The 144,179-nt window shown below is 33.0% G+C and overlaps 6 protein-coding genes across 8 annotated transcripts in view; 4 read left to right on the top strand and 2 right to left on the bottom strand.

The window, feature by feature from the left end:
• The first annotated feature begins 36,358 nt into the window (after window positions 1-36,358).
• Window positions 36,359-59,011, top strand: LOC115890899 (myrosinase 1-like). Its single transcript, XM_030911252.1, has 12 exons — window positions 36,359-36,441; window positions 36,494-36,624; window positions 43,256-43,349; window positions 43,573-43,663; window positions 48,155-48,318; window positions 50,611-50,783; window positions 52,992-53,086; window positions 53,265-53,434; window positions 53,489-53,635; window positions 57,139-57,226; window positions 57,505-57,608; window positions 58,806-59,011. Exons 1-12 carry the CDS (start codon window positions 36,383-36,385, stop codon window positions 58,939-58,941), a joined length of 1,452 nt encoding a protein of 483 aa, XP_030767112.1. The 5' UTR covers window positions 36,359-36,382; the 3' UTR covers window positions 58,942-59,011.
• Window positions 59,012-69,321: 10,310 nt separating this feature from the next.
• Window positions 69,322-90,482, top strand: LOC115890905 (myrosinase 1-like). Of its 3 annotated transcripts, XM_030911259.1 has the most exons (12): window positions 69,322-69,417; window positions 69,471-69,601; window positions 77,113-77,206; window positions 77,268-77,358; window positions 77,756-77,919; window positions 79,627-79,799; window positions 84,019-84,113; window positions 84,341-84,510; window positions 84,566-84,712; window positions 88,824-88,911; window positions 89,142-89,245; window positions 90,282-90,482. In XM_030911259.1, the coding sequence occupies exons 1-12, from the start codon at window positions 69,371-69,373 to the stop codon at window positions 90,415-90,417; spliced, it is 1,440 nt and encodes a 479-aa protein (XP_030767119.1). In that variant the 5' UTR covers window positions 69,322-69,370; the 3' UTR covers window positions 90,418-90,482. The 3 variants fall into 3 exon arrangements, with proteins under 3 accessions (XP_030767119.1, XP_030767121.1, XP_030767120.1); XM_030911261.1 differs by lacking the exon at window positions 89,142-89,245 and having other exon boundaries at window positions 90,282-90,397; XM_030911260.1 differs by lacking the exons at window positions 88,824-88,911; window positions 89,142-89,245 and having other exon boundaries at window positions 90,282-90,473.
• Window positions 90,483-99,333: 8,851 nt separating this feature from the next.
• LOC115890897 lies at window positions 99,334-103,362 on the bottom strand. Its single transcript, XM_030911248.1, has 2 exons — window positions 102,884-103,362; window positions 99,334-100,284 (listed from the first exon to the last, which is right to left on the bottom strand). Exons 1-2 carry the CDS (start codon window positions 103,290-103,292, stop codon window positions 99,506-99,508), a joined length of 1,188 nt encoding a protein of 395 aa, XP_030767108.1. The 5' UTR covers window positions 103,293-103,362; the 3' UTR covers window positions 99,334-99,505.
• A 6,525-nt stretch (window positions 103,363-109,887) lies between these two features.
• On the bottom strand, window positions 109,888-111,488 carry LOC115890942 (52 kDa repressor of the inhibitor of the protein kinase-like). The gene is made up of 5 exons (XM_030911306.1): window positions 111,147-111,488; window positions 110,873-110,941; window positions 110,181-110,237; window positions 110,042-110,119; window positions 109,888-109,982 (listed from the first exon to the last, which is right to left on the bottom strand). The coding sequence occupies exons 1-5, from the start codon at window positions 111,454-111,456 to the stop codon at window positions 109,888-109,890; spliced, it is 609 nt and encodes a 202-aa protein (XP_030767166.1). The 5' UTR covers window positions 111,457-111,488.
• A 7,144-nt stretch (window positions 111,489-118,632) lies between these two features.
• On the top strand, window positions 118,633-137,201 carry LOC115890909. The gene is made up of 4 exons (XM_030911272.1): window positions 118,633-118,676; window positions 124,817-125,260; window positions 130,692-131,376; window positions 136,677-137,201. The coding sequence occupies exons 2-4, from the start codon at window positions 124,843-124,845 to the stop codon at window positions 136,966-136,968; spliced, it is 1,395 nt and encodes a 464-aa protein (XP_030767132.1). The 5' UTR covers window positions 118,633-118,676; window positions 124,817-124,842; the 3' UTR covers window positions 136,969-137,201.
• A 6,796-nt stretch (window positions 137,202-143,997) lies between these two features.
• Window positions 143,998-144,179, top strand: part of LOC115890940 — a 15,206-nt gene continuing 15,024 nt past the window's right edge. The window contains exon 1 of the mRNA XM_030911304.1: window positions 143,998-144,018. The gene's annotated coding sequence lies outside the window, so the exon portion shown is untranslated. The remainder of the gene's footprint in view (window positions 144,019-144,179) is intronic.

Raw genomic sequence — 144,179 nt, 5'->3', positions numbered from 1 at the left:
TGACAGGGCGTTGACCTTCCGTCGACTACCCTAGGCGATGCGTATTTTGTTTTTTCTTTCTTTCTGAGCTAAGGCTCAGAAGGTTTTTAGTTGTATTTTTTTTATGTAGAGTCATTTTGGGGTATCGTTATAGATATGCTCTATTTATCGTATTTTTTTTATGTAGAGTCATTTTGGGGTATCGTTATAGATATGCTCTATTTATCCCATTTTAGTTGATGTACACTACAGTGCATCCCCTCATGCTGACAGATGTAGTGTATTATTTTTCCATATTCATTTCATTTTTATCTTTCTTTGCAGTTCTGTCTCTTGGTGATTATCTCTGGTTTTTGTTGTTGTTGGTTCCAGTCACTGCGTTGGAGAGAAGGGTTGAGCTAATGCAAATTTTGTTGAGGTGTTTAGGCTCGGTTAGCCTTCTTCAGCCTCTGTTGCTCTAGTCTGTAATTCCTTGTCTGACGTTGTTAGTATGATACATTCCGTTTGAGAGAAGGTTTGAGCTGGAACAGTATATTTGTCTGGTTGTCTTGGTCTTGTAGTACCGACCGTCGTCAACCTTTAACTGCTCTGGTTCCATATAATTCCTTGTCTGGCGTTGTTAGTATTGTTCATTCCGTCCGAGAGAAGGTTTGTACTTGCACAGTAAATTTGTTTGGTTGTTTTGGTTTTAGGTTACCGGCCGTTATATACCTCTATCTGCTCTAGTATTGTAGTGTTCCTTCTCTGGCGTAGTTGATCTGACATGAACTAGAATGTTGGTTTCAGAAACTATCACCAAGGTTATAAACCGAGACGTATCGATACCATGAATGGATCGACGTTCTCTTTAATTATTGTTCAGTCGCGTTGTTTTAGAACATAGCGTATTTTGGAGTCTACACTTGTCTAGCCTGAGTTATCGATAATTTACACCTATATCGTTATAAAACACCTAACTATAACAGTATTTATTAATCTTGCTTACCATACTAGCAGATGTACATCCGTATTTTTTATTTTTTTTTTATTTTAGCGAACAGTGGCTCGAGTATCTCTGTACTTTACGGCGTATCCAGTGACCACTGACTTTAGTAATTTTAAACCTTTCGTTTTTTTTATCTCCGGCGTCATATATATTCCTTACCGGTACTTATCGTTTTTTTGGTTTGCCGTTTCCTTTTTGAGAACCTGATCAATTTTCAAATGGGTTTCGTCTATTCTGAAATTTACGATGTAGGTTTCTTTTGATTTTTTTTATCTCCAGATTTGTGAAAAAGAAAGTGTACCTTACAGGTCCATTTCTTTTCTTTTCGGAGGAGGGCAGTGTAACGTTTTTAGTTCGTTACATGTCTTTTTTATATATAATATATGATGTCTGGCCTATCATCACCGGATTCCCTCTCGTTCAGGCCGGATAGATTATTTGACGCGTAATTTTTACGTTCCCTGGTCGCCAACCCTGTGATCGTTCGACACAACCCTGTTACTATTCTGTGAAGGCGCGCGCTGTCAACATCGCTTCTGTCAACTCTCCGTGCTTAACCTCACTTTGTTTTGACGCTCTGTTTTATCCCAGCTTTTAGAAATGGTGATTATTTAAATCTTGCTGTGTTATCTGAATCAGCTGCTATTTCAAAGCAACAGGTAAAGATGAGATCTTATCCTTTTAGATTCGATATTATTATTGAATATTTTTAGGGTAGAGTTACGGATGTCCCAACTTGTATTTGTATTTGGCTGGCACGTTGGTGTCCCTTTGCTTTTGTCCTCCAGAATGTCATTTGGAAGAAAGGACAGATTGTTTATTATTTATTGAGCCCTCGGAAGTATTTCGAGGTAGGTTCATTTTGTTTATTAGACAGTGTTTGATTTTAAACAAGAGTTCGTGTTCTTAGGGTCTTACGGACGGACATTGTCTTACGGACAAGTGTCCAAGGTATGGACTATTTTTCAAGGTCCTAGTAGTGTTCTCCTGTGCCACTATCTGATGGACGGATGTCCCATGGACAAGTGTCCCCAGTAGGATTGATTTGTCTTACACATAGAGTGCCCCAGCGTGGATGTGGCTTGAGCCCCGTGCTGCTTCACCCCCATTTCTAAGCCTGGATCGCCGACAGACAGTACAGAGATGCTAGACCTCCTCGCGCTGCTACTGTTTGAAGCAGGGTTACATAAAAGAACAGCTAAGTGTATATTTAAGTTCTAGTTTTGCATTTAACATCTAAAATGTTTTCAGTCTTAAACAGTAACGTACATTTTAAACAATAGCGTACAGACTATATTTAGTGGTTAGATTATTAAGGATATTTATGTCGATGCAGTAGTAAAAGTGTGATTTAGATTTTAGATTTCATAATATCACGCATTGTAATAGTATTACTTTCTATAGACATTATTATTACGCTATACTAACAGATGAATAACGAGATAGATTCTAGAATCTACAGGTTGCAACACATCTGATTTAACACCGTATAAATTTAACAATTTAAATAAAGTAATGCTACTTTTCCTATATTTTCTATAACGTTACACGCATTGTATTTTCTTTATAGTCTTTTCATAGAACGTATTTAATATTATTTACATATATAGTTTTACTCAACAAGTAACCACTATAATAATTATATTAATTGTACAATGCTATTTACCATCAGAATTCATCACGAATAAATATAGTCATTAGTTTTAAGTATTATACAACTGTGTTTTCTTTCTCTGTACATGCCTGGCGCCCAATATCTATATATCTTTTGTTTATTATTATTGATTAATTTTCTCTCTAGTGAAATACCTTATCCACGACTGCTCTCCGATGAAAAGCTGCCGATCGCAGTGGTAGTTGTTTAAAAAACGCTACAGAGTTGTATTCAAAAGATTGTACAAAGAAATAAAGTACATAAAAGGGAAATTAAAACAACTTTCGTTGCACGTCATCAATGACACCATGCGTCGTCTTATGGAGTTTGCTGGTGGTCGTATTATGATGTGCAACCAAAGTTATTTTAGGCTGTATTCCGTTGCAAAACCAGGCGAACCAAACCGGTAAACTACGGTAAAGATGGGTAAAGAGCGGTTCCTGAAAAACATCTTTGGAACAGTTTATTAATATACTGGTAACCGTCAAATGTTGACGTTTTCTAAATTTCAATACCTTTATTATAAAATTTATCTTTTATGCATTTTTAATGTACCTATTCTCTGCTTTTACGTTTGCTTCTTCTTTTCAATGGAGTTTAAGGTAATTGTTGCATATACGGATTTCGGCTATTTTTCGACTATTTAAGAAAATTTTTATATACTCACATTCTATTATCTTTATAGATTGCAAATATGCTGGGGGAGAAGAGAAATTAAGTATTTTTTCAACCAAACAAACTTACGGGACCGGGGAGCGAATAGGGGTGCTGGGCGAGGGAAAAACAATATTCTGATTAAAGATACTCATAACACAACCATTTTACAATCCTTTAGTTAAGCTTTTAATGTAAAATTTCTTCAAAAAAACTATGTAAAACTGTTTTATTCAGATATCATTGGCAGGTTACATTAAAGGATATGCTGACAGTAGTGAAGGTTGAAATTTGACAAACATTGTGAATTGATGCATAGTTGCCAAATCAGCTAGTAAATTGTCCAGAATTTGATGCATCCTTTTTTTCAAAGGGAAAAATGACTGAGGGAAAAATGAAATGAGGTTTTAAAATGTTTTTATTTATTTTTTAAATCGCCACCAGCGGTATAGAGAATTGCTTATATATAGCGGTATAGAGAATAGCTCTAGCAATGAAAACACACTGAGTGGTTTGGTTGGTTTGGTTTTGGTTGGTTTGTTTTGGGTGGTTTTGGTTGGTTGCGTTTAGATTTGGTTTAGATTTGGTTGATCTTGTTTGATTTGATTCTTTGTTTTTTTTCGTATGTTAGAAAAATGTTTCTCTTATTTTACCAAAATTGCATTTTTCCTCAACTCAAGCTCTTTATGTTTGTTTTAACAGCATTAGAATTGACACTTCATTTTATAGAAAATTTCTTAATTTTGAGGGCCATAAAGGGAAACGGATCCCAAATAGCACTAAAAATATAATAAACTATTTTTTAATCTTGTGAAAAAGAAAAAACACAAAACAAAACACAAGAGTGAAATGTTATTTTGGTTTTGTTTTTTATATTTTGTTAGTTTAAGGTTTTATTTTTATATATTTCATCAAAATAAAATATATTATTTTCATTGTTCAATGTTTGTTTTATTTAAATTAAATTTGCTTTATCTGGGTTAGTTTGATTTTTGCTACAGATATAAAAATTTTAAAGAAAATTCAGTGGGACTGGCAACATTGCTTTCCCTTCTGTCGGTGTCATGTCAAATCAAGTGTTAAAATTCTCATAACGTCAAATATGTGTCAAATATTAAATTAAAATCAAAGGACTTGACTGAATTAATATTTCAAAAAATGACAATAATTACTATACAGGGTGTCCTAGAAATATGTGTAAATATTTTAAGGGGTGGTAGATCTGGTCAAAAGAAACATTTTTTCTCTTTACCGTTTTTCAAATAAGTCCAAAATAACCGAGTTATATTACTTTGAAAATTTCCAAAAAAAATAATTTTTTGCTAAAATTTTGAGAACCACTTGATCTTTTCTGGATTTTCTTTCATGTAAATTTAAGCTACTACCTATGTTGCCATATTATCAAGAAATTATGTTTTTTAACTTAAAATTAAAAATATTTCAAAAACATTTTTTTAACTAGCGGTTCGTAACGAAAATTTGACTCGAAATACCAAGTGTGTGATATAAAATTATTCGTAGAAAAATGCTTTTTCCTAATATGCTAATGAGCCACCGTCGTTCCATTTGAAAAAATTGAGATATGATTAAAAATACGATTTTAGCATTTTGTAACTGGTCAGGACAAGACACTAAAAAGATTAGACGATCAAATCTATTTTTCCAACGCTCCTTGATTAAGAATTAGTGTTTTTAACATAGCCATGACACTCTAAATTGAATATTAAAATATGAATTTTTATTAAACGAAAATGTCAAAAGTTGATGATATGTCTAGTATTCTATTCGGAGTGTCATTTTCTATCAAATAAAGTAAAAAAATACCGAGGGTGCCATTTAAAAATCAAAAGTTGTAGTCATTTCCGGTGAAACAAGAAGTGGCCAAAAACAATTAAATACTGTCAATCAATCCTAATTTATGTCATATACTAACATACCAAATTTCGTTTTTTTATCTGAAAAAATAAGAAAGTTATAGGGGTGAGCCACTTTTGAGACGCACCCGGTATAGGAAAAACATACATAGAGTTGTACAATTGTTTTAATTGCTGCTCACAGCTATATTTTTACATTACAGCTGGCGCCGCGCCGTTCAGACTACTTATTAAAAGTGGACGAATTTTTAAAAACTCTATATGCCGAAGAGGAATCGAGCAAAATATATAAAATAATAAGTATGCTATATTTTTGGAAAGGATTCTTTTCAATGAATTAATAATAATAATAATAATATACAGGGTGTCCCATATTAAAAAATCAAATTTTCTGTTGATAACTCTTAAATTATTAATTTAAAAAAAAATACTTAAACCATTAAATTCTACGTAAAAATTAAAAAGGTGCTTTGGAAATGTTTTCACAAAAATACAAAATTTTTCATACCAAATAAGTTATAACGATTATTTGTTAAAAATGCACCATTTACACAACACACAACACCCCGTAACTCCGGAACAATAACAGATATCGATGTGAGATTTTCACCATCATATTTTTGATAAAAATTGACCTACAGACACCGATATTAGTTTTCGTCTATGTCCTATAGAAAAGGGTGTTTCCCTTTAAAAACGTACATTTTGACTCACCCAGTACAAATATATTTTTGAACTACCCTGTATATGAATAAAAATATATTTCTATTCTAATATTACATTTTTTTGGTTAATGTAAGAATTTCATGTGCATAAACTGATATGGACGTGTTTCGTAATAATTATACACCAATTTATTTTCTCTATTCAACAATATACTAAAACTGTCAGGAGTGTCAGGACTATTAAGTTCATAGACAACGAGTGGCGGTTCGTGACCCTTGTGACTGGGTAGGCGACAAAATTTTAGTTGGGTCTATTTGCCCCCCCCCCTTCTAATTTACATAATACCCTAACCCAGTTTGTAAATATATGTTATCTCTGGGTTAAAAACATAGCTCAGGAATATTTAGGACAAAACTAAAGCAAAATTTACAGCATTCAACGTAATGACATAATTACTCTGAAGTCACTATGGAGTACATCATAGAATTTTATTTTTATTTATTTACGCAAACTTAAAAATTGACAGGGCCTATTTTTCATCTGATCGGGCCCTAAGGCCCAAGCAAAAATTCGGACCCTCTTTTCCAATAAAATTCAAAAATTCAAGAAATTATGATTATTTTACAACCTTTAAAGGCATTAACGGGCCCCCCAGACCACCGGGCCCAAGGCCCGGGCCTTATGGGTCTTATGGTAATATAGGCCCTGAAAATTGGTAGTATTGAGAGAAAGAATAATTATGTTTTATATATTAAATTGATGAGTCGGTCTCTTAATAAAGAAAAGTTATTTATTATTATATCAGTAAAATCATCAGATTGTTGAAGAGCTGTGAAAAGATCTTTTTAGATTGAAAGTAAGGCAAGTGACGATAAACGTTTATTTTTCATGGAATCTCTACTATAAGTTTTAATGCATTTCAAACATGAAAAATGTCTTTCAACCCAAGTACTTGTAAATGGTGTAGTAACAAACAAATCAAACAATTTGAAAGCCCCTGGAAATATATTTCCAGGATTATTCTCCTTAAATTATTTTATAATTGTTATCGACGCCTATGATCCTTATGATAGGCAGTCATTTTCACGCCGTGCCTGCACCCCGTGTCCGCTGATGTTGGCGAGTAGCGGAGTAGTAGGCTTTGGAAACAGTTGAATGTCAGAGTTTGTTGATTTCGGCCGAGAGAAGACATTGTTTGTCAAGCTAGTTAGAATTATATTTTAAATATCAATTTCTGTTAAATATATTAATCTCCCGATTACATCAGAAGTGGCGATGAGTTTAATCCAGCGTTCTTAGGCTGTAACGGCGTATTTCTGACTTACAAACGACATAAAATAAATATTCTCGGAAATAACATATTGTTTCGGTAAAAACATGTTTAAATAGTTTTTAACAAAAATGTCTAATAGTTTATATACAACTAGAAAATCCGATTATCTTAATCTTATATAAAATGCATACACTTTTCATATTATGCGTAAACAAAAATAAGCGGTACTATATTATTTTAATTTAAAATACATAAACTAAGCTACCTAGGTATGTACTTAAATCTTTATGCGACGTTAATATATGAGTTTTACAACCCCGAATAAAGTAATCATTTAGGGATACCCCTTTATTTAAAAAAATGAAAATTTTCAATATAAACTAGCCATATCTCACTACCTGAATACTGTTTGACATCCACGTGGAATGGGACAAGTAGAGAGGCATAATCTCTAGTATGTATAACAAGTTGCCTTACGATATCTAGGTTGAAAACGTTTCAAACATTCAGTTTGGATTGTGTGGAATCTAAGCACTAGGAGCAAAATGAGCGTATCTGGACAAGTTGCGTTTATCCCTCCGGGCGTAAATGATAAAGTCGGCGTTAGCGAGTTTCGGCGTAAATTAGTAGCGAATTATGCGAAATATCAAGCGGAATAAAAGTAAAATTGGTTGCGTAGTGAACTATATTCAGCGTTAGATCTACTAAGGATCTGCTAAGGATCACTTCGACACAGCTAATAGGATCCAATCAATCTCCAAGGTAGACAGGTTCATTTGAATTTCTAAGCAGCTGAGGATTGGTTGATATGAAGTTAGAAACATCCTAGAATGGCATGCAAGGTTACAGCACAAGTACTGTGGAATAGCTAGGTTTGGCAAGCTATGGATTTGGTTATGGTAGATTCAAACGTGTATTAGGATTGGAAAAAGGAGTAGGGTTAGTTCTACCCGGTACTCTCTTTTTCAAGGTATACGTTAGTATGATAGCTGGAAAAGGCGTGTGGTGGTTGCTAAGGTATGAGTTTACCACCTGGGCGCTTTGTGAGTAGGGCGGACAAGACTTGCGAATAGGGTTATAGTCCCGGTATTCGGTCTGGTTAGTTCGACCCGGATCGCTCTCTTTTCCAGTGGCTGGAATAGGCGTGGGCCCATAGTTATATTTAGATTTTAGAATTTAGATTTAAGATTTTAGAGTTGAAATTTAACTTTATTTTGTTGCACGCAAGCTGCAGATTGCGTGTAACGCCAATATATAATAAGTAATTCGTATATTTTACCTTTTGAAATTTTCTTTAGTCCCTGAAAAATCTATTTGTCCATCATGAGTTTTTGCGTATTGTTTCTGAGTCAGTTACGATATTTTATTTTTATTTATTTAAGTAGCAAATAAGACGTAGCTCTAGTATGAGCAGTAAACAATCTAACATATATTTTTTATTTCAGCATTTAAAAATGTCCTTTAAACGATTCTGATAATGTTTCTCCTTTTAGTGTGTTGAGATAATGGTAACAATTAGCTGATAAGGTTTTGTCAATTGGTTTTGTATCAATTGTCTAGTATCAGCAGCCAAACAATCTAACATATATTTTATTTCAGCTTTTAAAAATGTCCTTTAAACGATTCTGATTATGTTTCTCCTTTTAGTGTGTTGTAATAATGGTAACAATTAGCTGATAAGGTTTTGTCAATTGGTTTTGTATCAATTGTCTAGTATCAGCAGCAAACAATCTAACATAATATATTTTTATTTCTGCATTTAAAAATGTCCTTTAAACGATTCTGATTATTTTTGTCCTTTTAGTGTGATGTAACAATGGTAGCAATTAGCTGATAAAGATATGGCTCAGCAGCAAAAAAAAACTAATAAATATTTTTATTTCAGCATTTAAAAATGCCATTTAAAAGGTTCTGATTATTTATGTCCTTTTAGTGTGATTCAGAGGTGTGAGGACACTCAAAAGTCAGGAATGGCCGAATGTTATCGACGCCTATGATCCTTATGATAGGCAGTCATTTTCACGCCGTGCCTGCACCCCGTGTCCGCTGATGTTGGCGAGTAGCGGAGTAGTAGGCTTTGGAAACAGTTGAATGTCAGAGTTTGTTGATTTCGGCCGAGAGAAGACATTGTTTGTCAAGCTAGTAGAATTATATTTTAAATATCAATTTCTGTTAAATATATTAATCTCCCGATTACATAATCGAAATTATCATATCTATTATTAATACCTGAAATTTATTCATTAATTTCCGTTGGTCAATAACATTTTTTGTTTGTTAAATCACTATTAAATGCGTTGGAAATGTATCAATATAACAAGTTTGTTAAATCAGATGTTAAATGCGTTGGAATTTTGTATAGGATTCTTTCAATTTCGGATCCGCAACAGATAAATAAAAATAATTGAGTCATACGAGTACCTATCTGCAAACCTTATTTCTAAATGTATAACAATGTTATCTAATATTTCATAACTGAAAGCGGAACTGAAGAATCTGGAAGACTCCATCCGTAACTTGGAATGGGTGTCCTCCAACGGTCTAAGACACTCGAAAAAGTTCCTTAGAACTTATGACCGTGAAAAATCAAAGGTTTTCCTTGATTTAAGTAAAAACAATCTTCGGATTGTCACGGGGTTTCTAACAGGACACTGTCTCCTCAACGAACACCTCAGTAGGCTGAAACTGAGAAACAACGGCGAATGCAGATTTTGTGGGGAAAATGGGAAAACACCAGAACACCTTATCACTGAGTGCACCGAGACGACGACCATTCGTGCCATGAACCTTGGCACGTCTGATGTCGAGGATGGAGAGCTGGCCTCTGTGGAGCCGTCTCAGATACTGGCTTTTCTCAAAGCCCTGAGACTGTATGATGAGTTATAACTCGTTATAACTCAAGAAAGGGGAACACACAATAGATCTGTAAGGTCGCGGTGATTAACTCCCCTTCTAAACATTCTACATTCTACATTCTACAATATTTCATAAAATAAAATTCGCAAAGATATTTGACTTAGCCGCTTTTTCTGTAATATCTGTTGTATCGTCTTCTTGCACCGAATAAAATAAGGCGCTTTTTTATTTCGGATTCTTTTATTTCTGTGGCATGTTCTGAAATACAACCGGTTATATAATTTTGAATAATCTCGGACAAGCCCGAAAAATGTTTACAATTTGCTCTAAACATTTTTTGAATTTTCATATAAAAGTATTAAATGCTACAGGATGCTACGTATAATGAATCATATGAAATATCTCCTTAACGAAATGTGATATATCTCCTTATGAAATATCGGGAATATCCCCTTAACTTCGAAGCCTACTGAGCCTAGACGACTTCATGCGAAGGCGACCGGAGATTTCGCCTAAGCCCCGCCTTAATACGATACAACTCCGACATACGTCGCGTCGCTACCGCACAATGAGTTAGACAGAGACAGAAGACTGCCGTACGTCGTGCATCGACTCTGATAGTAGGCGATGCAGAAATCGCCGAACAAAGGACTTGTGTCTAGCCCTAGCAGGCAACTATTAAGCCCGACCAATCACGTTAGAGTTTTTGACAAACACAAATGAATTAACACCCTCAAAATAACCACGCTAACCAACCTGATTGGTCAAGCTTAATAGTTGACTGCTAGGGCTAGACACAAGTCCTTTGTTCGGCGATTTCTGAACAAAGGCACTCCAACGATCAAACTTATTTTGTTTTCTAACGCAGCGGCACAGTCAGCGTAGGTACGCCCAGCGATAGTGAATATTTTAATATACAAGACCACAAATATTAAAATAATATTGATTATTAAAACAGACTTATCCGTGTATTAACAGTATTTTTATGTATTGGCAACATTAATAGTACATAATGTAATGTAATATACCGCTTAAATTCTGCCTAAATTTTAGCTCTCCGCCACTGTACACAACCAAGTAACAAAAACGAAATAAACTTAGGCAAAAAGGAGGGAACATTTCTATGAAACTAATTTAAATATTCACCCCCAGGTAAGTTAATAATCCGGTGTTCCAATAGTTTACTTATGGCACAAACTAAACTTCCCCTAGTAAAGTTATTGCTGGTTAACACTAGGTTTAATTTTAAATTTTATTAGTCATTTATTGACGGAATTACTGGCGACAAATTTTTGCCAACCAACAAGACGTGCCGGAGAGTTTAGGTAAAACCTAACTATAAAATACTGGGTGGTCCGAACTGTATTCCGGTAACTTCGGCAGCATATTGTGCAGATAAAGATAAGTAAAAAAAGTTCGTATAAATGTATGTGAACTGCTTAGTTTTCGAGATACGGTGTGTAGACGTTTCATTTTTATTTCGATTTTTTCTAAATAATTTCTGAAGTAACGTCAATATTTGGATGAAAATTTGTGTCCGGGAGTTTTTTCACATGAGAAATTTGATTTTGATGTCAATATGACTGCTATTTGCAGGGGGCGCTACCTACATGTGTCTTAACTGTTTTGAAGAGTAATAACTTTTCGTCCGTACCTGTATAAAACTACCAAGTAAAAAATATACATTTCCGTGATTTTTTACGTAAAAAATATATCTTGGTAAAAATCGCTACGAGCAACCGTTCTCAAGATATTTAGAATGGAAAGAGTCAGTACATGTCATTATTGTAAAAAAATAAACGTGTTGGGTAGATTGAAATCATGGTTGACTGAAATGATGAATTTGGAAATTTTTAATTTTTTTAAATTATTCTTAAATTATTTTTCTTCGAAAAAAATATGATAAAACAGTTTCTGTTAATCTTTTGACACAAAATAATTTCAAATTTATGATTTCAGTCTATAATAACTATATAGTCAACATGTTTAATTTATGTATGTCAATGATTACAGATTACAAACCTTTTTTACGTATAAAACGTCGTAAATGTATTTTTGTTACTCAGTAGTTTTATACAGGTACGGACGAAAAGTTATTACTCTTCAAACCAGTTAAAAAATAAGTAGGTGGCGCCCTCTACAAGTAGGAGTCATATTGACATCAAAACCAAATTTCTCATGGCAAAAACTCACAGACACCAATTTTCAACCAAATATTGACGTTACTACAGAAATTATTTTGAAAAATCGTAATAAAAATGAAATTTCTACATCCTTAGGACATACATTTATACGAACTTTTTTAATTATTTCTGTCTTCTTTATTTGAAGAAACCACCAATGTGAGGCCTAAACTTGAATCCGTTGTTATCCACGGTGATGGATGTTCCTATGCAGACCTTTTATAAACAGTGAAATCGGAAATAAATCCAAAAGAACTAGGCGTAGATATCAAGAACATAAGAAAAACAAAAAAAGGTGACATTTTACTTACAATACAAAACGGTCGCGACAGGGTTGAGACTTTAAAAAGAGAAATCAGCGAAAACTACCACAAATAAAAACGGTAATTATCCAAAATAGGCGCACCCTACATATTAAAGGAATGGATGAAATCACCACGCCCGAATAAATAAAAGCAGCTGTCATGAAATTAATACCTGACTCGCTCGGGGGCTTCGAAATTAAATCTATGAGACCTGCGTTTGGAGGCAAACAAAATGCTACGATTATAATGGAAGAAAATCATGCCAGAATTCTAATACAATTAGGCAAAGTCAACGTCGGTTGGTCTACTTGTAAGATTGTGGAAAGGAAAAGCGAGAGCAAGTGCCATAAATGTTGGGAATTGGGCCATACCAAAGTACATTGTTCCGGGCCGGATAGAGAGAACCTGTGTATGAAGTGTGGAAAAGGTGGACATAAAGCAATTGAGTGCAAAAATAAACCATTCTGCCTTAATTGTAACGAAGAAGGACACCAAACCGGCAGCACCAAATGCGGGAAAGCTGAAAAGACGCCAGAGGTAATACAAAACCATGATCCGGGCCCTTCAAATCAATTTGAATAGAAGTCGACCAGCACATGACTTGGCTCTTGCCACAGCAAGAGAAATGAACATCAGCGTCCTACTCGTTAGCGAACCTAATTTAAATGCCATCAAACAACGTAAATATTGGATTTTTGATAATAAGTTAGACACAGCAATAAAAGTACTCGATAAAAAGGTAACAATAAAAAAGACAGGGCAAGGCAACGGATTCTCATACATTGTTACCAACATGATGGTAGTAATTAGCTGTTATCTGACGGGAAACACAAGTATAGCTAACCTAGAGCAATCGCTATTTGAAATCGAGAATGTCTTTCGGGCAAGCACCCAGCCTGTATAATTGGAGGTGACTTCAATGCAAAGTTGCCCCAGCGGGGTATGTCCTTTACAGACAAGAGAGGTCATGTATAAGTGAATGGATAGCAGCTAACGGCCTGATTATCGCAAACAAAGGCGAAAATCCTACTTTTCAGCGGCAGTCATATCACTCAATCTTGGATCTGACAATTTCTACAGAAAACGTCAATATTAAAAACTGGGAAGTCAGTGAAAGGGAACTCTCAGCGATCATAACTACGTATTGTTTGAAATTGAGAGCACTCAAACCATAAAAAATCGTAATGACATTTATAAAAAATGGCAGCATAGGAAAATAGACCAGAATAAATTACAAGAAGCCATGAATGATATAAATCTGAGTGCCAATGCCACCACGTTAAAAGGTTTCTCTTTTAACTTAAATAAAATTTGTGACAAATCGATGCCAAAGAAAAAACCCTGTAAGAGAGGTCCTCCTGCTTACTGGTTGAGCGAAGAAATCGCCAATCTCCGCACTACCTGTATTAAGAGAAGACGCGCTTATACTAGGCAGTGCTCTGCCGATCTGATTATACGTAATAGGCTGTGGGAGGAATATCTGGAAACTAAGAAGATACTCAGAGACTCCATAAAAGAGGCGAAAAGACAGAAGTGGAAAGCATAATGTGACACAATAAACTGTGATATTTTTGGAAACGGGTACAAAATTGCTATGAAGTGCATAAATGGGTTTCCTTCTAAATCAAAGCTGAGCGTTGAAGCAATGGCAGAGGAAGCTAAAGAACTATTCCCTGTTCATCCAAACGTGATATTTAACTGTAATATTAGAGATAGTTTTGTAGATTTTAGTGTAAATGAATTGAAACAAGCCTGTGATACTCGTAAATTAAAAAAACGGAAAAGCCCCTGGACCTGGAAACGTGCCAGTCGAAATACTTAAGCAATTAATAGACAAAAAACCAGAGTATATTTTGAAGGTTTATAATCGCCTAGCAAGAGACTTGCTCTTTCCTCCCGAGTGGAAGAAAGCCGCACTGGTACTGATTCCTAAAAACTCTAACTCAGAAGATGGATCAGCGGCATACCAACCGATATGTCTTTTAGATATAGAAGGAAAACTATATGAACACCTTATCCTTATTAGACTAAATGAAGAACTCGATCGAATAGGAACTCTTTCAGCGCGCCAATATGGTTTTCGAAAAGGTAGACAAACAAAACATGCGATCGAACATGTACTTCTTATTGCCAGACAAGCAGCAGATTATGCACCAAATAATAGAAAATTATGCGCAGTAATTACTCTAGATGTGCAAAATGCGTTCAACAGTGCTTCGTGGCAGATCATTCTGGACGAAATGCAAAAATGGGGTATAAGTTCGTCTCTGACTAACATGGTGGCATCTTATCTCTCTGAAAGGACAATTTTAATTGAAGACGATACTGCTAAAAGGCAGATTAACGTAACCAGTGGAGTGCCACAGGGGTCAGTACTTGGCCCAACACTATGGAATATCCAGTACAACGACCTACTGGAAACGGCAATGCCCGAAGGAGTTTCCAGCTGAAGTAATGCGCAAGCGGTTTCCAGCTGGATAGAGCGATGGAATGCGAGGAGGGTTTTTTTAGTCGGTAAGAATCCGACACTACCCAACGGTGTCTTATGCAAGATTTTTCCCCTCCTCCTCAAAAAAAAAATATTTCTATCTGCAGAATATGCTGCCGAAGTTTCCGGAATACAGTTCGGACCACCCTGTATATCTATAATCACAGTTTGTTGAAGTAGGGTTGTCAGACATCCGGAAAAATCACAGATTTAGATTAGTTATCCCGGATACCGGAAATCGTCAATCACATTGTAAATTCAAATGTTATAAAGTTTACAAAGTAAAAAAAAATACCTAGTGGTAAAAAATTTGGCAACCCTACAGTTAATAAATCTTGCTTACCTTTTCAGAGCAAAAGCGGTTTGTCATCAGTATCGTTACCATTGTTTCTCTTACATTTTATGTATTCATCATGTAACTGCACTATATAACGGTTTAACTTTCTGATTTACGGTACTAGCCACAAAATCCATTTTTAATCACTTAATATAATATATAATCACGCAATATCAGTTTATTCTGATGAAGTCTGTACAGAAACGGTACAGAAGAACAGAAGCACTAAACAAACCACTCTGTGAAAATTTTATAGAACTGACTGGTTAGAAGCACAGCATGCAACTGAGTAGAAAAATGTAAAGGTAATTTATTTTATTGGTAGGATTTTAGGTGCCAGGGTGTCATTGGAAGTTTTCTTTCAGGTAGGTATGCACTAATGCAGTAAAATTTAGAAATGGCATTTATCTTGAGACATTTTGTTCAGGACTAATCGTTTTTCAATGGGAGTTATTTTTTGTATCATTTAACTAAATAAAAAATTATCATTTTTATCGATTTAATAATTAAATAATTATCTTAAGTTTAAATTGTGGTAAACTTGAATTATTATGGGTCTGTTTTGTTTAACAAGCTAACAAATATTATCAAAAACTCAACTATCAAAATATAATGGTAGCAAATTTTTAAAATCATGCATAGGTATAATGTTCTATATTAATTGGACATACTGAATGTAAACTAGGTATAGTTGCTGGAATCCAGCCCCGGATCTAAGGGGGGGGGCAAACTGGGGCATCTGCCTCGGGCGTCAATGTCAGGGGGCGCCAAAATCATAATATAATATGGTTGAAAATCAAAAAAAAAGCTCCACAAAGCGTCTAGTATGCACCTTACGTTCTTCTATCAAGTATTCATTTTATTTTAAAACGCCCATTTAGTTTTTGAACACATTCTAAAGTTTCATTCAGAACCTCGCAATTAGTGGAGTAAATTAGCGGTTTCAATAATTAAGCTTCATTCAGAACCTGGCAATTAGTGGAATAAATTACTGGTTTCAATTAGCGTAGAAGTTTGTTCCTCTAATTTGAATGTAAGCATTCAGAGCGTCAAAATTAGTGGTAGGAATTTTCAATTAGTGGAAAAAGTTAACAAACTTTCAACTTTTCCGTTAATTATACTTCAAAATTTGCGAGGAATATCATTTTGGCCTTTGATTATCATCTGCCAAGAGAAAAATGCGATTAGAAATCAAAAGTTTATTGTTTTATAAGCTAAATATTAGGCTTTCTCTATGGATACAACTGATTACTGCAAGCTGTTGCTAGGATATTCTGTTAATTTTAATTGTGTTTTTTAGACATTGTGAATGATCGTAAACTAAAATGTATAAAGTGTAATTGAAACTACTAATTTAATCCACTAATTGCGAGGTTCTGAATGAAGCTTTACACTTTTTAATTTTTAGTTTACGATCATTCACAATGTTTAACAATTAAAATTAATAGAATATCCTAGCAACAGCTTGCGGTAGTCAGTTGTATCCGAGGTTGTATCCATAAAGAAAGCCAAATATTTAGCTTATAAAACAATAAACTTTTGATTTCTAACCACGATTTCTCTTGACGGATGCTAATCAATGGCCAAAATGACATTTCCCGCAAAATTTGAAGTATAATTAGTGGAAAAGTCAAAAGTTTGTTTACTTTTTCTACTAATTATTGAAAATGACTACCACTAATTTAGACGTTCTGAATGCTTACATTGAAATTAAAGGAACAAACTTCTACGTTAATTGAAATCACTAATTTATTCCACTAATTCGGAGGTTCTGAATGAAGCTTAAGGGTTCATTCTGTCCCGTTTACGAAAAATGCCTACCTATATCTAGATATTTGTAAGTTTTTTAAATTAATTTATTGCAAACGCTGGAGAGAGGGGGCGCTACTATCAATTTTTTGCCCTGGTTCAAAAAAATTGTAGATCCGGGGCTGCAGTGCAATCGATAATATATTTTTGTTTTTTCATATCACACAACATTTTCATAATAACAAAAAACCGTCAATACCGCTACTCATATTATGGGCACCTATATGTATACTTAAATCTCATAATGATGTTTAAAAATACATAGGTATACATACAATGAGTAGTGGTTGTGACGGGTTTTTACTAGGTATGATGAAAAGAAGCTGCAAACTAAGTTATCGTGGAACTATATTTTAATTTATTTTTACCTACAGTAACTATTACTTATTTTTTGTACGGCAAATTTAAATTTATGGACCGTCCATAAATTTACACCGTAAGTTCGAATATTGGTTAAGCCTAGAAATACCCAGGTAATAGCCCGAAATATGCAAAAGAGGGAGTGAGTTAAGGTTAGATTAGAATTAGGTTTTAGTTGGTTTTGCATTAATAAAAATATAGGCCTAATCTAAACTTAACCGAAAGTGCCTAAAGTGACCTTTTTTACATATTTCGGGCTCCTACGTGGATAACCCTACGTTTAACCAATATTCGGGCTTTTACGGTAACATAATACTCATTCTGATTGGTTTAATCTGGCTCCATAATGAAACTGTGGGTTCGAGGTGCTATTGCAAATTAATGCCATTAATTCTATGTATATACATACCTCACATTTCTATAGTGTCGTGACCGTGATCGTGACCATTCATAAATCCGTACACGTTCATCTCCATCATTAATATTTTTCTTACTAAATTCTTCACTTTTATAAAAAGCCATTACGATAAAAATCAAATATCAAAATTATTTAACGTTACTAACTTGTTCACTATACGTATCTGGAATATATTTGCGAATGACAATTAGGGATACGTTAGACTGCCGGAGTGTTGACGTCAAGAATGTCAAATTGCTTTCCAAACAAGGTTTAGTTCTTTTATATTTCTATCGAGCTCTTCCAAATGACGTCACAAATTAATATAAATGTAAAAAAACAGGTGATTGCCGACCACCACCGACTTTTGTGTCTGGTATTTTCAATACGCCTATGAAGTTTGCGCATGTTGCAAAATCTGTGAATTTTTTGATATTATAGCGTATTTTGAAATGAACTATACACAATTCCTAACAGATTATTTGCCAATTTTGTTAGGAGATCATGAAGAAATTGCATTTGTGGCCATTTCATCAGCATGATGGTTCAGTTGATGCAGTTGTGGGGCTTATTTTACTATACATCTGTGGCGCTTCTTGGATACCACTTACTTTAGTAGATAGAGACGCTGGAGCGGCATATTTCCATGGCCCGCTAGGTTACCCCATACAATAATATGCCTGGGTTTTTATTTATGGGGTCAAATCAAGAACGAACATGGATACATAACAATTAAATGGCACTAAAATGAAACTAAAATATACGTTTTGATATTTTGACTAATAACTAATTTACCTCTTTTTGAGAGAGAAGATAGAAAGTTGCGGTTTGTGCCGATATTTTGAAAATTTTGTGCTCTATTGAATTGTGCAAAAAGAAACATAATCTGCTATTTAAATGTTTTATGCAAAAGCGCAATATCTGTAATGTCAAACACACTATAAAAAAGGAAATGTAAAACTACAATTAGAATTTTGTGTAAAATCACATACCTATTATTTATTACTATTACACATTATTATGCAATTTTGATAAATTATTTGTAATATTTCATGAATTTTTGTAATTATATTACATTATATATGTGTAAAAATTCATATCTTTGTGTAAAATTACAAATATAATAATTGTATGCAATAACAATAATTGTGTAATTTTAATAATTTATTGGTTATATTCTATAAATTCTAGTAATTTCACATAATAAATTGAGATGTTCTTACTTTTTTATTGAAAAAATAAATATTTATGTAATATTCCATGAAAAATCAATTTATTGTTACATTAGTCAGTTTTCCATGTATTTACATGCATTTTTTACAGTACCTCTAGCTACCAGGAAATAATGTTTGGAAACAATATTTATACTGAAAATTATTAAGAAGGAAAAGCTCTTTTAAACGAGCCCTAGTTTCTTTAAATCGTTTAATCCAAACCAGAGTTATCCTTATTTTAGTAAAAGAAAGTTTAACCTTCCCCCACCACTTTACTTTATGAGATAGAACAAAATACGCTATATCAAAAAAATTACCAATTTCCCATTGATAATAATAGCAATATTTAAAATACCTCTTCACCTGCATAATTTTGAGAAAAATCCTCTTTTCTGATTGGCCAGCACAGATGCTCCCCCTAGCGGACATTTTTCGAACTTGAAAATAATTTACAGCGATTTCTCTTGGCCGATTTACTTATTACAATTTTTTTTCCAAAGTTATACGATAACTAGTTTCGGAGATATAGCGGGCGTCCATTCTTAGTTGGCCACCCTGTACAGTAGTGTGCGATTTGTATTTATCGAGATAATTTTTTGTTTTACCTTATTTTGTCAAGGAGAAAGGAAGGAGAGAAAATAAATAACGCAACTAAATATTATAAAAATTATAAGAAGAAGACCAATTTATAAAAAACTAGCATGTACCCGCGACTTCGTTCGCGTCGAATTAATCATTTGTAATGGTGATATGATAAAGCAAAGCAAGAATTTCCATTAACATACAAACTGGAGCAGAATCGTGGTTAATCAATTGCCCAACTTTTTGGAACACCCTGTATGATTTTTTAAAAAAATTCAAAATATGTAAAAAACAAAATAAATAAATAAATTATACGTGTCCAAGCATTTTCCCGAAAGACTAACCGTTTTTTAAATAACAAATATTGTAATATTTGAGGGGCGTTTTCACCCTCTTGGAATTTGAGATTCGAGAAACCCTTCCTTATCGAACCTCTACACTCCACAGTCAATCCGTTTGCCAAAATCAGCATTAAACGTCAAGCAGCTTAAGCAGAATCGTGATTACTCAATGGTCATATTTTATGAAACACCCTGTATAAATGTTTAAAAAATCTTAAAATATGTAAAACAACAAAATAAAATATACGTGTTTAAGAATTTTTCCGAAAAACTCACCGGATTTTAAATAAAAAATATTCTAATATTTGAGGGGTGGTTTCACCCCCTTAGAATTCGAGTTTCAAAAATACCTTCTTATCGAACCTCTACACCCTAAAGTCAATCCGTTTTCCAAAAATTAGCTTTTTACGTCAAGCGCTTTAAGTGTGTTAAGCACTTAAATCGTCATTAATCAATGACCAGATTTTTCAAAACACTGTATACATTTTTAAAAGTCTTAAAATATGTAAAAACAAAATGAAATATACGTATTCAAGCGTTTTTCGGAAACTGGATCGTTTTTAAATAAAAAATATGGTAATACTTGAGAGGTGGTTTCACCCTCTTGGAACTGGGATTTCGAAAAATCCCTTCTTATCGAACCACTACACCCTAGAATCAACCTGTATGCCAAAATTGAGGTTCTTACGTTGAGTGGTTTGAGCAGGATCGTGATTAATCAGTTATATGTAAGAATTTTATATATTAGTATAGATTATTTGAGGGGCGTTTTCACCCTCTTGGAATTTAAGATTCGAGAAACCCCTTCTTATCGAATCTCTACACCACACAGTCAATCCGTTTGCCAAAAATCAGCTTTAAACGTCAAGCAGTTTAAGCAGAATGTGATTACTCAATGGCCATATTTTATGAAACACCCTGTATAAATTTTTAAAAAATCTTAAAACATGTAAAACAACAAAATAAAATATACGCGTTTAAGAGTTTTTCCGAAAAACTCACCGGTTTTTAAATAAAAAATATTCTAATATTTAAGGGGTTGTTTCACCCCCTTAGAATTCGAGTTTCGAAAAATCTCTTCTTATCGAACCTCTACACCCTAAAGTCAATCCGTTTTCCAAAAATTAGCTTTTTATGTCAAGCGCTTTAAGCAGGATCGTGATTAATCAATGATCAGATTTTTCGAAACACCCTGTATACATTTTTAAAAAATCTTAAAATATGTAAAAAAAGAAAATAAAATATACGTGTTTAAGCGTTTTTTTCGGAAACGTAACCGTTTTTTAAATAAAAAATATTGTAATATTCCACCCCTCTTTTTACCCCCTTAGGGGATGAATTTTAAAAAAGCCTTTCTTATCTCACGTAAACATCATAAAAGGAACCCCTGTGCAAAATTTCAGCTTTCTAGGGTCAAGGGTTTGGTCTGGGCGTTGATGAGTCAGTGATCAGTCAGGACTTAGAGATTTATATATATATATATAGATAGATTATTTGAGGGGCGTTTTCACCCTCTTGGAATTTGAGATTCGAGAAACCCCTCCTTATCGAACCTCTACACCCCACAGTCAATCCGTTTGCCAAAAATCAGCTTTAAACGTTAAGCAGTTTAAGCAGAATGTGATTACTCAATGGCCATATTTTATGAAACACCCTGTAAAAATTTTTAAAAAATCTTAAAACATGTAAAACAACAAAATAAAATATACGCGTTTAAGAGTTTTTCCGAAAAACTAACCGGTTTTTAAATAAAAAATATTCTAATATTTAAGGGGTTGTTTCACCCCCTTAGAATTCGAGTTTCGAAAAATCTCTTCTTATCGAACCTCTACACCCTAAAGTCAATCCGTTTTCCAAAAATTAGCTTTTTATGTCTAGCGCTTTAAGCAGGATCGTGATTAATCAATGATCAGATTTTTCGAAACACCCTGTATACATTTTTAAAAAATCTTAAAATATGTAAAAAAAGAAAATAAAATATACGTGTTTAAGCGTTTTTTCGGAAACTTAACCGTTTTTTAAATAAAAAATATTGTAATATTCCACCCCTCTTTTTACCCCCTTAGGGGATGAATTTTAAAAAAGCCTTTCTTATCTCAAGTAAACATCATAAAAGGAACCCCTGTGCAAAATTTCAGCTTTCTAGGGTCAAGGGTTTGGTCTGGGCGTTGATGAGTCAGTGATCAGTCAGGACTTAGAGATTTATATATATATAGATAGATTATTTGAGGGGCGTTTTCACCCTCTTGGAATTTGAGATTCGAGAAACCCCTCCTTATCGAACCTCTACACCCCACAGTCAATCTGTTTGCCAAAAATCAGCTTTAAACGTTAAGCAGTTTAAGCAGAATCGTGATTACTCAATGGCCATATTTTATGAAACACCCTGTATAAATTTTTAAAAAATCTTAAAATATGTAAAACAACAAAATAAAATATAGGTGTTTAAGAGTTTTTCCGAAAAACTCACCGTTTTTAAATAAAAATATTCTAATATTTGAGGGTGGTTTCACACCCTTAGAATTCGAGTTTCGGAAAATCCCTTCTTATCGAACCTCTACACCCTAAAGTCAATCCGTTTTCAAGAATCATCTTTTTACGTCAAGCATTTTAAGCAGGATCGTGATTAATCAATGACCATATTTTTCGAAACACCCTGTATATATTTTTAAAAATCTTAAAATATGTAAAAAAGAAAATAAAATATACGTGTTTAAGCGCTTTTTCGGAAACTTGACCGTTTTTTAAATAAAAAATATTGTAATATTCCACCCCCCTTTTTACCCCCTTAGGGGATGAATTTAAAAAAATCCTTTCTTATCTTACGTAAACATCATAAAAGGAACCCCTGTGCAAAATTTCAGCTTTCTAGGGTCAAGGGTTTGGTCTGGGCGTTGATGAGTCAGTGATCAGTCAGGACTTAGAGATTTATATATATATATAGATAGATTATTTGAGGGGCGTTTTCACCCTCTTGGAATTTGAGATTCGAGAAACCCCTCCTTATCGAACCTCTACACCCCACAGTCAATCCGTTTGCCAAAAATCAGCTTTAAACGTTAAGCAGTTTAAGCAGAATGTGATTACTCAATGGCCATATTTTATGAAACACCCTGTATAAATTTTTAAAAAATCTTAAAACATGTAAAACAACAAAATAAAATATACGCGTTTAAGAGTTTTTCCGAAAAACTCACCGGTTTTTAAATAAAAAATATTCTAATATTTAAGGGGTTGTTTCACCCCCTTAGAATTCGAGTTTCGAAAATCTCTTCTTATCGAACCTCTACACCCTAAAGTCAATCCGTTTTCCAAAAATTAGCTTTTTATGTCAAGCGCTTTAAGCAGGATCGTGATTAATCAATGATCAGATTTTTCGAAACACCCTGTATACATTTTTAAAAAATCTTAAAATATGTAAAAAAGAAAATAAAATATACGTGTTTAAGCGTTTTTTTCGGAAACGTAACCGTTTTTTAATAAAAATATTGTAATATTCCACCCCTCTTTTTACCCCTTAGGGGATGAATTTTAAAAAAGCCTTTCTTATCTCACGTAAACATCATAAAAGGAACCCCTGTGCAAAATTTCAGCTTTCTAGGGTCAAGGGTTTGGTCTGGGCGTTGATGAGTCAGTGATCAGTCAGGACTTAGAGATTTATATATATATATAGATAGATTATTTGAGGGGCGTTTTCACCCTCTTGGAATTTGAGATTCGAGAAACCTCTCCTTATCGAACCTCTACACCCCACAGTCAATCCGTTTGCCAAAAATCAGCTTTAAACGTTAAGCAGTTTAAGCAGAATGTGATTACTCAATGGCCATATTTTATGAAACACCCTGTATAAATTTTTAAAAAATCTTAAAACATGTAAAACAACAAAATAAAATATACGCGTTTAAGAGTTTTTCCGAAAAACTCACCGGTTTTAAATAAAAATATTCTAATATTTAAGGGGTTGTTTCACCCCTTAGAATTCGAGTTTCGAAAAATCTCTTCTTATCGAACCTCTACACCCTAAAGTCAATCCGTTTTCCAAAAATTAGCTTTTTATGTCAAGCGCTTTAAGCAGGATCGTCATTAATCAATGATCAGATTTTTCGAAACACCCTGTATACATTTTTAAAAAATCTTAAAATATGTAAAAAAAGAAAATAAAATATACGTGTTTAAGCGTTTTATTCGGAAACTTAACCGTTTTTTAAATAAAAAATATTGTAATATTCCACCCCTCTTTTTACCCCCTTAGGGGATGAATTTTAAAAAAGCCTTTCTTATCTCACGTAAACATCATAAAAGGAACCCCTGTGCAAAATTTCAGCTTTCTAGGGTCAAGGGTTTGGTCTGGGCGTTGATGAGTCAGTGATCAGTCAGGACTTAGAGATTTATATATATATAGATAGATTATTTGAGGGGCGTTTTCACCCTCTTGGAATTTGAGATTCGAGAAACCCCTCCTTATCGAACCTCTACACCCCACAGTCAATCCGTTTGCCAAAAATCAGCTTTAAACGTTAAGCAGTTTAAGCAGAATCGTGATTACTCAATGGCCATATTTTATGAAACACCCTGTATAAATTTTTAAAAAATCTTAAAATATGTAAAACAACAAAATAAAATATACGTGCTTAAGAGTTTTTCCGAAAAACTCACCGGTTTTTAAATAAAAAATATTCTTATATTTGAGGGGTGGTTTCACACCCTTAGAATTCGAGTTTCGGAAAATCCCTTCTTATCGAACCTCTACACCCTAAAGTCAATCCGTTTTCCAAGAATCATCTTTTTACGTCAAGCATTTTAAGCAGGATCGTGATTAATCAATGACCATATTTTTCGAAACACCCTGTATATATTTTTAAAAAATCTTAAAATATGTAAAAAAAGAAAATAAAATATACGTGTTTAAGCGCTTTTTCGGAAACTTGACCGTTTTTTAAATAAAAAATATTGTAATATTCCACCCCTCTTTTTACCCCCTTAGGGGATGAATTTTAAAAAAGCCTTTCTTATCTCAAGTAAACATCATAAAAGGAACCCCTGTGCAAAATTTCAGCTTTCTAGGGTCAAGGGTTTGGTCTGGGCGTTGATGAGTCAGTGATCAGTCAGGACTTAGAGATTTATATATATATATAGATAGATTATTTGAGGGGCGTTTTCACCCTCTTGGAATTTGAGATTCGAGAAACCCCTCCTTATCGAACCTCTACACCCCACAGTCAATCTGTTTGCCAAAAATCAGCTTTAAACGTTAAGCAGTTTAAGCAGAATCGTGATTACTCAATGGCCATATTTTATGAAACACCCTGTATAAATTTTTAAAAAATCTTAAAATATGTAAAACAACAAAATAAAATATACGTGTTTAAGAGTTTTTCCGAAAAACTCACCGGTTTTTAAATAAAAAATATTCTAATATTTGAGGGGTGGTTTCACACCCTTAGAATTCGAGTTTCGGAAAATCCCTTCTTATCGAACCTCTACACCCTAAAGTCAATCCGTTTTCCAAGAATCATCTTTTTACGTCAAGCATTTTAAGCAGGATCGTGATTAATCAATGACCATATTTTCGAAACACCCTGTATATATTTTAAAAATCTTAAAATATGTAAAAAAGAAAATAAAATATACGTGTTTAAGCGCTTTTCGGAAACTTGACCGTTTTTAAATAAAAATATTGTAATATTCCACCCCTTTTTACCCCCTTAGGGGATGAATTTAAAAAAATCCTTTCTTATCTTACGTAAACATCATAAAAGGAACCCCTGTGCAAAATTTCAGCTTTCTAGGGTCAAGGGTTTGGTCTGGGCGTTGATGAGTCAGTATCAGTCAGGACAGTCAGATTTATATATATATAGATATAGATAGATTATTTGAGGGGCGTTTTCACCCTCTTGGAATTTGAGATTCGAGAAACCCCTCCTTATCGAACCTCTACACCCCACAGTCAATCCGTTTGCCAAAAATCAGCTTTAAACGTTAAGCAGTTTAAGCAGAATGTGATTACTCAATGGCCATATTTTATGAAACACCCTGTATAAATTTTTAAAAATCTTAAAACATGTAAAACAACAAAATAAAATATATTTAAGAGTTTTTCCGAAAAACTCACCGGTTTTTAAATAAAAAATATTCTAATATTTAAGGGGTTGTTTCACCCCCTTAGAATTCGAGTTTCGAAAAATCTCTTCTTATCGAACCTCTACACCCTAAAGTCAATCCGTTTTCCAAAAATTAGCTTTTTATGTCAAGCGCTTTAAGCAGGATCGTGATTAATCAATGATCAGATTTTTCGAAACACCCTGTATACATTTTTAAAAATCTTAAAATATGTAAAAAAGAAAATAAAATATACGTGTTTAAGCGTTTTTTCGGAAACTTAACCGTTTTTTAAATAAAAAATATTGTAATATTCCACCCCTCTTTTTACCCCCTTAGGGGATGAATTTTAAAAAAGCCTTTCTTATCTCACGTAAACATCATAAAAGGAACCCCTGTGCAAAATTTCAGCTTTCTAGGGTCAAGGGTTTGGTCTGGGCGTTGATGAGTCAGTGATCAGTCAGGACTTAGAGATTTATATATATATATATATAGATAGATTATTTGAGGGGCGTTTTCACCCTCTTGGAATTTGAGATTCGAGAAACCCCTCCTTATCGAACCTCTACACCCCACAGTCAATCCGTTTGCCAAAAATCAGCTTTAAACGTTAAGCAGTTTAAGCAGAATCGTGATTACTCAATGGCCATATTTTATGAAACACCCTGTATAAATTTTAAAAAATCTTAAAATATGTAAAACAACAAAATAAAATATACGTGTTTAAGAGTTTTTTCCGAAAAACTCACCGGTTTTTAAATAAAAAATATTCTAATATTTGAGGGGTGGTTTCACACCCTTAGAATTCGAGTTTCGGAAAATCCCTTCTTATCGAACCTCTACACCCTAAAGTCAATCCGTTTTCCAAGAATCATCTTTTTACGTCAAGCATTTTAAGCAGGATCGTGATTAATCAATGACCATATTTTTCGAAACACCCTGTATATATTTTTAAAAAATCTTAAAATATGTAAAAAAAGAAAATAAAATATACGTGTTTAAGCGCTTTTTCGGAAACTTGACCGTTTTTTAAATAAAAAATATTGTAATATTCCACCCCCCTTTTTACCCCCTTAGGGGATGAATTTAAAAAAATCCTTTCTTATCTTACGTAAATATCATAAAAGGAACCCCTGTGCAAAATTTCAGCTTTCTAGGGTCAAGGGTTTGGTCTGGGCGTTGATGAGTCAGTATCAGTCAGGACAGTCAGATTTATATATATAGAAGAAGTCTTCGATACTATATGCCCAGGGACAGTGTTAAATGTCTTCAAGCTGTTGCAGTTCAAGAAGGACTTACTCGGTAACTGCCACGAAAATTTGCATTTTACAAATATCCAGAGTTGTATAATTTAGATTTTAACGCCATATTACTTATCAAAGAAATTTATGAGATTTTTATGTACGATAATACAATATTTATCTTTTAGAATTATGCAAAAATAAAAGACATTGAAAATAATATTTGTTTATCCTCTCATTATATTTTCAATTAATGTATTCTCTTTTCTTATCTCGGTTATAGTTTTTTGTTCCGTGTCCAAGTTTTGCTTGAAATTTTTATTATTACGGAAGACGCTTCCTCAAAAATATTTGTCATTATTGTCACCAAATTAAACAGTGCAACAATGCCTTGTTTTATGCCGAGGAATACAAAAATGAAATAAAATACCGGATGTTCCATAAGAAAAAAACATAACTTTTGTATAGATCTTACTTCTGACACACCCGGTACATTTCAAAATAATTTTAAATTATACACATTGCCTCTCTACATATACCCATAAAAATTATTTCTACACTTTTCCTTTTTCGTATAAACAGCCGAGGCGAATGAGATGCGCCACCCTGTATTTAGTCATTTTCAAAAACTATAAATATTGTTAATGAATAAAGTAATCGAAAGTGTTAAATTTTGTATTTTTTTTTATTTTTTAGGACCAGATTTGGTATCATTAGAGTAGATTTTGACAGCCCGAATAGAACAAGAATTTGGAAGGAATCAGCAAGGTAGTATCAAAATCTTATTGCAACTAGAGTATTGGATAATTCTTGTTTTTATTGCTATAAAATTATTATTATTCGTATTTTTATTGCTATTAAATATTTACAGCTTTTTTTTTAAAAATAAAAACAGTTGTGTAAAAAAATAAAAAAGTTATGGTCCGGCGTGAGATTTGAACCACGGACCTCTCATTCACGAAGTTTTCAAGTTTCAGGTTTCAAAGCATTTATTGAGAATGTCTTCTTAAATACAATAAAAAGGTGCTATATACAATATATACAATAAATAAAATAACATGATAAGATGGTATGTTGTTCTTCTGACGAAGCACTCAACCACCTAAGCGAACCCTGTGAACAGGGGGGCCGATGTTTGCCCTATGTAGCTCTTTTATTGACCGGGCGAGGACTGCATGTTCCGCTTTTGCTCATACATGCATTGGGAGTATAGAGGCAATGCCGACGTGCTTTACTTTATTGAATATGGTTGGTTACTTAATCAGATCCGTAGAATCGGGGGAAAAACTCTTAAAAAACCTTCGTAATATCTAGTAAATTTTCGGTAATTTTACTGTTTGTTTGTATGTTTAGTTGTGATGTAGCCGTGTACATATTTCATGTACACGGTTGAGAGTAGTCTGAATCTTAGGAGTGATTGATGTTACGTTTTGTGTGTCTTTGTCGTCAGCGTCTATAATTATTTAATTTATGCTTTGATTTTGAACATTACTCATTATATATAGGTAGCCGTGAGTATATCGGCAAATGTTTCATATTTATCACATTGTGCTGCCTTTGTTGTGTTATATTTGATGTTAGAGGCGAATTATAAATTTGCGTCTTGTAAAATTTTTGTCCGATTGTGTCGATAAATTCGTTTATTGTCTCTAATCCGGTATTTTCGTGTAAACGTGCTATACGAGTATATCTGTCATATCCGGTGATTTTCCTTAGTGTCTTATTTTGTAACCGTTGTAGTCGCAGTCTTTGTTTATTTGAGATTTTAATCCATACTGGGCATGCGTATGTTAGAGTAGGCCTGAGTATAGTTTTATAAAGCAATTATTTTATTATCTACCGTCATATGCGATCTAGGTGACAGTAAAAAATACAATTTCTGTAATGCTGCGTAAGTCGGTTGTATCCTATAGGTCGTATTTGATACAAATGACAGCCGCTTGTCAATTTTAATACCAAGATACTTGACACAGGATTTTGGCTGAATAGCTGTACCATCAATTGTTAATGGTTCATGGCAAGTTATGTTACTAATTTTCTGTGTAAGAAGTAATTGTTCCGTTTTTGTGGAATTTATCTTTATTTTCCATTTTTCGAAATAAGGCAGTAGTCTCAATAGGTGATACTTCAGTTGTTTATTGGCAATATTCACGTAGTAAGAGGAAGCATATAAAACAGTGTCATTCCCGCGTATTGTCCAAAGTTTGTATTTGGATAACGAGGAATGTCAGCGGTATATAAAGAATATAGTAGTGGTGGTATAAGTTTTTGAGAAGACAGAAAATTGGCCACCCTCACTCGGAAGTAACGACCTTGGAGATAGGATTTAATTAGATTTACAATATGTAGGGGATAATTATGTATAAAGAGGAGCTTGTAAAGAAGACCTTCATGCCAGACAGCATCGAAGGCCTTCTCCACATCCAGAAATAAGGCTAAAGTAGACTGCTGTCGCTGAAATCCTGTCTGTGCATCGTGTATCATTCTTGCAGCAAGAGTGGTGTTGTGTCCGCGTCTGAAACCGAATTGTTCACTAGTTAGTTCGTGTAATATAAGTCTTTCAGTTACTTTTGCCATCGTATTCAATAATGCTATAGGCCTGTACCTTCCTGGTTTCGTTGCATCTTTTCCTACTTTATATATTGGTATTACTATTGCTTCTTTCCAGGCAATTGGAAAGTATTGGATTCGGACAATAGTATTAATCAAATACAGCAACTGCACTTGTGCTTTTCTCGGCAATTTTTTAAGAAGTAGGTAGATAATACCATCTGGACCAGGCGCTTTATTGTTTGAAAAGCTCCTGATAGCAATTTGTAAGTTTTTATGTGATATAAATGTGTCGCGTTTTGCTTGTTCATCCATTTCCGATCTAGGTAGATGAGTAATGCATTCATCAATACCTCGCTGTTCGTTAGTTGTACTTGGTCGTGGAGTGTGAACTGTTGCAAACTGCTTAGCGAACATCTCGGATTTCTGTTTGTCGTCAAAAGCTTCTATGTTATTGTCTTCCAATGTCGGAATAGTGCGAAATGTTTTAGTCAGTATTTTTGTCATTTTCCATAGAGAGTTGTCTCTTATATTTAGGCCTTGTAATTTAGTTTGCCAGATATTATTTTTGTGTTGGGCTATTTTTAGAGTAATCTGTCCGGATAATAGATTGAATTGCTCTCTATCTTGTGATGGCCTCAGTCACGAAGCCACAGCTACTCTTGCAAGATTAGCTATAGCCAGGCGTTACTTTCTGCTGCAAGCATAATTACCAGGTACATTCCGTAAGTGTATATGGCACTGTCTTATACGGAGTTTAATAGGTTTAAAATTCAAATCTGACCAATGGGATTGTGCTAGGTGCCGTATACATGTACGGAATGTATAAATGCATACGGCACCCATGTTTCGCTTTCATATAACATACGGTGCATTGTACGTGTTCCAATTGATGCCAGTGACCTGACCTGAGATGTTTCCAGGTTCCTTTAAACCTGCTCTTCAGCATGAACCATATATTGGCGATGCAAATATTGTACTCTGTGCTGTGCATGTTTGCAGGCGATTTACATACATACATACTGCCATTACTCGCTGACGAGTATTTGACACGCATCAGAAGATGATCACGCAAGGCGTTTTCTTTCATGACCCTTTCTGTGACTGAAAAGCCCAATACGTGATGTTATTTGTCTACCGCACTCCGGACATTCAAAAATCTCATTGCTTTGTTGCCTCTTAACTTTTGGGTTCTCGCTGTTAACTGAGTTTAAAATTCTTCTCCATTGAGTTCTATTGTGAGCTGCTACTTCCCACTCATTCTGCACATTAATCCCCTTCAAGTTTTCGTGGAAAATGTCCTTGTACCTTTTGAGTTGTCCACCTGGCCTCCTCTTACCGTCTACAAGCTCACCGTAAAACAGCGATTTTCTTGCGTTCTGCATACGTGACCAGCCCATCTTAATCGGGATTTTGTAACCATGACTTCAATACTCTCGCAGTTAGCTTTTTCAAGAACCGATACGTTTGAAACGTGATGGAACCATTTGATTCTTAAGAGTTGTCTAAGGTGTCTCTGTTGCAACTTGTTTAATGCGTTCATGTGTCGGCGGTACGGCACCCAGGTTTCGCTCCCATATAACATGGTGGGGATTATTATTGCTCGGTACACTGCAAGTTTCGTTTTTGTGCTCAGGTCATGGTTGTAAAAAACCCTGTCTTTTAATTTCCAGAATGCTCTTAAAGCGCTGCTAATCCTGTGCTGAATTTCAGAGTCGATATTGGCCTTTTCCGAAATCAAACTGCCGAGATAATTGAATTCCGCTACATATTCCAGTAGCTCTTCTCCGATTTTTATAGCATTGTTGTGATCTTCCGGGGGAGTGCACATGATTTTAGTTTTGTCGATGTTTAGCTTAAGGCCCAAAGCTTCGTATGCCCAGGTATATGTGTTCAACATTTCTTGTAATTGCTGTACAGTTTTTGCAACTAGAGCGCAATCGTCAGCGTATTGAAGTTCTGTGATGAATTTTGTACGTGTTTTTGCCCTGAGTCTTTTTATGTTGAACAGACCGCCATCATATCTGTATCTAATGCCCAATCCTCTCTCCTGCAGTTTGCTGTCCACTATAATGGAGAGCGCTGCCATGAATATGTTGAATAGGAGGCGCTAAGACACATCCCTGCCTAACTCCTGTATTTGTCAGGAAGGGATCGCTTAATGATCCATGATGTGACACTCTTGACTGGTTGTTGTTATGGAGGCTTTTACACACTGTAATAAATTTGTTGGGTACTCCGAACTTTTTCATAATTGCCCAAAGTGCATCTCTGTTCACAGAGTCGAAGGCTTTTGTTAGGTCGATGAAGGCAACATAAAGTTTAGACTGCTGTTCTTTTACTTTTTCCTGTAGTTGGCGGATGGAAAATATGGAATCGACGGTGCCGCGGTTAGTGCGAAAACCCCTTTGCGATTATGGAAGGATTTTTTCTATTGTGGGTGCAGGCGGTTTGACATAATTTTTGCAAGAATTTTTCCGCCGATAGCCAAGAGTGAAATTCCCCGGTAGTTTCCGCAGTCTGATGCACTTCCTTTGTTCTTAAATATATTCACTATATTTGCGTTGCAAAAGTCCTGAGGTACCTCTCCGCTTTCCCATATGACATCGAAGAGAGCCTTAAGATGGCCAATAAGTTCTTTACTTGCACACTTATAGATTTCCGCCGGAATCGCGTCACAGCCAGCTGATTTGTTGTTTTTAAGCTGTTTTATGGAGGCCTTTATTTCCTGTTCTGTTATTGGGATATCTAATACATCGAGGCTGTTATACTGAGGTATTGTGTTTAGCGCTTCCATATTGGGGTTATTTTCTTGGTTAAAGATATGGCTGTAATGCTCTTTCCAGCGGTTTCTGATTTGCTCTTCCTCTTTTAGAAGTTCGCCATTTTGTGCCATGATTGGGCAGCTTGCCTTCTTGGTTGGGCCGTATACTTCTTTTACAGCCTCGAAGAATTTACGGTAATCGTGATGCGTGGCGTACTCTTGAATCTGATTAGCTTTCTGTGACCACCAGTTATCTTTTAGTTGACGTAGTTTTCTCCGAAGCGTGTTGTTGGCTGCTTTAAAGTTGTCTACCAGTCTTGGGTTGTGTGGATTTGCAGTAACTGCTTGATGTGCTCTACACTTTTGTTCCAACAAAGCCTGTATATTAGGTTGATTTTCGTTAAACCAGTCTGGTTGTTTCTTTTTGTTGGACTTTCCCAGAACAGCTTCGCTGGTTTTATGAATCGCATCCCTTAATTGTGTCCAGCCTTGTTCAGCTTCCAATATTGAGATTGAAGTTATCGGTGGATGTGATTGTTTGATGGCTTCCCGGAGGGCGTCGGCGGTATTGTTGTTCTCTAGACCCCGTACGTTCAATCTGGTCATGTTGTTTTGCTTTTTACAGTGTGGATGTTTGGGTTTTAACTGGATTTTCATTTTTGAAATTAAAAGTCGGTGGTCAGTGCCGCATTCGGCATCTATTCTGGCTTTTGTGAGTCTAACATCTTTTAGATGCGTCCTTCGAACGATTACGTGGTCCAATTGGTGCCAGTGGCCTGATCTGGGATGTTTCCAGGTACCTTTAAACTTGTCCTTCAACATAAACCACGTATTGGTGATGCAAAGATTATACTCTGTGCATGTTGTTAATAAGCGTTCACCATTGCTATTTACGTTTCCCATACCATGTTTTCTCAATACGTCAGGCCATATTTCCTGTTGTTTACCGACACGGGCGTTAAAGTCACCTAGCAAGATAATTCGTTCGTTCTTCGGAATTCGTTAGAGAGCATTTTGTAGAGTTTGGTAAAATGTATCCTTATCCTCAATTTTAGCGTCTAGGGTGGGAGCGTAGGCACTAATGAGGTTGACGTAAGTTTTGTCTGATATGGGATACCTTAGGGTCATAAGGCGTTCGGAGGCACCAATAGGTACTTCTGTTAATTTGGTTGCTATTTCGTTCTTGATTGCAATGCCTACGCCATGAATTCTCCTGTGTGTTGCGGGGTGACCCTTCCAAAAGAAGGTGTAATGCTCCTCAGTGAGACTACCCTCATCCGCAAAGCGGGTTTCGCTAAGATCTATATTTATCTTCTCTCTGGTCGATTGGAGTTTGTCCTGTCCAGTAGAGTGCGGACGTTCCACGCCGCAAACGTGAAACATTGATGTTTTTTGTTTCTCCGATGATACGCTCGAGTAGGCACCCCCTCCCGGAGATCCGATTGAGGGGGTATTTTACCTCCGGATGATGATTTTGTCCCACTCGAATGTTCCATCATTGATGTGTGTGTAAGCTGCGTGAAAAGGTTTAACTATGACGGTTACGCTGCCGCACAGTTTTGGCTGCAACTGTAGCACGGGATGGCTATGGCACAGTGAGGACCGCGACGATAGTTCCCTTGTGCTACGTTCTCGGCCGGCTAGGAGCAGTTCACTACTCCTCTTCCCCAGAAAGATGGTGGGTCCGAGGGATATATATAGGTTATACCGCCTATACTCGGACGTCAGCGCCTCGTTTGTGTAAACAGGGTGCACCACGTGAAGGTGAGGTTGACTTTTGGGTAAGCTAAGCTATATGTATCGCTTCAATACCCCTTGCACCCCGATTGCAGGCGATTTGGTTCTTGCACGGTAGCTGTTTGGTGTAATGTTTCCAATTGTTGAGTCTTATCGTTCGAATTACTTAAATCAGCAAGTTCTGTGGCGGAATATGAAAGTTTGACAGTTTGACAACTTCTAATAAATTGAAGAAAATATAATCAATATATTGGAAATATTACGGGGGTGGGCGTGCTTTAAGTTTAATTTATGAATACATTTGTCGGATTATTTGGGACGATTATGAATTTGACTAAGCAGAATATATTTACCTGTTACCATAATTTTTAACTTCCCTGATTAACTCTCAAAGGGAAACGCATAAAATATTGGCATTTCCCATATTAACTTCGGACAGAACATCGCTGAAGACAAATGCATTCAGAATCTCCTCACTTAAGACTGGTGGTGAATTTTGGGAAGTATCTATAAGAACAGGCCGACTGCTGAAATGGAGTAGATGATGAGAAATGTTCTGGTTCTTGATCTGTAGTTGACTGGACAGGCTTCTTTAGCGATGACTAAGAGACTTCTTTCCGAGACCACAAAGAATTGAAAGTAGGCATTTTTATAATATTCGTATTTTTCTGTAATGTATTGTATACGTAGGTACCTATGAAGACCTCTCGTGTTTGTCTTTGTTATTTCAAGTTTCTTGATGGTTAGGTCCACTTTTTTATCGGATCAGTACGACTACAACCTTTTTCTTTTGAATACTGAAGCATTCTTGCTTTCTCCAATATCGTGTGATGTTGAGGCTGCTTTATCTAAAATGGCCTCAAGGCTGGTAACAGCTTTGTCATAATCATCTGTAATATGGGGTTTCATTGTAATTATTAAGATACACAGTTACTCAGATACACAGTTCAGTTATTTGGGTACGTAAAAAAATATTTTATGTACTTGAAAGGACTAACGATGCAACTATACTGATTGTAAACATGGACAATTTTTTTGTTATGAAAATGACACCGTTTCTTTCCGTTACATTATAGTTCCTTTTATCAGTGGAGAGCAGTATTCCGCGAATTGCCATTTGTTTACATTCAAAATATCCATCTTTTTTATTGGTAATACCTGATACTATGGATACTATGGATTCTTTTGATTATCTATTTCTTATTCGCTTTAAGTTTAATTTATTAATACATTTGTCGGATTATTTGAGACGATTATGAATTTGACTAAGTAGAATATATTTGCCTTTCTGTTTTTACTGCTTCAGTCCGTTTTTGCTTTTGATCAAATCGGTTTGAGAAGCTGTGAAGCTATAAAATGTTGTTTCGGGAGACCTGAATATTCGAGAAAGTTGTGTTATTGAATGTTATTGCATCCAACAACCACGTACAACCAGTGTGTCACTTTTGATGAAGTTGAATTTTGTGGATGCTGTGAATGGGTTTGGAGGCTTGTCAGTAATGTTAATATTTCCAATTGTGCCTAGTTAATTAAGTTTTGAGGCAATTTCTCTTTATTTTAAGAGACATGCTCCTCATAATAGATCAACCTCGTCTTCTTCTTAATATGAACGAGTCCGATCTTCACGTTTTTATGAATTCATTAAATTCAAGAATCGCAAATTATTCATATCCCCTTCCAATAACTAATTTATTATTTTAACACTTAGACTTAGAACTCTTCATAAATACAGGAAAATTCACATACTTGATTTATCAGTGATTTGCCACTTGAATGGGTAAATTTTTATGTGTTTGTTTAGATTATTTCCCTATATGATTATATCTAGATTTCAGTACCCTCCACTGACCTAGAACAAATTCTGTATTATATTATTCTTTATATTTATTTTTTGTTTCGATGCATAGTTTGCATGTCATTGAAGGTACTTTTAAATACTTGACTGATAAAGTTATCACAAAGTGTACCTTATACCTCAAAAAACAATTAATATAAATAAGCGGTCATTTGGAAAAATTCTAACCAATTTTAAATATGTATTCCAAAATGTATTACTTGCTTAAATTTTTTGTCCTCGGTTTTTTGGTTCAAAGGTAAGAAAGTTTAGTTTTGTTTCTTGTGTTATTCTTTCAATTGCTGTTTTAGCTGTTTTGCTACTAAATCATTTCCGGAAAGCTTTATGTTTGGAGCTGGCACTGCAGCATTCCAAATTGAGGGAGCTTGGAATGAAGATGGTAAAGGACCAAGCATTTGGGATACTTTCTTCCACAACAAAAGTAAATTATATTATTATTTTCAATGTAGACAATAGGCAATTTATTCATCTTATAAGCTATAAATAAGTAGATAAGATATGTCAACAAACACAGTTTTTCACGGTGGAACGATATTTTCGGGCACTATTTTTTAAGAAATGACGTGACATATTTGCAGATGTAGGGGAGCCAACCCAACAGTGAGACAGTTTTTATTTATTTTAGTGTAAATTTGTTGTTATCCAACTGAATTGGAAAAGTGAAATGCCAACTAAAACTGTGGTATTTGTATTAAAATCTCTTCATGTAAAACGTTGTATTGCCCTAAAAATGTATTGTTAACTTACTTTCGATATACTCATTTTATTTACTTTTATAATTATATTTAAATTAAAAATACAATTATTTTTAAATTTAATTTTTAATGTCTAGATACAACATTAAATTTCACTAAATAGTTAACATTAAATCTTACTAACATTAAAGTTTGTTAAGATTTTTAATTAGATCTTTCTATTTAGCTGAATGTCCTAATATGTATACTACTGTTTTTTTCACAACTAAAATATGTTAAAATAATTAATCACATATAAAGTGCGTCTGCTGGATCTGTGTCTATGAAAGGATGCGGACAAAAAACATTTAAATAAACAGCAATATATTTTATACGTCGACTTGACGAGTACGTCACCGCAAATCGCTCCGCCCACTCATTTTATTGGCTGCTTGCAAATTTGTCGAATTTTTATTGATGGGACGCGTCCTCTAATTTTTTACGAAAAACATCGAGAGAATATCGTTTCCCCTCTCACGGATACCCCGTAGCTACAGAACGGACAGACGCACTGTATGTGTACATACCTAATAGGATCTCTATGAAACAGAAAGAAACTTTTATTGAACAACAAAAATAAAACTACTAAAACAAATTATATTACATAAGAAACGAAAATAAAACTAGAAAAACCAAATATATCACATAATAAACAAAAACAAAACAACAAAAACAAAATATATCCAAAGACATTATAAAGATAGACCGAACATCTCATTCATAAATACTCGTTGGTAGTGTATCAAACATTCCAATGTGTCAAACAAGGACAGAAGAGACAGAGAAGTCTAAAATTTCCGACCCCGGCAACTAGGCGCATTTGGGATTGTTCTAATGGCCAGTGGCGTATCGTTTTTTGGAATGAATTTAATTAGTAAAGTAAAAGTAAAGTATTTAGTAAAATTTTTACTTCATATTAATATACTACATTAACACTTTTTCGTCAGATGCGTTTTGTTATAAGGTCTAATATAATAATACAATTGATATCCCACATATACTTATGTTGAAACGTTAGTAGTTTTCGAAAATCACTCCAACGTCGATTTTCAATTTAAACTTTCAGTTACTTCTATATAAACTTTCAGTTACTTTTGAATATTTACAGGGTGACTCAGGCTTCCAAAACAGTTCTATATTAGGTTTGTGGTTGGTGACTTTTCTTTCAATTTTTTTTCAGAATATGGAGGCATTTAGGCACATTTTTGACATTTTTGTAAACATAGGTGGCCGGAACATATTTTCAAACCAAAGTTGTAGATTTGCCATTAAATTTCCATTCCAGAAATACCTAGGGTTGCCACTTGTCCTTTTTTGAAAAGGACAGTCTTTTTTCGAATAACTTGTCCTTTTGACTTTTTTTGACTTAAAAAGTAATTTTTATTTACCTATTTTCCCTGAGAAAATTACCTACAGCAAACAGAAATATTCTTTTCGCCCAAATTTAATTAGGAATGTTATAAAACTTAACTTATAAATAAATTTTTCTTGTTTAGAATAGGCAACATTATTTAGAACTTCCCATTTAATCTCAAATGATAGTTTAGGTTTTAGTTTTACCTTTTTTTTATCTTAAAAAGAACTTTTCAAAATTAGTACCTAATTAGTAACGATTTAGTTAGTTCGCAATCGATAGCTTCCTGTGAAGTACTGTGTAATAGTTGTTTAATCTTGTATTATTAATAACTTCCTATACCTAAAATCAATATTTAATGAGAAAATTGTGTTTTTTTTGAAAATATAAGAGAAGATTTGACTTTCGGTCTTTTTCTTGTATTATGATGGCTCTGATACGAGGCAATTGCCTTTTAGTCTCGCAATAGAAGACATTTATCATTAAAAGTATAAAATCTGTGTGCTACAGTAGATATGGGATTTCTGTCGCATAATAATGAATACCTATTACGTTTATTTACAAATCCATTACTTTTAAAGGTAGCTTCATCAGATGATCCAATTTTAGTTAAATGTCCTAATCTTCATGGACTGTATTAAGCATATGTATTGCGGTTTGAATCACCCTGTATGTTGACAAAAAAATTTTGAAAATGTGCCCCCATCTTATGTAAAAAATTGAAATAAAAATCACAAACCAAAAACGTAATAGGTAAAAAGCCTTTTTTGGAGGCGCTCTCTATATAGGTATGTATAAAACTAGTAGCCTAAGAATTATTTACAGTTCGTCCCATTCTAAAAAAAGTTAAACACACCATACAAATAACTCTAGGAAGATGTATTTGTACGGTGGTAAAAAATTGTCTAAACAAGGCCGAAGGGGCAGATATAATAAAGCAATAAAATGTAAAAAAGGTCGAGTAAACACCTTTGTTTATTTATTGAGCAAAATTCCTTTAGAATATCGTATATAATGACCAAAATAGGACGCAATTTTAAGAAAAAAATGTCACTTTCTGGCTTATAATAAAGTTTCAAATGTAACGTTTATATTCAAATTTGTTATGATCTACAACAGTTAGGTAGTAATTGAGACGAATTATAATTCAATTACCGGCTACTACGTTCTTGTTTTAATAGATCAAAATTCAACAAATATAATTAGAAATTATTTTAATAGTGAGAGGCTCCCTTGTGGGACGCCTATGTACGATTACGGCGCGGCGGAAACAATACCTACCTGTGAAAAGACAAATTCGGGTAATTTGAGCTTATTTATCGACACATTTGACACTGTCGTACCATATTGAAAATTCGCAGATTCAAAAGTACATTAAACAAAAACAAAAACTACTGAAAAACACTGAAAAGTTCACTTCGGACTTGATTCCGACTTCAAACATACCGTAAGCTAAACGTAGTACGCTATAACGAACCATGGGCCGTCGCGAGGGGTGGTGGGACGGACGGCTCGTTTCATTCTGGAAGACTAGCAGCGACGTTGCCAGTAGTTCTAGACGTTTCAGCACATTAAACAGTAAACATGTCTTTTAATAGTAACGCATATATCCTCTGGTTAATAACATATTATTACGCATGCTTCTTTAAAAATAAACTATTAATTTAATTAAGAAATTGAGATTTATTGATATCCGGTGAAGGTTTTAAAGTCACCTTTTCTGCAAATCAAACTAAGTAAATAGGCGCAAATTTGATATGTGGCAATGTCGCCTTCTCTATCTCAGTTGGTTTTTACAGTACGTAGTCAACCTCCGAATGTTTGATCGGGTTAAAATGCATAATGTGATATCTGTTCTTCCTAAATCTATGAATATATCACTCAAGAAAAAATCAAAATAAATTAAGCCGCACGCTACTGACTCGAATCTGTGTGTTGTCGCTGAAAAAACTACGACACTGGTTACTTTCTGTTGATGGAAACGCAAATGGCGGCGTGCGAAGATATGCGCGTAGCGTTCTTGTCGATTGTTTTACGTGCTATCAACATTTTCCGATGCCCAGCTGCCATTGCTCCCTATTTAGCCAGAGGTCATCTTCGCGCTCTCGTTCTTTGCCTCATTGTCTATTCCTTCTCTCCAGCTCTTGCGTGGTCTACCTCGTTTTCTTCGTCCCGCTGGTGTGTTGTCTCCAGTTGAAGATCTGTCTGTACGTGGCCATACCATATTAATTGTTTCATTCTTATGTCATCAGCTATTGTTCGATTGACCCCCATAAGGGGTTCAAGGGGGAGATTTTTTTGGCGTTCGCCGACGCACATATATTCCGTCTTATCTAAATTCACTTCCAATCCTCATTTGCCGTACGGAGTCTATAAAAACCATCGTCTTTGATAGCCTTTATTACACCTATTATGTTTCTGTGGTCAGCTCGTGAGCGATCAACATCTGGAATAAATATACGAACAGTCATTCAAAGTTTCGCAGGTTTATTTTTTTTGGAATTGCATCATTTTCTCAGCTTGCCTTTTCTGTGATACATTCCTGATTATATGTCTTTACATTCCGATCTTGCATTTGTAATATTTCTAGTAATCTTCTAATATTCACATGGACATTTTTCATCCGTGCATGATACTCAAATTGTGTTCTTGTGGATTTTCTTGGTTAAATTCAAGTCAATTATGAATTTTTTGAATGAACATTTTTTAAACTGCAAAAATTTCAATCTTTAAATTTTGTTAGTTAGGTCTCTTTGTGAGAAAGGCAATTTATTTGTTTCATATAACACTTATCTTATATTATTTAATATTTTAATCTAATATATTTATTAATATAATTATATGACTTTTCCAAAACATTTAACCAGTAGTATGTTTTGAAATTTCTAACTATGTAAAGAATTTATCAGTATTGTTTTAATATTTTAAGTTATTTGATTATTTTTAATAAGATAATATCTTTTTAAGTTATCATATTATTTAATATATTAAGTAGAAATAATATCTTTATAACGGTATCTTCTTTTTGAATGGAATTTTTTAATCAGAGACACTTTTCCCATTACTTCGAGGTGAATTGTCTATGATATTTTTATGATTCTTGTTTTAATTTTCGTACTCTGTACTTTATTAATACTTTATTAAGAAATAGTAACAAAACATAAATGTGTGAAATATTAATAATAACTAAAATTCAATTTGGTGATGTATTTGTGGATGTATTATCTACAATTTTTGGGAGAGTGTTCTTATTCAGTGTATATGTTACAGTGAAAGTCGGAAGTTCGCAGTGATTGTTAAGTGAATGTGGTATTTTAAAGAGATTTGTCGACTTTTCCTAGTAATTTCTAATGATGGGATAACTCGAGCGAAAGATCGCTCGAGTACTCGATTATCGAAATAACCGACACCGCTCGATTATGAACGAGCGATGCAAGTGACGAGTACCAAGCGATCCTAGAATGAAATAAATTGAAATCCGATTTTAATGTGACATACTCGATAAAAGGCCAAGCGAATTTTCTACATACATTGCAGGTAGCAAATTTATACGACGCCGTATATATATTTATCCGTTGCGTATCTGAGGGACAAAATTTTACGACCTACATCGACAATGCTTCGAAATAAACTAAATCAAGCGATCAAGCGAATAGCTCGCCGCTTGTTACTTGCCATTCATCACCGAAAGAATATATGCCCTGCGCACGCAACTTACTGCTTGGCGCTTGGCGTTAACTTACAACAAGCGGCGGGTGAAAACCGTATTTTTAAATACGAGTGATCGCTCGAGCGAAATCCAGCGATCACTCGGTTATTGCAATCGCTTGAAACTCGAGTACTCGATTATTGAACTATCACTAGTAATTTCTAACATTCACTAGTGAAAGTAACATTTACTAAAGATTGCCAGGAAAAGTTATTCTATTGTACAGGGCGAGTGTGGTGAGGAAGAATGTTGGTGGAAGTTAGAGCAAATAAAACTTTTAAGAATATTGGATTACTTCAATATTCAAGCTGATTCACATATCTTAAAATTACAATTTACTTCTTTAGTATATTTATTAAAAATTATAGAAAATAACGACATAACCTTCTAAATATTAAAAGGAAAAGGGGAAACATAGTAAACACGTCTGCTCCATCTACATTATCGTACATGGAGTTCAAAGCTTGGTAGGGTTTGTATAAATAAACAAAAATAATAGTAAACAGTTTAAAGCGTACAAAACAATAAAAAAACATTCATAAACATATGATTACTTATTGGTACAATAAGGTTTTTTTAATAAAGTTCTTCATCGTAGATAAAATAAAGTATGCCCATCTTTTTTTAACGGGAGTTATTCGTTGTTTCAAGCCCGCTACTTCAAGCATATCAAAACGTTTAATAAGTTCACAGTCACTTTCCCATAGTCACAGTTCCTTAATATATTTTTCTGATGCACGCTTACCATTTGCTATGACTTCATTATATTGCAAAAATGAAAAACAAGCAGTAGTACATTTTTGCGAGTGCCTAGTTTACCTTAATTTTTTACAGAAAATTTCTTCCATAGGGAAAATACCGCACAGCACTTTTTAAAACGATAACAAAACAATTATACATAACAGCAAAAAACAAAGCGAATTTACGCCTGATGTCTGTTAACTTTGCCAACATTTAGCCCAATTTAATGTTATCCTTATATTGCCTATTATTCAACTTATCTTTATTTATCCTTATATTTTACAACATGTGACAACCACGCTAACTGAATCTTTCAAACTCACTGCTATTGTCCAGGGAATGCTAGCATTCACTATTCAATAGTAAAAGTTGGTTTCAAAAATAGCTGTTAAACTTTTACTGGCGTAGTCTTAGCCAATCAGTGAATGTGAGCTTTTACCAGTAGATAATTGTTCAATCACTGATTTCCAACTTTTACTGTAACATATATAACAACGTATAACTATATTATTAGATGCCGAAGAAAATGGTGATGTAGCCTGTGATTCTTATCATAAATGGAGAGAAGACGTTCAAAATGCCAAAGACCTCGGATTGCAATTTTATAGGTAAAATTGTATTTTTTTGTAATAATATATATGTTACGGTTAAAGTCCGATATCCGGTTAATGTCGACATTAAGAGGTTAATGTTTGAGTTTGGTTATGTTTTTGGTTGTTTTGTTGTGTGTTATTCTCGAGATTAACCGGGTAATGTCGACATTAACCGGACATCGGACCTTAACCGTAACATATATACTCCTTATACATATTAAAATTTATTATCTCTTAGATTCTCAATTGCTTGGTCAAGAATTCTGCCGAATGGAACACTGAATATTGTTAATCAAAAGGGAATTGATTACTATTCAAATCTTATAAAGGTAATTGGTTTAATATACTGCTTTTCTTAGAAATTTAATACCTAATTGTATAAACTATATGAATATTATAGTTAACAACGACTTATTATTAAATTGATTACTTCTAAGCAGGTTTGGAAAAAATCATGATTTTTTAAAATAAATCAAAAAAATCAGATTTTTTTAATTTAAATCGTTTTTTTTTTTTCATTTAAATCAAATTTTTTTGATTTTAATTCAAAACAATATTTAAATCGGATTTCCAAATGACTAGGACTTATTTCCAATAAAGGCTGATTCATGGTACACCGTGACGGGCCGGGGCCGTGCGACGGTGAAGGCACGGCCAAACATTGTCAAATGTTATTTATACCTATGCATTCATGCTAAGCCGAGCACGGGCCGAGCTTCGCCGGAACCCGTCCGTGCCCCGTCCGAGAAATGTCGGTGTACATTTTTCCTCGGATCCGCTACGGTCCGGCCCCGTTGCGGCAAACATAAATGAGTCGCCCGGGCTAAATACTTCGTTCGTCTACGGGCCTATAGCGACTGTTTTCTAGCAGTGTTGCCGCACCCAACTTTTAGCGCGTACCACACATAAACTAAAAATGTACCACTTTGGTACAATTTTTTAAAGCACAACAAAATACATCTGCAAATGACTTTAACCGGTTTGGTCGCTGTGAATTTCTTCATAAATTTCTACATAAAAAAACTTCCTGGAGAAAGACACAAATCGAGACGAAAAACATGAAATAGAAATTCAGAAAATCCAATTATAAGTATGTATAGGTTGAAGAAATCTAAGTAATTCTAATACTACACACAATACTTGGAAAACTTAAATTTTATTAAAAAAAAACGCAAATATAGAAGCATGTTAGAAAAAGTAAATTTTCAAGTTTTTTCTTTGGGTTATTTAATATAGGCAACGCTATGGACATTACAACGTTTATAATACGTCGTTAATTAATGCGGATTATCTCCGAATGGTATCGGTAAGCGCGTTTAATGCAATATCAACGACAATAATTATTAAATATCTATTCATTTTCGGTGCGCGTGGGAAATAATTATTGTACCAAATTATCCTGGATTTGAAAATGTAGTACCACTGTACCAAATAGAATTAAAAGTATCAAATTTGGTACAAATGTACCACTGCGGCAACACTGTTTTCTAGAATATAATCGGCACGGACATGATCCCCGTTGTCCACTCGGTGTAGCATATATTGAAGGCCCGGACGTGGCCCGGTGTCTACTGCACGGAACGTGCCCGGCTCGGGTACGGCCCGGTGTACCATGAATCAGCCTTAAGGCTGATTCATGGTACACCGTGACGGGCCGGGGCCGTGCGACGGTGAAGGCACGGCCAAACATTATCAAATGGTATTTATACCTATGCATTCATGCTAAGCCGAGCACGGGCCGAGCTTCGCCGGAACCCGTCCGTGCCCCGTCCGAGAAATGTCGGTGTACATTTTTCCTCGGATCCGCTACGGTCCGGCCCCGTTGCGGCAAACATAAATGAGTCGCCCGGGCTAAATACTTCGTTCGTCTACGGGCCTATAGCGACTGTTTTCTAGCAGTGTTGCCGCACCCAACTTTTAGCGCGTACCACACATAAACTAAAAATGTACCACTTTGGTACAATTTTTTAAAGCACAACAAAATACATCTGCAAATGACTTTAACCGGTTTGGTCGCTGTGAATTTCTTCATAAATTTCTACATAAAAAAACTTCCTGGAGAAAGACACAAATCGAGACGAAAAACATGAAATAGAAATTCAGAAAACCCAATTATAAGTATGTATAGGTTGAAGAAATCTAAGTAATTCTAATACTACACACAATACTTGGAAAACTTAAATTTTAATAAAAAAAAAACGCAAATATAGAAGCATGTTAGAAACAGTAAATTTTCAAGTTTTTCTTCGGGTTATTTAATATAGGCAACGCTATGGACATTACAACGTTTATAATACGTCGTTAATTAATGCGGATTATCTCCGAATGGTATCGGTAAGCGCGTTTAATGCAATATCAACGACAATAATTATTAAATATCTATTCATTTTCGGTGCGCGTGGGAAATAATTATTGTACCAAATTATCCTGGATTTGAAAATGTAGTACCACTGTACCAAATAGAATTAAAAGTATCAAATTTGGTACAAATGTACCACTGCGGCAACACTTTTCTAGAATATAATCGGCACGGAAATGATCCCCGTTGTCCACTCGGTGTAGCATATATTGAAGGCCCGGACGTGGCTCGGTGTCTACTTTACGGAACGTGCCCGGCTCGGGTACGGCCCGGTGTACCATGAATCAGCCTTTTAGGCTGATTCATGGTACACCGTGACGGGCCGGGGCCGTGCGACGGTGAAGGCACGGCCAAACATTGTCAAATGTTATTTATACTTATGCATTCATGCTAAGCCGAGCACAGTCCGAGCTTCGCCGGAACGCGTCCGTGCCCCGTCCGAGAAATGTCGGTGTACATTTTTCCTCGGATCCGCTACGGTCCGGCCCCGTTGCGGCAAACATAAATGAGTCGCCCGGGCTAAATACTTCGTTCGCCTACGGGCCTATAGCGACTGTTTTCTAGCAGTGTTGCCGCACCCAACTTTTAGCGCGTACCACACATAAACTAAAAATGTACCACTTTGGTACAATTTTTTAAAGCACAACAAAATACATCTGCAAATGACTTTAACCGGTTTGGTCGCTGTGAATTTCTTCATAAATTTCTACATAAAAAACTTCCTGGAGAAAGACACAAATCGAGACGAAAAACATGAAATAGAAATTCAGAAAACCCAATTATAAGTATGTATAGGTTGAAGAAATCTAAGTAATTCTAATACTACACACAATACTTGGAAAACTTAAATTTTAATAAAAAAAAAACGCAAATATAGAAGCATGTTAGAAACAGTAAATTTTCAAGTTTTTCTTCGGGTTATTTAATATAGGCAACGCTATGGACATTACAACGTTTATAATACGTCGTTAATTAATGCGGATTATCTCCGAATGGTATCGGTAAGCGCGTTTAATGCAATATCAACGACAATAATTATTAAATATCTATTCATTTTCGGTGCGCGTGGGAAATAATTATTGTACCAAATTATCCTGGATTTGAAAATGTAGTACAACTGTACCAAATAGAATTAAAAGTATCAAATTTGGTACAAATGTACCACTGCGGCAACACTGTTTTCTAGAATATAATCGGCACGGACATGATCCCCGTTGTCCACTCGGTGTAGCATATATTGAAGGCCCGGACGTGGCTCGGTGTCTACTTTACGGAACGTGCCCGGCTCGGGTACGGCCCGGTGTACCATGAATCAGCCTTTAAAGTCGTATCCTAAATGGCTTAATCTTTATAACTCTGAGCGATACCGATAACATTAACAATTGTACGGCGCGTGTAATTTTTCCACACCGGTCACCAATATATTCCGCAAAAAAAATCGCTCCCTTCAGATCAAAAGGATTTTTTTTCAAACGTCTCTAAAGTATTAATTTTTGTCATTTTAACGGTTAGGCATAAAAGTAAAGCACTGTTACGCCTAAGCACAAAAGTGCAAAAATATATTATTAAACTGATATTGGGTGTCAAATTCAACGAGTGTACAAATCGTTTCTCGATTACTGTTTGTATTAGTTGCAATGTTTGAAATTGATTAAAAAATTATTTGTAATGTTTTAAAAAATGGTGTTTTATTTGAAGTAAAAATATACTTTTTGTGCCTCCTTGTAACGTCGGAATAGCTTTACGATGGTCCTCAAAATGTCAAAAATTTGTCAAAAAAGCTATAATTTCTACTCTTAATAAAACAATACACTAGTTCGGGAATAGTCTTAAGTCGAGAATGAAATTAGTATTATCCTTGATTATGTATCACCTAATGTCAAAGTGTAAAGTACTTACTGCAAATCAAAATGTCGGTAAGAATTTGGAAACATACCAACGTTTCAAAAAAAATATAAAACAACATACATTTTCTGACAACGATTATAGATTTTCGGGAATGAAGATATAGTCGTCTCTATATCAGAAGAACCTAGTTCTGCACCAGTCTGCGAATGATATGTATTCGAACAGCGAATTTTTGTCACTTATACATAAATTTTAAAATAAATCCCTGCGTTTACCGGTCTTAAAATTCACACAAAATTACTTCAAAAATCGGTTCAACATTTAAATTGATGAATAGGTATTTTTATACAGTTTTATAATAAAATTTACAATTATTTTTCGATTTACTATCTGTTATATCTGTTATAGAAATATTTTTTATAGTTTTCTTAGACAGATTTTTATAACTTTTATAGTAATTTTTTATTTATTATCAAGTTTCAATAAAATTATTTTTTTGTTTTAAATCACATGATTAAAACTAAAAAAATCACTTGATTTAAATCACGATTTAAATCATGCCAACCCTGCTTCTAAGCACCTGTTCTCATAAAAAACAAACAAATAATTTTAGGCCTTGAAAGCGGAAAACATAGAACCAGTTGTAACATTGTATCATTGGGATATGCCACAACATATCAGTGATTTGGGTGGTCTTTTAAACGTCCAGTTTGTTGATTATTTTGAAGATTATGTCAGATTATGCTACAATTCATTTGGGTCTGATGTTAAGTATTGGTAAGTAGTTTTAATTTATAAAATTATTATTTGATTTTCTGGAGTGACATCAGAAAACTCTAAATTAAAGTACTTATCTTAAAAATTTAGATGTGTAGATGTGACAAAAAAAATAGATGTGACAAAATGTGTATATTTCAAAAACTCTTAGAGTTTCGAAAGTATAAGCTGAACACATTTAGGCGTCAAAAACACAGCACTAATAAACCTTACAAACTAACAATGGAATCGCAAAGAATTCCTTTATAAAAATATTTAAAATACATATATATCCATAGACTCTCTTTTACAAAATTAGTCAAAAATAAATTGCTACAATGTTGTTTCGTGCTCGATCAATTTAATTAAATATCCACTCATTCTTAAAACCAAACCTCTCTGATGCATTTTTCATTAAATTCAGACGGTGAGGAGTAAGATCTTCTTTAACAACAATGCCTTCCTGTATAGATGTTATTCTTTAGAATATTACTTTTCAAGGCTATGAGAATATGCATGTTATGGCCATCACGTTTCTGTCCCACCCTACTGAATTAAATCCATGTCGTCAATACTAAATAATACCATAGAAGATGGTTATGCAAGGCGTTTTCTTTCATGAGCTTTTCTATGACTGAAAAGCCCGTTACGTGATGTTATCTCTCTTCCGCACTCCGGGCATTCAAAGATCTCGTTACTTTGTTGCCTCTTTACTTTTTGGTTGTCATGTTAACTGAGTTTACAATTGTTCTCCATTGCGTTCTATTGTGCGCTGCCCCCCCCCCCCCTACTTGATTCTGTATGCTTAATCCCCTTTAAGTTTTCATGGAAAATATCGTTGTATCTTTTGAGTTGTCCACCCGGTTTCCTCTTACCCTAAGCTCATCGAAAAGAAGAGATTTCGGTAGGCGGTTTTCTTGCACCCTGCATACGTGGCCAGCCCATCTTAAGTGGGATTTAGTTATCATGATTTCAGCGCTTTCGCAGCTAGCTTTTTCAAGGACTGATACGTTTGAGACATGGTGGTATAATTTGATTCTTAACAGTTGTCTAAGGCGTCTCTGTTGCGACTTGTTTAATGCGTTCGTGTGCCGGCAGTACGGCACCTAAGTTTCGCTTCTATACAACATGGTGGGTATTATTATTGCTCGGTACACTGCCAGTTTCGTTTTTGTGCTCAAGTCATGACTGTAGAAAACCCTGTCTTTTAATTTCCAGAATGTTCGTGAGGCGCTGCTAATTATGTACTGAATTTCAGAGTCGATATTGGCCTTTTCCGAAATCAAACTGCCGAGGTAATTGAATTCCACTACATATTCCAATAGTTCTTCTCCGATTTTTGTAGCATTGTTATGATTTTCCGAGGGAGTGCACATGATTTTAGTTTTATCGATATTCAGCTTAAAGCCCAAAGCCTCCTATGCCCAGGTGTATGTGTTCAACATTTCTGGTAATTGCTGTAACGTTTTTGCAACTAGAGCAAATCAGCGTATTGAAGTTCTGTGATGAATTTTATACGCATTTTTGCCCTAAATTTATTGTTATATTATTATATGTTGAACAGACCGCCGTCATACCTATATATACCTAACACCCATTCCGCTTTCCTGCAGTTTGCTGTCCACTATAATAGAGAGCATTGCCATCGATATAGAATAGGAGAGGAGCTAAGACATATCCCTGCCTAACTCCTGTATTTGTTAGGACGGGATCGCTCAGTGATCCATGATGTGACACTCTCGACTTGTTGTAGTTATGGAGGCTTTTACACACTGTAAGAAATTTGTTCGGTATTCCGAACTTTTGCATAGTTGCCCAAAGTATATCTCTGTTTGCAGAGTCGAAGGCTTTTGTTAGGTCGATGTGAATGCAACATAAAGTTTACTTTGCTGTTCCTTTACTTTCTTCTGTAGTTGGCGGACAGAGAATATGGAATCAACGGCACCGCGGTTGGTGCGAAAGCGCAGTATGGTGGTCTATTAATTTAATGTTGAAACACCCTTAGCACAAATCTTAGCACTAACCTACAATTTCTAGTTGAATTGCAGAAAACACTCACAAACACGAGATATTCGTTTCGCTGTCGATCTACTATGATTCATGATATTATTAAGATATTATTAATCCAATCATTTCTTTCGTATTCTAAGTAAATACCTCTACATCAAAGTTACGAAATCTTCGATAATAAACACATTTATTAATATTTATTTATTATTTTATTACATGACGTTTTGTAAAATGTCATGTAAAACACACATAAGTTAGTCACTGTGTATGTTTTATTTAAAACTATAACTACTCATTATTTAGGGTAACATTCAATGAGCCCACTATTCATTGTTTTATGGGGTATGGTTATGGAAATGGAGCACCTGGATTTGCCTTGCCTGGTGATGGTTTGTATCAGTGTTCTTACGTTCTTCTTAAATCCCACGCTAGAGCATACAGAATATACGATGAAGAGTTTCGCGATCAGTATCAAGGTTAGTACCATTTGCACCAATGTAAAAAGGTTGTAATGTGATATATGACTGTGATATTTACAATTTAGATAATAAAGTTTTAAATTTTACAATTAACGATTTGTGTGTGGCGTCCAACAAACTAAAAATAATAAAGCTCCTGGTCCCAGTAATATAGCATCGGAAGTACTAAAGGCTACTGCTCATAACAAACCTGAACACGTTCTATCGGTGTATAATGAATTAGCTCGGAAAAGTCAATTCCCATTGGAATGGAAAATAGGCAAACTGGTACTACTAAGGAAGGGAATTACTGAACGAACCAGCATCTTTTAGACCACTCAGTCTCCTAGATGCAGAAGGAAAGCTGTATGAACACCTCATACGAACTAAGCTGGAAGAGGAAATTGCTCGCAAAGGAGGATTCTCAGACACACAATATGGCTTTCGTGAAGGAAGGCAGACTGTGGATGCTATCCTTAAAGTAATGCAGATAGCGGAAGAAGCTGCTGCATACACGAGTAAGCATCGCAGACTATGTGCAATGATTACAATTGATGTTAAAAATGCATTTAACAACGCCTCCTGGCAAGTTATATTGAACAATCTGCAAAAGAGGAAAATAAATCAGTGTCTAATTGATATTATAGCATCCTACCTATCACAAAGAAGAATCATAATAGACGCCGAAGAGTTACAAAAAACTGTGATGGTAAATAGCGGTGTACCACAGGGATCAGTCTTGGGACCTATGCTCTGGAACGTACTCTATGATGAACTACTTAGGATAGAAATGCCAGATAAAACAACTTTAGTTGCCTTTGCAGATGACCTTGCCATTGTATCATGTGCAAAGGATGAAGATGTACTGATGAACACCGTCAACTGGCAATCCAAAGAGTTGTAAACTGGATGGAGAATAATCTGTTGACCGTAGCTTCACATAAAACTGAAGCAGTATTGCTGACCAGAAAAAGAAAAATATCCCCGGTGCAGTTTTATATACAAGGAACTGTAATTTACCCAAGTAATTCTTTAAAATACTTAGGAGTGTGGCTGGATACCAAATTGAATTTTGCGGACCATATTAATAAAACCATCACCAAGGCCGAGAAAACCGTCACCACTTTAGCCTTACTCATGCCAAATGTAGGAGGTGCTAGAGCATCCAAAAGAAGAGTACTTGCTAGTGTTGTATACTCGCAGCTGTTGTATGCTGCACCGGTATGGCATAAAGTTACAAACAATCGCAAGCTAATGCAAATACTACGCAGAATACATGTCTATTAGGTCTATGTAGGCATTATGTCTATTAGGGTATGCAGCACATACAAAACTGTATCTGGAGAGGCTATAGGAGTTATAGCTGAAATAGCGCCTATTGATCTGCTCATACGGACGATATGATAGATACCATGGTATGGATAAAAATCTAGCAAGGTCAAAACTGCTGCAACAGTGGCAAGAGAAATGGAATAACGGAATATATGGCAGATGGACTAACAGGTTAATACACGACATACAACTATGGTTAAACAGACAATATGGAGAAGTAGATTACTTCATAAGTCAAGCATTGTCTGGCCATGGGTGTTTTAGAAGATATTTATACGATCGTCGTAGGGTAGATAGTTCATCATGCATCTACTGTGGTTAAGATGACGATGTTCAACATACACTATTTATTTTTATTAGATTGTATTAAAAAAGCCTCTTTTATTTTTCTTTTAGAGGCTATCGCTTCTTTCATTATAATTTTTGCGTTGTTAAAATCTACTCTGTGCCCTGTGTCCCATGAATGCTGACAAATCTTAAATTTGTAAAAATCACCAAATTAAATAATCTTTATTTTCTTTAATTCGTACATTTAAGGGTCTAGATGTTTCACCAATATAAAATTTATCACATTCACATGATATTTTCTATATTACATTTTTTGTTCGTCGTCCAGTGTTCATTGGTTTAGTCTGCTTGTTTTCTTTTGGACTTTTTTGAAGAACTGAATCCGCCACAGAGGTATACATTTTTTGCTAGCTTTGACATTTTTTTGCAATTTTTCACTTTTAAAAATATTTTATGCTGTAAATATGTTGATTTTTGACTGTTAGATTAAAAAAATAAGACTTGAAAAACATATCCTTAGTAAATCTCTCATAAACAACATAAACTCTCAACATAAAATCTGAATCCGTATCATTAACATTATTGTTAGGCCTTTTACTATTTTAGGAAAAGTTGGAATAGTTTTAGAATCTAGCTGGGTTGATGCAGAAACTGACGATCTCTTGGATTTAGAAGCGCAAGAGCGATCACTCCAGTTTAATGTAAATCAATATCTTTGAAATAACTATAATACTTAAGAAAGCAAGCTGTTATAAGAATAAAATATTAGTTCAATATTAAAACTAAGAATATTTTAAATATTTTTAAATCTTAATATTTTAACACGAAACATATATATATTTGACGACTTCCAAATTTTTAATCCATTATTTATAATAGCTTGGATGGTTTGCAAATCCGATCTTTAAAGGTAACTGGCCTGAAGTAATGATCGACCGCATAGCAAATAGAAGTCAGCTGGAAAACTTAGCCCGATCTCGTTTGCCTGCTTTCACACAAGACGAAATAGAATATATTAACGGAACTCACGACTTCTTTGCACTAAACACGTAAAATCAGACATTTCTGCATTGATAATTATAAAATGTATATTGATATTTTAGGTATTATAGCAATGCTGTTAGATACGAGGATGACGAACCAATCGGTACACCATCATATTCAAAAGATTTGAGTGTTGGTTCGAGCATAAATCGTAATTTTTCTGATAACCAGGCTTTCAGAAAGTTGTTAAATTACGTCAACGACAGTAAAACCTTATTACGATCATATATATTTTCATAAAATTTGGAAAATACTTTCACTAAATGACAATTTTAATTCAGTTCTTAAATATAATTTATGTATACAGGTTGCTACAAATTCGGAGGTACGAGCATTGGTATCTCGGTAACCGTAATAGATACGAAGATGGTTAAATTGGGGCAAAGTTGTGCCTTGGGATGTTCACCAAGATGCCATCACATTTTTTTTATTTCAAGGATTGCTGAGTTTTTTGGAAAAAAAGGATTTTTGGAAAATCAATTTTATTTTTTCCTGTCGTTACTTTTTAGAAAATCAAAAAATTAATTGCACATTTTCATAGTCACTTTATTAAGGCTATCTGAGTATTGTTGGATTATCAAATTAGCTTATAATTGGTGAGATGTAGAATCCAACTTAATTTTTTTGAATACGGACCTGCATTTTTTATTTCAGGTCTTGAAAGAACTCGGTCTCTTGAGTACAATGATATGCCACACTATACTTTTTTTTTGTTTTGGGTACCTTAAGAACAACAAAACTATCTAATTAAGTCCGACCGAGGTTTTTTAAATTATTTAATTTGATTGTAGTTATCGCAACAATATTGATCAGAATTAACATTGAATAAGGAAAATCGATCCAACTGAAAAATTCAAATAAATAATATCCAGGTCAGTAATTTAAAGATACTATTTTTAACTTATTTTATTGTGAATTTGAAATCTCAGTGTACTGCTCAGTATATATAAACAAGGGTATAATATACATAATCATATAATAATCGTAGTTATTATAAATAAATCAACTTCTACAAACTAGTTCCTAATGCTCTACATGTTCTAAAGGGTTACACCCTTCCTATTGCAGAAATGTATTATTCGTTCAATTTTATTTATAGCTCTTTGAATATATCTTCTCATACTTCCGAATGCATTTTGTACTCTTTATTGTAAATATTGAAAATTATTGATTTCACTTTTACAAATGACGTCAAGTAATGCTTGGTGAACATCCCAAAGCGCAAGTTTGCCCAAATTTAACCACGCTAGTGTCTATTACGTTTACCGAGATCCCAATGCTGGTACCTAGAATTTGTACAGGGTGCTATTCTATATAAATATTTAAAAACATTAAAATAGTTTTCAACTAATTGATAGAAAAAAGGTAAATATAATTACTATTCTTGAAATTTATTGAAATTGATATTTCAGTCTTTTGGTAGTATACATATGTTTAAATAACCCTTTTTGCGAGATGGTACTTTTTGATTATAACTGCCATTGCGTAGAGCTTCAAGGACACAGTCTCAAGACGTGATATACAGGGTGCTACAAATTCTAGGTACCAGCATTGGTATCTCGGAAACCGTAATAGATACGAAAATGGTTAAATTGGGACAAAGTTGTGCCTTGAGATGTTCACCAAGATGCCATCAAAAATTTTTTAAAAATTTCAAGGATTGCTGAGTTTTTTCGAAAAAAACGGATTTTGTTGAAAATCAATTTTATTTTTTCCTGTCGTTACTTTTTAGAAAATCAAAAAAATAATTGCACATTTTCATAGTCACTTTATTAGGGCTATCTGATAGTATTTTTAGATTTTCAAATTAGCTGATAATTTGTGAGATACAGAGGCCTACTTATATTTTTTAAATACGGACATGCATTTTTTATATCAGGCTTTGAAAGAACTCGGTCTCCTGAGTACAACGATATGCCACACTTATACTTTTTTTTGTGTTGGGTACCTTAACAACAACAAAACTATTTAATTATTATTTAAAATAATTTCAAGTCCGACTCTGGTTTCTTAAATTATTTAATCTGATTATATTCATCGCAACAATATTGATCAGCGCTAATTAACAATTCAATAATTAATTAAAAAATTCTAATAATTAATATCCAGGTCAGCAATTTAAAGATGAATTTGAAATCTCAGTGTACGATCTAATAATTTGCATAATATTAATCGTCGTTATTATAAATTAATTAACTTTTACTAACTAGTTTCTAGTGCTCTACACGTTCGAAAGGTGTATAACCCACCCTATTGCACAAATTTATTTTTCGTTCAATTTTATTTATAGCTCTTTTATTTATTCCTAATGCATTTTGTACTCTTTATTGTAAATGATGAGATGTATTGATTTCACACACACATATTATTTATTTTATATTATTTTTGTTATTTTATTGCATTTGATTTTCCGTATTCAATGTTTTACCTCACGTTATTGATGAAGTTTAATGCCCTATTAAATATATATCTCCGAAACTAAAGTTCCAAAAAAATTCGTAATATATCTAGAAATTCATTTACCCGCTAGTAGATATAAAAAGCATTTTTGGTAAACTCTGTCTAATAGTTTCTGAAAAATAAAATTATTTTTTTTAAAAAGGTCCGATTAAATTTATATCTCCGAAACTAAAGTTCCAAAAAAATTCGTAATATATCTAGAAATTCATTTACCCACTAGTAGTTATAAAAAGCATTTTTGGTAAACTCTGTCTCTAATAGTTTCTGAAAAATAAAATTAATTTTTTTAAAAAGTTCCGATTAAATTTATATCTCCGAAACTAAAGTTCCAAGAAAAGTCGTAATATATCTACAAATACATTTACCCACTAGTAGATATAAAAAGCATTTTTGGTAAACTCTGCCTCAAATAGTTTCTGAAAAATAAAATTAATTTTCTTAAAAAGGTCCGATTAAATTAATATCTCCGAAACTAAAGTTCCAAGAAAAGTCGTAATATATCTACAAATTCATTTACCCACTAGTAGATATAAAAAGCATTTTTGGTAAACTCTGTCTCAAATAGTTTCTGAAAAATAAAATTAATTTTCTTAAAAAAGTCCGATTGATGAAGTTTGAAGGCTTTTCGATATTAGAACGATGAATAGAGTAAATATTTAAAAAAAAAACAGAGCCGGACTTGAAATTAGTTTAAATCAATTGTGCTCAAATTTCCAAAACAGAAAAAAGTACTAAGTGTGACACATCATTGTACTCAGGAGACCGAGTTCTTTCATAACCTGAAATAAAAAATGCAGGTCCGTATTTAAAAAAAAATAAGTTGGCCTCTGTATCTCACAAATTAGCAGTTAATTTGAAAATATAAAAATACTATCATATAGCCCTAATAAAGTGGCAATAGGAATGAAATTGGGTTTTTGATTTTCTAAAAAGCAACGACAGAAAAAAAGTAAAATTGATTTTCAAAAAAATCCGTGTTTTCCAAAAAACTCAGCAATCCTTGAAATTTTTAAAACTTTTTTGATGACATCTTGGTGAACATCCCAAAGCGCAAGTTTGTCCCAATTTAACTATGTTCGTATCTATTACGGTTACCGAGATACCAATGCTCGTACCTCGAATTTGTAGCACCCTATATAATTATGTAGTACGAGAATATTACGGAAAAAAATCGTTAATACACTTTTAGTTTTACTGTCGTGAATATTTTTTGTTTCTGTATTTATTAATAATGTTTGAAAATTGTTAGGTATAATCCTGGTAGCATTTTGATAACTGAAAACGGAAAAGGTACTTCAGATGGATTAGAAGACACAGACAGAATTGAATATTTAAAGGTAATTTTCAATATTTGATATATCATATTTTTTATGATTCCAAGCCTTAATTATAAGCAGAGCATTTTATTACATAGAGCATATATATTATATAGGTGCCGTATGTTTTCAAGATTTTATGATAAACACATTTAGATAGTAATGTAAGGATAGGAATATAGGAATAAATCTAATAAAAATAATTTTTTAAATTTATTTATTTATTAAAGTTCAAAGCTTACGCGATCATAGTTCTCTTTAATTGTATAGTATTTTGTCTAATTAAAGGATTTTTATAGCTTTATTTGGGAAATTTGTTGGATGCTATTCTGGAAGACAATATTAATGTTATTGGATATTCATTATGGTCACTGATGGACAATTTCGAATGGGGCACCTATGAGTAAGTACAAAGAATATAAAATAATACTCTAATAATATAAAAAATATAAATAGCTCCAGTAGCAGAGCTATAGAGACGGTAAAAAAATATTCGGAAACTACTGGAGCTAGAGAAGAATAATTGCATTTTTGTGAGGTCAAATTTATGCGCTTTTCTGATTTTTCAAAAAGTTTATGGCTTACTAAATATTTCGAAAAGAAACAAATTTCTGCTATATTAAAGTTTTTCTCTAATTCCTTTATAATAGATGTTGGCAAAAAGTTTTCATCTAAAAGCTGAAGATATTCGCATTCTTAGACTGTGGTTTCCATTCTTTTCCAGATCCCGCCATTTTTGATGATACCGTATGATCGAAAAAAAAACGGATTCCAATTGGCTGGGAAATGACGATCGATGACATTTCCCATATAAAATGACAGCGACCTTCATTTCATAGCCATCGCTGACGCCGTTTTTTTTTTCGATCATACGGTAGAAACTTATATTTTTATAAATGGAATCCATAGTTAGCCATAACTTCATAAAAAGCGCCATTTTAAAGCTTTCCAGCAATATAAGTTATACTATGTTTTTTTTTCTAAAAATTACTGAGTTATAGCCAATTGTTATCTTTTCTGACTAATTTCACTTATTTGGCATGGTATTAGTATTCTATTATGATTTATAACTTTAAAAAAATAACGGTTCATTACGACAAAATATGTTATTAAACGGTATTTTAAATTACAAAAGGTTAGGATAAACATTTGACAACGATCAAATCTATTTTTCCAAATCTCCTTGATTATAAATAGTGTTTTTAGCCATGGCACTCTAGATTGAAATTTAAATTACGATTCTTTTATAACTGAAAATGTCAAATATTGACATATGATATGTCATTCTATTCAGAGTGTCATTTTCTATCGAATAGAGTAGCAATATACCGAGGGTGCTATTTAAAAATCAAAAGTTGTAGTCTTTTCCGGTAAAACAGGAAGTGACCAAAAATAATTGAATACGTCAATCAATCCTAATTTATGTCATATACTAACATACCAAATATCATTTTTTCATCTGAAAAAATAAAAACGTTTTAGGGGTGAGACACTTTCGAGACGCATCCGGTATGGTTTTCTAGGTTAAATTAAATAATATAAATTTAGCTAATGAACTCTGTAATCGAAAGTAATAATTTTCGTAATTTTTAAATTTTAGGACCAGATTTGGTATCATTAGGGTAGATTATGACAGCCCTAATAGAACAAGAACATGGAAGGAATCAGCTAGATGGTATCAAAATCTTATTGCAACTAGAGTATTGGATAATTCAACAATAATTATAAATAATTAAAGAGAAATTTATGATTTTTATTCTTTGTAAAATTATTGTTTAATTAGAAAAATGTACATATTTTTTATTATTTATATCCTCTTATCCTACTCCTGCATTTTCATTCGGCAGTTTCAGTTAAAAAAGGTAGACAAACGTGCGTTCATGTCAGAATGCTTATGAAATTGTAAAAGTAGAAATCAGCGCCTCAATTTGGTTTTACAGCTTAATTTTTCTCCAGCCATAATAATGCTCTATTACCTGTTATGGCTCTATTATCTAAACACACGAAAGAAAGTAATTTTGCATTAATCTCACTCAATTTTTTTAAACATGGCACTACTCAGCGTTGCCGCTAAATATTAATAGTACCTAAAAATCTTTAAAATATTAAATCATAAGAATGAAAAATCACTTATTTAAATAAATATACGTCTAACAACAACTAGATTATAATATACTTAGCATATAAATAACTATGTATGCTGGAATCAACTATTAAATATTGTTGTGGTGGTGAAAAAAAAAATAAAGTAATTAAAATTTGCATACAAAAAACACAGACACCACATGTCGCGAGCTGGAAGTTGTTTGCTAGGACCGCTATACCAGGTTCTCTCTTTTAATCAAAACAACTATTAAGAACAAATATATTTATTTAGCACATAGGATATATATATATATATATATATATATATATATATATATATATATATATATATATATATATATAACCAGAAATTTTGAATTGGGGAGTAACGGCCTTGTCGTAAGGGCAAAATTTAATGAAAACTCATTTATTACTATTTATTACTACTGCCAAGCTTTCGAAAAGTCTTTATTTTCTTCTTCAAGGCTACAATATGGAGACAGATATTAACTTTAAGTTGAAATACATATTAATAAAAAATATATTACCTTGTGTGCAATGCGAGTTTGAAAAGAAAAAATCGTATAGCTATCTTTACACAACAGAAAAACCTCTAGTATTACATGCAGTCTAGATGGACACTTTTAAAATAGTTTTCTTCTACTTTCATCTTATAAGAAGAAATGTAACTGTTACTTTTGATTTAATTTTGTTGACCAGAGAGAAGGATGGCCGTGACCAACCACCATCTTGCAGTAACTGTCGTATGTTAAAAACGCGGGAAACGTCAAATTGTCGTTTTTGCTGGTTAAGTAGGAACTCTGTTATTGTAAGGCAGTGCCTCGATCTCTGTCCACTAGATGGCGTTACTCTCGGCTTGAGATTCAAATTCAAAATTTATTTCAAAATTATTAATTAAATGCAAATACCGCTAGACAGCCCTGATTGGTAGACAAACCGTTGTTATGTAACCATTGATACAAGGTTAAGGATGACATTGGCAAACTGCCATCTATTTACCACTGTCAACCTCAAGTTGTTACAACACTTGGTTATTTTTTGCCTCCCTGTCAAGCTGTCACCTTGAACAGGTCACGTCAGTAACCAGCTTTCACCTTTCTGAAAAATGTAATCAATGACACCCACGCAAATCCACCAATAAGTACCGCCAGTAATAAAAGTCAAAATTCCAGACTAGAATTAAAAAAAGAAAAAACATTAACCATCAGACCACCTCGACAAACGAACAGTTCTCACCTTGCAAATCACTCATAATATTAAGAATGACATTGACAAAATGCCACAAATTTTGTCACTGTCAGTCTCAAGTAGTTATGTTATTGGTTTTTTTCTGTGCTGCAACGAAACTGTCACTTTCGTATGAAACACATCTGTCACCACAAATTCATTATGTTATGTAACTATTAGTTAGGTCATTCACAACATGCTCGTCAATCAAAATAGCCTGTGTTTAAATTCAAAGTTTAAAATATAAAAATATAGAATTTTAGAACCATGCAAAAATTCAATTACAGTCTAAGTGCGTAACTATATCTTAGTACCCAAAAAGAGATGAAAAATTATTATGTGCAGAAAACTTATCACCATCCAGAAAGTGTACAGGAAAGAAACAATAATTTTTTAATTATAAACCTTGGAAATGTTATGATGTTTAGTTTATTGATTTACTAATTTAACTAAATTAGTGCTTTCATTATTATCGTCTTTTTTATCTAGGGACAGTAAATGAGAATAAATGGTGGTGATTTCATTAATGTTAGTTTTTTTATTTAGAGTGTTATTATTATTGTGAGTTTCCACCATTTCCATGAACAACCTTTTAGACAATGTTCGTTCTGTGCACACTACATTGACATCTGAAAATTCTGGGAAATGATCTGTATCTACAAAATGCTCAGATAAAGCGCATGAACGTTTAGACAACCTGCAGTCACTTTTATGCGACGTTATTCTATCCTTCAGAACCCTTGCTGTTTGGCCGATATAGATCTGTTCGCAAGAGGAACAAGGAATACTGTATACAACCCCTGATTTTTTTTAAATTGGATCCTTGTCCTTGATACTGCTATATAGATTTCCTATCTTTTTTGAGAACTTTTACTATTTTAATGCTCGGTTCGTCTCTGAACACCTTGGCAAGCTTAAGTGAAACTGTTTTAATTAATGGAAGTGAAAATCTGTAAACATTCACATTTTCTCTATTTTGAGAGCTCATTTCTTCTCGATTTATATTTCTGTCTACTACTGGAACCATTTGCCTTGTATTGTATATAAGTTTTTTTAAAAGATATTCGGGGAACGAGTTGTCAAGAAGCATGTCATGAAGTCGTTTGAAATTTTTTCCTTTTAATGTCGGGTGACATATTTTTTCGATTCTGGTTTTTAAGCCAAGCACCAAATTTTCATTTTTTCAGTATGAAACGAGTTGTAATTCATGTATCGTCCTGAAGAAGTTGGTTTAATATACCAATCTAACATGATGGTGTTGTTTTCATTTCTTATTACTTTTGTGTCTAGGAAAGGGACCCAGCTATTAATTTCCTTTTCCATAGTAAATTGAATGTGCGTGTTATAGCTATTAAAAACCCTCAGAATCTCGTCATTACCATTATGTGGTATTGATAAAATCAGATCATCGACATATTTCTTGACAAAAGGTAACTCGAAAGACAGTTTTGGGATGACTTCACTTAGTAAGTCGTCCATTACATATTGAGCTATGATAGGAGAGATTGTAGCTCCCATCGGAGTACCGAAAATTTGTTTATAGAATTGATCGTTGAATTTGCAATAGGTAGAATCAAAGACGAAACGCAACATGTCAAGAAACAATCTTTGTGGTATGTTAGTCAGTCTTGAAATGGTAGGCCATCTATGTTTGATGCTGTCAATGACAAGGCTCCTTGGTATATTGCTATATAAAGACACTACATCTAGACTGACTATTACATAATCAGGAGGTAGTTGGTAGTTATTAATGAACTCTGAAAACTGAAAGGAGTCTTTAATATAATACTGATTGTCATCGTCATACGCTCTTGTGAGAATGTCAGTTATGAAAGCAGATAATTTACTATTAGGTGCATTTATGGATGAAACTATCGGTCTGAATGATAAGGTAGGTTTATGTATTTTAGGAAGACCATAGAATTTAATAAATTCAAACATAATGAATTTGTGGTGACAGATGTGTTTCATACGAAAGTGACAGTTTCGTTGCAGCACAGAAAAAACCAATAACATAACAACTTGAGACTGACAGTGACAAAATTTGTGGCATTTTGTCAATGTCATTTTTAATATTATGAGTGATTTGCAAGGTGAGAACTGTTCGTTTGTCGAGGTGGTCTGATGGTTAATGTTTTTTCTTTCTTTCTTTTTTTAATTCTAGTCTGGGATTTTGACTTTTATTACTGGCGGTACTTATTGGTGGATTTGCGTGGGTGTCATTGATTACATTTTTCAGAAAGGTGAAAGCTGGTTACTGACGTGACCTGTTCAAGGTGACAGCTTGACAGGGAGGCAAAAAATAACCAAGTGTTGTAACAACTTGAGGTTGACAGTGGTAAATAGATGGCAGTTTGCCAATGTCATCCTTAACCTTGTATCAATGGTTACATAACAACGGTTTGTCTACCAATCAGGGCTGTCTAGTGGTATTTGCATTTAATTAATAATTTTGAAATAAATTTTGAATTTGAATCTCAAGCCGTAACATCATCTAGTAACTCATCTAGTAACGCCATCTAGTGGACAGAGATCGAGGCACTACCTTACAATAACAGAGTTCCTACTTAACCAGCAAAAACGACAATTTGACGTTTCCCGCGTTTTTAACATACGACAGTTACTGCAAGATGGTGGTTGGTCACGGCCATCCTTCTCTCTGGTCAACAAAATTAAATCAAAAGTAACAGTTACATTTCTTCTTATAAGATGAAAGTAGTATTTAAAAATTTGTTCATTTTATTTACAGGCTGGAAAAATTATTTATATTAAATTTTTAGGAGTTTTGCACTCAAGAAAACATTCAGAGGCTGTTTGATATAATGAAAACTATAAAATTTGACCACCCATATGAGAAATTTCCTCTTATTTACATCATTAAATTATTTATTAGATTGAAAATATTTTATGCATTAAAGTTTACAAAAAATAAAGATTTATGTAGTCGAAAAAAGTCCGATAGAACCAATAGAAATGTAACTATTTTGTCACATCTTTAATTAAATTTTGTTAAATAAATTAATTTTTTATACTATAAATATCTTTTTTTTTTCTAATCTCCTACGAGCTCATATAATATGACGAGCAATCTATTAAATTACTGTGAGATTATTAAGAAAAGTCTACAGACTTCGAGACATAGGAAAATCAAGTTCATTTAGCGTGTGTCCAAATTTTGACAAGTTTTCAAAAACGACAGTTTTGTTTAGACTGACGTTTAATTTCACCTGACTTCTCGGTGAATGATAAAAAAAATCTCGGTGGTACATAAAATCTAAAATTTACGGCCATGAAGAAATTCAAAACTTGGAGCAGTTAAGACAGAAAATATTTAATGCCTTTGACACTGTCACCCCTGATATGTTATCCAATGTGAGAAGGGGATTTTATGATCGTTTGGGTTATTGTTTAATGCAAGAGGGAGGCACTTTTAAACAATTTTTGTAATTTTTTAAATTTCATTATCCTGTTTTTTTACCGTTTACCCATTACCTACCTTGACGAACATGGGAAAACGAAGGTCGTTTTCAGAACCACAAATATTTTGATTGAGAAAATTGGTAACTTTTTTTTGGATTAAAAAACAAAAGTTGTTAATATAATATCAATTTAAAAGTGTTTTAGTAGTTTTAATACACACTATGATATAAAATTTATTATTATTATAATGTACATTATTAATACTATTGTTCATTCGAAATGGCATTAAGGCCCAATTGCAACAATGATTTAAATTTTTCTTAAAGATAAGTAAAGCTTAGAATGAGCTGTATTTATATTTACTTTAATATTCACCTTAAATGAGGGAATTTGACTGATACAATTTTTGAATTTGAATTGTTTTTGATGATACTAACAATTTTAATTCAATTTTTAATAAAATTTATTTAATATTAATAGAAATCCAAGAGATTTGAAACCTCTTTTAGCGATTTATAACATTCTCAAATGAATTACAGGTGCCCTTATTTTCTATGAAAATCACACAGCTTTTTTCATAGTCGCTGCAGTTGCTATAGCTATAAAAAACTAATTTTTAAGGTGTGAAAATTGCGACACACGCTAAATGGACTTGATTTTTCGTATGTCTCGAAGTCTGTGGACCTTTTTGTATGCCTCGATAACATATTGGTGCAGATTATTTTCACCCAAACAAATAATAACCCAAACTATACATTGATGCGAATTGTCTATGAACTCTTTCTGAAGGTCACAGAAACCTGAACGCGTAATTCGGTGTTCTTTCGCATCTGTTATAGGTAATTTGTGCTTCTGTCATATAAACTACCGACTACCGGCGACGGCGGCGACTAACTGCTGTTAACTCTGCCATTAACTGACTGACTAACCCCTGCTCTCCGAGTATGCTCTTTTTATATTTCCTATCCCTCGTGGTCATCGCTGGTTACGTCGTTCAATATTTTTCCATTTAATATACGTACAGTACGTCTGCTGGATCTGTGTCTATGAAAGGAATGCGGACAAAAATCATTTAAATAAACAGCAATATATTTTATACGTCGACTTGACGAGTACGTCACCGCAAATTGCTCCGCCCACTCATTTTATTGGCTACTTGCAAATTTGTCGAATTTTCATTGATGGAACGCGTCGTCTAATTTTTTTCGAAAAACATCGAGAGAATATCGTTTTCCCTCTCACGGATACCCCGCAGCTACAGAACGGACAAACGTACTGTATATGGAGAAATTTTGCCTTTGTATAATTAAACTTGACAAGATCGATTGTTTTGCTTGCATTCATTTTGCTGTTTCAGATCCGTTTATCAGATAATAGTCTCAGAGGTATCGTGTGTTCTTTCTAAAATTTCCTAAAAAGTCTACCATGATAATCAAGTCGCTCGAAATGGATGCGTAACAGATTACTGACACTTTGCCAATATTAAAATCTATTATTATTTACCTTAAACCAAGCAAGCTAAGCCTCCTCTTACATCACAATTTTACCGGATCGTAAATGTTTACATTACTTGCCAATGAATCATACTATTTTCTCTAATCGACTTTAAAATAGAGTGTTTTAGCATTACTAGATAAATAAATAGAGAGTTTCCGAATTATAAAACCATTATTATAACCAACTTATTTTCCAAGTTTTACACACGTTTTTTAATTGCTTCCATTTTTGAAAATTTTTGTATTCCTTTTCATAAGTTATTCGGGATTTAAATGGAAGTAGTTTGGATATGGCCTTTGTCACCTCAGCCTGAATATCTGTTGGTAATTTACATATTTCGTTTTGAGCAATTTCTGGCTCCAATTCAAAAATATTGACAGATATTGACTCAAAACTGACAACTAAAGAGACTTAGAGCTTTATTTATTTGTCAAATTACATAGAAACGAACGCCAACCCAGCACAATATTTTTTCTACTCGTAATAAATTCGTAACATAAACAGTAAATTTTCAATAAATCAAAGAGTGGGTGGCAACAACAAAATAGGATGAACAATTGCTTAAAAACGTCAACTTTGAGATGCTAAATTTTTCCGAGTTTACTGTGAAATTAGACAATGAATAATGTAGATATATGTTAGTATTATACTACAGTGCTGTCTCTGATACAATTCTTTGCATTTAAATAATATTTATGTGCAATAAAAGTTACGTCCTTTGGTTACGTCCCATAAAAGGAATAATGGCCGGTAATGTGTTAAAAAACAGTAAATATACACAATTCAGCAGTTCCCTCCTTATTCAAATTCTCTCCTATACTGACTTATTTCTCTGCATCAGGGTTGCCAGATCTTTTTCACCAGAAATTGCCGATCGGATGATCAAAAGTAGCCCAAAGGAGCCGATTATCCAACCAGTGATACTTTTTCTTGGTAATCTGTAATCTGTAATGTTTTCTTCCATAAATATTTGAGACGGTTTGCCTTATATTTGTAATACAAGCTGGTATGTATAAAAAAATAAACAGTCTCAAATATCTATGGAGGCAACTCTACATACCTACATTTTAAAATGTAAACTTGACGGGAGTTAGATTTTTATTGCAAATCATGAATTTTTAATCAAATAAATTATTTAATTAAATATAGAACAGTGTTTTATTTTAAAATTAGGGAAGATTAAAAAATATGTATAATAATTATAATATGTACATTGTACATGAATTTCTTCCCAAACTTCATCGTTAAGTTCCCTTTCATTATCTGTCATATTGTCATTTATATTATTCAAATACATTTGAGATGAAAATAATTCTAACATTTTTTTTGTTGGTTTAAAGCCTATATACAACAACCATTTGATTGAAAATAAAGCCGAACTCAAATAACATAACATAACCTCGGAAAATTTAAAATTGACAGAACGTCATAACATACTCTAGCCAGAGCTAGCCAATAATTCTTCTTTTAATAGTTTTTTGATAATCAAATGTGCTGCTTTCAATGCGGAAATAGATGGGTCTCGGTGTGGTGAGAGCAACATTTTATCATAGTCATTTAGTAGGGGTTTTTTAGGGTTTCTCTTATTACCGATTCTGAACCGTCCTAGAACTGTGATACGTAGGCGCAGAAGGAAGTATGAAGACATTATTTCATTTGCGCATGCACTGCAGAGTTCTAGGACGGTTCAGAATCGGTAATAGCAGGAACCCGAACAAAGCTAATATTTTGGTTATCTGCCGAAAATGTGGCCGGTTGACTGTCCAATGCAATTCCGCGGATAGGGGTCGATATTCAGTAGGATCTACATCTAGCCGGAGAGCTGGCGACATACTTAGAGAACATATTTTAGGCAAGTTAGAATAAGAAAAAAAAAACTTTAATAACTTGTGAACCCAGAATCCTAAGTCTGGTTAGGGGTATTTCGCTACTGCGCAACCCATAACATTTGCAAAAAAATAAATCCAAAAAACATTCTTTAGGCAACTTGAAATTCGTTTATTCTTAAATTTTAGCATCTATTTAACCTAGAAATAAGTATGCCAGACTTTTTTTTTGGGGTTTAAAGTGTAACTCGACCGTTCCCAATATGTTTAATTATTATACCTGGAAAACATACTTTAGGCATTCTAAAATTTTTACAGCGTGTTTATTAGATGATATTAAAAAATATGTGTTAATTGCCAGACGAATTCAATGGGATTTAATACTTGCCAGACGCGAATAAATATTTTAAATGAGCGCGATAAGAAAGTCTTATGAGTATCTATAAGCGCGAGAAAGATAGTTTATTCGTTTATTGAGACCCGGGTCGGCAGCCGATGATGAGCCGATGCGGCTGACGTAACAGTATTTTGGAGTACTTCAAATTTTCATAAAAATAATTTTTTTTCGGTTTCATTTCAATTATTTGCAGGCTTTTAATTCAGAGATTATTTTGTTGGAATTAAGTTACAATGTACAAATATGTATTTATAAATTAAATATTGACGTGCATAGTGTAAATAGTTTAGAATAATTACTGCAAATAAATATTTTAGTAACTACTAATTTCGCTACTAACTCCTAAATCACAATGGATAAAAAACATTTAAGTTGTGTAGTTTGTAAAAAAGTTACTAGTGATAAAGTTATTGTTTTTGATGAAGGCAGACTACAAAAATGCAAAGAATTTTTAAAAGTGCGCCAACAACATGGTTTAAAATTTAAAGAAGTGGTTTTACCAGAAAACGTAGTCCCGACAAAAGGGTACCATGTACAGTGCTAAAAAAATCAGTATTCTGGAATTTAGTACCATTGTTAATCTTTCTAAATAGATTCAAAAGTAAGTAAAAGTGCTTTACTTTTATGCTTAGGCGTTAAAATGACTTTTTTATATTGTCAATCAGGTCGCAAAAATTAATAATAATATAATATGTCACAAAAGTATAATAATAATTATACTTTTGTGACGTTTGAAAAAAAATTATTTTATATTATGCTAATTTTTAAATAATTATTCGTCTTTTTATTCTTTCAGATACAAAATACTTAAATTAAAAAGTCTTCTTATTGAAAGGATTTCAATAATACATTTTTATTAGAAAATGTTCCTTTTTATTTATTCAATATTAGTTAGTTTTTTTTAAATTTTTACGACTCTAAAATGCTGTTACGTCAACCGCATCGGCTGCCGACCGGGTCTCAATAAACTATCTTTCTCGCGCTTATAGATACTCATAAGACTTTTTTATCGCGCTCATTTAAAATCTTTATTCGCGTCTGGCAAGTATTAAATCCCATTGAATTCGTCTGGCAATTAACACATATTTTTAATATCATCTAATAAACACACTGTAAAAATTTTAGAATGCCTAAATTATGTTTTCCAGGTACAATAATTAAACATATTTGGAACGGTCGGGTTACACTTTAAGCCCGAAAAAAAAGTCTGGCATACTTATTTCTAGGTTAAATAGATGCTAAAATTTAAGAATAAACAAATTTCAAGTTGCCTATAGAATGCCTTGTTGCCTTTTGGATTTATTTTTTTGCAAATGTTATGGGTTGCGCAGTAGCGAAATACCCCCAACCCCTCAGCCAGACTTAGGATTCTGGGTTCACCAGTTAATAAACTATACATTTTTAGTTATTCTAGCTTGCCTAAAATATGTTCTCTAAATATGTCGTCAGCTCTTAGGCTAATCCATCAGTACCGGCACCGGAGAGAGGTCCGTGGATGTGGATTCGTATCCATCCGGACCTAATCATCTCTAGTGTATAGTCTATGTTATTGAAGACACTTTAAAGTACTTAACTGATAAACCGAAAGTTATCATAAAATGTACTGATATATCAAAATGCAGATAATATAAATTGAGGGGGACATTAAGAAAAATAAAAAAATTCTAATCGAATTGAATAATATATTCCGAAATGTTTTACTTAGCTAAAATCATCGTTTTCTGGTTTTTAGTGCAAAAGTAAAAGTTTTTTTTTTATTTTTGTATACTTTATTTCTAAAATATTTTTTTAGCTCTCTTGCTACTAAGACATTTCCGGAAAGCTTTATGTTTGGAACTGGCACTGCAGCATTCCAGATTGAGGGAGCTTGGAATGAAGATGGCAAAGGACCAAGCATTTGGGATACCTTCTTCCACAAAAAAAGTAAGTACAAGTATTATTTCAATGTAACAAAAAATCAGTTCTTTGACGGACATTATTTTGTGCCAATTATTTTGAATTATTATAAAAAGACCGTTTCTGTATATTAAAAAATGTAACAGTCAAATTTTATCAAAGCCATTTAATAATATATTGTCCTGTATTTTGCCGTTAAAAAAGCTGCATGTAATATCTGCGAAACCGTTAAAAATATCAAAACATCACAAAAATATTCATTTTCAAATTCTGCTTCTCAAAGAAAAATAATATACAGGGCACTGGGTTTAAAAAAGACAAGAAAAAATACTTATCTTAAAAATTTTGACAATATTTAAAACTAGGCAACTACATACCACCTGTATTGAAAACGAGCCTTGTTAAAACCGCATTGTTGCAGTACTCCGTATATTCTGAAACAGACGTTTTTAAAACAACCAATTTCATGTTCAAACAGCAAAATAAAACACTGTTTTACCACTATACACCAAAACACTTTATTTTTAAATATTAAACGTGCCTTTCGCTCGCTATGATATCATCAGGAGATGATTAAAACTATCTATCAAAATTAATGTAAGGATTGTAATCTGAAATATGTTATCGAACTAAAATATCAATAACAACTTGGTCTCAAAAATTATATGACTCAATTAAGATATAGATAGTAGTGGAGCAGAGAGATCTTGCGTTTTAAATAATTAATCATTGTTGATGTCAATAATATAAAATTAATCAAATATACTGGGTGGTCCGAATTGTGTTCGGGAAACTTTGGAAGCATATTCTGCTGATAAAAATAAGTGAAAACGTTCATATAAATGTATGTTCTAAAATACTACGTTTTGGAAATACAGGGTGTACCGTCAAATGGGGTTAAATTGATAGTTTTTTTTAATAGTTCGTGAATAACACTAAAACTACCCATAGTCTTTGCGTCAAAAAAATATGATGCATTTGTATTGGGTCTAAGAGATATATTCATGATTATGTAATGATGTAAATATTTTTTTATTTGATTTAAAATAAATAATACCCCTATTATCAAAGACATACGCACATTACGCAAGACATACGCAAAAAAAATGTATCAAGAATGAGGGAACAGGGGTTACATTGATAAGTTTTAGTTCCAAACAGATCATTCTGATGCAAAAACACCGTACCTATCAAAGTCACCCCAGACTTTGATAGGTACGGTGTTTTTGCATCAGAATGATCTGTTTGGAACTAAAACTTATCAATGTAACCCCTGTTCCCTCATTCTTGATACATTTTTTTTATCAAAGTTAGACACGCTAGGGGCGACTTTGATAATTCATTTACAAGTTTACATTGCTTATCAAAGTCACCCCTTATGGTTCGCCATGAAAATTGAATTTGAATTGTTTCTCATGGAAAAAGTGAAATGAAAACTCTAGTTAAATATAAAAATTAAACTTTATTTTCTACAAAATATAAAAAATCTTTTATATGGTACATGCTTTAGTCAAAAGTCAAAATTATACAGTCTGCAAACTTAAAAAAAATGCATAAAGAATACAAAAATAAAAAATCCAATGGAATAAATACATTTAACGTTCAAAAACATCAACAGATTTTGCGAAAACATATCTTGTGCTACGACCTCCAGAAGTCTGTGTGGGCTGTTCTATAATGGCTATAATATCCTCTAAGCTTATGGTAAACGAATCGTTAGGAACAAGTTTAAAGGTGGTTTTAGTGGTGTCCACTGATTTAAAACCCAAGACATTGTAGTCATTATTGCCGTCTACTTGTCCTTCGACCTTTGCAACGAACCTATAGTTGGTGGAATTTCTGTTTCCAGACAACACTTTTACTAGAATAAATGTTCCAGGCACAATGTTCTTAGGTTGTGATGGATAAATAGTCTCTTTCGTCAGCAACATCAAAGTGTGTATCTTTGATGTTGGGGAAGTTTGAAGTGAAGTTTGAAGTGGGGATTCATATCTTCGCTTTCGTCTGAATCATTTGTTGGGCAAGTAACACTTTCTCAAGCTTCCACAGATAACCGCTTTTTTTTCTGTGACGATTTTCGAACAGGGGTGTTATTGTAACGTTTTTCTTTTAAATAAGCCACGAGACTATTGTCGAACTCTGTCTCAAATTGATCGTTATTACCTTCAAAGTTTGGAATTTTATTTAAAACTTTATCACGGTTCAGTGGAAAAATTCCTGTGGCTTCAAATCCAGATCTTAAGTCGTGAGTAATAGCTTGGGGAGAGTGAATTCCTGAGGTATTCATTTTTTTTTAAAGTAAGTTGCATTAACTTTGGAAATATTTCTTTCTTCAAAGATGTTTGTTTTGGATTTTGCATTTTCCAATTTAACAAGACTGACCTCCATGCAGTTTTTAAAGGCCTGAAGAAACTAACATCAAGTGGTTGGGTCAGGTGTGTTGAATTGGGAGGGAGGCACAAAAAGACAATGTTATTTTGAACATATAACTCTAACACTTCATCAGTAAAGTGAGACGACAAATTATCGCCAATCAGAACCTTCTTTCCTGGCAAATTTATAGCGTGAGGTAAAAACGTGCTTCTAAACCAATCAGTAAAGCAGCTGGCTTCAATCCAACCACTTTTCGTTCTGTTGTATCTAGATCCAGAGCTGCAACAACGATCCTCATAACAAGGATGTCCTTTATGGACATGATGATGGGAAGAAGAACACCCGAAGCTGACCCACAAAACATAATAGAAATAGCCGATTTTGAATGGTTTATACTATTTTCCGGGTATTTTTTACCCCTGCGATAAAGCCACTTTTTTTGCCGGGATCATCGGCCATATTTGTTTCATCATAATTCAACAAATTTGAGGAAGGGACACCGTCAGTGCTAATTTGTAAATTGTCAAAATATTGTTTGATTACTTCTGGAGTATCACTAGCACGTGCGCGTCTAATGTTGGCTGCTAGACGCTGTGTCAAACTAGCCTTATTTCTTTTAATAAGTGAATAAATCCAGTCTCGACCAGGAATATTATTTTTGAAGTAACCTGTCGTCCTTGCCTATCTAAGAACGATTTTGTAACCATTTGTAGATTTTCTATGCATAGCGGAAAACACCAGTCACTGCAAGTTACTACAGATCGAACTATTGCTTCTTCCTCTTGCTGACTAAAAAGAGGTTGTCCTCCATGTGACCTCACGTGTATGCCTTTGTACTTATGGTACAAGGTTCCGTAGGCAATTTGGAATTCCTTAGCTGCTTTGTTAATAGGCCAGTTTTCATCCACTATCTTTTCTAGTGCTTTTTCCATATTCTCATTGCTGAAGTTCTTGTAAGCTCTGCTCCCAACTTTACATTTATAGATACGGCCCATTTCCGTTTTGTAGGTACCTACACTTTCTAACTGAAGCTCTTGAACTGAAATTGAAATTAAAATTGATCCAGATCAAAGCAAACAACACAAAAGCGTGAAGATGTTATGGATTACACTCTATGGGGCGCCTTTGATAATTATCAATCTCACCCCTAAACTGTTATCAAAGTGACCCCACATGATGTATCAAGTAATAATTTTCAAACTAACGTATTTTCTACCGAATTTTACATAAGGTGAGGATAAATAGGAAGCACCTTATCGTAAATGACCGATATTGAAAAAAAATTGCAATAACTATTGAAGTACATTATGATTTTTTACAGTGTCAATATAACGTCAGGTTGACTTATTGTAATAAAATATTTACAAAAATAACAGCTACTTACCAGTACTCCAACACCATACTACAATGTCAAAACATCACTCTTTCGACTGATCACAGCGCGGATGTCGTCGAATTATAATGGCGGGATATTTAAAGTTGTTTAGCAAAATATTAGCCGTTATCAAAGTCCCCCCATAAAATCAATTTAACCCCATTTGACGGTAGAAGTTTAATTTTTATTTCGATTTTTTCAAAATAATTTCTGAACTATCGACATATTTCAATGAAAATTGGTTTCCGGTAGTTTTTTGACATGGAAAAATTTCTTTCGATGTTCTACTTGTAGGGGGAGCCACCTACATGTTTTTTAACTGGTTCGAAGAGTAGTAACGTTTCGTTCGTACCTGTATAAAACCACTGAGTGAAAAAATATTTATTTCCGCCGTTTTTTAGGTAAAAAAGGTCACTTGGTAAAAATCGCCCACGTATAATGGTTGTCGAGATATTCAGAATCAAAATAGTCAATACACGTCATCATTGACAAAAATTGAACAAGTTAAGAAGTAGTTATTAGAATGAAATTAAATTTCAAACGTTTTTGTGGCCAAAAATTCACCAAAAAACTGTTTCATTGCACAATTTTTCACATATTATTATGATTCATTTTAACGTTAATCCTCCGATGATGCTAACATAGAGAACCGCGCTAGTCGCTACTCGTGTTTAAAGTAAAATGTATTGGAGTATTGTGGTGAACTAGTGTGTTTAATTTTGATGTTGCAATGCGAAATGTTCAAATGTTCTCAAGGGTATTTTTGTTTTGTTAAGTTGAAATTTGCAAATATGTAAAGAATTTCTCGTATTGTTTTGATATTTTAAGTAGAGATAATATGTGATATTTTTTTCCTATTGATAGTGGGTTTCACATTAAATAATGACAATTCAGATAATTTTTTTAAAAAAACAGTCTCGATTGGTAGATAATTGCTAAAATTTTGTTATTTTTGCCACCCTAAGTGGGAGATGGAATATGGAAGGTATTCTCTCCAAAAAAATCCTTTATGGGTATTTCGCCACTGCACTGCAAGAAAATCCACAAAATAAAATAGTTATTTTTTGTAAACACTTCTGCGTTAAACCTAAACGGACACTGCTTGTCAGAAGTTATGTTTACAGTTATACAAATTTGCCTAACAAAGAAAAAAATGCTAAACGTTTCGGAAAGTTTATCGCTTTCCGTCGTCGGAAGCAAAAAAATACAAAGAATAAAAAAACTATTTAAAATATTTAAATTCAACTATTCGAGAACACTTAAAGAAAAGAACACTTAAGAGATAAACTTTCCGAAACGTTAAGCATTTTTTTCTTTGTAAAGCAAATTTGTATAACTGTAAACATAACTTCTGACAAGCAGTGTCCGTTTAGGTTTAACGCCAGAAGTGTTTACAAAAAATAACTATTTTATTTTGTAGATTTTCTTGCAGTGCAGTGGCGAAATACCCATAAAGGATTTTTTTGGAGAGATGAATCCGCCACATAGGTATAGACATTTTTTATGGAAGGTATTATTGTTCTTTAGCTAATTTTCTTACTCTTACTCTATTTTAAACTAAAAAAAATAAGAGTAAACTAAACAATAAACAAATTTCGAAATTAAAAAAAAATTGTCAGTACCTCTTTAAGGTTGGAAAAATAGGTATATTATTATTATAGAAGGTATGGTGAATCACAATGAAACACGATGAATATATTTGTATTTGATTTATTTTAAGAGACGTATATCGAAAACTAACGCTAAGTAACTGCTTCTTTTTAAGGTCTGCTATGCTGTTAATTGGAAAATTTCGTAATAAATTGTGTCCTATAAATTCTTGTCTCTGCATTATGTTTCATTTCATTATGTCGACTAGCTTTACCACAATATTTGTTTTTATGTCAGATTTTTGACTAATTAAACTCTTATATCTAAAATTTTTATGCATTATACACTCAGATGCAAAAAAAACGCAACGGAGAAATTTTTGGTCAAATTTAAAGTGTTATATTTTTATTATTTTTAGCCCTATTTTTATGATTTTTTATTTAATACTAGCGTGTACCAGCGACTTCGTTCGCGTCGAATTAATCATTTATAATGGTGATGATAAAGCAGAGCAAGAATTGCCATTAACATAAAAACTGGATAAAATTTTCTCACATTTATGTCAGCATGAGGAAAAACAATATGGCGATATTATTATATAACTTGGTAATATTTGAGGGGTAGTTTCATCTCGTTGGAATTTGACTTTCGAAAAATCCGTTTGCCAAAAATAAGCTTTTTACGTCAAGCAGCTTAAGCAGAATCGTGGTTAAGAAATTACCCAACTTTTTGGAAATGATATGATTTTTTAAAAAATTTCAAAATATCTAGAAAAACCAAATAAATTATGCTTGTCCAAGCGTTTTCCCGAAAGACTAACCGTTTTTAAATAACAAATATTGTAATATTTGAGGGGCGTTTGCAGCCTCTTGGAATTTGAGATTCGAGAAACCCCTCCTTATAGAACCTATACACCCCACAGTCAATCCGTTTACCAAAAATCAGTTTTAAACGTCAAGCAGTTTAAGCAGAATCGTGATTACTCAATGGTCATATTTTATGAAATGCCCTGTATAAATTTATAAAAAATCTTAAAATATGTAAAACAACAAAATAAAATATACGTGTTTAAGAGTTTTTCCGAAAAAACTCACCGGATTTTAAATAAAAAATATTTTAATATTTCAGGGATAGTTTCACCCCCTTAGAATTCGAGTTTCGAAAAATTCCTTCTTATCGAACCTCTACACCCTAAAGTCAATCTGTTTTCCAAAAATCAGCTATTTACGTCAAGCGCTTTAAGCAGGATCGTGATTAATCAATGACCAGAACACCCTGTATACATTTTTAAAAATTCTTAAAATATGTAAAAAACAAAATAAAATATACGTGTTTAAGCGTTTTTTCGGAAACTTGACCGTTTTTTAAATAAAAAATATTGTAATATTTGAGGGGTGGTTTCACCCGCTTGGAATTGGAATTTCGAGAAATCCCTTCTTATCGAACCTCACTACAAAATTGAGCTTCTTACGTTGAGTGGTTTGAGCAGAATCGTGATTAATCAGTGAGTCAGTCACTTAAGGATTTTATATATTAGTATGGATGTGAGGAAGGCTACACCATAATTGGAAATGGTTGAATAAGCTGCAGATGATGATGATATCATACAAAGAACGTAACATACAATAACTGATTTAGCTACAATGAACCTCAGAATCTGTAAGAATCTCAATCTGAATCTTGAAAGAACATCTAATATTCTAGAATAAAGAATCGGTGACGAATATAATTTTTGCTTACGATAATTATTGCCCTTACAATAATTATCTATTATAATATCAATTTTTTATCCAGAAAACGTAGTAACCTTTATTTTTAGTAATGTAGTAGAACTTTTTAATATCTATAGCATCTATATTCGTTTTCGTACACAAAATTATTGAGTAAATGTCCCCATTGTAAGTTTTTTTATTGTTTTTTTTTCAAATATTTTACCTAAATTTGACTAGGAATATAAACCTAGACTTGCTTACTCTTCCTAGTGGAGAAGTAGTGGAAAACTTAACTTTGTGAACGATTGGTACATCGATTGATACAGAGACAAGATGCAAACAGACTTCAATCTTGTAGTTCTTGATTGACAATTGATTGTATTTCTTTATTATCCCATCAAAATATTACAATTTTTAAAAGATCTTGACAAGTAAATAGAAATCAATCGTTCTTATCCAATGTATATGACATTTCTATGTATTATTAGATGCTACAGAAAATGGTGATGTAGCCTGTGATTCGTATCATAAATGGAAAGAAGATGTTCAAAATGCCAAAGATCTCGGATTGAAGTTTTATAGGTAAAATTGTATTGTTATTGTAATAGAGTAGTGCAATATATCCAACTGTATTTTCTCTTAGATTCTCAATTGGTTGGTCAAGAATTATGCCAAATGGAACACTGAATAGTGTTAACCAAAAGGGAATTGAATATTATTCCAATCTTATAAAGGTAATTTACAGATTTTTTAAAACATTAATCAATCCCCAATTGGCGCCCCAATGTTTTTTTTTCTTTTTAGTCACCGTGAAAATATGAATGTATATAAATATCGTTCACAATGATAAAAAATATTCTGGTAAATTTGAGCTTTTAATATTAATATTAAGAACTTCATCGGCTGAGTATTTTGGTAATAACAGAGGTTGGCCAACTCTCCCAAATGGCCATCTATCCCGGTCCTTATCACATTTTTTCTTAATTTTTAACTTTTAAATTTAGTATGTTGAATCGTGAGAATATTGCGAAACCATTGAAGATTATTTTTGTAGAGTTGGATAATATTTTTTGTGTTGTTCATGAAGAATCTCTCTCTGGGTAATTCCGTTATACAAAAATATAATTGTAGGCTTTGAAAGAAGAAGACATAGAACCAGTCGTAACGTTATATCATTGGGATATGCCACAATATATCAGTGATTTGGGTGGTGCCCTTAATGTTCAGTTTGTTGATTATTTTGAAGATTACGTCAGATTGTGTTACACTTTATTTGGAGCCTACGTCAAATATTGGTAAGTAGTATTTCTTTTTGGCCGGCCGTAGCTCCAGCGGTTGTGTGTCGTCTGCTGTGCGAGAGGTACTAGGTTTTATCCCCAGCCAGTACAGTCGCTTTATTTATTTCAATAAAAATATTTATTTATCTAAATAGAACGACCAGCGAGCCGCCATCTCAAGGAAAGTAATGGCAAACGATCTTGAGTATATTTGCCTTGTACAGCCTAGTAACTCAACTAGTGCCGTTCGGATTTGGTGATAAACTGTAGGTCCAGTGTACTTCTGCATTAGAATGTGGAATTATTAATAATTCTAGCGGAAAGTCCGACGCGACAGTTCTTCAATTGAATGTACATTTGCACAGTTTCTGAAATGATGCACTTAATACCAAAACTTTTTTTGTATTTTATTTCTCATTCCAAGATAGGAGGTTGATTGACTGCCACTGATTTTGAATTTTTTCAATAACCACAGGTGTTTTCCCCATACATTCTAATAATTCTATTAAAGTATATTTTATTGATTTGCATGTTTGTACGACGTTTATGTTACATAATATATCGTAATATTTTTACATTATCCGGTAGTCTTAATTTGATTTGATTAATTAGGGATAATAAAAAATTAATGTCACGAACCCTCAAACTTCTCTCAACAGAAAATCTTTTCTCTTTCATTTCGCGCAATTTTCTTTTGAATCTATATCCTAAATAGCAAAAACTATCGATGTACTTTTTTTTACATGAAAGGTCGCGCGCGGACTCTGAATCCGCATACTAAATTCAAGAAGTGTTAAGCGTTGCTAATAGTGTAAAGACATAAAATAATATGATAAACAAAATAATAACTATTTATTGACTTGTTTAATTACAAATAGCAGGCATAAACATAAAATATAGAACATAAAACACGCAAAAACACAAACAAATAAATATTATTCAAAAACAAAAATAAATAATAATGAAAAAATCAATCCGTAGAACAGTGATTATAAAACATTTTTGTGTGGTTAAAACATACGAAATTGTAACACACAGCATTAACGAGTTGGTCTGTTTTTCCACTTATCACAATTCTCTGGTGCCGATCCTCTTGTAATACTGTATTCACTGCGTCAAAACCTGAAATTTATTTTTCTGTATCAGAATTTATTTCAGTCCTTTGCTTTTCTATAATATCCACTTCTCCTCCTTCCTTGTTATCGTTATGTTCAGTAGTTTAATTCGTCATCTTCGTTCAAACAGTCTTGCATGAGCTGTTGCAATCATTCTTGCCCTGCCCCATATATGAGTACATTTAAAAAAATAATACTTATTTATAAAAAAATAAAAAAGGTCGATTATTCACTTTTTTTATCACACTTTACTCATTTTCAATTAAAACAAATCAGTAAATACCCGTCCTCAAATTTTATTTATCTCTCTTTTAACCAATGAAAATAATAATGTTTATTATTATTGTACCAAAATGTTTAACGCTCAGAGAGGCAACTAGGGGGGGCCAGGGGGGGCTTAGCCCCCCCAGATCTTCTGTGCGTGTCGTATAAAATTGGTTTTAACCTCACATGAATCTTATCTTATAGTGACCTATAAGCCCCCCCAAAAGACTCAAGCCCCCCCTAAAAGTACATGCCTAGTTGCGCCCCTGTTAACGCTTTTAGAAATTTATAAGATTTATAAGACACTATTTTTACAGGTTTAATACAGACTCTGTCTCTCTTTTAGGTTAACACTCAATGAGCCTACTATTCAGTGTTTTGTCGGCTACGGTTATGGAGTAGGAGCGTCTGGATTCGCGTTGCCTGGGGATGGCTTGTATCAATGTTCCTACGTTCTCCTTAAGGCTCACGCTAGGGCATACAGAATTTACGACGAAGAGTTTCGCGATCAATATCAAGGTTAGTAACAATCATTATTTCTTATATCTACGTGAAAATGTCTAATTTCGTTGGCCTAGTGGGGTCGTTGGCCTAGTAGGCCCATAGTTCTAATCCACTCAAGACAATTTTAAAAGAAAACCGCAGCGTACGGCTACTCTTCGTCTGGTGAATAGTAGATGTACGTTCATTTAAATGTTTTTGCATTTTGTTGGGTGCCACACTGAAAAAAAGGATCTCTCAGTCGAAATGAATATGACTTTGACCCAAAAGATTGGCGCTTTTCAATAGGACCAAGAACGACGTTTCTTTGCCTAAAGCATTAACTATCTTTTCATAAGCTTTAAAAAATTACTTTAGAGAATAGAAGAATCTGTCCAAAGTATTTCACTCTTGACCCAAAATGAACAGTTATAATAAGTTCTTGCTACAAGAACAATAGCTTCTTTGATTCATGCAAAAATTCTTGATTGAAAAGGGACATTTCTTGATTAAAGAGACACTTTTCTTAAACCAATAGCGAATACTATTGACCCAACTAAAATTTATTTTGATCTAAGAGAAGTCTATACATCATATACAGTCATATACAGCTATATTACGAGGTATATTATTTTCTGATAAATTTAGGTTTTCCTGGTCTGTAGTATGTAAAGTGATATTATTTTCCTCGATAGTAGTTATTTCTGCTTCTTCACTCCTTGGTATTTTTGGGGGTGGTTCATCACTCTATACATTACAAAAAAATGTTACATCACGATTAATCAAAGTAAAACAAATCAATTATTAAAATTATAAACTTTGGTCACATTTTGATTTTTTTAATACGACGCCGACGACTTGAAATTCTAAAATTTTTGTAATTATTTGCATAAAAAAATCGATACCTATATTCTTATTCTATCTATAGTCACGCATGCATTATCTAAACAGGTGCATTAAGTAAATGTCTCTTACCTTCAAATATAGCAAATAAATGCTCTAATTTCCATTTTTTTAGAAACTCCTTTAAACAATCCATATATCCTAAAATTTGTCCATAAAAATGACAAATGCATGTTAATAACGATCACTAATTTGTTATATGATATGCGTTTAAAAAGCAAATTATGCAAAATTCCAAGCAACAAAACCCGTGCGTACTATGAAATGCGACGTACGACTGATCGGACTGCCATGCCATGCCGACTGATTGTATTATACCGTCCTTCGTCATCGTCTTTGCATGTCGTTATTATTTTTCATCAAAAGAGTATTTAGCTATTGGAAAAATGGCCATGTTTCTTGAATGAAGTTCTTCCTAGCGTATTTTTCTTATTATCTTAAAACAAAGTAACTGGCACTTGGTTGAATGAAAATAGATTCAAGAGAAATTTTCGAATTTTTCAAGAGAACCAGTTTTCTTGAGTTAAGAGAGTTTTTCTTCAGGTAAAATATTTTCTGTTACGCTAAAATAAATTCTCTTGCCACTAACTTTTTTTTTCAAGAACGATGACGACTTTAGTTCAAGTCTATCTTTTTTATCAGTGCACTTAATTTAAGCCAACTTAATGCGATATTTAAAAAAATAAGAAAATTACCACAGGCTAAAGATGTTCTGTAATCTTTATGGTGCGTTTAGACTTGAGCACGCACGAGCTGAGCGTGCGCGCACGGCATTCGTTCGCGCTCTCGGCTCCAAATTAAAAACTTATTTTTCGACGAATGAAGTGATCCATTTGTGCGCGCACAGCAGAGTTGTGTTGGCGAAAATAATGGACGACCAAGAAATAGTCGCGGCTGCAGTCATTGTTATGCACAGCAAAGGAGAAAAATCGAAAACATCGTCGCTTACAAACCCAAATTTTTAGAAATCGATATAATTTACTGCAACAACTTAGTGTCTGAGGAGGGCTAAGATCAGTTCAAAAACATTACAAGTATGATCAGACCCGACTTTGAATATTTACAAAATTTAATAACATTAAAAATTACGAACAAAAGATACAAATTTTAGAATAGCAATTTCATTAATATCGACATATTCAATATTAATTATTTTATTTACAAGATCTTGCCATGGGTTTTTTTTTATTTTTTAATAATACCAAGAATGTTTAACATCCCATAATATAGGCAACTTTTCATAGTCTTCAATTAATAATAACGAAGATTTATTGATCCACTCCATAATGTTAATAAAGAAAACGAAAAAAATATCATACACTCACGCACGCACGAACGCAGACAAAACAAATTGCCGGTGCAAACTGAGTATTTGCGCACACATAAAATCCCTTTGAGCACGGACCAAAAACCGACAACAGACGGCTCACGTTCGCGGCTGCTCGCGCACAGACAGTTTCAGAGTGAGCGTGCGCGCACAGCCGTTTACACTTGAGCATTCGCGGAGGATCAGTGCGTGCGTGCTCAAGTCTAAACGCACCATTAAATATCTCAAATTAAAAAAACTTAACTAAACCAAACACCAAAATTTAATAAAAACTATGTACATTTATTTATAATTAAATATGTTAAATTTCCGGTTTGAAAATGAATAAAGAAAAAGTTGTGATTAAAAAAATATACAATAAATTAGTGTTATTTTAATATTTAAACTTAAATATTATCAACTATAAATTAATAAACGTAACCGTTGTGTCTAAGTTTCATTAAAAGGTTTCAGGTAAAAAGGTAAGAAGTTAAGAAAAAAGAACAAAAATATTCTAAAACAACATAAATGAGTACTTAGCTTTTGCTCTGAAGCTCTAGTCAATCAGGGTTGTTTTCCTATCGTACTTGGACCCATATCCATGACGTAACTGCTCCAAACCATTAGAACATTTCGAAAATAATTTGGGAAACTCGCCAGTTCGTACCACCCTCTAAAATGGAACTTTCACGGAATCATTAAAAAAAACAAAAAAAAAACTACTTTTAAACAAATCTTGGTATACCCAAATCTTAAGACAAAAAACATCTATAACATAGATTTTTAAATATGGATGGAAATATTCGGTCTCCCGCCAAAACTTCTTGCTTCTACGCCGGTAGACCATTGCCTTTGCCGAGGACCGCGGTTCGGATTTCGTGTAAACAAAGTAGGTCCCGTCCAGATTAGCCCTAGCAGCAAAGAGGAGACGTTAACTAAAAGAAATTGAAAGAAGTATAGTTGTCATAATTGTCAATTTTCAAAACACCCAATGACGGGAAAAGTGCCAAGTGGCAAGTTTTAATGTGGAAATGTTCTTGCCAATAAAAGGGATTATTATAATTCAACTGAAATTCAGAAAATTCTCTGTAGAAAATACTGTAATAATTTGGCATAATAATCATTTTTCAATAAATATTTTATTAATGTAGTTCTTTGTTGTCTTACATATTGCCCAGAGGATCGCCATCACGATATACAAAAACATTTTGTGTATCTTTAATTGGTTAATTTCGTTTAGTTATTAATATCATTTAAAGAATAATAATATAATAATAGAATAATTAATATAATTTAAAGAATAATTTAAACTACTAATATATATGGCAAACCTGCGCCACCACATCGAACGACATTCACGGTACTACCAAAATTGCAGTGGTACGAACTAGGGAGGGGCATTATTGTACATAAATTCTGCTAGAGAGCGCAAAAATAAGGAATTATTTTAGGCTGTTACACTACATCTACACTAAACTGCAAGAGGCTAAAAAGGAAAAGGGCACTTGCAGTTTATTGAAACTGCAGTTTTTCCTCCTTTTACGTGATTTTTCCTCACGTGTGGTGATTTACTCGATTATAGTGATTTTCTGTAATATGGTAATGTTTTCGATTTGTACTTAAGTTCGGAAACACAAGGAACGATTTTGTCCAATATAAAACCGATTCTTACTTGGAATGTTACTGCACAGATCCTACCAACTGCGCCAATTTTTTTTCTGGTGAAATGGTTTTTTAAAGCAAAATACAAAATTAGGATTGTAAGTTAATAAGGTTTAAACCAGTACGAGTTCCAATGCAAAAATTAATATAAACTCGAGAAAAATACGGTTTAGTTAACTTTTACGCATAGTCAGCAAAGCTATAGCGTCTTCCTTGCCGCATGCTGATCGTGGAAATATTGGATTACATAACTTTCTCTTCGGTTAATATTTTTACAGCCTTACAGTAAATATATGTAAAAAGAGTTATTGCATTTTTTATTAAATAAAAAACATATTTTTCTAGCTTAACTGATTTAAATTACTTGTTATCTTTCCACTTTTATAGGAAAAGTTGGAATAGTTTTGGAAACTAATTGGATAGAGGCAGAAACTGAAGATCCCCTAGATTTAGAAGCTCAAGAGCGATATTTGCAGTTTTATGTAAGTTTTTAATATAATATAGTATTAATGATCAATGGCGTGCATATAATGTAGGCAGAAAGGCGTTCCTTACTCCTTACCCCAGACAAAATCATGTTTTTATTTCATATCATTATATTATAACTTAACTCATTACTAACATTATAACTTAACTCATTACTGACTTTAGTAGGTCTAATATTATATTTTTTTTTAATAACTGTATCTTTACATCGTTGTTATAACAGCTTGGATGGTTTGCAAATCCAGTGTATAAGGGTAACTGGCCCGATGTTATGATCGACCGCATAGCAAATAGAAGTAAGCTGGAGAACTTAGCCAGGTCACGTTTACCTGCTTTCACTCAAGACGAAATAGAATATATTAATGGCACTCATGATTTCTTTGCAATCAACACGTAAGGACCACGGTTTTCTGCATTGCTAATTTTAAAAGATGTGTTCCTATTTTAGATATTACACCAGTACTGTTAGCTACCAAGAAGACGAACCAATCGGCACACCATCATATTCCAATGATTTGAGCGTTGATGCGAGTACTAATTCTAGTTACATTGATAACCAGGCTTTGAGAAAATTGTTAAATTATATCAATGACAGGTAAATAAACTAGTCAAAACGAATTAGGTATCACTTTTATAAATTACGTTTAAACAAAGAGTAATTATTTATGATTGTGCTAAAAGTGGTATTCTATTTTGTGAGAAGGGAAGCTTGGGACACGACGCCGAAGGGGGAGTGTCCCATCCCTTTGAACATAAAGAAATCACTTTTAGCACACATATCATACACTATTTTTTATACAAACAAGTTTATGTTCGTATATATCAAGGCATTATTACTTTTTACGTTAATCAATAATTCATAATATGTCATTCTGAAATCAAATTAATTATGAAGTTTATGGTTGCTAGGGTAACAATTATCGCTTCAGTGTTAAAAGTAAATCACGTGACTTACTTTTAGCACCAGTGCTAAAAGTAAATGACTTTTACCATCAGTGACATAATGTCACATTTTAGGCACTGACAGCATGCGTTAAAAATTACATACATACATACAGCCATTACTCGCTGACGAGTATTCGACACACATCAGAAGATAGTCACGCTAGGCGTTTTCTTTCATGAGCTTTTCTGTGACTGAAAAGCCCGATATGTGATGTTGTTTGCCTACCGCACTCCGGACATTCAAAAATCTCATTGCTTTGTTGCCTCATAACTTTTTTAACTGAGTTTACAACTCTTCTCCATTGAGTTCTATTGTGAGCTGCTTCTTCCCACTCATTCTGCATGTTAATCCCCTTTAAGTTTTCGTGAAAAATGTCCTTGTACCTTTTCAGTTGTCCACCCGGCCTCCTCTTACCGTCTACAAACTCACCGTAAAGCAGAGATTTTGGTATGAGGTTTTCTTGCATTCTGCATACGTGACCAGCCCATCTTAAGCGGGATTTTGTAACCATGACTTCAATACTCTTGCAGTTAGCTCTTTCAAGGACCGAAACGTTTGAGACATGATGGAACCACCGGATTCTTAAGAGTTGTCTAAGGTGTCTCTGTTGCAACTTGTTTAATGCGTTCATGTGTCGGCGGTACGGCACCCAAATTTCACTCCCATATAATATGGTGGGGATTATAATTGCTCGGTACATTTACATTACATTTTTACTGACGTTTGTAGAAAAAATATATTTATTTGAATATATAAACGTAGCTCACGTAGGTTAATGATTGGTGAGTTGCTGTAGTTGGCTTCTGAGTTTCTATTTCCAAACAATCTTCTATTGACTGTACGGATGAAAATTTTGCTCTAAATTGTATAGGCAAATTCCTTTTAATAAACATCTTATCGGGCCAATAAATTAAGTTTTTCATTAAGATTTAAATTGGTTCAGTTCCTTGACAGAATATACGGCTTGCAGTAGCTGTAGGAACTTCAAATATATTTCCTATTTTTGCAAAAGATGCATTACTTTTAATCTTGTATAATATTATAAAGATATAATGCCTTTTGAGGCCAGGACGTCTGTTTGAGGCTATTAAATACAGCTGAATTTTTTGAATCCCAGTATACATTCGCATTTTTTTCCATTTTCTTATAAATTCTTTTCTGAACTGTTTTGAGGCATATTCTTCTAGTTTAGAATGGGTTTCATTGATAAAGCCTGCCGGAACTACTTTGGCCTATTTGGTGAGACTCAAAATCACTATCTTCTTCAGCCGAGTTATGATTTTCAATCTCGTCAACTGTACTTTGATTGGAGTCGCAACTTTTTCTGTAAAAGCATTTTGGTTTTCGGAATGATACTCTTCATTGGTGAAGTAGCGACATTTTTTGTCAGTCCATAGTTACTTGTACCGATTTACTTCGAAAATGTACAACTCTTTATGTACAACATTTTTATATTCTGGACGGTCTTTAATTAAGATGGTATGAAGATGGTACCAATGTATTCTCCAATCTTATTGGGCTTGACAAAAAGGACCACCTCTTTGAACATTCAGATCTTCACAGAACTTCTTTTTAAAACCTACGAGTGGCATCTGTGAAAGAGGAATCATTATTCTGGGATGTGAAATCAAGAAATTATTCAATTTCTGCGACTTTCTCAGTCATTTTCGCCAAATTGTTAAGATTGTCGTTGTTGGTTGCCAAGCCAGATTGTATTTGTACAAATAAATGTTCTCCATAAAGTTTTTAATAGTTCACTTGAAACTGAATAGCTGCCTGTACGTGTCATCTTGTTCATCAACTGAGGGCTATCTGATACTGTGGGTCATGTTTAACAAATCAAATCAAATCAAATCTTTTTATTAGGCCCCAATATAAAAAATATACAAAATACAAACCATCCTTTGGCTGACTAATAGCCTAATAGCCTAATAAGGAGTGCACCGCGATTATAAAACCGATTCACTGATTGCCAAAGGCATCAGTGTGGCACACTCCCTGTAAAAAATAACTAAACAGAATTTCATTTTCAATACAATAATATACCAACAGCAAACAAACCCGTAAGAAAAACAGAGGACCACCGGCAAAGCAAAAAGAAATCCCGAGCGCACAGAACAAAGCGTCTGCAAGACAATTTAGCAATGTTAAAAAGTATATAAATACAATTTCAACACATACACAAATATTTTCCAAAATTGTAAAGCTGAGCAGTGAGCCAGTCAAAACCGTATCAAATTAAAGGCCCGTTCACCACAGTTTGCCAAAATAACAAAAGATAAAAGAAAAATTTAGAAATACGTTCTCTATTATATTCGATTGTAAAACCAGCAAATTATTCTTAACATATTTATTAAAATAATGTGATTTATAGCATTTAACACTGATTGGAAGAGAATTCCATAATTGCGGCGCAAGAAAAGAAAACGATTTCTGAAAGCCATCCGTTCTATGTTGAGGTATTCTGAAACGATGTAAGTTTCTTGTTACATGAGTGTGGTCAAAAGGTATAAACAATGATTTTAAATAAGGCGGTTGGCCAGTTTGTAAGATACGGTAGATAAATGGTAACATATGAAGTTTTCGCCTATTTACGATAGACAGAATATTAAATTGATTTAAATATGGCGTAACATGTGTACGAAATGAGATATACGAAAATCTCATGCAGGAATTTTGAAGTTTTTGAATGGATCTGGCAACCATTTGAGTCAATGAAGAGCCGTATACCAGATCTCCGTAATCAAACAAGGACAAAATTAGCGAATTGCACAGATAATATTTTGTATTCTAAGGAAGATGTTTCTTAAAATAAACCAAACCTTTTAGTCGCATATATGCAATTTTCAATTTATTTTTTACATGTATATCAAATTTTAAATTAGAGTCAAAATATATACCGAGATTTCTAGCGTCCTTAACTATTGGTATTTTAGTATTATTAACACATATATCAAGATTATCTGATAGATAATTGAGAATAGTCTGATTATTTCCAAGCAGCCTAATACACGATTTGGATGCATTTAATTTTAGATTATGTTCCATTGAATATTTGTATATGTTATTAATATCTGTTTTAAAATTTTCTTCAGCTTGTTTTAAATTATCAGATGCGAAAGCACAGTAAATTTGTGAATCATCTGCATACTGTTGTAATGTAGAAAACGCCATTTCTTTATTCATATCGGCAACATATAATGAAAATAGCAATGGCCCTAATATGGATCCTTGAGGAATTCCACATGTCATAGAAACGTAATTTGACTTTAATTTATGATTCCCCTGTCTTACTTGAACGCAATGCAGACGATTAGAAAGATAATTTTTAAGAAACATTATAGATTTTTCTGATAATCCGAAGTAATGGAGTTTAGCTAGTAACATATCATAATTTATAGTATCAAATGCCTTGCTAAAATCAAGCAAAGCAAGACAGGTGAAAACAAGAGGGTTTTTAGCTATTTCTATTGAGAATATATTTCATAAAGCAAATTAAGCTTCTAATTATTGTACGAAAAGTAATTATTGTAGCAGAAAAAACAACGATTTTTTATACTTTATATTTCAAGGGGAATTCAACAAAAGGTCGGTTTTACAATATTATGTATCATTGTTCAGATATCCTTATGTTTTTCCCCTACATAATATATTTTTATTATAAATACATTGCGTTGACCCTTTTCTGTCAAGATTTTTTTTGTTTCTGTATTTATTAATAATGTTTTTCTATTTATTAATAATGTTTAAAAATTCTTAGGTATAATCCTGGTAGCATTATAATAACTGAAAATGGAAGAGCAACTTCAGATGGATTAGAAGACATAGAAAGAATTGAATATTTAAAGGTGATTTTGAATATCTTATATACCATACGATTCCGAGATTTTATGATAAACAGATACATATATTTGTACATACCGTATGTTCCCAACATAATATAATGCTATACAGATATAGTTAGTAATAGCTTAGTATAATCATTAGTAATTATTTCTCTAAAATCCAAAGCTACCCGACCATATTTTTTAATAGTAAGGCATTTCGTCTAATTAACGGATAATCAATATTTTTTTAGATTTACTTGTGTAGTTTGTTGGATACTATTCTGGAAGACAATGTTAATGTTATAGGATATTCATTATGGTCACTGATGGACAATTTCGAATGGGGTACCTATGAGTAAGTAGAATATACACGCATCAAAATTGTCTAGGGGACAAAGTTAAAATTTTGTGTCCAGTAAGATCTTTATGTAGGAGAGTAAAATTATAAAATAAAACGAAAATGTCAACAGAATGTCTTTGTTTATACCAAAAATAAAAACATTTATTTCTAATCAGCTATTTTATACAGGGGGTCCAAAAAGGAAAGAAAATTATTTAATTTAAGATTAGTATTAAATGTACTTGCTCTCTCGGGGTGAAGGAATTTGGCAGGCTCAAATTTGGTCATCCGGAATCGTCCATTCTGATTCAGAATCATCCATATCCTCGGGGTCTATTTTTTCATTGGTATCGTTTAGATCGACGTCGAATAAATCAATAATAATCCCCACCATGTTATATGTTATATGAAAGCGAAACCTGGGTGCTGTACTGTCGGCACATGAACGCATTAAGCAAGTTGCAACAGAGACAACTTACACAGCTGTTGATTCACTGTGATCATCGGACTGGTTTTCATACTCTGGTTCATAATCGTTACTAGATCCCGAAGACAAGGTTTCAGGTTCAGATATCTCTTCAGCGAGAATTTTCAACTCCCCAAGAACTGAAAATAAAAAAAAAACAGTATTTGCAACTCTGTTGGTATACATACATACCGAAAGAATAACATGGAAAGCTTTAGAAATGTTTAAAATTCGGAAGGCAAATTTAGAGTACCAACAGTCAATGTGCCCATCATATTCCGTTTTTTATTGGAAAGAATAAATTACTTAGCAAATATGTTGGTCCTATTTTTATATTATTCCGGTACTTTCATAGATGTCTCTATAGATATTTCCAACGTTACTGACTCTGTAGTAATATTACAATTATCTGTAATATTACCGGGGTAAAATTATCATCACATTGATAGGTAACTCCTCGGTTATTTACTAAATTAGTTTAATTTTTTTATTGTACATACCTAATGGTTTTCTTGAATATTTTAAAAAATATATTAATTTTGTTAGTGAATACGGTGATTAATTTTATGAATTGTTAATTTTTAGGACCAGATTTGGTATCATTAGAGTAGATTTTGACAGCCCTAATAGAACAAGAACTTGGAAGGAATCCGCTAGGTGGTATCAAAATCTTATTGCAACTAGAGTATTGGATAATTCAACATTTATTGCTAATAATTAAAAGGAATATAATTTTATTTTTCTGTTTTTGTGAAATTTGAGTTTAATTAAAAAACTGTACATATTGTTTTTTATTTCATTTTCTACCTCAGAATATCATGTATTTACATTCAGCACTTTCAACTCCACAAAGTTGACAAATGTGCGTTTATTAACTATCAACAAAAGCATATAGGGATCAAGTATAGGGATGTTAATTACTTATCACCCAAAAATACGCCCTATAAAAGCAAGAATAAAATAGTAGGTATATTGTTAATTTTATACACTAATTGTGATATAAAAATGGCAAAATCTCAAAAACGCCTTCCACGTGTTGTACATACTCTATTTCTACGACCGTTAAATAAAAAGTAAATATTAATTATTGTATATTAAAGTACCAGTTAATACCAACCACTTCCGATGGCGATAGCAAAGTTTCAAAAAAAAAATAGTCAGTGAGGAGGAAATATACAGAGGTGAGTCTTAAATAAGTGCAAATATTTTTAAAACAAAGTCTTTCATATCTGGCATCGGAGATCGGAGCAGTATACTCAAGTAATTGTGTCTTCAGTTGTATTTAAATCATCAATTTTACACTATATATACCTAGTTTCGATTCAGGTGTTGAAAGTAGACCACTTTCTTTAACCAATGTTCAACCCTTGACATTATGTGTTCAACCCTTGACATTATGTCTTGCTGCATTAATAGTTTAACAAATACATTTTTCACTCCATTTTTTCAGGTAATAATGTTAAAATTTGTATTTTCAAAGACTTTTCCGTTTAGTTATCTTAAATTTGTCGAGCAGAATTTTAAGGTTCTGCAACCATAAAAAAACATCAGTTATCAACTTTTATTAATCAAGAATTAAGATCTGATTAATGGCAAAATTGTTGTGAGTGGAGGTTAGTGTTATTTTTCCATGTAGAATGGTAAAATATATTGCAGGTAGAGTTGTAGTATCTGGTGATAACTATAAAATGTGATTTGATCTAGAAACCAAAGTAAAAGAGGTACATACTCAATTTTTCTAACAGTTATTAAGTTATAGCGTAATTATGCTTTCCAAGGATTTGCAGCTAAGTGATGTTTTGCATATTTCAATATAGTTAAAAATGTATGTAACATTCGTCTTATTTAATAAATTTTCTGGGTATATCAAGAGGTTTAAAATTATCCTAGTAGCAAAACACAACAACATAACTTTGACTCCAATAATACAAAACGCCATAGCATCATTCAAAAATTTAGGGGGAGAAATATCAGTTCTTGTAGCAAGAACTTGGGGGGGGGGGGAAGTGAATTTAACATTTAACAAATCAATTTATATATTTAGTTAGTAAGGTGGCCGGCCTGGCCGTAGCTCCAGCGTTAGTGTCGATCTGCGGAGCGGAAAGTACTGGGTTCGATCCCCAGCTAGTACGGTCGCTTTATTTATTTAAATAAAAATATTTATTTATCTAAATAGAGCGATCAACGAGCCGCCACCTCAAGGAAGGCAATGGCAAACCACCTTGAGTATATTTGCCTTGTACAGCCTCTCAAATAGTGCCGTTCGGATTCGGCGATAAACTGTAGGTCCCATAGACTTAAAATAAAATATAGACTGAGCATCTCATTCATAAATAGCTGGAACATGCGGTCAGACACTGTCTTGTTATTGTTGTGTTATTGTTTTAGGTTATAACGAGTGCGACACGAGCGATAGATAGGTTGTCTCTGTCGTAACGGTCGTTCCCTGACGACTCTGCCGAGAAACACAACACTGTCTTTCGTTTCTCAAGTACACTTGAACTCTCCGTATCATAGCAGGGTATTTTTTTTATTTTAATGAAGCTATAATTAAATTAAAAATATATCGTACCAAACTTTTTTATATTTTATTAAGATGTAGGACAGGTTTTTTAAATAAAAGTTTAGAAAAAACAATTTAGAGTCCAAAAAGGATAAAAATAATAAAATACACGTAATAGAAGAAATTTTATAATCGAAATTACGTAATTTTTGAAATTAATAATAAATTATTAATTTTAGTCAAACATTTACAACCCCTAATATTAATCAAAACAGGATCTATTCCACAGATATATTAAAATCGGCGACAGGGAGAGAAAAAAAATATGATTGTTGTAATTTTTTTTTCTGGTTAAGTGGTCTTATTATGTAAATTAGAGAAAACATAAATCTGTTCCATTAAAGCAAGGAAGGTGATAGGAAATGGATAAAATAAAAACTAATTTATTTAACTCGGTACTGTCTTATAAAAAAACAAGATTTAGTATGTTAGTATATGAAATAAATTAGGATTGATTGACGCATTCAATTGTTTTTGGTTACTTCCTGTTTCACCGGAAATGACTCTAACTTTTAATTTTTAAACGGCACCCTCGGTATATTTCTACTTTATTCGATAGAAAATGACACTCTGAATAGAATGACATATCAATGTAATTGTAACACGCGGTTTAATTGTAATTGTAACACGCGGTTCATAACGACAATTTGACTCGAAATACCAAGTGTGTGGTATCAATATATTCATAAAAAAATGCTTTTTCCAAATATGCTAATGAGTCACCCTTGTTCCATTTGAAAAAATTGACATATGTATGATTAAAAATACGATTTGTACATCTTTTAACCGGCCTGTACAAGACACGATACCTATTAGACGATCAAAACTATTTTTCCAAGGCTCCTTGATTAAAACTTAGTGTTTTTAACAACACCATGGCACCCTGGATTGAAATTTAAAATACGATTTGTTTTTAAGCGACAATGTCAAAAGTTGGCATATGATATGTCATTCTATTCAGAGTGTCATATTTTATCGAATAAAGTAGCAATATACCGAGGGTGCCTTTAAAAATCAAAAGATGTAAACATTTCGGTGAAAAAGGAAGAGACCAAAAACAATTGAATACGTCAATAAATCCTAATTTATGTCATATACCTACTAACATACAAATCTGTTTTTTATCTGAAAAAATAAAAAAGTTATAGGGGGTGAGCAACTTTGAGACGACCCGGTATATTAAAAAATATTGTTTCATAATGTAATATCATTTTAAAATTCTTGTATGTTATTTTAGATTCTGAAGATAATTTTAGAATAAACCGGAATATATTTTAATAAAAACATTATTAATTATTAATTAATAATGTTTTTAATGAATTAAGTAAGATAATAATGTAATGTAAGAGAAAAAATTCAGATTTTACATTTTACTAAAATATTATCTAAATAAGCGCCTTTCTACAGCAACGCCACTGACTCCCAATGGGTAAATTGAGAGTTGTCTACCGGTCGAAAGTCGTTTCAAGACTTAAATGGATTATTTAAGTCAAATTTCTTGCAAATTTGGCACTGGCGAACCATATTTTATAGTTCTTGAACAGAAAATGTCAATAAAATAAACACTTAAGGACTACAAGCTAAGAAAATGCGTTAAAACAGCCGGGGACATAGCGGCAACAAAGCTTTACCGCACACATGCGATGCGTACTACAAGGTAATAAATGAATGAATAGGCTCACTCGCCTCTAATCGGTGTTTGGTTTGGTTTGGTTTGGTCATATTGTAACGAACTTATCCTTTTTAAACAGTATCCGACTTATAATTTAGTAGTATAAGGACTATTTAATACATTTATGGAATATTAAAACCTACTTTATTAAACTGTAGTATTAATATCTCAATATATGTGTGTAACAAGAAAAAAAATATTGATAATATTAAAGACGTGACAACATAGGCTGGATGAGGAAGGCTCGGTTGACTGTACCCAGAAGTAAGCATGTATACAAAAAATATTGTTTGACCGCGTTGAGATGTAAATAGTGTAGTCTATATTTTATTTTAAGTCTATGGTAGGTCCGGTGTACTTGTGAAACACTGATGACACACATCACAAGTACATGCGAGAGGTAGCCGACCCTCTGTATAGAGTATGGCACTGTAAGAAGGTTAGTAAGAAATAAAAGAAAATATATACACAACTCAACAAGTTTTTATTGAACTTCTTTAAAAGGTAAGTACTGTATGATCGAAAAAAAATGGCGTCCAGTTGGCTGGGAAATGACGATCGATGACATTTTCCATATAAAGTTACATATAAAATGAAAGCGATCTTCATTTCATAGCCATCGCTGACGCCGTTTTTTCTCGATCATACGGTATATATGTCACGGTTAAAGTCCGATATCCGGTTAATGTCGACACTACCCGGTTAATCTCGAGAATAACACAAAACAAAACAACCAAAAACATAATTAAACCCACAACTTACACAATAACACAATACAATGTCGACATTAACAATAACTTGGTTATGTCGACATTAACCGAACCTGGGACTTTAACCGTAACATATATACTTCTAAAAATAATTAACTACAAATTCTCATAATGTTATCAAATATAATAATAATAACATTTATTTCTAAATAAAATTAGAAATTATCGTTGTAGTTCTTTTTGTAAAAAAAAACATTAATTACACAGTACTAATATGTAACTGTTTCCTTTTCCTGAAAGTATGTTAGCAATCAATATACAGGGTGCGTTTTAAATAAGTGCGAATATTTTTAGCGGTGGTGTATTTTGACCCCAGAAACACGCCTACGGCGTGTTTTTTTCGCGAGAAAATAACTAGGATTTTTAAATTTTTTATTTAAAAAACATAATATCTTGATATTACGGCAACATAGGTAGTAGATTAAATTTACAAAAAAGAAAACCCAGAAGAAATGAGCAAAAAAAATTATTTTATTTTTAATATATTAATAAAATATTTTATATTTTAAATTTTCAAAGTAAAATAACTTGGTTATTTTGGAATTATTTGAAAAACGGTAATGAGAAAATATGTTTCTTTTATTGAGATCTACCAGCCCTGAAAATATTTGTACTTATTTAAGACTCACTCTGTATAATAAAGAAAATATCTTCAATAAGGTTCAACAAATAAGAACTCAGTTTTTCCAGTGAGAGTACAAATAGAACCTATACTAAATCGTAGTACCCTTCACTTACTTAATCGCTTGCATCGCTTTAAGTCGAAAATCGCATGAGATCACAAATCACTGCCAAATAATTCAGACTTACGATTTATAACTGTTATATTTATTTGTCAATTTTTATTTTTCCATTGTTAAAAACTATACAAAGCAAAGAAAATTAAAAATTCGGTAAAAAAGATATTATGTTTTAGTGAGCTGCCATTTGTAAAAAGTAGAACGATGACTTCTTTATACCGAATGATCGAAAAAAACGACGTCGAAGACTGCTGGATAATGACAATCAATGATAATTTTGGGGAGGTCAATCTCTAGACATCATTTGCTGAAAATTGACATCAAACTTCAAAAATTAACACTAATTATAGAAAGATTAAAAAATGATAGAAAGTTTTCAGACACACAAATGTATTTCCAAAAAAACAATTTTATTTAAATATTAAACTACACCATTTAATAGTATATTGTTGTATTAGGAGTAAAAATGATATTTTTTGTGGCGAGGCTGTACGTTTGACATTACAGGCGAGGCCCAAAAAGTCACTTGTACTCCGAATTGACCATGCTATTTTTTTTAACGTCACAAATAATTGTTTAAACCATTTTAAACGTTCCAAATAATATAATAAAAGCTTTTGTATATAATAAAAAGATTTACAAGTAATACCTTGTAAGTAATGTATATCGAGAAGCTATGGTTGTGTTCCTTGAATTTGGCTCTTTATGTCAGTTTACTAATATATTTTTGTACTTTTGTGCTTAGGCGCAAAAGTGCCTTACTTTTATGCCTAGGCGTTAAAATGACTTTTTTATATTATTAATCACGTCGCAAAAACTAATACTTTTGTAACGTTTGAAAAAAAATTAATTTTTACTCATTATAAAAATAAATTACAACCTTCTTAAAGTCAACTGTACAACAAAAAAATAAAGAAGAATACGGGTCATGTAAATCACGTTTAGAGCTTCACTCTCGCCAAAATATTCATCGATTGCTATCTTTAAGGCCGTTTTTTTCATATGGTTTATATCAAGAAGGACCATTACAAGAAGAAGATGCTAACATTATCGGCAAATCGTGCATCTAGAGTTCAGAGTAAAGTGTTTTGGTTTGAGTGTGACGAATAAATGTTAAATTTTCCTCTTATAATGACAAAACTTTACCCTCATCTATACAGGGTGAGTTTTAAATAAGTGCAAATATTTTTTAGGCTGGTAGATCTCGAGAAAAGAAACATATTTTCTCTTTACCGTTTTTCAAATAAGTCCAAAATGCCCGGATTATTTTATTTTGAAAATCTTAAAAGAACGATTTTTTGCTTAATTTTTAGAACCACTGGATTTTTTCTGGGTTTTCTTTCTACTCCCAGTGCCGCAACAAGTCAATTTTAAAAAGACTTAAGTTATAAGTCACTTCTAAAATCAAAATGATTTACGTCTTAAGTCAAATTCAACATAAAGTTCAAATGGTTTAAGTCTTATAATCAATCAATATAGCGGTATTTAAGTCGTTTTTTTGGCTTAAGTCTATATTTTTGACTTAAATCATTATGATCTGCAAGTTCTGTCAGTAAAATGACTTAAATCAATATTATCACCCTCAAGTCAAGACAACCAGAATTCAATTTAAGTACATTTCTTTTAAATGTTCATTAATTTTCTTGTATTACTATTTAGCGCGCGCCATTTTCTTACTAGGTATTATATTATTAACTTATTGTAGATACAGATGAGACTAAAAACACATAAAATAAAGCGGTTAATTTTCAGAACAACTACAAACACAAAAATATGTTTAATAAAATTTAACCGATTTTGTAGTACTTTATATGTATCCATTACAGATTACAGACAGATGTTATCGAATACATATTTACTAAAAAGTAATATGTTTTGATCACTATGTAATATATCGATGGGATAAGCTAAGGGCTGGAGGATTTAAAGATACTCTTCAATATATTCGAGATAAATTTCATTCGTTCGTCTTTCGGGCTACATAACTGATTCGGGGATTCACTTGAAAGACAACAGACTCATTACGCACGCGTATTACGACAAATAATCAAAACCGGTTCAGAAAAACTAATATTTTATTTACTAGTGGTATTTAGTCCAGTCAGTGGGGTGTTTTGCCATAGAAAAGGTGGTGTAGTAGTAATTTTTTTATATGTTGTTAAGGTTTGGGTCTTGACAAAAAATTCAAGTTTTCTACCTTGGGGTGGGACCGCTCGAGCCGCCATCTTGGATAGAAGGTACAGTGACGAAAAGTTGAACATATTTTCCAAAAAACTCCCCAATTTTGTAATTTTTCCGAAATTCTAGCTATTTTTTACATAGGTATAAACAGCAGCGGCTGGTGAGATAGTGCCACGGTGCCACGGAGCGAAAAAAATATGTTATAACCTTTATATGTCTCATTGAAATATAACGCACAACATAAAAAAACTGAAAAATAAGGTAGTGCCATAGCGATTTATTAGCGTTTTTTTTTTTCTTTGATGGTTCGGGTCGGTTATTAATAACCTTTTGAGTATTGTCTTCGGTGTCATCGTAATATATTGCTCTTCCATTGTTAAGTCTTGGTCATTTTCGTTCTCAATGTCGATGTGAACCTCCGGGACATTTTCGCATGACTGACCACTGCAGAAGCCACATACAACGGAACACTTCAACCCAGCTTTCCTGCAACCACATGCTGCACCGCATCCTTTTCTACAAGTGCATGAAATGAATTTCAATAAGTCGTCGGGTGCTGCTTGTTTTGTCATGGTGAGTGGAACAAGCCCATTGCTGCCCAGTTTCCAGCCCCAGTTTTCAGGTTTTTTCTCGATTCCATACCATTTCTGGACTTGATGATATGTCCTGAAAGAATGATACCGCGCAACATCCTTCGTTGGTGGCAATCAAGCAAGATTGGATTTACTTTTTTGTGATTGATCTAGCAAAACGTTGGTAGCGGATTTCTTCTAAGGCGTCTTCTTCCAAGTTGCCACCATACAAAGCAACGAGAAAGCGTGCTCCAGCATCTGCGATGTCCTCTGGTGTTGCATCCTGATGTTTAAAAATGTCAATGGTGTCACTGAGTCCTACTGTTTTCTGGAGAAGCGAACAAAACTTCATTTTTCCTTGGTTGAAGATTGACGATGTCGTGTCACAGCCACTAAAAGCACGGAGAAACAGAATGTTCTCAGCTATTTTTCATGTTTTAAACTATTAGCTGAATATATTCTTTCAGCAATTTTGCCTTTTCCTGGTTTGCGGAGATAGATGTTTCCTTGAGACGGTGCCAATGCTGTCAGCAAAATGAGAAGGTCTTCGCCAACTACGAAAACAGCATTAAATTTTGGGCACAAGGAAATCGCTGTTCTGACAATCAACATATCAGAATCTTCTTCCGCCTGGTTGACAGTAATAGCAGCCTGCTCCATTTTTTTGGTGAGCATCGAAATTAAACGGCCTTCATTGTTTTCGTTGGCTAAAAATATAATGGCCCCCACTGATTGGACTAACTGAGCATTGCTTTTTTATTCTGCTGCTTGGCTGTCGCCTAACAGTTTAAAAAGAAATGCTGCTGTTAAAAATGTATCTTAAAAATATATAAAAAGCTGATATAAGCCTTTTACAAAAAGACTTAAATCTTTTAATGACTTAAGTTTTTTATAAAAAGGCTTAAATCTTTTTCCATTTCGTAATAAAGATTTAAATGACAAATTATTTTGAAAAAGACCTCAATTTTAGGTCTTAAGTCAGCTTTCGAAAAACGACTTAAAGTGAAATGACTTACCAAGTCATTAAAATTATTTAAATAAAACAGACTTAAGTTTTCTGTGATCACCTGACAGCAGCTGTGTCTACTCCTTATCTTATCAAGATATTATGATTTTCAACTAATAATTAAAAAAAATCGAAAAATACCAAACTTTTATTTTTTTTCCGAAAAATACCCATAGACATGTTTCTGGGCTCAAAATATACCACCTCTAAAAATATTTGCACTTATTTAAGACTCGCCCTGTTTAATAACAGATACCTAAGTGGTTGAATAACAATAATATACATTAAAGTCCACTATTAAAATTCTATATCCAGTTTCTTTTCGCATATTCTTCCACCAGCCATATGTATTTGGTTATGTGTCGGCTATTCAGACTCATATCGTTGTGTTCAAACTCTTCCTTCTTGAAATCGGCCTTAGAACTATCAAGAGCTGTAGTACCCTTTTCCGCAAATATAATAAACGTATGGAACGCAGCATGACTGAACTGTCGCTGAGCCACCTCATCCAGTTCCTTCAAGAACTCCTCATGGGGAAACAATGCTGTGTCTATTTTCAGTTCAACAAGGTTTTTAACAAACTCGTCCCAATAATATTGAATTAACAGATCCATATTTGTACGGATTATGTCCAAATTAACTGATGTGGAAAGAAAAAATAGTAAATCAGCCGTAATAGAACCATACACTGGACATTGAAAATCTAAAATCACCACTTTTGGAATTGGATCGTTGGTGATCATAACGTTATTGATCCAGAAGTCGTCGTGGCTTATGGAACCCCACGGTTCGTTAACAGACTTGTCCAAAGAATCACTATTGTTCTTTATATTCGATTCAATTCTGTCAACATACTGAGCTAATTCTGGGATACTTATAAGTTGTTTGGATAGATGTTTTATTGGATTTGCTTCGGGGTCGCCTGGTTTCAAACCGGGTAGGTACGGTCTGATTTTCTCATCAAAAAGGGGTTTGTTTTTTAGTTTAATAGCTATAGGTGTGGCATGGAAAGTAGCTAAGTCTCTCAAGACGGCTTTGGATTGGTCCAAATTGAATCCTAAGTGGCGGTCAACATTTGAGTAACCTGAAAAAAATAGGTTATATTAGATGGACTTTTAAACAATAAAAGGGCAATATTAAAAACTTTTATTATTTCAAATAATAAAAGGGCATGTTGCCAATGAAAGTGAAATTAAAAATTTATTTATTATAACATTGGGTGAAATCCAAACGGAAACAATTAGCTTGTCAGTGGGTTTTTAGACGTAAGAGAAATTTTTATTTAGCATTATTTGCGGAGCAATATATTTATTTGTATTAGATTGACAGAAGATTTTTAGACATTTTAAATAGGTAAATCCTTTTTTGCATCTGAAGACGGAAGTAGATAACCTCCTGAGACTTTAAGCATTATTTGTCGGTTACGCAAGTTTCTCTACGAGTATAAAGCCACTGACAAGTTATTTTCGGTACTATGCCTCTGCATTAGTGGTAGGCATTACGATTCATGTAGTGAATCGAATCACACGATTCTCTTTCTCATATTGAATCGACTCCTATGGAACGAACCACATGTACAATTTACGTTTCATAAAAACAAGAATCAAAATCTTACTTAAGGGACCAGAAAATGAAATATACATTCTTTCATTTGTTTTTCAACACTTTATGGTACTGGCGTAATTGGATTGATTTTATTTTACGCCAATAATATTAAATTATCAATCCAATTAATAGACAGGGTGGCGCACCTCATTTACCTCGGTTGATTATACCAAAACGGAAAGATGTAGAAACAAAATATTTTATTGGTATATGTGGGAAGACAATGTGCATAATTTAAAATTATTTTGAAATATACAGGATGTGTCAGAACTAAAATACAATCAATACCAAAGTTATATATATTTCTTGTAAATATTATAGATGTATTATTCTATATTTTGATTCTACGATTGAAATAAAGGCAAATTTGATTAAGGTTTATCATACTTTACCGTTACCTTACCGTTTTTGAAATATATTCAATTTAATAAAATTGCAGTAAAAATTTTAAGACTTCATTTCTCCGAGTGTATCAAAGTTTTTAATACTAAATATTTACTGAAGATGAGGGCAATTATTATTAATCAACGTAAACAGTCAATTAATGTACATAGTTTGAATACTGGAATCATATTAATTGGTTCTCTTTAACAAAAAATAAATATTTACACTTTTTTTATTGTTTAATGAGATAAGCGAACTATATCGACAATATTAGTATCTGTACTCTTTGAAAATGTATTAAACCTTTAAAAATAATCTAAAATGTCAATATTCCATGGATATAGTGATAAATGAGGTCTAAATTATAAGAAAATGCATTTTCTACGAAAACTTGAAGAGATAGGTAAAAAATGGTATAATACAATTTGATAGACAATTGAAAAAATATTACTTTGGTATGGATCTTAGTTCTGACACACCCTGTACATTTGAAAATAATTTTAAATTATGCACATTGCCTCTCTACATATACCCATAAAATATTTTGTTTCTACATATTTCCGTTTTCGTATAATCAACCGAGGCGAATGAGGTGCGCCACCCTGTATACTATTTATTAGAGACTTTTTAATGCCAATTTTAATTCCGATTTAATTGCCATATAATAAATAGTATATAATACCGCATGATCGAAAAAAAAATGGCATCCAGTAGGCTTGGAAATGAACATCGATGACATTCCCCATATAAAATGGCATAATGTTTTTAGATTTAAACTAGAGTCTCTAAAATAATTAAGGTTAGAATGTTCCCGACGATAGTGTGATTTTGAATTACTTAAACTATCACAGTGCTCATGAATGAATGATTTTACATCTTGAGTTAGTTTAAAAAAAATGATTCTTCACAAAGTTATAATATGCTCGAGTAATGTAAACAAATCAGTTTAAGTTTGTCGGAATCGCTAAAGACTCATGAGTAGTTCTATGCAAAAATCAGCACGAAACGATAATAACTATTAGCGAAATTACGATAAATTGAAAATTATTAATTTTGATAAATCGGCCAAGGCGCGCAGCGACGCGTCGCATCCGTCGCGTCGTCTCGCTTGCCTACTGGGCTGCCCGCGACCACGCGCTAAGGTCGTTGTGCAATCCGGGCGCTCCATTATTTGTAGATAAGTTATATTGATAAATATAATAATAATTACTTACAAAAAGTTTCTTGAAGTTTGAAAGTAAGAAATAGTTCTTTTTAATATTTTTTGGTATGTGGTGTTTTGTTTAAAATACTCTTGTTTTGGATGCAGTTGAGGGTTTTGTTGTTTATTGTTAAGGATAGATATTTCCGGTTTTTGCGATCATCAGCTACATTATGACAACCCAAAATTTCCATTTTAAATACACAGCTACCTGCTAGATTTAAAAATATGATTTAATTTGTTTTAACTTTGTAGTAATTATTATCGCTGACTGAAACCACATAATTAAATTTTAGTTCTTAATTTTACAGCTAGCTTTGAAATTACAGTCGATGACATTTATATATTACTATTATTTCTAATGCTTTATTAATTTAACTATATCATTAATTAATTTTACTAAAAACATAATATTACATTATATAAGTCAAAAAAATGGTGTAAAAAATAATAAACTTAATCACACACAATTTGTCATAGTAAAAATAATTACCCGAAATTTTCAAATTTTCAGTTAGAATAACTCCATTTGCATCCACAACATCACTGTCTGGGTTCAAACTAATCCGCGCCCCATAGAATTTTTGAAAAAAATCACCACTCGTTTTTTGAAAATCCTTAATGGTTGGTATTACAGTAGTGTACCAAGCAATTTCCGATTTAAACGTTGTCTGTGTATTGAAAATCTCTTGCGTAAATGTATTTAATGGTGTACATTTAGCTACAGCATGGTATTCTTCCTCTTTATCTCCTTTCTTCACTTTAAAGTCCACTTTGTACATCACACTTCCGAAATTCTCACCAGGAGGTAACAGTGAAGTTACCGTTTGTTCCACTAATTGCCCATCGACGGTGTCCTTGATTAAATCTTCTAATTTCTCTATTTTCGTAAACTTCGACATTTTCACTACTTTGTTCGAACACTGTGTGGTAAATAGTAATTTCTTTTCAAAATCCGTCGTATATTATTTGAATTTACAGAAAATTAATCTTATCTACAATCGCCAACTGATAAACTTAACGATTACACAATATGTTTTTTTCTACTTCAGAAATCTCCCTGATCACTTATAGTTAAATAAATTTTTAGCACCTAATCCAAGGTGAATAATCTGTCACTAGCGTTATACTGAGAACTGAATTAAATCGGCGTTTTCATCTTTTATTGCTTAAGTAATTAAAATATTACCAATAAATCTTTTTTTATGCCGACTGGTTTAACGGTGTTAAACATAATTTAATTAGCATTTATTTTGTCAAGTCATTAGATGAGGAATATATTATATGGTGTTATGCTTAGTATCAGGAGCGATCAAAGATCATATCGGTATAAGATAATATTTATAACGATGCATATTTATCCGCATATAATTTTTATATCTCGAAAGATGACTATGACTATATACTTTGGTTTTATTTTCTGTGACGTCACCATTAGAATTTTTTCGATTATACAACTTTATGTATATTTTTCCTATATAGAAGGATGTGATAATCATTTAAGTGATTATCGCTTGGTGGCCATATTGTAATTGTCATTTTGTGAAATATTAATTCAGAAGTCATTTCTGTCAGTTCCACAAAATATCCCGTCAATTCTTATTACAAAATGGCAAAATCGAGGGAAAAATGTTTAAGAAGGATATAATATGTACAGGGTGGATCAAATTCGACGCTTTTAAATGGAAACACCCTTTTCTATAGGAGATAGACGAAAACTAATATCGGTGTCTGGAGCTCAATTTTCACCAAAAACATGATAGTGGAAACCGTACATCAATATCTGTTACCGTTTCGGAGTTACGGGGTGTTTTTCAAAAATGTGCATTTTTAACAAATCGCTGTAACTTTTTTGCTATGGAAAATTTTGTATTTCTATGAAAACATTTCCAAAGCACCTTTTTACGTAGAATTTAATGGTTTAAGTATATTTTTTTAAATTAATAATTTAAAAGTTATCAACAGAAAAATTGATTTTTTATTTGGGACACCCTCTATATTTTTAATTAACTGAAAAGAATTTAAAATTATCTTTCCAAAAATATAGCACACTTGATATTTTGTTATAATCCCCTTCGAAATACAGATTTTTTAAAAGTTCGCCACTGTTAACTAGTAGGCTTTGGACCCCTTATTGATGATATGCCCTTAATGGAACTCGAAAACATATTTTTCCAGCAAGACGACGCACCGCCTCTGAACGCTGAAGTTATCAGCAAATTTTTGCAGCATTTCAAGAATAATTGAATAGCTAACCAAGATCCCAGCCGTTGGCCGTCGAGGCCGCCTGACTTAGTGCCCATGGATCTAATCTTATGGATATATTTGCGGATGAATAAAGGTTCCTTATTCTTCCGTATAATCTCGACAAGAATTAGAAATACTTAGCAGTTGTGAGAGGGTATCTTTCACCCTCACTGAGTTAATGAATTCCGGTCCATAACAGAAGACGGTCGATATGTCGAACATCTGTAGCAAAATGTCATGTCTTGGTTTGCTATTTATTTTTATTGTTATTAGATCTAATTTAAATGTGTTGATGTTGGTTAAATATATTTTAAATTGTTATAAAATTCTGCATCTCTCATAGGAAATATTATTTTCGTTTTAATTGATGCTCACAGCTCGAATTTTTTTGCATTATAGCCGGAGCCGTTCAAAGCCTACTTATTTAAAGCGGGCGAATTTTTATATACTATATATCTCGAAGAGGAATCGAGCAAAATAGCAAGTGTGTTATTTATATATATTAAAGGCAATTTTAAATTCTTTTCAATAAATTAAAAATATACAGGGTGTCCCATATAAAAATCAAAATTTCTGTTGATAATTCTTAAATTATTAATTTTAAAAAAATTATACTTAAACCATTAAATTCTACGTAAAAAGGTGCTTTGGAAATGTTTTCATAAAAATACAAAGTTTTCCATAGCAAAAAAGTTACAGCGATTTGTTAAAAATGCATATTTTTGAAAAACACCCCGTAACTCCGAAATCTTGTGGTATTACATTCGATAACAATTTTTTCACAAACATAAACGCACGCTGATAAACTGTTTTTAGTCGGTCGATTATTTAGTTGCAGAATTGAAACCAATATGTACTTTTGGAGCTGCAATGTGCTGCACATGCAATCAAATAGTTGGCCGATCGCATCGGCTCCCTAATAATCTATTGATTTCACTTTTCCAACTAAATAGGCAAGCGACTAAAACGCCTAAAAAGTTAGGTGACATAATTGTATTGTTTTCATAGTAACGACGATATCCACTTCTCGATATCCTTATAGACCAGAAGTTCTATCTGGGCCTACTAATTCTTGTACTACTTTTTTTTTATCGCAATGCTACATATTTGGTGCTATTTGGTAACGAAATATAAAGCGTTTAGACTCAAAAATATTATGTTTACGTCGATTCTTATACACCACAAAACTTATAACCAAAATACCAATTAAATTGTTTTACGCACCATGACAATATACGCACGACCTATCACTGAGTGGGACTTGACGAGTCTTTTTATTATAAGCCTGGAAAGCCTTTATTATAAGGAACTGTATTGGGAGGGAAGAAGTATTTGATATCTAACTGTTCCCAGTTACCCGCCGTTCGCAATTACCCCACTTTCCCCTAACGGGTATTTTTCAAAAGTGGATCCTATTTTTAGTGGCTCCTACTATTATTTTTCAAAAGTGACCTCTATAATTTTTGTATTTTTTCACATAAAAAATGGGATTTGTTATGTTAGCATATGACAAAAATGAGGTTTGATTGATGTATTCAATTAGTGTCCTTCACTTCCTGTTTCACCGGAAATAACTACAATTTTTAGTTTGCAAATGGTAGCCTCGGTAATTTTTTACTTTTTTTGATAGAAAATGATATTCTGAATAGAATGGCATATCATACATCATACATAGATAAATGAAACAAGTTTAGATTGAAAAATGCCCATAAGGACAATATAAACACTATTTGGCGCTATTCTTGCAACGGTCGCGACCCAAAGCTTTTGAAAATTTCGGAGCGGTTCGGCTTTTTCCGGAATTATATCGCCAAATATTATTTACTCAAATTTATTATTATTTTCTTTTAATTTTATAAATAAAATACAGTGTGTTGCATACAAGAAACTTTATTTTTTATATAAGGACATGTATGAAATACCTATAAAACATTGAAAACCGACGTTATACCACGATCCACGATGGTTTTTGCAGTTCGTCGTTCACAGCACAGCTTTTTAAGTTTTTAGTGCCACGTTTTTACAATTATCACGGGTTTGAGTAAATAAAACTTAAATTGGAACTCACAAGATATCAAAATTACTTTCAAAATGGACGTTTTAAACACTTTTCGGAATTTTTTCAATGAGAGCGGTTTAGATTTTGAAAGCTTTTATAATTTTTGAAGATTCTGACTTTGACAACGGATATGCAACCGCTACAGCAGCGCCAGATCGTGTACAACGGTCGCGACCCAAAACAATTCCGCGACCCAAAATTTTGACGGGCATTCCAATCTAAATTTATTTCGTTATACTTTGAATAAGAAAACTAAGGAAGGAGCATAATGCCAGAGTACGTAGATCACCGAGTAGCGACAGACACCGTCGGCTCTTTTGATGTGGTGTGACCAAATTTTCTTTCTCTCTCTTATCACGTGCTTGACAGATAAACAACGTATTTAACTGCTCAACTTATGAAGTGGTCCTATAAACGTGGTATACACTGCTCACCATTTGAAGTGGAATTAAATATTTATAATATTTAGAGATAAATGATATAATATGAATCTCATTGAAAAAGATTGAAAAGAAACCTTGTGGTTGCTATTTAAAATGCAAAAAAAGTTTTTTGTGCTTTTACCTAATATCGATTTTTATCTTTTTTTGTCAGTTTATTTTTTACCTATTTTACATAAAATAATTTGTATAAAACTTAGTAATAAAAAAAATGGAATTGATGCAAAAAAGAATTTAAAAAGTACAATATGATCGAAAAAAAAAGGCGTCAGCGATGGCTATGAAATGACGATCGCTGTCATTTTATATGTAAAATTATATGGGGAATGTCATCGATGTTCATTTCCAAGCCAACTGGACGCTGTTTTTTTTCGATCATACAGTATTACCTGGTATTACATTTTACCCGGTTGACTCGGTCCAAGTACGCTTGGATCGTGTCAACAGGGCTTTACTAAAGATATCTAGAATACTAATTTATAAGGATGCTGGAAAGAAAAAAAAACAAATGTTTCGATTTATAACTTTTTTAATTATACATGCATTAAGTTTCTTAATTTACGTACATTTTTTTTGGTTTTATTAAATTTAAAATCTCTATTTCTAAATTTTAAAGTATAAAATATTTTACACCTAATAAATAATTTTAAAAGAAATGATTTTGGAAAGTCTTTACAGGGGTGATCAAATTCAATATTTTTGAATATATTTAAAAGCGAATTTGAAATTTGATCACCTATCATTTTTTTTTCAAATTCGCTATCAAAAATCAAATCTAAATTATAAACAAAATTTACGAATCTTTCTGGCGGTGTAGACAATCCACCAAAAATGCCCTTTAGAGGATCGAATGCCTTAAAATGTGTTAATAATGTGTGTACATCTAGCGATTGACACTCTCTGCTAAATGTTTCGCATATTTCGCATGAGTGAACCTGTAGACATCTTTTCATTAAATACCCACAAACATAATAAAAGGCATTTTGTTTCGGGATATTTTCAGTTCTGTAACTGTGGTCCGTTACAGATACAGCCAAAACTTCCAAGTTTGTTTCTGCTTCTGCCGTTGTCTCCAATTCCTTGAAATCGGATTTAAGATTCACTAGTAAGTGGTCGAGGTCTGGTTTGCAGTTCATATTTTTTGAATGAAAATAATTTTGGAAAAATTGCTTTTTAAATGCTCTTTGGAACTGGATGGGGGTGGGATTTACGCAATTACCGCTTTGCTGCCTTACGCTCCCAAAATAGTTTTCCAGGCAGTCTGTATTCAGCCTTGCAGTCATGAGGTATTTATACCCTACTCCCTTTAGGTTGTCCCATAATTTAAAAATACTTTTTATAGTAATTGTCCAGCATTTAATAAACTCCAATGTGTTCGTTAGGTCCTTCCCATTTACGTTTATTATTTTTAAATTTTTCAAAAATTCTAACATTTCTATCAAAAATTGATTCTGAAATTCCGAACCGTCATAAGCATTTTGAAATTTAAATGGGTTTTGGGTTGAATTTGAATTCAGAACGTCAAAAAGACCATTAAATTTTTCAATTACTTCAATTGTACCAAATGCCTCATGAGGTAGTGCACCCAAACTCATGTATGTATTCATACCACATGCCACTGAATGGCTTAAAACTTGCGCCGCATAGCTTACTTTCATACTTTCAAATGACGTGGGATATAAATGAGCATAAGTTAGTTTAGGTGCACACCTATAAAACTGAGATTTATCTGAATTGTAAAATGTTTCAATATATGCCCATGATGTCTTTTTATTTTCAAAGGTAAAAACATGTTGTTTTAAGTTATTTCTTGTGGCCTTTATTAAATGGCATGGATCGAAAAAATATAATAACTTTTTGCCTCCCAATTCAAATTCTGGATTTTCGCAGGTAACCCCTAAAATATTTGAGAGTTGGACAAAATTTGACCCCATATCGCTAGCAATTCCTTCTACATTCAATTGAATTTCTTTTAATTTTAGTATGCATTTTTCCAAAATGGAAATAAGCTTAATGGCTTGCAACTGAGCACCTGCAAAAAAGTATGCTATTGGTTGCTTCCATGATGAATATAAACCTCTTGCCATAATCACAAGAACATTTTTGCAGGGCTCTGGTTGTCGTTCCCCATTACCTAAATCTTCAAAACCTATAATTTTGTCGCTCTTTATATCAAAAAACAAATTTGTCATAATCGACATTTCGTCAATACACAGAATACAGTGTTTGTCCTCCTCTAGCATAGACTTAGTTTTGAATTCTAGGGCGTCATAAATAGCCTGATTATCAAGTCCAGGTTGACATGAAAGTTTTGCTGTCAACCTCTCAAGAGTTCGCTTATCTGGCAATGTTAACATTTTTGCCAGAAAGTGATAAGCTCTGGGGCTCAAAAAATACAGTGCCAAAGCAAATTGTTTTAGTTCTGACGAATATCGTCGTCCTAATGGTTTTTTTGATTTCATCTTTATATGAGTTTTAATTAGCTCAGCTAAAGGAGCATTTAAAAATTTGTCGCACATGACATTAAAATCTTCTACGGAAAAGTCTTCCCTCTCCTGTATTTTTGGTATTTGCTTTCTTTTTCGTAGATTTCTAACCTGCGCCCTTAGTTTCAGTTTCCTCGGAGTATGTGAAGATAGGCTTGATGGAGTCTGAGTGGTTGCGGTTGGGGAAATCAAAGGCACTTCCACTTCTTCTGAAGTACTTGATCTTGAAAAAAATTAAATGTTTGCTTTAAGCAAGGTTCTTAAGTCAATTTAATATCTTACCTTGAAAATAATTGGACGAGCAAAATAGGCTTGATGGAGTTTGAGGCTCAACTTGCACTTCTTTTGAAGTACTTGGACCTGAAAAATATTAAATTTTTGCTTTAAGGGAGGTTTTTTAAGGCAATTTAATATCTTACCTTGAAAATAATTGGACGAGCAAAATAGGCTTGATGGAATTTGAGGCTCAACTTGCACTTCTTTTGAAGTACTTGGACCTAAAAAATATTAAATTTTTGCTTTATGCAAGGATTTTAATATTTTAATTCAATATCTTACCTTGAAAATAATTTGGCGAGCAAACTTGCATATGGCTTGTAGGTGTAGAAGGCGTATCTGAAAAAATCAAATATGGCCAGTATTATTATAGACCAGATTATATAGGGCGAGTTTTAAATAAATGCAAATATTTAAGCTGGTCGATCTCGATAAAAGAAACATATTTTCGAGCTATTTTACTTTAAAAATTAACAAAAAATGATTTTTTACTTAAATTTTGATCTTTTCTTGTAAATTTAATCCACTCTACCTATATTATAAGTTGCTATATTATCAACAAATTATATTTTTTAACCAAAAACTAAAAATATTTCCAATTTTTTTTTTAAAAAACTCCAAATTTTCCAAAAGTCCGCGAAAAAACCTCATATACGTGTTTTTGGGGTCGAAATATATTACCCCTAAAAATATTTGCACTTATTTAAGACTCACGTTGTATAACATGAGAAAATACAATATGATCGAAAAAAAAACGGCGGCAACGATGACTATGAAATGAAGATCGCTCATTTTATATGTAAAATTATATGGGGATTGTCATCGATCGATCGTCATTTCAAAGTTAACTGGACGCCGTTTTTCTTTTGATCATACGGTAGGTTCTACTTCATGTGATCAGGCATATGTTTAACAAATGCCTTATTATTAACCTCGTATTCTAAAAACAAATAAAACTAATATAGATGACTTACCTTGAATGAAGTGGGTTGGACACTCAGTGTCAGACACTGGATTCTCTGAAGCTGGCTTAAACATTATATCTAGAGAAAAAGCCATAATAAGTATACAGTCAAACATTGATCGACTATAAATATAGTAAAATAGGAATTATTTTTTATAAAATAAGAATAACCGCAAGTGTGGCACATTCTGGAGATTCATTTGAATGTGCGGCCATCACTTGGATTCAAACCTAATCACAACAACTCTCATAAGTAAGTATTCAGAATAGTGTATTTTACTCACCTGCGAGAATTTTTATTTTCTTCGATGGAATTTCTTCATTCTTTGAAGGTGTTTCCTTTCCATTAACTCGTGGGACAATGTTACTAAATATGGTTGGGATAGCATTAGGAAGCAAGCGCTTTCTTTCAGTAGAAAGTTTTGAAAAATATTGTTCTTCAAAATGCAGCTCGCACAGCCTATAGTATTTAGTTTTTTTTTCCAAAATATCACTCCTGTTGCAAGCTTCTATCCATATTTTAGCTCTACAAGAAAAGTAGCAAAGTAACCGAGAAATAGTAACTACAATCGACAACAGATTAGAAGAACCCATATCAACAATATTTTTTTAGTTTTTAATTATTATTATGTCCTATAATAATCAAGAAAATTATATTTAACCTCAATTATTTTCATTATTATCAAAATTCCTACGTAAAAATAAAACAAATCCAATCAAATTCAAAATAATTGACGAATTATTGCATATTTTCCTTGCTTTAATTATTAAAAGGCGGACTTTGACGACAAGTGTACTTGTACAAACATTTGTTATTGGCATGTACTTGCCATGTCGTGTGAGCGGTTTACTTCTGCAATTATTTGTCACTCGTTGTGCCACGTGAGCGCTAAGCTTATTACAAAAAATGTTGTTTACAAAGATAGTATACTTGCCAAGTACACGAGTGTGAATCCGCCTTAAGGTTAATAACAATAACTACCGCTGTTCTGTGACTACCGTATGATCGAAAAAAAAACAGCGTCCAGTTGGCTGGGAAATGACAATTCCCGTATAAATTTACCTATAAAATGACAGCGATGTTCATTTCATAGCCATCGCTGACGCTGTTTTTTTTTTTCGATCAAACCGTATTTTTAGTGAGTAATTAAATGTACTTACCGTTCATACTCTGACGGTAAAGTAAAAAGGGATTTACCATCACCAAATTTTGTTGAACAAGGCCGATATATACAAGAAATACTTGACATTATAATATAGTTTTTAAATAATTATTACCAAACCACGAAATACTAAGATGAACACTTTTTAAAAACACAAACGCACAAGGATCACACGGGACACGTCGACTGACTAACTCACAAGGAGGCCCGACTAAAAATGAAGCGTACTTGACACTGGCAACAGAGTACCTAGATCCGTTGCCTGAGGCATACTTGAAATAAAGTATATAGAGATATTTGATAAATGGCAACAGTGGCAACGTCGCTTCTTCATATGACAGATAAACAACTTATTTCGCGCAGCCGCAAAGAAAATTGAAAACGGGACTGTCGCTACTCGGTGGTTTAAGTACTCTGATAATGCTATCCATGTATTCATGCATGGTGGGCGGAAAAAGGACTCTAGGGTGGGGAACTTTGACAGTTCTGTTTGACGATTCATTTGACACATTTGAAGTTGATTTGAAATTTTGTGGATTTGTCAGTCTTTATGGAGCTTATTTAATGTTATTTATTATTTATTCTACTACTGATAGTTGTATAAAGGTAGTAAATCTAGATGGAAATTGTGGCAGAACTTAAATTAACAGTGACACTATCGCGATTTATCGAAAAAGACTCTAAAATAGTTGGTTGTGTAGCGTGCGGTAGATCTCGGCAAAAATCTAGTGAAATAATGGAACAACTTTTCCCTAGTAAGTAACTATATAATATACATAGGTGTAGTAAACCGATCATTTATGAAATTCACTTAGATTAACTAATTATATATTTTTTCTTGCATTTTTGCTTTTATTTACTACTTGTCAAATATTAGATGTCAAAGAATTTAGATACGTCAATTTGACTTACCTGCTTCAGTAGCGTATCGGATGTTTGTGTTTTGTTAAAACTTATCTATTTTTATTATAATAATTTGTTTTTATAACAATTTTAATAACTACCAACATTGATTCACAACGTAAAATAAATCAAAATATTTAGTCTACCCCACGTCTACCCTACATCATAGTTTTACATTTTTTAATTAAAATTAGAACGGCACTGATAAACCGGAATTTAAGTCGGCCATATTTGAGTCCCATCGCGGTGGACCTAAGATTTTTGATATGCTCCTTCCTTAGTCTTCTTATTCAAAGTCCTTATATCATATATCGATATGTCAACATTTGACATTTTCAATTAAAAAAGGCTTTTTAAATATTAATCTAGAGTACCAACTTAATGTAACGACAATTTGACTCGAATTGCCAAGAATGTAATGCTGCCAAATTACTCGTAAACAATGCAAGCGCAGTTTTATGGGAGGGGTAATGAGGGTAATACCAACACCGACCGATCAAACTTCAACAAAATATTTTAGTAAGCCTTACCTTAAACTAAACAACAAATAAAAATTCCCCGTTAGTAAATTTATTAAAGCTCTGATATACTATTTTATTAGTCATACTATTAGTGTATCAGAGTAACTTTAATAAAACAGAAAAATAGATAAATTTTACAGTTTATTAAAAATAAATTTTGACTACCTTTTTTATTTTTTGACTTAAAAAAAAATGGGATTTGGTATATTATGCTAATAAAAATCACAATATTCTTATAATAATATGGTCCGATACCCTGGTCGGATTGGTAAGTACTATCCGCACGAAATTGAAAAATATAATTTCTTTTAAGAGAGCTATATGGGAGTGGTAAAAAGTGCGACACACTGTATAATTGTATATTTAATTTTGTGCTATTCGAGTAAAAACTTAAACAGAAAAAAAATTCTAACAATTTATAATTTGTTAAAATAAAATATCTGATTTGGTTTTGCATGAGATCTCACAAATTTTTATAGTGGAAGAATTGCGAAACTTCTAAAATGTTTTCTCTATCACTAGGAATTGTCATCAATTGTCATCCAGCCGAAAACATTACATTTTCTTGTTATTTTTATCTACTACAGATACAAAAGTAAGTGTTTTTTACTTTATTAGCAAAACATTGTTGAGGGACTCTTGCTAGTGAACTATAAAAATCAGATATATAAAATATACCCTAAATTAACAGTGACTTTACCATTTATATACTTAATAAGTGATTACGAAGCCAAAAAGTTGGTGATAATTAAATTTATTATCTAATTTTTCTGCATTATAAACTGCCATAAAAGTCTCACAACTGGCTAATAGCAAATCATGTTTTTCATTATCTAAATATATAGGAGAATTAAAATCTGAAGATATCATAAAATTAGATTCTAACATTGCAAGTAATGGTAAGTAGGTAAAGATCCACCTATTTTAAAAAGCAATGACTAACAAAGCCTTATACATATACATGTCCGAGTTTTTATGGGGTCAGGGGTTTTCAGACCGGAATTTGGAAATATATTCGGGAATTCTAACATAATTGAATTTTCTATCTGGCCAAATTTTTCGTGTTCGAGGCACTCGTGGATATTAATAATTGTGAATTCTTTTATATTGTTGTCGCTAAACGGCCGTAATACTGTTTTTGTCAATGACCATTCTAATCATTGTCGCATTGGCATATCTACCGACGACAATGTGCAGTGGTGTTAGGTCTAGAATGGACTTCATTGCTTAGTTGTACCGCAGATTAAGTATACTATATGTATACAGATAAAAATCTTATCCCTAATTCGTGGTACGAAAATTGTTTTTTATGACGATGTGCAAACGAGTCAAATTTCCTGTGCGCAAAAAAAATAAACTCCCGTAAAATAATAATAAACAGCGTAATAGAGAGATATCGCTAAACCGAATAGCGTGCATGGACGTTAATAAGGCCAGATGTTATTTCCTTTACGTGAGGTGGTATTAACTCTCTTCATTTATAGTTATCGGATCGGAAAGAATTCTGTTCGCGTCGCGTCCGCTATTTAAACTTAACCTAACTTTGAATTTAAAACTTTGAAATTGTTTTGTTTACTAGGTATTTTAAAACTAAAGGGTTAAGTGCTTCTTTCCAGTGCTTTATTGTTCAACGTCTGCCAGTGGGTTTAGAGCAACAAGCAACAAATAATTCTCTTAGAAGGGCTAAGTCGTCATCTGCTGTAAACCTAAAGCTCGTTTCATGTAGACACGAATTGCGAATTGCGGAAAGCGATTCGTCAAAAAATATTCGCAAAATTTGGATCTACTTCATACAGTCGCGAATTTTTAGGGACATTTCATTTTTGCTCCACTGAAAGTTACCAAAAAAAATCATAACCTGAGATAACTTAATTTGTTTTTAATAGCAAGCAATATACAGGGTTGTTCACCACATACGACACGGAGTATTGTAGCTAAACGATGAGATTTTTACAAATTGTAAGTTTTGGGTTCGATGAAGGACTATTAGAGGTACAATTTAAAAATAATTTTACAAGATACAGAGTGTCCCAAATAAGTAAAAAATATCAAAGTTGTATTTTTTTAAATGGAACACCCTATATATTTATTACATTTTTAGTTTCTACGATTAAAATAAAAGGTAAATTTGATTAAGGTTTATTATACTTAAACCTTACCGTTTTTGAAATATTTTCAATTTTGTGAAATTGCAGTAAAAATTTTAAGGCTTCATTTCTCCAAGGGTATGAAAGTTTTTAATACTAAATATTTACTGAAGTTTATTTACTGATCAGTTATTGTGTTGCAATAATAAAAATAATACTACCTTATACAGAGTGTCTAAAAATTTATTTTAAATAATTATTAGCTTCAAACGGCAATAACTTGTTTAATTTAAATGGAACACCCTGTATATTTTACGAGAATCAGATGTACAATTTAATTGTCTATCAAATTATATTATACCATTTTTTACCTATCTCTTTAAGTTTCCGTAGAAAATGCATTTTCTTGTAATTTAGAACTTATTTATCAATATACCCATGGACTATTGACATTTTAGATTATTTTTAAAGATGTACCAAATTTTTAAAGAGTACAGATACTAATATTGTCGATATAATTCGTTTATTTCATTAAAAAATAAAAAAAAACTGTTTAAATATTTGTTAAAGAGGATTAATTAATATGATTTCAGTATTCAAACTACATTAACTGACTGTTTGCGTTGATTAATAATAATTGCTCCAAATACTAAAAAACTGAATTTTGTATGGACATTAGACAGTGTGGTAAAAAGTAACACCTTAAAAATGATATTTCATTTTTTAATAAATGCTTATTTATAACAACAGACACTTTAATTTGATAACTTATTATTATATTGATTTCTGACTCAAATCCACATTTATTTATAATAATTTATTAACGAACACAATTAAGTATGTAATTAATTAGTATATGGGCGGAAATAATGGTGTTATATTTAATTAATGGTATATTCTTTTATAAAGATTTAAATGGTTTTCTTTTTTGCATACAAATGGGCTTAGTAATATTATCGTTTTGCTAAAACGATAATATTACTAGTCTGTACATTTTGTACATTTGTTGCTTTAAAAACAATCTAAAATGTCAATATTCCATAGATATATTGATAAATGAGGTCTAAATTATAAGAAAATGCATTTTCTACGAAAACTTGAAGGGATAGGTAAAAGATGGTATAATACAATTTGTTAGACAATTTAATTGTGCATCTGATTCTCCTAAAATATACAGGGCATTCCATTTAAATTAAAGAAGTTATTGCTAATATTATTAATTATCCTAATAATTATTTAAAATAAATTTTTAGACACTCTGTATAAGGTAGTATTATTTTTATTATTGCAACACAATAACTGGTCAATAAATAAACTTCATTAAATATTTAGTATGAAAAACATTGATACCCTTGGAGAAATGAAGCTTTAAAATTTTTACTGCAATTTCACAAAATTGAAAATATTTCAAAAACGGTAAGGTTTAAGTATAATAAACTTTAATCAAATTTACCTTTATTTTAATCGTAGAAACTAAAAATGTAATAATATACAGGGTGTTCCATTTAAAAAAATACAACTTTGATATTTTTTATTTATTTGGGACACTCTGTATCTTGTAAAAATATTTTTAAATTGTAGCTCTAATAGTCCTTCAACGAACCCCAAACTTACAATTTGTAAAAATCTCATCGTTTAGCTACAATACTCCGTGTCGTATGTGGTGAACAACCCTGTATATCAGGCTATCCAAATTTATTTATGACCAAGGCGCTGTGTAAGCTTTTCTTAAGTTTTTACATAAATATCTTTAAATCACTACCTATATAACCATACTTAGTACATAACGATAGTCTTATACTCAAGTTAAATACCCAAAACTCTCTTCAGAAACACCATGCGTTGGAATGTTTTACTGATATGTCTCTTGGGATCAAATTTATCCCCTTTTGACAATACAATGTTTCTTAGCAGTTTCTTTATATATTCTATATCTGAGTGGGCCTGATGATCGTGTCTTCCTATTTGTCTCGCTTTGCCCTTCTTATCTCCTTATCATACTCAGTTAATTTCTCGGTGTAGATTTGCCATTCGCCACTGAATTTAGCATAGAGTCGTCGAACCTCCGTTATTTTTTAATTAGTTAATCGGTTACTTTTTGTATGCCTTTACTTGTGTAACAATAGATCTTGTATTTTCAAATAAAACACTGGATTTCCCTCATAACTTCTTTATTACATTTTAGTACTTAGGATTACGACACAAACATGTGTCTCGTGCGAGCGCACGGTACCGACTGACTGCTGCGGACGCCTCACTCCCAATCTTATCTCCCGTAACATTCTATCGCCTCTGTCATAAAAACCATGCATTATGAATAATACAATCTGACATAATACATAAACCATAATTTGTTAATCATAACAATACACTATATAAACAAGGTACTCATAAAAAATCATAACACTTGTGTTGGAACAAATATATCAGGCTATCCAGATTTATTTAAGACCAAGGCGCTGCGTAAGTTTTTCTTAAATTTTTACAGAAAACTTTACGAACTATCTTTAAATCACTATATAACCATGCTTAGGACATAACGATCGTATTACAGAGTTACTATGAAGAGTTTTTACTAATTCTGTACATATCACAATGACGTCAATCCAATAGCATCCTGCATACTTTCGCCAATCAGCTGTTCAAGGATGAAACAGAAAAGTTATCTCCACCCACTTGTTATAGTAATCGTTTTTTAAAGTGGTATTAGGTATTAATAGTAAATTAAGATTTTGTTGGCATTTTATTTTAATTTAAAAAATAATCTTAGTGTTATTTTTTGTAATCCTATAATTTTTGTTAAGTAATATATTATGGCTTAAAAGTTTGTTGCAGATTTCATATGTGTAATAAAATACCTATACATACTCGTAAATGTGTTTTGTATTTTATACACGAAATTGGATTATTTTTAAATGATCTTTATGGCAAAATATTTCAGGAATGTGCTATGTAGTAATGTTAAGATGTACTTTAGTTTAAATAATGTAATAATTAGTACTTCATAAACAATAACACTCCGATAAAGTATGAGATAATAGTAAATTTTTGTCGATGAGATAAGGGGATATCATTTATGAATATATAGGAATTTTTAGTCACATTTACTTTTTATCCATCCCGTTTGTATATTTGTGTCGGTAAGTTTAATTGACCTTACTTTTTTTTATTGTAATTGATGTTTGTAAAGTAGAATATGAATATATTTAATAACAATACATTCATATTTTTTGGTTAACTTCGTTATAATTATGTTATTTATTACTATTAACTCTTCATTTCAATCACGGCGCTCTCGGTCTATTTCGGGAAACCCTTCGATCAGTGTCCATAAAATTTTTATAACACGGGCTTATATTTATCGTACTATTTCGCGAAGCAATCAAGATCAAACGTTGTGGCGGCTTCAGAAAAATAACTAAACATGGAGTATGAATAAAAATAATTTGTTTGTAATGGAGTGTAAAATAATACCACAATATTAAACTGATATAAAAAATCAAAAACAGTGCATTTAGAAAACGGTTACTGATGGTAGACTAAATTGGCTATTCATCTAAAGTTACGGAAGAATATTTGGATTTAATCATTGTCTAATATTATATTAATTACAATATAGTAAACAAATATATTTCCGAAACTTAAAATCGTAAAACTGCAGGGCAACAGTGACAACTGTTCTGGCGTCCACCTTTTATAGATTATAATCCACGGTGTTAAACTATTTATAAAATCCTCTAATTATTTTTTTATTTTTGAATGGATTTATATCAAACCATGTTAATATTATACAGAGTTGGTCAACATATACGATACGGAGTATTGTAGCTAAACGATTAGATTTTTACAAATTGTAAGTTTTGGTTTCGTAAAAGGACTATTAGAGCTACTATTTAAAAATATTTTACAAGGTACAGAATGCCCCACATAAGTAAAAAATGTTAAAGTTGTATTTTTTTTAATGGAGCACTCTGTATATTATCCTATTTTTAGATTCTACGGTTGAAATAAATGTAAATTTGATTAAAGTTTATCACATGTAAAATCGCTTATTTCTGGGGCTTACTCAACCGGGTCTCACAATGCAAATTCACCTCAAATATCCATTTAGTTGGTCATTAGCAAGCAGGCTCTCATTGTACATGAAAATAACAAAACAAACATTTACTGATCTGGATAAAATTGATAGTTAAATAGTAAAACTCACCCGGAAGTACTCCGCCCCCTAGCCACTGGTATTCTATTCAACATATCCCATTCCATATCTTCCATCTAATTCAAATATTATTCGGATCTATTGGTTAATCTTCAACAACTAGCTGGTGTCACCTGAAATAAGTATAGGGGCTTTCACCGGACGCAAATCTGCAGCTAAACAGATTCGCATCCCTAATAGTCAATAAGACTCGTATCCTAATAGTCAATAAGACTCGTATCCTAATAGTCAATAAGACTCGTATCCTAATAGTCAATAAGACTCGTATCCTAATAGTCAATAAGACTCGTATCCTAACAGTCAATAAGACTCGTATCCAAATAGTCAATAAGACTCGTAACCAAATAGTCAATAAGACTCGTATCCAAATAGTCAATAAGACTCGTAACCAAATAGTCAATAAGACTCGTATCCAAATACTATATATATCCTATAGTATAGTATATCCTAATCCTTTATACCTAACCTTAGTCATTAGACTCGCAACCTCCAAATGTGAGCTCTGTGACAAAACACAACACAACACTACTTTACAGTCGGCCGTCCCGTCTACTACTGACTGACCTAGCAAGCTAAGCCTCCTCTTACATCACATTTTTACCTGATCACAAATATTTACATCGCTTGCCAATGAATCATACTATTTTCTCTAATCGACTTTCAAATTAATAGAGTGTTCTAGCATTGCTAGATAAATAAATAAACAGTTTCCGAATTATAAAACCATTATTATAACCAACTTATTTTCCAAGTTTTACACACACTTAAACCTTACCGTTTATGAAATATTTTCAATTTTATGAAATTGCAATAAAAATTTTAAGGCTTCATTTGTCCAATCAAGGTTATCAAAGTTTTTAATACTAAATATTTACTGAAGTTTATTTATTGATCAGATATTGTGGCGCAATAATAAATAAAATATTACCTTATACAGAGTGTCTAAAAATTTATATTAAATAATTACTAGCTTTTAATAACTTTCAATAACTTGTTTAATTTAAATCGAATACCCTGTATATTTTAAGAGACTCAAATGCACAATTTAATTGTCTTTTTCAGGTTTTCGTAGAAAATGTATTTCCTTATAATTTAGACCTCATTTATCACTATACCCATGGAATATTGACATTTTAGATTATTTTTAAAGATGTAACAAATTTTCAAAAAGAGTACCAGATACTAATATTGTCGATATAGTATATTTTAAGAGACTCAAACTGACTAAACTTCCATTAAAAAAAATAAAAAAAAACTGTTACTTAATATTTTTTGTCAAAGAGAACCAATTAATATGATCCCAGTATTCAAACTACATTAATTGACTGTTTACATTGATTAATAATAGTCTAAGAGCTAGCAACGTTTTCGAGAAAGTATTTTAAGACGTCTGGCTCTTTGATATATCTCTTATTATGCTCTCTGGAACAGCATGCGGCCCGTCTGGCTGCCGATACCCGTTGCGTTTACTACTGCGCATCGGAAGAAGATCGTATATTTTTTTATTAATTTAGTCCTATAAATTCTAGTATTGAATATAAATCGATCATGTCTCCATAGCGCAGTGCGTAGAGTTTCCGACCACGAACCGAAGATTCAGAGTTCAAATCCGGGTCAGGTCAAAGACTTTTTTATTTTATTTTCGTTTATATTCTGATAGTAAAGTATTAAATAATTCTGGTAATTAAAAAAACAAATATTTAATAATTTACTATCAGAATATAAATGAAAATAAATATAAAAAAGTCTTTGAACTGACCCGGATTTGAACTCTGAATTTTCGGTTCGTTTTCGGAAACTCTACGCACTGCGCTATGGAGACATGTTCGATTTATATTCAATACTAGAATTTAAACGACTAATAAAAATATAGGATCTTCTTCCAATGCGCAGTAGGGAACGCAACGTTTACCGGCAGCCAGACGGGCCGCATGCTGTTCTAGAGAGCATAGTAAAAGATGTATCAAAGAGTCAGACGTCTTAAAATTCTTGTTTTTCCGACGTTGCTAGCTCTCGTACTATAATAATTGCATAAAATACTAAAAAACTTAATTTTCTATGTATATTAGACAGTGTGGTAAAAACGAGGGTAAAAATTAACAGCTTATAAATTTTATTTCATTTTTTAACGAATGCTTATTTATAACAACAGAGTCGTTCATTTTCATAACTTATTATTATATTGATTTCTGAGCGAGATCCACATTTATTTAGAATAATTTATTAATTAAAACAATTAATTACGTAATTAACTAATTTTTGGGCGGAAATAATGGTAGTACATTTAATTGGTATACTCTTTTACAAAGATTTAAATAGTTTTCTTTTTGTAAACAAATGGGCTTGCAATATTATTATTTTTACTACCTGTACAATATGTTGCTTTAAAAAAATCTAAAATGTCAATATTCCATGAGTATAGTGATAAATGAGGTCTAAATTACAAGAATTTTTTTTACGAAAACTTGAACAGATAGATAAAAAGTGGTATAAAACAATTTGATATATTTTTGATTGTGCATATAATTCACGTAAAATATACAAGGTGTTCTATTTAAATTAAACAAGTTATTGCCGTTTAGAGCTAGTAATTATTTAATTTAAATTTTTGGACATTCTGTATAAGGTAGTATACCTCCGACTGCTCCACGAAGAACTTGCTCCAGAGGAAGCAAAAGCGAAAACACTCCTCCGAAAAGGGGAGAGTAAAGAAACCAAGAAACAACCTGACTCATCTCCATCAAAGGGCAAGAGAGGGAGCGAGAACCTCTCACCTCTTCTTCAGGAGGGGAGAAAAAAGCCAGGATGGAAAGCCGTCCAACACCGGGAGGCAAGCAGGGACGTATCACCAGCTTTGCCGCTATTGCTGGACAAGTGAAAATGGCGGTGCTGCCAAAGGATTTCCCAGAGGTTGCTCTGACCACCGACCAGCAATCGTCTCTAGAAGAGGCTATACTGGACGAAGTAGTGGCGATCGGAACGCAACACAACGATCTACGAAATGTGGGTCAGCTGCGTTTTGCGGGGATACACTTTCGGATGGACATGATCCTCATAGATTGTGTATCAAGAATCGGCCAAATTGGTTGGTGAAAATCGCACCTAAGCTTAAAAAATGGCAAGGGCCGGGACTGGTTGCAGTGAAGGAAGAAAACATCCCTTAAGGGGCGCCCATCAAGGTCTTTTTGCCGAGGAGCAAGGGGAAAGACACCACCTACCTGCTGAGCCTTATCCAGGGTCAGAACTTCGAACGGGTATTGGAGGGAGGAAGGTCATGGTCAGGTCCTCACAAGGTTGTGAAGGCCTGACCATGACCCTCCTCCCTCGAGTTGATGAATCGCCAACTCGATTTCCTTACATTGAAGTTCTGACCCTGGCGCAGCAGGTAGGTGGTGTCTTTCCCCTTGCTCCTCGGCAGAAAGACCCTGATGGCCGCCCCATAAGGGATGTTTTCTCCCTTCACTGCAACCAGTCCCGGCCCTTGCCATTTTTTAAGCTTAGGTGCGATTTCCACCCGTGAGGTGGAGACTGGAGGATCTGTCTCCATTTTCTCCACCTCAATTTAGGAATTGACCTCAAATCCAAGGAATCCACCTCAATTTAGGAATTCACCTCAAATCCAAGGAGGCAATAGAGAAAGAGGAACATATCCTCTATTATATATACGGGACAACACCGGTATCAGGTCTAAGGAGAGACCAAGTTAAAGAGGTGGAGAAAATGGAGATAGATCCTCCAATCTCCACCTCACGGGTTCGTTGGCCGGAGGGCTAAACTCTAACCGTGGAAGGGTGTGTACCCTCGGAGGAAGAACTGTTGTCAGAGGAGGATGCCCTGTCCCCTCTACAACAGGGGTATGATGGGTTATAGACTGTGTGATGACTCAAGGAAGGGGGGCACAATAGATCTTTAAGGTCGCAGTGATTAATCCCCCCTCCTCTTACTCATTCTACATAAGGTAGTATAATTTTTATTATTGCAACACAATATCTAATCAATAAATAAACTTCAGTAAATATTTAGTATTGAAAACTTTGATACCCTTGGAGAAATGAAGCTTTAAAATTGAAAATATTTCAAAATCGGTAAGGTTTAAGTGTGATAAACCTTAATCAAATTTACCTTTATTTCAATCGTAGAATCTAAAAATAGGATAATATACAGGGTGTTCCATATAAAAATATACAACCTATTTGGGATATCTTTTGAAAATATTTTTAAATTGTATGTCAAAATTTACAATTTGTAAAAATCTAATCGTTTAGCTACAATACTCCGTGTCGTATGTGGTGAACAACCCTGTATACAAAAGTATCTTTTACAATTTTCTCTTAAAACAATAAGAGAACACTGCTTTTTAAAAATGTCCGTGGACCATACTTTTATTGACATCGGGTCAATCAATAATTTTCCCAATCGGTTAGATATATTAATGATGTTGCCCGTATTACTCATCATGCAATACTACTGTTATACTGTTATATTAATATATAACATATACAATTTTATATACTAATTCATTATAATAAAATTAAATAATAAAAATATGTAATTATATTCCTGCAGATTAAGTGAAAAGTTTTGTTTTTAATTATCTACTTTATATATTTCAAACGCGTGTTCAATAATTAATATTGTGGAATATATATCGACATAAAACGAGATGTAGGTAAGTAACGAAATATCATCATAACAACAGATATTTTAGAAACGCCTAGGTTACTTATTTCATTGAGATTTATGAAAAAAAGTCCTTTGCCTCGGCTACAGATACCGCCAAGTTGGAAACAGCTCGAAACGAAACGAAATTGAACAAGACAACAGAAAACGTCAAAAGATATCCCCACGCCCTTCTCAGTAATTACACGAGTAGTTTTAAGGCTCTTTAAAGAATCGAAACTAGATCGAGAAAAACCGAAATAGGTCAAGAAAATAAACAAATAAGCTGAATCGCGGTGAATCAAATCTCACGACCCATTTTTAATACCCGTTCAAATGAACGACTCGTTCAATTTTTGCCCACCTCTATCATATTTCTATTAATACTGTCATATTTAATTTCAGTTATATGGCCTACTTGCATCATCAGAATGCCTCCTATTGACTATTCAATTAAAAACTTGGATAAGGTAGTGAAATTAGATGGCATTATTAAGAACGCCGAATACACTAGGCTCACCGCTCCGGGTGAAAACTTTCTCAGTCTCGTTTTAAGAGTAGACATCGATGTGGAGCGAGATGGGAAAAAGAAAACGGTTAGTACAGTGGCTAAACGAGTACCTCTTGGGTCAAATAACTTCGCATTGCATATGAACATTCAGTCGATGAAAAACGAAATAAAATTCTATTCGGATTTAATTCCAATATTGACTAAATTTGCCAGTGAAAATGGAGTGGATGCATCGGAACTGTTTCCTAAATATTACGGATCTCGGTTGAGTTTGGATTCTATAAACGGTGATGCTGATAGAGAGGCGTTAATCGTACTAGAGAATTTGATTCCTCTGGGTAAGTTTGTATATTTGTGTGATATCATTGTTGTAAGCAATGACAATAAAACACATCTAGGCTAGGTACTATTTTAAAAATCAATTATTTAATATAGATACAATATAATCGGATAAATCAAGATCGGAGAAATCAGCCTTGGATAAAACAAGATAGATAAATACTAGTTTAAGTTCACACCGCTGTCAACAAGTTAAGTCAATTTTCCACAAGCATTTCCAGATAGTATTTTTTGTATATGTTACGGTTAAGGTCCGATGTCCGGTTAATGTCGACATTACCCTGTTAATCTCGAGAATAACACACAACAAAACAACCAAAAACATAACCTAACCCAAACATTAACATGTTAATGTCGACATTAACCAGACATCGGACTTTAACCGTAACATATACACTAACAATACCGCCGGCAGTTGTTTAGCCAGTGTATTATAATTTTGCTGCAAATGGTAAAAATTTTAAATAATTTGCAGTTATAATTACTTCTTCTTCCTCTATAAATGTTTATAAGTCCGGAAATATTTCAGTTAAATCACTACAGATTTGACTTTTTGGAAAACTCTAACCTAACCTAACCGGATTTATTGCCGAAATATCTGATAGACTATGAATGTCGACTCTTTAGGAAAGTATTAAATTGATTATCGTTAAACTGAATTTTATATCCCGCACTAGCCAACTTTTTAACCTTTATTAAGTTGCAGTCTGCCTGTGACTGAAATATAACATTTTCCATACGCTACAGATAAAACACTTAATATCGCCTGCTCCGACTTCTTGAACCTATGGAATATTACCCTTTTTCAACCAAACGTACCTGCTTTCATCAAGATTCCCTTTCTATCCTCCCTTTCCCTAGTCATCGAATTGTTTTCATTGTTTTCCCCAGTGACATTCTTTGGTTTTTCTTAAAGCTTTATATTTGAAACAGTCTTTCTTGAAATGACTTTTCGTTTTGCAAAAGTATATTTTTGTTACAACCTAACCAAAAACTTTTTCCAATTACTGCTTCTTGTATTTTAGCACCTCATTGATATCTTTTGAGTTCCCTTGATATCCCTTGAACTTAAACACGTTTTCTCAACCATAAGGCACGAATTATTTTCATTGTTTTCCCCAGTGACATTCTTTGCTATTTCTTAAAGCTTTATACTTGAAACAGTCTTACTTTAAATGGCCTTTCGTTTTGCAAAAGCATGTTTTTGCATGTTTTTGGTTATTCATCGACTTAATGATTATGCGACTTTTTCCTTTGAGAAAAAAAATCACTCTTGATATGCATGCATATGCATTTTTCTACTCTTTTGAAGTGAAACTTCTTTACTCTTTACGCGCGTTGGGAGTAAAAATTCAAGGCCGTAACGCAGGGCATTAGAGGAAAGGGTGGTAATATGGAATCCTTGTTTGTTTATATTCGATAACTTAAAAATTTATCATCAATTATTTTTCAAACATATCGCTCATGTATGCCTAATATATTTAGAATTATTATTTGTTTTTGGAATTTATAATGCTTAAAGTTTTTGCATAATTAACTAATAATATAAAATAGTACAAATTATCTAACTGTAAAAAGTAGCTGATAATATGGAACCCCCTATAATAAACCAGATATATTTAAAATTTTAGCGATATTTATTCACTATATTCAATAAATGCAAAACTAACAAAAAATAATTCAAATAAATGAAACTTATTGACTTATCGACACTTATTGACGAAAATCACTGACCCAGTCGGCTTTTTCACAACAAGAACACATAACATGTACCCATAATTGACACATAAGGCACTGGATCCATTTTTCTCCTTTCCTGTCCAAAAATCGTTGTGAGCAGAACATGCACTCAGCATCATCATCTGTCCTGGAAGATATGTTATCAATTGAGCTTTCCATATCACTTGAAGTAACTGTGCCATCGTGAACCGATTTATCTGAATCAGAGGATTACGAAATCTTTCTTTTTCTTTGAATTATCCTTGAACTAATTTTGAGGCTAAGCGACGTTTTCTCAGATTGTTTTAAAGTTGATCGCTTACCGCTAGTCTTTACAATATCCGTGCTGAACCCGCGAAACTGAAGACTCGAAATGTTTTTTGTGCTACCTGGTTTCGACGACAGCGAATTCTCCAAATCTGTATTATATGGAGAGTTTATAATTACTGCAGCTGAAGTGGCCTTTCGTCCTCTATTCGACATTTTTCTTTTTGGCTTTGGTACCGGCCCAATAACCACAGGGGAAACAAAGGAGTTACTAGTGGTTATCGAGGGTTGCGCTGAGCTGCAACCTGCTTCTGCCAGATCAGTTTCACTGATATTGAAAGGGCATAGATGTGTATTTGTTGGCGGACTTGCTCTAGTATGATAGGATTGAGCTGTAGTACTTTCAGCCATCACGGCTTCATGCTCAGCTGCTATAAAATCATTATCCGTAAAAATTCCTCTATTGCAAGGAAATAACCCAGTTTTTAAAAAACCATTAATAGCAATACTTGCAGTTTGACACTTTAAATATGCCTTCCCAAAAAGTTCGGCAATATCATAAGGACCCAAAGGACGTTCATTTTGACGCAACCATATACGAATCTCTTCACTATAGTGGGTTTTTAGAGCTCCCATGAAAGTCTTATCTAAGGGTTGCAGCTTGTGGGTGAAGTGCGGAGGAAGGTGAAGATACTATGGTTATGTAGTTTGCTCTAGCTAGTTCTATTATTTCCATGTTTCTTGTATCACTATAATGTCCGTCCAGGATAAGTAGAAGAGGGTCATCTATTGTTGGTTTCATATATTTTCTGAAATGCCTAAACCAATCAGTGAATAAATTGCTTTGCACCCAACCAGATGGATGACATTTTCCAATACTTCCGAGAAGTGCGCCTCTCATCAGAGTTTCAGTACATATTTTTCCTTGGGAAAATCAGCATAGGGGGAACAAATATGCCGGAAGCACTCATAGCACAAATGGTGGTCACTAGTGATCCCCTCTCAGCAGCCGTCAGCGCACCGATCTGCCGTTTCCCTTTTGACCCAACTACCTTAGGTATTTTGGTCTGAACTATAGACAATCCCGTTTCGTCAACGTTAAAAACGCGGTCAGCCGTATATTTTCTCTTTTCGTATTCCATCTCGAAGATATCAAAGAATTTAGCTACAGATTCTCTATTGAAACTGTTCGCCCGAGCATACGAGTTGGTGCTCGGATAGACAATCTTTGTTTATGACGATTTAAAAAATGATCCAGGCAAGCACGACCTGCTTCTTCTTTATTCCCAAACGGATGCTTTATTCCGTTTCGTACAGCCAATTGATAGACCATTACTTTAACGTCTCTGCGGGTAAGCCCAAAATATTTGCTTGCCATCAGCAGCAGGTATTCGACTAGTTGTTGTTCAATTTCAGTAGAAAAAACGGGTTTTCTACTTAACTTTTTTTCGACAACTTGTTCGGGTGAATATTCGGTGTCGTAAACTAGTCTTTGCAAAGTGCTTTTTGGCACCTTATACAATTTTACAGCCTTTTTCAGGTCCATTTTCTTGGAACGCACCATTTCCACAGCTTCGGCCATTGCTTGTTTGTCCCATGTTTTCCTTTTGCCCTTTGCTTTCGGGGATAGTGAACTTCGGGGCATAGTGCAATCTGCAATAATCCATTCCAATTTATACACTCAGGTCAATTATAAATGTGCATATAATATGGAACCCTTGTATATAATGTGGACCCTGGTTCCATATTAACAGCAACCAAGGGGTTCCATATTCCAAAAAAGCACATGCTAATAATCATTTTTTTTCTTGAACATCTAAATAAACAAAAGCTTACCTTTCAAAACTCGATATTAGGCAACACTTTCAAGATTTAATGAACAAAATCAACGAATAAATTCACCACAACTCGCTTTATGGCTGTGAAAAGCAGAGGCAAATAACATTTGATTTTGACGCCACAGCATAACCTCGAATTAATAGACCACAGTTAAATACTAGGCGGTAGAAACCTTCCTGTGGGCTTTTCGGAACGTAATGATCACGTTTTGGTGAACAAATCATAGATAGCGTTTCTAAATCCTTATTTATGAGGGGGGGTCCCGTATTACCAGCAGGGTTCCATATTACCACCCTTTCCTCTAAATCACGGCCGTGATACGGCCGTGACGGAACTTGTAAAACCCTTTGTAAGGCAACTTGATTGTACCCCTTTTTAAAACAATTTAACCCCGCTATCTCGTGATAATCTACCCCGATGAAAAATAAGCTTGTGGCAACACTGGGTAACGATCTATGCCATACGCGGCTAAGAAAATCACTATAATAAACTCGATAATGTACCAACCTTGATGTGTACCAATGGTCTGGTTGTGTGCTAGGAAGTAAATTTTCATGCATATTTTCATCGATAGGTTTGTAGCTTCTGAATAACGGTCTAAGTAAAACATCTAGCTCATTAGACAGCTCAGAATTAGAATTTAGAGTTAGTAACTCGCATTTTCAATGGAGGACACTGTCATATTTATTTCAAACCAATAATCAACAAGAATATTCGTATAATTTAATAAAATTACTGTAAATCACTATAAATAATAAATTGTTTGTAACTGAATTGTAATTTCTTTATTATAAATCCGGTAAAAGATGGAGAAAAACAATAATTGTGATTGATTAAAATTTTATTTTAAGACGAAACATTTGTTAACAACATCCTGAGAATTGGAATAATTAATTGAATAATGACAAGACAAGTGACATCTGTCTTAAAAAGACAGAGATTTAGAGTGACAATTTGGTTATGTAAAATTTAGAGTGATAATTTTGATTATGCAAAAGGAATACATATTCTATGAGTTTACTGTTGCCTAACGATTATCAGTAATTTAAAAATAAATTCCCAACATGAATAATGAGCAAAACATTTAAACAAAAACAGACCATAGACTACACAAAACAAATTGTTGGTTAGTAGTAGTCAGAGATGTAGATGTAGTAGTATTCTGGTTTAATTGCCATAGCTGCCAGGGCTATCCTGCCTGTTGATAGAATTATCCTTTTTTTAATAAAAATTAAAAAAAAACACATTATAAATTTATAAAGCTAGAATAGTATACAGTTTTATATTAACTCTATTTTTCTAAAGTTTATGAAAAGCATTCATAAAAAATATATATCCTTCAATTTAATAGGTGTTAGTAAGAAGTTTCACTTCAAATATGCGCACATAGTGCACACACAATTTTTTATTTTGACATAATGGAGGTTAAGTCTTTTAAGTTTTATAACTGAATAAGTGTGGTGATGGGTTAACGATGCTCTTCAATCAGAAATAACTTTCCTATTTTACTTTTTTTAAAACTCTTTGCTCTACTCCTGAAACAATTAAATGTTATGCAAGGAAGACAAGACAATAAGATATATTAATTAATTTCTTTATTTATAGGTTACCGAAATGAAGACAGATATATTGGATTTGACTTGGTAACCACTAGAGCAATTTTAAAAAGCTTGGCGCTATTCCATGTGATACCCCTCGCACTGAAATTCAAGAATCCAGAACAATTCAAACACGTTAAAGAATTTCTCGATAGCACTCACCCTAAACCACCTGGCGGCCCACATGATGGACCTCCTAGAGGTCCTAAACCTCCCGGTGATCTTCCACCTCCTGCCGGTCTTCCACCTCCTGGTGGACATCCACCTCTGCATGGCCCTCCACCTCCACAAGGACCTCATGGTGGACCTCCAGGACCACCTCCCAATGGTGGTCCACCGGGTCGGCCTAATTTTCCAGATGGCAAAGGACCAGATCAAGTTTTCTTCGATACATTTAAAGACATGCCAGAATTAGCGCCTTATATTACAAAGTTTGGGCCATTAATAAGCAGAGCAAACGAACCACCGATATTCGGTAATAAGCCTGGTAAGGAGCCCTGGGCTACGATTGGTCATAGCGATTTCTGGGTGAATAACATAATGGTGAAGCCGGTGGCTGGAAAAGAACCATTGATCAAGATTGTAGACTTTCAAGTTACGGGATACAAATCGTTTGCTACCGACTTGGTGTTCTTTTTACTTTCGAGCGTGCGAAACGATGTTGTACAGGATTACTTCGATGATCTATTAAGGCAAGTTTGATGATGATATCTTAAATTTACGAGCGTCTTTCTATTTTCAAAAGGGCTCTACCATTTTAGCTCCTACTTTAGATTGCTATTTATTAAGTCCCTAAGCCAGGGGGACGGTGCCCCGTGCCAATAACCAAAATTTAATGTTGAGCGGCGATTAAATTACTCGATTGTTTTGATTACCTATTTTAAACCGACGCGACGGCTTATACAGGGTCCGGCAATAGAGCGTAGCTCCTGGAATAAAAAACTTGAGAATTTTGTTTATGTGCAAGTCTAAAGTATATACTAGGATGTATTTCAGGAAAATATTTTAACTTCTACAGGGTTGCTCAAAAAATATGAGTAGATCGGGATGATTTTTTAAATGGAACACCCTGTGTATTATTGCATTTTTGACTTTCTTTCAGATCACTTTACATAATCCTAAGATCATGGTGGTATGTATCCAGCAAACCACGGCTACTAATAGCTAAAATCAGAAATAGGACTCACCTAACTTAAATTTTATTTTCCTACGATGTTATCTATGCGTATCTCGGAAACTACTGGAGATAGAGAGTCGGTTAAATGGGGAAAGAATTGCAGTTTTGTGGGGTCATAAATATGCACCTTTCAGATTTTTGAAAAAGTTCACGGCTTACTAGATATTTTGAAAAAAACAAATTTCGGCTATTTTAAAAATTGTCCCTAATTCCATTATAAGCTATTTTAGACAAAAAGTTTTCAGATAAAAGTTGTAGATAATCACATCCTTAATGAGACTGTGTCTCCCATTTTATTCTAAAGCCTGTCATGTTTGACATATGACACAAACATATGTTTTTTTAAATGGAAACCATGACTTCATAAAAAGCGCCATTTTTTAAGCTTTTTAGAGATATAAACTATAATATCTTTTCTTCGAAAAATTACTGAGTTTATTATTATTATTATTTATAATTACTTAGCCAATTTTTATCATTTTTAAACAATTTCACTTAGTTAGCCGTGGAAACAAGTTCAATCGCCGTTGCTCTCAGAAATGTGAAGCTCTCACATCCCAACTTGTTAAATTAAAATAAACAAAAATTGTAAATATGAATTTTTCAAATGAAGAAAAGCGTGTAGATCTCGCACATCAATAGAGTGGTTCCAACATAACTTTCATTATGACACACCACCCCCATAATGAAAGAAATGTTAAAAATTATTTATATCATAATTATACAAACGCAGGGATAAGAAGAGGTGGACAAATTGCATGGGCCTCCTTGATCACCTAACCTATCCATTTTAGATTTTTTTATGCGGTATAGTTAACAATAAGGTTTACAAAAGAACTTATGAATTAAGAGAGGCACTTGAAATGGTGGTACGAGAAAAGTTTAATTAAGTCGACCGGTCCTTCTGTGAGAATAGGTAGTAATTCAGTTTTAAAAAGATGCAACTTAAAACAATGGCGGATTTTTTGAACATTTTCTAAAATAACTTAAAGTGTATGTAGTGATATTAATTTTTTAAGTTTTAGTTTGTGTAATGTAAATTGTAAAGAACCGTTTAGTAATATATTCTGACTTTTTATAAGTTATAAGTCATAACAGAATAAGAATACCATGCAATCTAAGTGAAATTAGTCAAGAAAGATAAGAATTGGCTATAACTAAATTTAACTTTTCTAACATGTCTTGAAAACCGTTCTCTAAAAAACGTAACATTCACCGGTCAACGTATCCTCGAAAATGTATGGTCAAGAAAAGTTGAACCAATATTCCTACACGCTTTTCTTCATTTGAAAAATTCATATTTACAATTTTTGTTTATTTTAATTTGCAAAGTTTGGATGTGACAGCTTCACATTTATGGGAACAAAGATGAATAAACTTTTTTCCATGGCTAACTAAGTGAAATTGTTTAAAAATGACAAGAATTGGCTATAACTCAGTAATTTTTCGAAGAAAACATATTATACCTTATATCGCTGAAAAGCTTAAAAAATGGCGCTTTTTATGAAGTCGTGGCCAACTATGGTTTCCATTTAAAAAAACATATGTTTGTGTCATATGTCAAAAATGACAGGCTTTAGAAAAAAACGCAGGACACTTGCGGATGTGATTATCTACAACTTTCATCTGAAAATTTTTTGTCTAAAAGAGCTTATAATAGATTTAGGGACAATTTTTAAAATAGCCGAAATTTGTTTTTTTCGAAATATCTAGTAAGCCATGAACTTTTTCAAAAATCTGAAAGGCGCATATTTATGACCCCACAAAACTGCAATTCTTTCCTCATTTTACTGACTCTCTATCTCCAGTAGTTTTCGAGATACACATAGAGAACATCGTAGATAACTCACCCTGTATAAAAATATAATATAAGGGTATCCCATTCAAAAAAAAAAAACATAGAAGTTTGGGTTATATTTCAATAATGAAAGCTCGAAAAAAAAATATAGTTACGCCACTGAATTCTACGTGAAAAACACTATGGGACACAATGTTTACCATTTGGATAAGTTATAAGATAACCGAGATAAAAAGGGGGTCAATAAATGCAACATTTTCAATTTCGTCCTGTATTTCTGGAACTAAGAGGTCACACATGTGTGTAACAACATTAGTTTCATGAAAAGTAGCACAGTGCTGTGGAAACCGCATCTTTGTAGCTTTTATCATATCTACAATTCAAATAAACTTTTAGTCACGTGATTAGCTTGACCGGCACATTGCTGCCCACTTTTATATATTTTCTTTTAATCAAAATATTTTAGGAAACAAAGATAAATTAATTATAAATATATAAACAGTTAGTATTTATATAAAAAAAATCACCTTCTTAATAGCACTTAAGAGACATAAAGGATCATTACTGCCGCTTTACCGTTCAAAATATTCCAATAAAGTTGCGATGAGTGTTTACGGATATCTTGTACACTGTTAAGCTATCCTCTACCACTTCGCACTAAATGAGGTTCTAAAAAGAACAATGTTCGACTGCAAGGTTTGCTAGTAAACTTTTTCAAACTTAAAGTATCACAACACTATTTATTTAAACCAAAAACTCGTAATACACAGAGAGAACACTAATAAATAAAGTGATAGAGACCGATCAACGTTAATTTTTGAAGACTGTGTTAGTTGAGCGGCCTTTGGCGTCTAACCCTAACTATGAACGCATTATCGATATAGTAGGTTGCATTCATACCTATATACTGGCGCCAAAAATTTAAAATTTGTGTATTTGAACCGAATCTTAATCTTTCAAGTTTATAATAAGAAATCTTCGTAGAATTTTTATTAGTAGATTATTTTGTTGACAACGAAAATATATTATTAGACTTTAAAACCTATAAATAAAATACTGTGTAGGAACATAATTTATTTAACTTAGTTTGGTTTTCAGTTTTTGCAGAATTCATTTACCAGGTCTTTGGTGGGTTGTGGATTGTCATGCCTTTTCTTGAACTAAAAATAAATAAGTTCAATTTTTCATTAAGGTTGAATTTTACATGCTTACCAGTTTAGGTAATCCGTTTCTGTACATGTCGTAGTGGAGCCCATACTCCTTGCCATACTCCAACTCAAGGCTGCAATCTTCAATATCTTTTTTATCTAACTTGGTTGGGAGTAAAGAGGGAAGCACGGTTGGGAGCTCGCACAGAGTATCAGTATAGGTATCCCGTAGGTATTCAATGTTTTTGATAGTCTTTATTCTATACCAAGAACCTATCAGTTGAAAAAAATAATTTGTATTACTGGTAATTGGTAATAATACCAGGTATAATACCTAGACGTTCCATAGGTATCAGAAAAGAATAAGAATGTGGTGTTTTACTTTTACAATCGGATTTATCCCATAGGTTATGCTTACCTATGTAAATTAGCAATGTACGACTATTAGTACGAGAGCTAGCAATATCGGAAAAACAAGTATTTTAAGACGTCTGGCTCTTTGATATGTCTTTTACTATGCTCTCTACAACAGCATGCGGCCCGTCTGACTGCCGGTAAACGTTGCGTTCCCTACTGCGCATTGAAAGAAGATCCTATATTTTATTAGTCATTTAAATTCTAGTATTGAATATAAACCGACCGAGTCTCCATAACTCAATGCGTAGAGTTTCAGACCACAAACCGAGGAGTCAGAGTTCGAATCCGGGTCAGGACAAAAACTTTTTTATTTTATTTTCGTTTATAGTCTAATAGTAAAGTATTAATTTTTTTTTGAATCACCAGAATTATTTAATACTTTACTATCAGAATATATACGAAAATAAAATAAAAAAGTCTTTGCCCTGACCCAGATTCGAACTCTGAATCGTCGGTTCGTAGTCGGAAACTCTATGCACTGCGCTATGGAGACATGTTCGATTTATATTCAATACTAGAATTTATAGGACTAAATTAAAAAAAATATAGGATCTTCTTCCGATGCGCAGTAGTGAACGCAACGGATATCGGCAGTCAGACGGGCCGCATACTGTTCCAGAGAGCATAGTAAAAGATATATCAAAGAGCCAGACGTCTTAAAATACTTTCTCGAAAACGTTGCTAGCTTTTAGACTATATTATGTGCACTCACTATTACTATTAGGTATTTTAAAATAATTACCGAGATAAAACTTACCTTTAAAGGAAACGTTTTGTCTAGATCTCAACCACAAAACAAAAATTACAAAAATGCCGAATAACCGTGGAATCTCAAATAATCAATAATGACAATCATATGACAATAATCTTCTCTTCTCACAAGCTAAAAGAACAGGTACATTCAGTCAAAAACAATTTATTACTCCGATTATCAACAGATTTTCGTTATTTCCTTCTAGAGCTAAGAAATAGTAAAAGTTACTGACAATCTAATTAATCCTGTCAAATGTTTAACTTGCAAAGTTGAAAACTTCCTTTTTTGACCGCCTAAACGCTATGTGCGTATGGGATGCGCGGTGACAAAATAAACTTGTCTACGAAATGCCTTATTCCACAAGCCCTCTCACTTTAGTTATTACTGTTCTCTCTGGTAATACAAAACTAAAGTGTCAAAACGAATGACAATGTCAGGAAATAAGTAAATAAATGCGGCAACTTGACATTTTTTACAGTAGAGCTACCACCTGAATCCCCAGCGCGAAATTTAAATTCCAGTTGGTCAGCACGGCAATGAATTTAAAAATCGCGCCTTCGATTACGTAACTAAAAGTTTAATTGATATGAAATACAACTTTTTACTTTAGTGTAAAATTATCTTAGATACTTTAACTAAACTAATCAGCGTTTTGAAAACCTAATGAATTTAATGTTACTATCTCAACATTGTTTCAGATTTTACTATGAAGAATTCACGTCCACCCTGAAAAAATTTAAGGTTAACTTGGAACTAACCTACAAAGAGTATCTGGACGAATTGCAAACCGCCGCCAAAGATCAAGAAACAAGACATGCTCTCACTTTTACCACTATCATCTTCGGGGAAAAGAACTCTTCCATCGACTGGGCAGTGGAAAACGTAGACATGTTCACGCAAATGGGAAAAATGATCAAAAATATGAATCAATATCAAAAAGATAAAATTATTGTGATAGCATCCGAAGTATGTCGAAGAAACTGGGTATAATAATTAGTGATTTTATATGGTTCTCACTGTGTGTCCAAATGATTTATTTATTTTTAACTAGATTATTTAGGCGAGCTAGGTTATTTTGGAAATCTATTAAATTTTATATATCAGTCACTTAGACATTTAAGGAGTGATAGCAGTCTATTTGTTTGGCCGAAATGTTACAGTACATTTGGGTTAGCTTTAATTTATTTTTAATGTTAATAAACTATTAATTATTTTATTTCCAATGCTTGTTTTATTTATATTAGAAGACACCAACTGATATTGGATACTGGTGACCGGTGATGAATTTTTCACTAATACTACTACTACTTCTACTGCCATTAGTCACTGACAAATATTTGACACACATCAGAAGATGGATACGCAAGGCTTCTCTTTCATGAGCTTTTCTGTGACTGAAAAGCCCGATACGTAATGTTATCTCTCTGCCGCACTTCGGACATTCAAAAATTTCATTACATTGTTGCTTCTTTAGTTTTTTGGTTGATGTTACAGAGTTTACTATTCTTTTCCATTTATTGTGCGCTGCTTCCTCCCACTGGTTCTGCATGTTTATCGCCTCAAAGTTTTCATGAAAAATATCCTTGTACCTTTTGAATTGTCCACTCGGTTTCCTCTTACCGTCTACAAGCTCACCGTAAAGAAGAGAGTTCGGTAGGCGTAGTATATTTTCTTGCATCCTGCATCCGTGACCAGCCTATCTTAGACGGGATTTAGTAATTGTGACTTCAGCGCTCTCGTATGTATCTTTTTGAAGGACCAATATGTTTGAGACGTAAATTAAGAGTCGTAAGGAACTAGAATTTCCCTGTTTTGTCGGTAGTTTCGCTACCAGCAAATTTTTGTTCAATCATAGTGCAGTTCGTCAATCACCAAGCAATGGATGATATTCAAAAGGAAAAGCGTTAAAATTGAATTTTAAATAATATCAAATTATTGAGTAATCAATCATGAGAAAGTTAACATTTATTACGATTAAACTAGATTTGAAAAAAGAAATTAAATTTTCAATTAAAAATGCAAATGCGTAAAAAACCTAACAAAAAATATAACTAATACTAATATATTTAGCAACATTATATTAAATCAAATAGCGTTGACGGGTTTAGGACCAGGAAATAAGCAACCTTTTATTTAAAAAACTGCGGACGTTTCGACCTGTATTTGCATCTTTATCAAGATTATTTTCAGCTAAAAGGTTCTTGTGTCAGAAGTGATTAAATAGCTTATCCCGATAGTATGGGTAACAACTACACAACAGGTATGGGTAACACTACACATCATAATAGTCTGTCTATATGGACAAGATTTATGCATGGACAAGATGTGCATTAATACACAATACACAATAATATAAAATATATACAGTTTCTCTTAAAATACAAAAATTCGAAATTATCGTAGTATATAGACAATACAGATGACTGCGAACCCTGCTGCGAACACCATTTCATCTATAATATAATAAAAAAAATAAAAATCTATAACATAAGAAAGCAAATCTACCACATTATTATATTAAATAATAAAATAAAATATTTAAACTTCAATAATTGCTAATATACATTATAAGAAATTTAATAGAACTTCAGAAGTAAGAACAGTAAGAGATAGCATCGCTATTTATTTATAAGAGTTGGATTTCGACCGCTAGAAAGTATCAGTGGACTTTCGCAGGTAACAAAAATATGTTTTAATTATTGTTACCGTGTCCCAAAACTGCCGAAAGAACTGAGTATTAATAATTTCAAGTACGTTTAATAGTAGTCAATTCCCGGTACTTTTGGTACCGAGATTTACCGGTTCTGAACCCTACTGGGCGGTAAGTCTTGTCTTTGGGGCTCTGGAGTTGTAGATTTTCTGTTTTCTAGGCTTTGTAGCTTTTCCATATATGTATACTGCGCATTCTGGGTTGGCTGCTATATCGTCTCCACGACAGTTTGTAAATTTAGCTTATTGCTCTATAAGTTTTGTGCAGTTATAGCTGTATACTCTGTTTTTTTTTTCTCAGGTAAGATTTCGACAGACGATGACAGAAGAAAAGCAGATGACGTCCCATACCAATCTATTTATTTTATTAAAAAAAGTTTCTAATAATTTTTAAGTTATCTATGGATGGGTTTAAATATAAATCCGTCATGCGTTGTGTCTTGTTGTTTTTAACCAGTTTTATTGGTTTATTTAAAAAATGACAGATCGTATTTCAATTTTATTAGTTTGACGGAACGATGAACGATAAACGGACGCCGATGCGTATGAACTCGCCTTTAGATTTTTGTCATTTTTGACGCTTGTCAAAGTCTTGCCAAATTATAGGTTATAATTTTGTGTCAACTTTTGTTAAATACCCTGCGTTTTGGAATATGATGCATTTTGATTCGTATTATTACGTGTGTTTTGTGTCTTTTGAAGTCAAGTGGAGGAAAAATCGAGTGAAAATTAACTGTAGACCCAGAGCACAGTTTATGGTTAATACTCGCTGCCAGGGCAGAAAGTCTTATACACCAATGAAGTTGCTATCGATAAAGTTTGTATACCATTTCGTCGTAGATAAGTGCATCTTGTATATGGTAGAAGGATCAAACTAAACACATACTAAAAACTGGAGTAGCTGTAAAATATCGATATCACACGATAGGTAAATAATGGATTTTAGTACTGCAGAAAAATAATGTCAAAAGGTACTGGTTTAAAAAAATTAAGATTAAAGTTAATTAATCAACCTTTAAGGTATAAAATTTGGTAGGTGTTATTATTAATAAAATAGTTTGTTTTATTTACCTATGTTGTTTTATTTATTCCTGTGGATTATTACAAATTTGTATTTGTACATAAGTTATATTGATAAATATAATCATAAATGCGGGTAGTTTCATAAAGCTTAAAGTAAAAAATAGTTCTATTTATATTTTTTTTTGGTATGTAGTGTCTTGTTCTTGTTTGTTTTGTATTAACACATACCGGTTTTATTAAATAAAATAACTCGATTACATTTTTTCAGTTTTATACAGTTTTTTTCACAATATTTTGAAGTAATCACTTGTCATCTTGTCAATCAAATTTTAAATATTTCCTGCTATGCGTTCCAGTTGTACCAACTTATTTCTTTGTAAAATAAAATAAACTAATTTGAAATTAAAATGACAGACACATCTATCACTGTCAAGGATCTTCTCGTTGGACAGACTATAGATGTTTTCAGTACATTTGACACATTTTGGTGCTCTTCGACAATTGTTAGTTGTATGTCCCCAAACTTGACATCTTCGGTATTGAATTGTTATTCTTTCGTTCTTGTGACGTTCCCAATATGCTTGAGTGTATTCGATAACGTTTGCTTTTTCATTTAGTGATTTCACCGAGACGTTCTTTTTTGTGGTAACCATAAAGCGGAGAGTTTTCATTTTATAAACTTCATTGATTGGTATTTTCAGGTCGTCTTTTAAGGTTGCTTTGATATTTTCCTATATCTTTGTGAAGTCCACGTAGTACAAAGGCATGCAAGACGTTGTCTTTTGGCGTAGATAATATGTGCGAAATTCTATTCCTGAATTATCGTTTTCTAAGTATTTTTCTGGTTACCATAGTCTTGAATGTTGTTGGTTTGGATGACAGTAGTATTTATATTTTAATCCAATGAAATTTCTCTCTGTGCGTGTTTATGATCATTTATTGTAACTTGTAGTATAATAGGCGCTGGTTTTCTTTTTGTTTTTGGATATTTTTTTTGCCTTGATATAAAGGTTGACGAGTTAGTTTTCTTTCTAATTTCAGCTCTTGTTTCTGATTGGGTATCTGCATATGAGTCACTGCCAAACTGAGTTCTCTTCTGTTTGTAAATAAGTGAGGAAATGGCACTGTTTCTTTCGGGTGATCCAAGAAAGAACTATTCTTCGGTTATTATATGCTCGTTGGTAGTAGTGTTTACAGTTGTATTACTCCCAGAACCAGGTCAAAGGGATGAGTGGCTAGATAGAAGACTAGCCTCTATTGGTCTCAACCTTGGAGCACCAGAGGGCAACACATTGTATTCTAGTCTCTTGCGGCGACATTTTAAAAGATTAGAAAAAATATATAAAAAGTTAAGATTAAAAATAAAACCGCAGCATACGGCTCCTTTTCGTCTGGTGAACAGTAAGTGTATGTTCATTTAATTGTTTTTGCATTTTGTTGGGCACCACTTAATTTAAGCTAGTTAAGCTTCATTCAGAACGTCGCAATTAGTGGAATAAATTAATGGTTTCAATTACACTTTATACTTCTTAGTTTACGATTATTCACAATGTCTAAAAAAAACACAATTAAAATTAATAGAATATCATAGCAACAGCTTGCGTTAGTCAGTTGTATCCATAGAGAAAGTCTAATATTTAGGTTATAAAACAATCAACTTTTGATTTCTAACCACAATTTCTCTTGACGGAAGATAATCAACGGCCAAAATGACATTTTTCGCAAATTTTGAAGTATAATTAGTGGAAAAGTAAAAAGTTTGGTAACTTTTTCTACTAATTGAAAATGTCTACCACTAATTTTGACGTTCTGAATACTTACATTGAAATTAAAGGAACAAACTTCTACGCTAATTGGAGTCACTATTATATTCCACTAATTGCGAGGTTCTGAATGAAGCTTTAATGTGATATTTAAAAAATTAAGAAAATTGCAACAGTCTAAAGATGTACTGTAATGATACAGTTCAAATTAAAACACGAAAATCTAATAAAAACTATGTACATTTATTAATAATTAAATAGGTTGAATCTCCAGTTTGAAAATAAATAAGAAAACAGGTAGTCATTAAAGGAAATATACAATAAATTAATGTTGTTTTAATATTTAAAGTTAAATTAAATATTATCAACTATAAACCAAACGTAATCGTTGTATTTAAGTTTCATGAAAAGGTTTCAATAAAAAGGTAAAAACTTAAGAAAAAAGAGCAAAAAAGATTCTAAAACTATACATAAATGAGTATTTAGCTTTTGCTCTGAAACTGTAGTCAATTAGGGTTGATTTTTTAGCGCACCTGAACCCACTGAAGACTTCGAAAATTACTTGCAGAAAAGGGGAAACTCGCCAGTTCGTACCACCCTCCAACATAGAACCTTCACGGAACCATTCAAAAAATAAAAAAAACTGCTCAAAAAACTTCTGTTCTCCAATAAAACTACTCAAAAAAAACTTCTCTAAAAATACTGCTGCTTACAAAAAACACTGCTGTTGCCAAAATCTTCTCGTTTCCAAAATGAAATGAGAGAAAGAAGGAGACTCGGGACAATACTGGTATAAGATTTAAAAGAAAGACCAAGTTAAAGATGTGGAGGAAACGGAGACAGATCCTCCGACCTCCACCTCACGGGTATATCAACCGAAGACAAGCTCCTTGACTGTGAGAGCACGGAGGTTATACGCTCGTATACCCTCATAGGAGGTCCACTCCTCGGAGAATGAAAAGGTTTCAAAGGATTTCAGAGGAGGATGGGAAATACCTTTTCCCCCTACCACATGAAGGGGCACGTCGAAGTGATGAGCTACTGAAGATGAAAACTTCGCATATTGGTATTTTAGAAAACAAAATTTGCATAGAAATTTCCGATACAAAAAATTATAAGAGCAGATGATATATGACAACAAACACAAGAAGAAGTTATACAGTTACGAAAAGATATTGAAAATGAGAGATTTTTTGTTCAATATCGATTAGGTAAAGCTCAAAATCAACCCTTTGGATACAATTCTATATCTAAATTTCCGTACAAAATTGCTAGCTTTTGAAACTTCCCAATGCGAAAACGTGCACAGGTCATGCTTTTATACGAACAGCGGCTACGTTGCTGGTAAATAGCGGAGCTGATATTTTACAGCTGAAAGAGCTGAAGCGTCTAGGGGAATGGAAATCCAGTGCTGTGGCTGAGGGTTATGTGAATGCATCTGTAGCCAACCAAACTAAAACCGCAAATATGATATCTTCAACGTCATCGTTGCCATCGTCTTCCTGTAGCAATTCAAACTCTTTACCTTCTTTCCTTGACATTAGAAAACCTGGCACAAGTCAGGAAGTTTTTGCAGCAGTGAAACCTCAATGAGTGAAACACATCATCTGGGCGATCATGATAGCCCCTTAACAATATCGATTAACGCGTACAATAAGTCAAATTTTACCATTAATTTCAACAAATAAACGTATTAAAATCTCCAATTATTGTTGTTAGTCTTCTTGTTTATTTTTGTTGATGTTAGATAAGCATTTAATAAAGATATTTCGTTCAAGACCAGGACTCGTTTAGGCTTTTCGAAGAGCAGTGCAAAGATGTATAAATGAGTGTATTTGTATTGTTATATTATAATCGTTTAATTATAATTTCGCGATTGTTTGCATTTTCTTTTTATTTAACATTTATTTATTTTCTTGTAAATTTCTTGTACCATTTTTTTTTCTTTCAGGAGTTAAATGGAAGAGCAGAACATAATAATTTATGTTCTGAATTTCGCTCCATTTTTCACTGAATTTGTTTTATTCTGTTATGTTCATATCATTGTGTTTATTATATCATTACTTTTCTTGTATTTATTTTTGTGGGAAATAAACACAATTAAATACATACATACATATTACAAGAATGTTTTGCTGAATTAAATGAGGCAAGAAATAAGAAAAACCGAGTGAGGGAAATGGTAGAGGGAAGAAATGTAGATAATTTGACACTTTCAAATTTTTTAAAAGTCAGTAATGTGAGTATTACATTTGTGGCTGTAAATAAAATAATTTACTGATATTTGAAAATCCCATTAATTTTTGAATATCATATTCATTCTATTATCGTGTTTAATAAACTACGGTATGCAGTTTTATATTTACTCACGTAAATTCTTCATCGATATCGTGATTTTTATCAATGAAAGCTTATTATCAACAGGTATTTCGTGGGAAATATTTTAAAACTTCTCGTTTAAATTGTTCACTACAGCAGCCCTTTTAAAACAATAACTGTACTGATAGTGAAGAAGTACAAAATACTTTCCTAGATAACATAGACGGTGAGTATATATTTCCGAAATGTTGGAGTAAATATTATTTCCGTTTGGTTATGTTCGCACGATAATTTCGGTAAGTTTATTAAATTTATTTATTTGCATTTTTGTCTATTAAAATCTTTTATTAGAAGGTTACTACATAGTTAAAATAATAAAACTAAATT

Source organism: Sitophilus oryzae, unplaced genomic scaffold (genome assembly GCF_002938485.1).
Source record: "Sitophilus oryzae breed Bouriz unplaced genomic scaffold, Soryzae_2.0 scaffold_937_pilon_pilon, whole genome shotgun sequence".
In the NCBI taxonomy this organism is placed as follows: Eukaryota; Metazoa; Arthropoda; class Insecta; order Coleoptera; family Curculionidae; genus Sitophilus; species Sitophilus oryzae.
Note: the sequence above shows the minus strand (reverse complement) of the source record. Positions and strands in the feature narration are given on the sequence as shown.

What these genes read in the sequence shown, in the direction of transcription:
- LOC115890942 (XM_030911306.1), bottom strand. Translation starts at nt 111,456, where the DNA reads ATGGGTTCTTCTAATCTGTTGTCGATTGTAGTTACTATTTCTCGGTTA. An exon ending in TCCAACCCACTTCATTCAAG is followed by an intron (nt 110,238 to 110,872) that starts GTAAGTCATCTA and finishes TGATTTTTTCAG; the next exon opens with ATACGCCTTCTACACCTACA. An exon ending in CTCGCCAAATTATTTTCAAG is followed by an intron (nt 110,120 to 110,180) that starts GTAAGATATTGA and finishes AATATTTTTTAG; the next exon opens with GTCCAAGTACTTCAAAAGAA.
- LOC115890909 (XM_030911272.1), top strand. Translation starts at nt 124,843, where the DNA reads ATGCCTCCTATTGACTATTCAATTAAAAACTTGGATAAGGTAGTGAAA. An exon ending in AGAGAATTTGATTCCTCTGG is followed by an intron (nt 125,261 to 130,691) that starts GTAAGTTTGTAT and finishes CTTTATTTATAG; the next exon opens with GTTACCGAAATGAAGACAGA. An exon ending in TACTTCGATGATCTATTAAG is followed by an intron (nt 131,377 to 136,676) that starts GCAAGTTTGATG and finishes ACATTGTTTCAG; the next exon opens with ATTTTACTATGAAGAATTCA.
- LOC115890899 (XM_030911252.1), top strand. Translation starts at nt 36,383, where the DNA reads ATGTATTCCAAAATGTATTACTTGCTTAAATTTTTTGTCCTCGGTTTT. An exon ending in TACTTTCTTCCACAACAAAA is followed by an intron (nt 36,625 to 43,255) that starts GTAAATTATATT and finishes CTATATTATTAG; the next exon opens with ATGCCGAAGAAAATGGTGAT. An exon ending in TTCGAATGGGGCACCTATGA is followed by an intron (nt 57,609 to 58,805) that starts GTAAGTACAAAG and finishes TTTAAATTTTAG; the next exon opens with GACCAGATTTGGTATCATTA.
- LOC115890905 (XM_030911259.1), top strand. Translation starts at nt 69,371, where the DNA reads ATGTTTTACTTAGCTAAAATCATCGTTTTCTGGTTTTTAGTGCAAAA. An exon ending in TTCTGGTTTTTAGTGCAAAA is followed by an intron (nt 69,418 to 69,470) that starts GTAAAAGTTTTT and finishes ATATTTTTTTAG; the next exon opens with CTCTCTTGCTACTAAGACAT. An exon ending in ATTATTCCAATCTTATAAAG is followed by an intron (nt 77,359 to 77,755) that starts GTAATTTACAGA and finishes ATATAATTGTAG; the next exon opens with GCTTTGAAAGAAGAAGACAT.
- LOC115890897 (XM_030911248.1), bottom strand. Translation starts at nt 103,292, where the DNA reads ATGTCGAAGTTTACGAAAATAGAGAAATTAGAAGATTTAATCAAGGAC. An exon ending in TGAAAATTTGAAAATTTCGG is followed by an intron (nt 100,285 to 102,883) that starts GTAATTATTTTT and finishes TATTTTTTTCAG; the next exon opens with GTTACTCAAATGTTGACCGC.